This window comes from Lepus europaeus, chromosome 15, assembly GCF_033115175.1.
Source record: "Lepus europaeus isolate LE1 chromosome 15, mLepTim1.pri, whole genome shotgun sequence".
NCBI lineage: Eukaryota > Metazoa > Chordata > Mammalia > Lagomorpha > Leporidae > Lepus > Lepus europaeus.
The window spans coordinates 30977930-31121109 of record NC_084841.1 but is presented as its reverse complement, the minus strand read 5'-3'; the positions used below and the strand labels follow the sequence as shown (position 1 = coordinate 31121109).

The 143180-nt window shown below is 47.2% G+C and overlaps 1 protein-coding gene across 2 annotated transcripts; it reads left to right on the top strand.

Moving 5' to 3' along the window:
* The first annotated feature begins 70685 nt into the window (after positions 1 to 70685).
* On the top strand, positions 70686 to 140113 carry LIFR (LIF receptor subunit alpha). 2 transcript variants are annotated; one of them, XM_062211680.1, is made up of 21 exons: positions 70686 to 70809; positions 92249 to 92408; positions 93815 to 93914; positions 96133 to 96272; positions 102816 to 102979; positions 109036 to 109210; positions 112216 to 112470; positions 113191 to 113320; positions 113720 to 113889; positions 115979 to 116124; positions 117674 to 117836; positions 119393 to 119463; positions 120770 to 120983; positions 123299 to 123478; positions 126111 to 126212; positions 126777 to 126944; positions 129678 to 129839; positions 130717 to 130810; positions 132130 to 132208; positions 133364 to 133852; positions 134178 to 140113. In XM_062211680.1, the coding sequence occupies exons 2-21, from the start codon at positions 92270 to 92272 to the stop codon at positions 134310 to 134312; spliced, it is 3276 nt and encodes a 1091-aa protein (XP_062067664.1). In that variant the 5' UTR covers positions 70686 to 70809; positions 92249 to 92269; the 3' UTR covers positions 134313 to 140113. The 2 variants fall into 2 exon arrangements, with proteins under 2 accessions (XP_062067664.1, XP_062067663.1); XM_062211679.1 differs by having other exon boundaries at positions 133364 to 134267.
* The last annotated feature ends 3067 nt before the right edge of the window (positions 140114 to 143180 follow it).

The window sequence follows — 143180 nt, the reverse complement described above, 5'->3', positions numbered from 1 at the left end:
TTAACCTGAATTAGAATAAATCGATGATGTACTTCTATAGTGGACACTGTGGCACCACCTAGATTATTTCTTCAAGGCCGTATTCCAGCTGCTGGAAATGTTGTCTGTAGAGAACACACAGCTGTGTCCTTCACGAGAAATGGCATTCACCAGAAGTTACGTCCCGGTCAAGATCAGGACCCCCTGCTTGGTGCCACCTATGACCAATGATTGCCTGATGTGAGGACAGAAAAGTCTATCACCATTCAATCTTCCCCTCTCCCTAGTCCTACCTGCTCCAGTTCCTTAAAGAGTATCCTCCAAAAGAAATCTTCTACCTGCAACTCTCTCTATCCCAGAGTCTGGTTACCAGGACACTCAACCTAAGAATTAGTATCAGGAATGGGCCTTGGAAACACAGCGTGTGAACAATTTCCTGGATGCTTTGTCAGAGCCAAGGAAAATAACAATGAAAAGACTGGTGGAGGAGGCCTGAGGATGGTCCCGTAGAGGTGGGCAGAAACGACAAAGGTTTTTGCTAATACCTCCCAGCCAGCACATACTGTGGAGGCACTAAATAACCAAGTACTCAGATAACAGATGTCGGCCAGCCTCTGTGCTTTTCAACCCCAGTGCTTGGATGGTGGACGCACATACAGAGCTGCCATGGTGGCAGAGATAAAGTCTTACACAGAACCCCGTTAGCCTCTTCATAATGACTGCTTTAGCCACTGGTGCTGCTGAGTGTCCATCCAACCTGCCAGTAACAAAGAGTAGTGGGAACCCAATATGGCAACCTCACTCAAGGATATCAACCAGCTCTCTGACAGCAAACGAGTTCCTTTGCATCTTCGCAGTCCTACAGGAAGGAAACATCCAAGTTGACTCTGAGTGACACACATTCCAGAAATGGGCTTGACTTTCCTGCCTGCAGGACCGTGACTGGGCTGTCAACTGGGACTCCCAGGCCTGGATTTAGAGTCCACGGACGTGAACAGAAGTCGTGGCCTTTAAAGAACGTGGTAGCTAGGTTGACTCCTCAGAATGAGCAGGGCTCCAGGTCACCCCAGCAGGCTAACCGCCTAGACCAGTGGAACATCTGGCTGAGGGAGGGAGAAACCTGGGACACCTGATGGAGGACAAGGATAACGGCCAGTCATCCACTGCAGCTGCAAGGCTGTCTAATTCATCTCCCTCTTACTTCCAAGTTTTTACATGAAATGGGGACCCACTGGGCCCCAAGAAACTGCTTTCCCATGGGGCAAAATTACCGTTGGATACAAGCGCTCCTGCAGTGCCCCACTGAGATCCCTGCTTCAGGAGCAAAGAGCTCCAGGCAGAGCTGCTGCAACTATCGGCTGCTGACAGTTCATAGCTACATGGCTCACTGGGAATTGTCCTTGGCTACAGAGAGCTGCTTCAAAGGTTATCGCAAGGTTCTACTCGCCCAAGAATAGAAAGTGGCCAATAGTACATTTTCTCAATGAGGGCATCCCTGAAGGACGGTCCCGGCTCCAGAGCTTCCCCTGAGAATACTTGAGCTTCTGGTTAGAGATAAGTGTGGCTTGTACCCTGAGTTTGCCCAATCCTGCCTTCCTCAGTTCTTGCTAAGGTGTGTCTCCCAAGACACTCGCCAAATAACCTTTGCACACAGCTCTCTGTCTCGGGGTCCCTTCCCAGGGAATCCAACCTAAGAGAAGCTCTCAGACAACGATATTACTCTTCAATCAAAACAACGAGAAAATGAGGCCAAGGAGAAGTCCATGCTCTTGGTTGTTAACTCAATAGACAGGAAAATAAAAGAATTGCAGACTTTGACGGGAGTGGGATTTTAAGTAACCACAGGCTCCTGGGAAGCCCGAGGACGGATGGACATGCCATGAATGACCAGTCTTGCTGTTTTCCACCTCCCGGGTCAGAAGCTCAGCCAGAGCTTCCATTGTCCCAGGCACAATGGCCTTGGCAGGACAGAGAGGCGGGGTGGGAAGGAGGCTGAGCCACTTGCTCAGGGTCCCAGGGCTCCTCAGTGGCAGAGCCAGGACTCCAGCCCATATTTCATCACCCTGGTCTAGGACAGATTTGGCCTAAGCATACATATCCAGCCAAGATGGACGGCATGAGAATCCAGTACTGCCTAGTCTCATTACTCAGAGAGGCAGATGCAAATTCATGGTTAGTCCAAAAGCAATCCCCTCTGTTTTAGCCCAAAATTATCCAGTCTTAGGCCTGATCCCCGCCAGCCCGGTTGGTTTTGGATCAGGGAGCCTGTTCCCTTCACTGCCCGCCCGCCACCCCCACCTTGCCCTTCCTCCCCAGATGGATCCTCACTTGCATGAGGCCAGCAGGCCTGCACAGGAGCAAACTGGGAAGCAAGGAGATGGATTGTGGAAGGGCATCCGTCTTCCTGGTTGTCCTCCATGTGTGGGGTTGCCCTGAGAGAGAAGGACGCAGGGAAGGCATTCCTTGTGCAGTAAACAACTCCGACCAATTTGCGCCCCAGCCACTGAGCCGTAATCTTTTCATTATGCTTTACATATTTATAACCAAGCTTTCTATTGCTCGGGTACAAACAAGATTGCAATCAGCCTGCCAAAGGCTTTTCCTTAAACATCAGTCTTCAGGGAGGCAAAACCAGTCATTGACGTTGAACACCTCCTTAACAAACAAGGCACCCTCTTGGTCTGCAGGCAGAATCCTGAGAAGAGAGAACTCCTTTGCGTTGGACGGCCCCTCCCCAGGCTTGCTTCAGTCTGGGCAGGCCAGACTCAGTTCCTTTGAAATGCTTTGCCTCCTGGGTGCTTGCCTGCAGGAGCTGCTCCTGCACATGCCAACTTCAGCTGCCACGTTTCATTTTCATGTCCTGAGGGCTTCCTGGGCTTTTTCTGATTCTCTTAAGTGAATGAAAATAAGTAAGGAGCAAAGGAGCAGAGAGCACATGACCCTGATTCCAGCGTCTAGTCTTTTGCAGATATGTTTGCTCACACCTGAGCCCATTTACTGGCAAGAAAAGAAGCAGCAGAAAAGGGACCTCTCAGATCTGTATTTTCTAGGTCTTTGGGACCTAAAGCACACAGTAAGTCGGAACACAAGATGTTAATTTTGTTATGTAGGGGCCAAGCAGGTGCACTGGGGCCTGTCCTACTTTGCTTCCACTATGAAAGGGCCAACTGAAAGAAAAAGTCCAACCAACTTGGGTAAAGTTCTACTCAACTAGTGATACAGAGCCTAGGTTCTCACCCCCACGGGCTGAAGAATGAAATCATGGGGACAATGTTGCCACATGGTCCCCAAAGGAAGAAGCCTGTGGAATTTTAAACCACACTAGAAAATCCTGGGCTCCAGGAGGTCTTTCTTAGAGCCCAAAGAATACAATTTAGGGGGTGGGATGAGCCTTAAGAATCCCTACTTAATCCTCCAAAATACCACAGAGGAAACCCTCGCAGGCCCCTCACTGGCCCTCACGCCGGGACAAAGGCTGTGCCAAACCCAGCTGTGAACATTGTGACCCTTTGTATGGTTCATGCAGGGCCCGTTTTAGGGAGAGGCAGAGTCAGAGGGTGCACTTCTGCTATTCTGGCTCCCCTGCCCAGCCAACCCTCAGACGCCAGCGTTTCTCAAACCATAGTTTAGCTGTGAATGCCCAAGATTCTCTTCCTGTGTCGACCACAGGAGCACTGGTGGTCAGGCCTGTTTCTGGCACAGCCAGGCAGCAGGCCAGCCACCTCAGCCCTGGGGAGGAAGGCCGCCTTCCCTTCAGCATCCAGAAGGGACTGTGGGTACCAATTGCCTGGACGCTCAGAGTGGACTCCAGCTGACCAAATTATAGGGAGTAATTTAGGGACGGGGGAGGGGGCAGAGAGGCCTCAACCCTGACCACTGTTTTCAAAGGCCTCTGTTTTGTGAAGGTGCTGCTGTCAAAGCTTACTTTTCTCTGTGTGAATGAATCCATTTGTGGAAAACTCTGGAAGGGGAGCAGGGAGAGGCAGGAGGGAGACATGGAAGAAGAAGAAGAAGAGAGACAAATGAGTCTTTCAATGCTGGTTATTGAATGCACCCTACAATTTCAGGGCTTGAGTATCCCCCAAGGATTCCTCTGTAGCTGTTCCCAGCATTCTGGCCCTCAGTTCATCGCTTTAAATGCCAGGATGGCAGTCATGAAATCCTTTGGTCCTCCAAGAGACTTGCAGTTGAGAGAACTAAATTCAATTTCGGCCACTGGGAAGGATTTACTAAGCGTGCTTCCAGCCTTGTGCTGGGAACTTACAAGAATCTTTTGTTCTTTTCTGGAAACGAAGACCTCCACATGTAAAGCATTAGAAATAGTTTTTGTGTAAGCAAAGGGGCGGATATAATATATGGGGAAAGAGAGAATGTAAAGTTAGGGAGCGGTGAGCTAAGAAGTTGGCACAGAAGTTAAGACCAGGCTTGGGATGTCCGTATTCCATATCAGAGTGCCTGGGTTTGAATCCCTATTCTACTTCCAAGTCCAGCTTCCTGCTCATGTCTACCGTGGGAAGCATCAGGTGATGGCTAATGTAGTTAGGTCCCTGCCATCACATGGGAGACCCAGATGAAGTTCCAGGCTCCTGGCTTCAGCCTGGCCCAGCCCGAGCTGTTGTGAGCATTTAAGGAGCGAACCATTGGGTGGAAGATCTCTGTTTCTTTCCCTTTGTCTCTCTGCCTTTCAAATAAATAGATTTTTAAAAAAGTTAAATAATTTTAGCAAGATAACATCTTAGGGCTTGAAGGAAGGAAGAATTGGAACAGAGGATGGCATGAAATATGGTGTGAGGCTTGGGATCTGGAGTGATGAGTGTCCATAGTTTTTCTTCCTTTCTTTTCTTTTCTTTTCTTTTCTTTTCTTTTCTTTTTTTTTTTTTGATGACTTTATTTATTTCTTTTGAGAGGTAGAGTTATAGACAGAGAGAAGGAGAGACACAGAGAAAGGTCTTCCATCCACTGGTTCTCTCCAAATGGCCACAAAGGCTGGAGCTGAGCCAATCAGAAGCAAGGAGCTAGGAGCTTCTTCTAGATCTCCCATGTGGGTGCAGGGGCCCAAGCACTTGGGTCATCTTCCACTCTTTTCCCAGGCCGTAGCAGAGAGCTGGATTGGAAGTGGGACTCAAACTGGCGCCCATATGGGATGCTGGCACTGCAGGTGGCAGCTTTACCTGCTACGCCACAGCGCTGGCCCCTGCATGGTTCTTAAAGGAGATAGAAGAGCAACTGGCCTGTTTGTCAGTCATTAAATGTTTGTTTAAGCTGGGATAAAAAGACAAACATGGAAAGTGCCACAATATATTCAGCAGATAGAAGTGCGGGTACCACAAGACACTCATGGACAGAAGGGCAGGTTGAGGGCTGAAGCCCCAGCTGCCTCTTCACCAACAGCGGAGGAGGCCCATAAATCAGGGTGTAGGGAACTCAGTACCAAGAGCTTTGTTCTGCGTAGACTCCTCCTGTTCCCCCTTAGCATTTTGAGTTTCTTCCCCAGGGGGCATGGACGAAAGAGAAGGGAGCTAGGAGAAGAAGACAATTAACAAAGGCCACGCTGTCAGTGGTGACACAGCTGGAGGAGAGACTTGTGCGGAGACAGCTGACGGTTCCTGCTCACCACACCTGTCTGGGGTCTAGGGTTGCCTCAAGATTGCGGATGACGCCAGCTCTGTCTCCACTGCCCTGTAAATATCAGAGTACTTCCAAAAGTGCATGGATACTGAAAAGAAAAGTTTATTTTGGTGCAAAAATGTGTTTTGAAACCTGTACATAAATGGGGTATTCAGAAAATTTATGGTAAATGCATATTATGAAAGAACTATGCATGGGTTTCAAAAAATTGCTCCAAAGTAAGCTTTTCTTTCCATTTTCCACGAACGTTTTGAAGTACTCTTGTGCATAAAATGATGATCCGAAGGCAAGATGGGCCATGCACAGTATGTGAGATGTGCCACAACCAGTTTCACTCTCTGTTTTATTCCAACAAGAGCAAACCCAACCTATTCCAGTATTGTCACAGTCATTACATGACACCGTAAGTACCCCTCCTCACTTGACACCAGAGGGCTTCCAGAGAGACGCCTTTAGGGATGTCCTGCCTTAAGGCAGCAACACAGCTCCTGGGAAAGAACACAGGCTTGGAAGCCAGACCCCCTGGGAGCCCACTTCTGCCATTTTCTGACTCCAAGTCCTGCATGTGAACGAATCACAATACTTGTCAAACAGACGGAGTTTGCTCAACTCCTCTGAGCCTCAGTTTCCTGACCTGTACCAATGAGGAAAGGCTCTTACATTGGGAGATAATCTTCTCCATACAGTGTCCAGCCCTGGATTTGAGGTTTTATAAGATTTACCATTAGAAGAGTAAACTCACATTCCCAAGTTGTTCTCGACATATTTAAAGTTATTACAATAACTGAATCAGGTATTATTTTTTAAAAATTACATAAAACTTGGTATCCAATTACTCTGTCACATTAGTTGTTCTCAAAGCCCTTAATAGCTACAGGTGCTTACCGGCTACCATATTGGACAGCACAAATCTAGCTCCGAGTTACGGCTCTCACCAATAATAATCATCATCATAATAGCAGCTAGCAACAATATTTGCCAGACACAGACTCATTTTCATTGACTTGTCACGGGATGACCGTCCTGAGAGGTAAGTACTAATATTCTTTTATTTTACGGAAGTGAAAAAAATCAAGACACAGAGAAGTTGAGTGATTTGCTCAGGTTCATGCAGCTAGAACGGGGGTCTGAACCCCAGGCAGTCAGGCCCCAGCACCCGTGCTCCCCCCCGTGGTGATATCAATGACCTCAGATTCCCGAAGCTCCAAGACACTTCCTCTTGCCTCAAAACGGTCGCATCTCTCTGCTCCTCTGGAAGAGGCCCGGGAATGCGCGTTGGCTCTTTCATGCTGGGAGAGTGCCATTTCCCACACTGTAGCATCATTTTTCTGGTAATTACGCGGTGCTTATCTGTGTGGATTGTGGAAGCAACGCATTACTAAGACAAATGTCAGGGTTCATAGCAAATTCCAAGGCAGAAAAAAATAGGGACTGAAATGTGCTTATCAAGACTCTCTTCCCCTTTCAGAAATGTCCAAGCTGTTATGTAGCTGACACTGTCCCTGGCCCTGCCTGAAGCATTCTGGGTTACATAACTTGGTGTGAAGTCTCTCGTTCTGACCCTAGAAGACGATGGTTCTCGGGACGTTGACAGGAACATTTCCTGTCCTTCCTGGCTAATCAAGAGCAGCCTTCCAGGAAACGTGCACTGTGTTAAGTCTGACACTGAGCGTGCATTAAGGAAGCCTGAGAGTGGGGTACAGTTAAATATGAGTGCAAGTGGAGGCTGAAAAACGTTATAAAAATATGGAACAGGAAATGGAGAAGAATGAGAATTATGGGCAAGGCAGCTCTTTCTGAACTTTGATCTTGAAAAGAAGCTACCTAGTTGCCTGAGATGGCACAGCAATGCTATTACCATGAATCACTATTAAAATCTGCATTAACATGATTACATTAAAAATTAGATGAGAAGAGGGAAAGCTAATTGGATTCTGGTACAGTCATACTAATCAGTGTTCTTTTTACAGCTACAAGAGAGGATTTATATAGAGATAGCACTGACATGCTAATGGCCACTGGTGAGCACTACCAAATGGTTTGGTTTAACTACTGGAGATGAATCAGTCTCTTAATTTAACCGATAGACATGAGCCAAGAAAGATTACCATCTGAGACTCTCATGCTGGAGTCTAACATGAACTTAGCTACAGGTTCTAAGCAGGAGATCTGAGCATTTGTGAGGCCTCAAAGCCATGGGCAGATAATAGCCTTTGAGAGACGTCTAAGGACAGGAGGCAAGTTGACTTATGAGGAAATAATACATATGCTGTGAAAATTGCCTTCTAAAATAGGAGGGAAAAAAAATGAAGCTTTCTCTCGCTTGTCTCTAACCTGTCTCCATACACATCGGTTTTTCCTTTGTCTCCTTCCACTATAAAGAAGCACAAATAGGTCAACAGATCAGAGAGTGCAAAATAAACCAGGGAAAGAGGAACTCCTGTACCCCACTCTTGGGAATGCAAATGGTACCATCACTGGAGGACAGTCTGGCAGCTGCTTAACTAATTAAGTGTACACTGCTACACGATCTGACCATTTCACCCATCGGCTTTCGTCCAAGAGCAAGGATCACATGTCCAAATAAAGACTTGTCCACAAATGTTCATAGCACTTGTACCTGTAAAAGGCAAAAGCAAGGAACAACTCAGATGTCCTTCAACAGTTAAATGAACAAACACACTGCAGTACACCAATATAGTGAACCCCTCTGCAGCAGTGTGAAGAAAAATGTGGACAAGAAATATGCAAAATTTTCTCTCTTTTAATAAATAAAAATTTTAAAAAGAAGAAATAGACTACTAATACAGGCAAATGTCAAGGAATCTCAAAATAATTGTGCTGAATGAAAGAATCCAGACAAAAACAAGTACACGTTATATGATTCTACTTATTTAAAATAGAGAATACAAACCAGTGATAGAAAGTAGATAAGTGGATACTTGGGGTGGGAAGGGGGGCATGGCAAGGGGCAAGAGGAAACTTCAGGGTGGGGTGATTGATGTCCGTTATATTGATTGTGGTGGTGACCCTATGTGTATATATATAAGGGGTTTCAAAACCTTCATGGTCAGTGTACATAATTTTTTCATTCAACTTTTTCACAAACCTTTTGCAATCCTCTTATAGTTGAATATGTGTATACTCAGATACACAGCTCCATTGTGTGTACAGCAATGCAGATTATTTATTATTTGTTTGTTATTATTGAAGATCAGTTGTACCCAAGGAAGGTTGTTAATAAAAGAAAAGGAGATCAAACTGAGGTGGAAACAAATAGGCATACATCTCTAGAGACAATATAATAGTTTGAACCAAATCCACATGTCTGGATAGCAGTGCGAGTTTATTTCAAGTTATAAATGCTCTTATGTCATCTTGAAGCTGAGGGAAGCCAAGAAAGGGGAAGCCATAGCATACCCATCACCTTATGTGACATTGGGGGTGCCCGGGAGATGCTAGTGTCACACAGGTCATAGAGCTCGAGTTTGGAGAATCTGCATTCCTAGGAACACTGCCATTTTGGGCTTGTTGGAGGTGGAAGCTATTAGCAGGAACATTAGTCAAGAAATTCAATTTTTAGACCAATTCCTGGGCCTTGAACCTGTGCCAGGTACCACATCTGGTTTTCTTGTTAGAGTTCCATTAGTAGTCCTTATTCAGGGCAACAGAAATCAGACAAGAATTTCAGTGAGATTCCAAATTGCATTGCATTCGTAAGTCTCGGAATGACATTGGTTGCGGTACCCCTCCTAGGGGCAGCAAGGGGAGAAACTTTCTGAGTGACAGAAAGTCTGAGCCTCAGAGGGGGTGGAGCTGCCCTGGTCTCCCTGAGGCCTCGGGAGAGGACTTGCTGCAGGAGGACAGCAGCCGAAAGGCCAGGTACTCAGCAGTCAGGTGGAGGGAAGCCCCCCCACCCCGCGATGAGGGAGCCATTCCTCTAAGGAGGAGGTTGGCCCTCAGTGTTAGCTTGCTGAGAGCTCTTTCCTGTAGGTTAGTCAGCATAAATAGGTATTACCAAACACTGTGTGCCAGGCTGTGTCCCAGCATTTCACGTCTCATAAATTCTTCACAGTGACCTTGTTAGATAATGCATCACTTAGGATTGCATTTGGCTGCATGTGGCTTAACATAATGGGGTTCTTTTTTTTTTTTTTCCTTTCCTCATGTAACAAGGAATCTAGGCAAGATGGACAGTGCATTATATGTGCAGCTGTTCAAGGAGCCGGGTTTCTTAATTCTGTCTGCCCCTTCACTCTTGGAACACGATTTCATTCCTCAGTGACTATGCCCCTGCTGGGTGCTGTATCACATTCCAGGCAGGGGGGCAGGTGAAGAGCAATCGCATGTGCCAGTTAAAACTGTCTCCGTCGGGAAAGTCCCACCCACCGCCATCACTGGGTCACACGGTCCCTCTTTTGGAGACTGGAAAACAGATGTAACTGGAGATAGTCCTGAACTGGTTGAAGTTATGATGCTGTTAAATAGAAAAAAGACAGCGTAGCTACTGGGTGGGAAACCAGCCTTCTGAGGATGATATTAATATTTTCACTTTGCAAATGAAAAAACTGACGCTGAGAGGTTCGTATAATAGAAACTTGTGGATCCGAACCCAGCCCCATGGCGCCTGGTTCTGTTCACTGTCACTCCAGCAGGAGCTGTGGCGCTACGTGACTTACCCTGCGATGGCTCTCGCTGGAAGTGACCTTCCACCTCAATGCATGTGAGAAGATATTCTAGTCCCCTTTCCTGAAAGGTCAGTAAGGAAATTTCTGGTGACTTTCTTCTGATAGATAAGTCAGCTAACTGACCTTACATCACGTAGATCCTAAGAGTATGTTGATCGGAGACTTGCTGGTCTAAGTCTGGGCTTCATTTACTTATTGTCCTGCTTGCTTGGAATTAGGAGCAAGACTTCAGCTATGTCTTATTCATAGAATAGCACAAAGCACAGTGACTGGCCAGGCTGTGATAATAACTTAAATTCCTGGCTTAGGATTACGATCTTAATATCCACTAAACATTTCATGAGTGCTGTCTCCAATTCTGATGGGAGCTTTTTTTTTTAACCCCAAACAGTACGATTTAAGCTTGCTGGCTATTTTCACCTAGGGTGGAGTGAATAAAAGACGACAGCAGTTTCCATCTCCTCCATTCTCAGCAAAGAAGTAGAGCAAGGATCCTGTAAACTCTCCTCTCACTGGGAGCTCTGAGTTGCCTGTGTGTTAGATCAAAGCAGGCCCCAAACCCGTTCCACCAGTTTCTAAGATCCTGGAGTTGGCACTGGTCTACTGCAGGCTTCACTCCAGTTCCCTGTCTTGCTCTAAGACTGTGTCTCCTTGGTGACGATCAGATCAATAATGCCAGGTCACATGTACCTCAAAGTCACATATCTGTCATCTTCAGGACCCAGAGGTGCCGCAGTTCCTACTGCTATGGTTTTTACTAAAATATCGTAGAGGCTCAGGATGCCTAGGTACTTGGAGCTCATGCAGAAGCCTGTATGGGTATGTCAGTACACAAGTAAGTGAAGGAATGTTTGAAAGGATTTTTAATTATGCTGTGTAGATGAACAGAAACAGACTGGCATGAGTGAAAATATGACAGTGCTCAAGCAACTCTGAAGACTCTTGGCAAAATACCAGAAAATTCCAATCCCTTATGAGATGTGTTTGTCTCTGTTATTATGTGGTCCACAAGGCTCAAATTAGCCAGATAAATGGTACATCTCCCTTGACCTGCTGTCCACTAACGAACAACATTGAGTCCATATTTTATTGAGTGTGGTCTTGAATTTCAGGATTGTCTTTCATCTCCTGAACAGGCCATGAGCAAGAACTGTGCAGTCAGAAGAGGCGATATTTCTTGTCTCTGCTTTGGTTTGTTTGGATATTTTTGGCAGTGAACACTTGCATTTGTTTGCATATTTATTGAGAGTCCTTTATTTCACCCTGTGTGAACTTGACATTTCACTTTTAATACAAATAAATTGCAAATAACACAGTAGTTATTTAACCCTGGTGCCAACCAGAGAGTTAATTACAAAAACTGAGAGTCTGGAAGCTTCCAAGTGATCTGCTTTGGTTGAAATGACAACCTCCCTGCAGCCGCACAGAGCTGAATGGTTCAGGTGAAAGACAATGGTGTTTTCAGTTTCCTATTCATTGCCTCAAGTGTGTTTCCCAAGAATAGCGATCAAGCCATTTTTGACATCTTGGCTTTGTTAAACAAGTTCGGTGACAGAAGGTCAGGTGTTCCTGGTTCTGACCATCAGTTTGGCAGTGACTTTTGATCCCTTCCCCCTCTCTTTCCCCTCCCTCCACACACAGTAGGCTACCTGTGTGTCGTGCAAATAGCCTCATGTTTTGGAAACTTTTTCTCATCTGTGTAATGTGGATAACGCTTCTCTTGCGGATCGTGAAGACACAATAAGTTGTGAATGTGTTTTTGCACAGTACCTGGAATATAGCACACGTCCAGGAAATGTGAGCACCCTTCCCCTAAGTTTCCTCCTATGCCAAGGGCTGACTTCATGGGCCTGTGAAGTGGAGCCAGATGGAGCCGTATGCGTAACAGAGCCCCACTCACGTTTTATGCTCTGCTGTCGCTGCCCTGAAAGTCTTAGCATTTTTGGAAGATGGCTACATTTTCATTTTGCACTGGCCCTCCAAATTATGTAACTGTTCCTCCAATCCCTTTTTCTGCTTTCTCCCCTTTTTCAAAGTTTTTGGGTCAACCAGATATCCTCTTGCTTAGCTGGGTCAGTCATTCCAGCGAGTTGTCCATAAGATATTCTGGTGCTCAGAGCAGTGCCCATGGCTAGCCTTCATGTTCCTTGCCCTGATCTAGGTCTTACCCACCTCCTGCATGTTGTCACCATGCTTCTGGTTAAGCTGCATGGGAATTGATGAAGAATTAGCTTTATACTATTAAGACGTTCCTTAAAATAATCTGATTACCCCAACTTCTGGTTGACCCAGCACAAAGATGGTATAATAGAGACCCCAACAGCAACCAACTTATAAATGCAAGGAACTCAGGTCATTACTGATTTTTTGCTTCCAAGTTTCCCCCATCAAGGACAAAGAGTTTTCATGAGGCCTTAGCTTATGTAATTTAGGGACCCTCTTTAGAAAAGTACAACATTACAAGTGCACCATGTGGCCTGTTACGATAGATTATATACAAGAAGAAAATGTCTCAACTTTCCCCTACTCATTTCTGTTATCTGTGATATTCATTTGATTAGGACCTAACACATCCAATAAGAGTTCTTTGATTTCATTAAATACCAAAGGACACTTCTGAATATTTTTATCTGATGCAACTTTGTGTCCCCAACTACATGATATTTTTTTAAATCTATATAGTAAAACCTTGGAGATAGAGTTGCTATTCCTTTGTATTCTCCTTGTGCAGTGAGAGTGCTCAGCCAATGCTGGCTGGTTGACAGAGATGCCGTATTTGACATACACCACATTCCCACACTATGTGCCAGGATAGACACATCAGCGACTTCATTTTATCGAGTGCTGTCAAACCCACAACCTGCTTTCTTGTAATTCCTAAATGTGGAAGGAATCTTACATATCACCTGGTTACCTCTTCATTTTACTGGTGGAGAAATAATCCAGAAAAGTTAATTGACTCTATAAGGCAGCGATATGGCCTGGACTAGCATTTGGGCTTCTCAACCTTGGGTCCAACGATTCTTACACTACTGAATGTAAGCGTGTGGCTAAAGAATAGAAAAAGAAAGAAATAGAAGTTAGATGCAATTGACTTCAGTTATAGAGAATTTAACAAGATTCTTGAGCGTTAAAAAGTATTTCTGTTTTATCAGTTTCATCAGTAAGAGCAGGGTAATGAGTCCAAGGTTAATGCTGGATTAATTTGTCTTGCTAAGATTCCATTGTGTTGAAACAGGGAGGAAATGTACAGAATTAGAGTGGTCATATTTCATAGAGACAATATTTATGATTTATCATAATATCCCATTATTTTTAATCAGCCATAGTTCATCTCAAAGCTTTGATTTAGGGTTATCTTATCTTTCAAAAAGAGGAAAGAAACAATTTTTTTTCCTAGGGAAAATAAGTAGCTAGTGTAGAGTCCTTAATTAGGATTTGGTCTCTTTCCTGATTTTGATAAACATTTTGAATTTCTATATTATTAAACACAAGCCCCAGTTCAACATATAGGAAAACTATGACAACAGGCATTGAATAATCTGTATTTTCCCAGACTATGCGGGCTGACTACACAGTTGAGACTTCTCTCCTGTCGGCAGTTTTGATGTCCTTTAGCACTAAAAATGTATTGGAAGAATAATTTCCAAGAGTTCCTTGGGGAGATCTGTCTCCCCCCACCCTCCCTTTGGGCAGGCAGCCAGTCCAGGGCGTTATTAGCTCTGGTTACATATTAATATTATCTGGGGAATTTTACAAAAATATCATCCAGGCCCCATCACAGGCCAATTTGACTTGAATTCTGAATATCTATATTTAAAACTTTTTTTAAAATGTAAAATGTCATGAATCTAATGTGCAGCCAGAGTTGAGAACTCTGGCAAGAAAGAGTTCCTTTGTGCCCCAGCCCCTGGACGTGAGAGACAAGGACCTCGGTGGCCAGTGCAAAGGCTGGTTCTACAAGGTCTCCCCTGTTTTTGCCAATGCTGACCTGAGGAGCGGACCTCAGGTGTGAGCCTGAGGACAGACAGTGTTCTGTTCTGTTCTGTTTGCCTTCCAGCCCGAGGTGCAAAGACAGAAAAAGGCCTCTGCCATCCCCAGGGGTAGGTGTCCCAGCCTGGGCACGACTGACACTTGGGGCTACACAATGCTCCTTTGTGCGGGCTGCGTGTACACTGGTTGTGTAGTGGATCCCTGCTTTCTATCTGCCAGACGGCCGCAACATCCACTTCCCTAGACTGTCACAACCAAAAAGTGTCCACGCAGTGCCAAATGTCTCCTGAGAGTGGAGGAGAAAAATCCCCTTGGGTGAGAACCCTTGTTGTGGTGGAAGCGAAGGTGATGGTGACTGCAAGGGCACGGCTTTCCCGAGGACTGGCAGAGGGAGGCCAGTGCTGGGGAAGACAGGAGTGGAGGTGATGGTTTGGCACAGGCAGCGATGACAACTGTCATGGTACCAAGAGCCCCGACCTGGCTTGACAGGCTCTGGATTAAGGAGCCTCGCCAGGCCACAGGCGGTCCCCCAGCAGAGACTTCGTGAAGAGAGAAGACGCTGCCGGAACTTTGACCCAGGCTGGCGGAGGCAAATGTCGGAGGCAGAAAAAGGGCCGAGAGGAGAATTTGGAGTCACTTTTGAAGGACTGAAGTGCCACGTTGGGATTGGACTGTGGGAGGTAGCCAAGGAGAAGGCACTGTCCCTCGCAGGGTGGGATCCTAACTTAGTGGAACTTAGACGAGCAGGCTTTGCTGCGAAATCCCCCCAACTTTGCCTTAACACCATAATTAATGTTTCATTAGTCACAGGTATTAAAGTAGGAACTTCCATTCTCGTTAATCTAGTTGCATTTACCTTCTCCTCCTCTGTGCTTAGATAAAAGAGGAAAAGAGGGCAGAGAGGATAAGAGGGAGCAATTTCCAAAGCTCATGAGATTAATCCCGACTCCACAGTTTAAATCACTTAAGTCTACCATTTAGGCTTGGAAGGGACCAGGCTTTCACCTGGGCTTCTCGGGGATACTCTCCTACAGAGAGCGATGACTGATCACATCTCTGCCGACCCGGGGACTTAGGTCCTCAGGTGAAACAATGGAAAGTGCATTTATAAAGATATGCACAGCAGATACTTGGACGGCAGGGCTGACACGCTTTCCAGAGCCGTTTCGCATAACGCACCACTTTTGCTGTCGTGGAGTATCATCCACTTCAAAGCAGAAAGTGCTATCGGAGGTTATCTGACATCTCTCTGAAGGAGACGGTGGCCGATGAGACCGTCCACTCACCAATGCAACCTGGAAAATGCATCTGGCTGAACGCCAAGAATGTTCAGTGCCATGAGGGCACCAAAGGAAAAAAATTCCACCAGCTCTCCACTTCCCCACCCCCGCCGCTGACAGGGGTAACCACCACGTTACCCCCGCTCCCCCCATCCCTGAGGAAATGTACCGGGAATTCAGCATCTTCAAGTGCTTCAGTGGAAATAAACCAATCGCCACTTGGAAAAATTGCTGAAATGTGTTTGGAGAACCCTCCCCTGAGGTTTCACGGGTGACGTGCCAGCTCTCCTATCAGGTTGCAGACAGCCTGCTTTTAGACCAGCTCGGCTTTCGTGTACCTTTTTTTTTTTTTAAGGTCATGGAAGCTGAAGGTTGGAAAAGCAAACAGAAAAAAAAAAAAAAAAAAAAAAACACTTTTTTTTTCCCCAGCTTAGAGATAAGCAGGAAACCTAAGGAACGTGTTCTGAACAATACGACCTCAGTCATATGCTGGATAGAAACTCAGTGGAGTGGAGCTGACGGAGCCCAGGCAGACATCCAGGAGGTTCTGCAGTGAGCTGCTGACTCATTCTGTCCCTGCCTCCTCTTCCTTATCTGTGCACTGGGGGGATGAGCCATGACGCTCAGATCACTACGAAAGTATGAGCTCATCTGTGTGTATTCCTAAAAGTGTTTACAGATCTACAGGTGATTTCTCCAAGAAGCTTCCTCTTAGAGGGGTGACTGATGCACTAGCCCATATTTTGAGTGGGGGACTGAAAAATGTCACGTGCATCACCGTTATCCCCTCGAAATTAATTGCGAGTATATGACACCTTTGACCTGTACTCCTCCATGTAACTGACCCTGTGCACTTGGCCTTGTGTGTCATCAGTCAAGCCTGGTTGTGGGAGGTGGAGGGAGAGTGTTTGATCCTCTATGAGCACCTCTTCTCTTGCCTGTCAGATGGAGATAATGAAGTGGGTCATCTCTGGCGCCTCAGGCTTGAACATCCCATGGTCAAGATGGCTTGGCCATAGTGGGCTGACCCACTGATACACTCCCCTCATATTTGGGTCTTAATCCTGCTAGAAGTAAGAACATGCAGGAATTTTCCATAGGGTTGGGTGAAAGACTGTGAATGTATGTGTGTGTGTGTGTGTGTTTCAATTAGGTGAAACAGAGAAAGAGAAAACAGAGAAAGCTGTGTTGGATGTTGAAGCACCTGTTTCCAGAGACAGTCCTGACAGTTGAAAAACCTGCACATGCACACACATACAGATTACAGCCATAGGCCCCTACCTGATCCACAGATGTGTGCAGGAGCTGGATGTGCAAGAACATTGCCAGGAGCTTTCTTAGACAAGGTGGTGAGGCCCAGTAAGACCGTGGACTCTGTTTCTACAGGCTGAAACCCTGAGCTGGAAGTGCTGTTGGCAGACTTTCACCAAAAACAATCCCTACAAGCTCAAGAAGATTCTGGGCATAAGTGTTTGAACTTGAAATTGGACAGGCTGGTGTTGTGGTACAGAGGGTTAAGCGACCACCTGCCGTGCTAGCATCCCATTTGGGTGGCAGATGGAGTACTGGCTGCTCCTGTTTCCAATCCAGCTTCCTGCTAATGTGCCTGGGAAGGCAGTGGAATCTGGCCCAAGTGCTTGGGCCCCTGCCACCTATGTGGGAGACCTGGATTGAGTTCCAGTCTCCTGGCTTCTGCCTGGTCCTGCCCTGGCTATCGTGGGCATCTGGGAGTGAACTAGCAGATGGAAGATCTGTCTCTTCTTCTCTCTTTGTCATTCTGCCTTTCAAACAAATAGATTACAACTTTTTAAAAATGTTTGCATAAATGTCAAATAACCAAAAGAAAGCACAAAACAGTGTATGAAGTATGATCTCAATTCTATATATTATTCAAAAATTGATGTTTACAGGTGCACAACTCACTTTTGAAATATCCAGCAGTTTAGGAAACTAGGACTGATATGGATGGAGACAGAGGAGAAAAGAGACTTCTTTTTACTGTAGGATGTGAAGAAAAGGGTTGAGTGTCAGTTTAACTTTTCTACCAAAAATACTAGTTAATTCTGAACATCCAGATTGGATATGATATGAGTCATGTGACTTAAATGGATTATGATCCACTTCCTGACCAGTCCTCGGAGGAGTTACTGGGTTGCCCCTAGGCTAGACTTCCCCTGTAGGAGACAGTGTCTGGTGGGAAAGGCGTGCACTTGGCAGTGGGACACAGGTGAAGCTGGAGCCTGGCTCCCCCTCATGGGCGGCTGTGCAGCTCTAATCGTGTTACCCTCTGGGCCTGTTTTCTCCATAAAACTCGGAAATAACACCTACGTTGCAGTTAGTTTTGAGAATAGAATCATATAATAGAAGTAGATACTATTTTTAAATTCTTTCTTAATTTAAATTCTTTTTTAATTACTTAGATACTATTTCTCAGGGTTGTTTTATTATTATTATTATTACTTATTTGATAGGCAGAGAGAGAGAGAGAGAGAGGAGAGAGCACTCTCCTATCCACTGGCTCAATTCCCAAATGCACACAATAGCCATGACTGGGCCAGGCTGAAGCCAGGAGCTAGAAACTCAATCCGGGTCTCCCAAGTGGTGGCAGGGACCCAAGGACTTGAACTGTCCCTTGTTACCTCCTGGAGCCTGCATTAGCAAGAAACTGGAATCAGGAGCCGGAGCCAGGAGTGGAACCCAGGTACTCTGATGTGGCCTGCAGATGTCTTCACCAGTGTCTTGACTGCTAGGTTAAATGTCCAACCCTATTATCGTTTTTAAGACGTAGGTTCTAGGGGTCCGTGCTGTGGTGCAGCAGGTTAAGCCGTGACCCGTGGCACCGGTCGCACTGGTTCAAGTCCTGGCTGTTCCACTTCCCATCCAGCTCTCTGCTACGGCCTGGGAAAGTAGCAGAATATGGCCAGGTGCTTAGGCCCCTGCACCCATGTGGGAGACCTGGAAGAAACTCCAGGCTCCTGGCTTTGGATAGGTCAGCTCTGGCTATTGTGGCCATTTGGGGAAAAAAACAGTGGATAGAAGATTTCTCCCTCTGTCTCGCCTTCTTGCTTTCTCTTTAACTCTGCCTTTCAAATAAATAAATAAATAAACCTTTTTTTTTTCAAGAAGAAGAAGAAGAAGAAGAAGAAGAAATAGGTCCTGACAAAAGAGAATTTCTGCTATCCTGCCATTATCCACTGTCTCCTGATGGTTCTGCCTTAACATATAAGCTAATATTGATTGACTTCACAAACACATTGCACTTGCTACATGTCAGGCACTCTCCTAAATTGTATTTAAAAAACTCAATTAATTCTCATAAGGATCCTAGGAAGTAGGTACCACAATGACAAGCTTCATTTTACAGTTGAGGAAACTGAGGCACAGAGAGGTCGAGCAATTTGCCCAGGGTCACCAAAGCAGCTAGGACTCTGGCCCGCGTGTGGAACACACTGCCTGCTCATAGGCTCTATGTAATGCCACAGAAACACAAGGGTTCTTCAAAAAGCTTGTGGAAAACACATACTAGGAAAACAAGGGCATGGATTCGAAAGCCTATTGCATGAAAATCAACTCCTGTGTGACTTCTGTTTTCCTGTGAACGTTTGGAGCAGGTATCTCAAGGTCCTTCAAGCCAGCGGCTCTCCCTGAGTCGGGGGATGCCCCACCCCTTTCCCTTCCACAGCCCGGAAGTTAAGCCCGAGCTGGTTAGGTCAGTTTCGTGTGGGTGGGGCAGTGAGGACTCAGTCTCAGGAGCTGTAGGCACTGCAAGCCTGGTGGCTTCGTCTTTTTCCGCAGCCACGGAGCCAGAGGGAGTAATGCAGGGTGCATGGGTTTCCTGCATTCCGTAAACATGTGTTGGGCACCGACTATGTGCTAAGGACTTCTGGAGCCCAGGAGAGCATGGTGCCAAGGGCCAGGGAAGCCCCAAGTGTTGTGGTTGGAGACCATTAGGACACGACCCGGAAGACAAAGGCAACAACAGGACAACGGAGAGATGGCGTCAAATAGATATGGAATGGGGTTCACCAGTGGGGCAGGCCGGGTCACAGCTGGGTCCGACCACAGGAATGAATATGCGAAGAGCACAGCCTGGAAGACTTGACCTTCTTTTCATAATGAAACTCTGGGGATGTACATGAGCTCCTGGAGTTCTGTCCCCGGAGGGATTAGGAGAAGAGGGAGTTCCCCTTCTGAAGGTGCAGTCAACAGTGACCCAAAGTGATCGGTGGAGGTCACCTCTAAAACACGCAGAGCTCCTGGGGCCTGGGCTAGCCTCTTTGTTTTCTATGCCACCTTTGCCTGGCACATGTGCAACATTACCGGCTGCCCATCTGTTAGAAGGATCTGCTTAAGGGTCTTCCCCTGACCTGGAGTTTGCAAGGATGGGATTAAACCACACCAGACTTCTGCTGAAAGACCTCCCTGAGCGCAGGTGTGTTGTGAATACGCCATTTTCCTCAAACATGAAACCAGAGATTCTTGTTTGAAGAATAGCTTTTTTAAAAAAGATTTTGTTTATTTATTTATTTATTTGAGAGGTAGAGCTACAAACAGTGAGAGGGAGAGACAGAAAGGTCTTCCGTCGGTTCACTTCCCAAATGGCCGCATGGCTGGAGCTGCGCTGATCTGAAGCCAGGAGCCAGGTGCTTCCTCCCGGTCTCCCACGTGGGTGCAGGGGCACAAGCAGTTGGGCCATCCTCCACAGCCTTCCCGGGCCACAGCAGAGAGCTGGACTGGAAGAGGAGCAGCCAGGACTAAAACCGGCGCCCATATGGAATGCCAGCACCGTAGGCGGACGATTAACCTATTGTGCCACAGCGCCCGCCCCTAAAGAATAGCTTTTAATAACTCAGATTCTGAGCAACACAGTTTTAGAAGTGCTGGGCCAGCAGCGAAGCAAAGAGAAATCTTTAGACAAGGCCTCTATGCTTAGGGAACTCAGGTAGTGCTCTCTCACTCTCTCTGAGTAGTAAACAAATAATTTAAAAAAGCAACTTCTCACTTTAAAAAGAAATTATATAATGGGATGGAGGGGTCCAGTGTAGTGGCTCAGAAGGCTAAGCCGCCTGGGACCCTGACACTGGAATCCTATCAGAGTACCAGTTGAGTCCCAGCTGCTCCTTGCCTAATCCAGTTCCCTCCTCATTCACCTGGAAAGAAAATGGAAGACCAAGCACTTGGGAACTTGCCACCCACATGGGAGACCTGAATGGACTTCCAGGCTCCTGGCTTCAGCCTGGCCCAACCTGGCCATTGCAGCCATTTGAGGAGCGAAATAGCAGATTGAAGATCCTCTCTCTCTCCTCTCTCCTCTCTCCTCTCTCCTCTCTCCTCTCTCCTCTCTCCTCTCTCCTCTCTCCTCTCTCCTCTCTCCTCTCTCCTCTCTCCTCTCTCCTCTCCCCTCTCTCCCCTCTCTCCCCTCTCTCCCCTCTCTCCCCTCTCTCCCCTCTCTCCCCTCTCTCCCCCCTCTCTCTCTCTTCTCTCTCTCTCCTCTCTCTCTCTTTCTCTCTCTCTCTTTTTCTCTCTTTCTCTCTCTCTCTCACTGCCTTTCACATAAATAAAAATAAATTTGTAAATGAAACAGAATAGCATGGAGGGCTGATTGAGAGATTGTAAAAATGGACCCAGGTGACCAGTCAGAAAATTGCTGGAATATCCAGATGAGAGATGATGAAAAAGAACGGGAAAGCTGGTGGTTGACAAGGACAAGTGTGAACAAATTCCCGGGCGAAATGGACTTAGAGATGGAGGGCAACAGATGAGGCAGGGACGACTCTGGTTTCTGGTTTGGGTGGCCACATAGATGGTGGGGTTGTTGTTCTGCAGAGAGAACATGGGGGCACAGAGAACACGGGTGTGGAGTAGAAGAAAATGACTTCAGTTTGGGATAAGTAGATTTTTCGGGTCTTAGGGCTTCTGTAGGTCAACTTGCAGATTGGGGGTTTAGGTTGGAGATACACATGTGAGAGTTGCCAATCTAAAAATAGGATCTCAGGCCACAGGAGTGGATGAGATCACCCAGAAACATGAAAAAGGAAGTACAAGGAAGTGAGCCAAGTGCAGAACCCTGGAGAACAAAAGTCAAGAGAGCCTGGAGGAAGGAGCTGGAGGGGCCCCAGGGGAGGCTCTGGCAAAACCTTGTGGAAATACAATCTGGAAATCAGTATGCAGGCATTATTCCTCACCCTGCAAGGAGCACACTCACCCATGGCAGAGCAGCTTGGTGAGCTCAAGGTCTGGGAGAGAAATCCCGAGGGGACCCCAGACCTGCCTGCACCTGGCCTCTCTCCTTCCAGCCCTTCAACTTTGTGTCCTGACTGACAGATCCTGTGGCTTAGCTCAGGCTGCTGTAACAGAACACCATGGGCTGGGTGGTTTGAACAGCAGCCATCTTTATTTCCCATGGTTCTAGGGGATGGGAAGTCCAAGACCAACACAGCAGGAGCTGAGGTCTTGGAGAGGACCTGGTTTCTGGTTCAGAGACAGCAGTCTTCTTGCTGCGTCTGTAGGTGATGGAGAGAGGAAGCAAGCTCTCTCGGGACTCTAACCCCATTCACCAGGGCTCCCTAATCCCATTCACCAGGGCTCCACCCCCATGACTTCATCTCATCCTAGGAACCTTCCAGGGACCTCACTTCCTAATCCCATTGTGTTAGGGGGTAGGGTTTCAGCGTGAGAACTGGGGAGAGATGCACAAGGATTTGACCCATAACATCCTTCTAAGCTCAAATCTGCCCTTGTGTTCTCCTTCCTAACCCTATCCTTGTCTACTCCACCAGACGAGTGTTTGCTGCCAGACTTAAGCTAGGGCCGCTTTGGTAAAGGGTGACCTGGAACTCAGCTTTCCTCCCAATTCCAGAGAACTGGGCCCCAAACGATCGGGCAAGCAGCAGAGCTTGAATCTTGGCTCTGGACGTCATCGCCATAGAACCCAGAGCTAAGACCGTGGATGAGATTGTCCAGGGGGAGTCTGAAAGACGAGAGGAGAGGGACCAAGAGAAATCTGAGCAGTAATCTGCTTTCATGGGACTACGAGGGGATCAGGAGCCAGCAAGGGAGGCTGAGCAAAAGGTTTTGAGAAAATTAAGAACCAAGAGAACGCAGTGCTCTGGAGACTGCCGAAGGCGACTGGTAAGTGACTGACGATGCTCTTGGTGCTGAAAGGCGCTCTGAGAACTGTGGGGGTGGATTCGGCACACGGTAGTCACAGACAACTTGCCAAAGGGAAGCTGGGTCAGATGATGAGGCAGAGCCCAAGGGGTCAAAAGCAAAGGCAGTGGAGGCAAAGGGAAAGCTCTTTCCAGAAATCTGATGGTGGAAAATCCATCGTTAACCACCTACTCCATCCAAGGCACTGAAGAAGATCAAAACTGAAAACAAAAAGTTTCCGGTGCTGTTCTAATACTAATCTAACTGAGGAAACGAGCTACACATAAAAAGTTAACTGACATGCAAGATGTGAGCTTATTGGATATTTTCCGTATTCGGCCATGTTCTCATGCTACACTCTATCTCTCTAATTTCATCCACTTTCCTAGCTTCAAAGACCACCTGTGACATAGGTTCTGTACAGCTAACGGTGACTCCCAAGCTGTCCCTGGAGTCCAGTCACCAGATCCACAATTTAAAAAAAATTTAGTTTTCAAATTTAACAATTTTTAATATTTTGTTGCATTCACTTCTTGTGTAGACATATGCATACACACATATGTGTACATACATACATGTTTATCTTTCTTGAAGAAAACAGATTAATATGACAAAGTGAGGGATTCATTATAATGTTTCTAACGTGGGGAAAGAAGGATTTATTGTCATGTACATGATATTATTCAGTGAAGCAATATTTATAACTATATACCAAATGATATGACATCCACGTAATTTTTAGACTCTCTCTAACATGTGATATTTGTCTTCCTGGGTCTGGCTTATTTCACTTAGCATAATAATCTCCAGATGCATCCACTTGGTCTAAATGTCAGGATTGCATTCTTTATAATGGCTGAGTAATATTCCTTTATATGTATATTGCACATTTTCTTTTTTATTAAGATTTATTTATTAAATTGAAAGGCAGAGTTACAGAGAGGCAGAGAGAGAGAGAGAGAGAGAGAGAGAGAGAGAGAGGTCTTCCATCTGCTAGTTCACTCCCCAAATGGCCACAATGGCCAGAGCTGGGCCAATCCGAAGCCAGGAGCCAGGAGCTTCTTCCAGGTCTCTCATGCAGGTGCAGAGGCTCAAGGACTTAGGCCATCCCCTACTGCTTTCAGGCCATAGCAGAGAACTGGAGTGGAAGTGGAGCAGCCAGGACTCCAACCAACTCCATATAGGATGCTGGGACTGTTCCTCTCTGCTGTGCCACAGTGCCGGACCCCTGCACGTTTTCTTTATCCAATCATCTGTACACTGGGGATTTCCATAACAATGGTCATTAGTCCCTAGGGATTCTATAACTGAGTGCAAGCCCTTTGAGTTATGGCGCCAGAACACTTGACATCAAATTGAGGGCCAATTCATCAAAAACGCTTATTATCTTAGCTCTAGAACTTTAAGGCAACAGTTTTCCAATCTTTGATTTGGCCCCTAGAAAGCAAATGGAAAAGCCAAGTATTTATAAAACCCTTGTCCCTACTCCTCTGCTGTCCTTACTGTTTTTTCTTTCTTCCCTGTGATACATTGCTCATTACTCTCTTCCTGCTAGAAGCGCAGTTCTTGGGGGAAAGCTTGCTTATTCTCACATCTCTGTGGAAGCCGACCAGGATGAAGCAAGGCAGTGAGTGCAAATTCTCCCATGCTGCCAACGACTGCTTGTGGAGGTCCGGCGGGCAGCAGAGACTCTGTGCTAGGCGAAGCTGCCTGCCCGAGAGGTCTTTATGGAGAAGCCTGTAAATTGTTACAGCAAAGCGGGCCCCTGCTACAGCAGGAGTGAGTGGCAGTTCTAGTCTGTGGAAGCCCAGGACAGGCAACAGCCCTATGTGAAGAAATTCGTGGTGGACTTGGTGGAGCAGCAGTTGGTCACCTGCAGGCTCTCAGGGCAAGGGGAGGCTCAGAGGGTCTTCCAGGCCAAGAGAGAAAAGGGCTCTGTGAATTGAGACAAGCGTAGAGTGTTCACAATGGCTGTTGCTAAGAATTCTGGGGGATGTGGCAAGGGCCGGACTGAAAATGTGCCTCAAAATACAAGGCTGTTCAGGGCTGGGCGCTTCGCCTAGTGGTTAGGACGGCCATGTCCCACATCAGAACACCTGGGTTCAATGCCAGGCTCCAGCTCTGGCTCCTGACTCCAGCTTCCTGCCAAGGTGCGCCCTGGGAGGTAGTGATGATGGTTCCTGCCGCTCATGTGGGAGACTGGGACTGAGTTCCTGTCTCCCAGTTTGTGCCCATCTCAGTCCCAGCCTCTGCAGGTAGTTGCAAATGAACCAGCAGATGGGAACTTTCTCTGCCTCTCAAAAAATAAAGTACGAGGGTGTTCACATTGTATCCTGAAGGCAATAAGAAGCCAGTTATGAACCCTGAAGTCCCTGCCCCTGATGAACTCTCTGTTTTAAAGGATTTATTTGAAAGGCAGAGTTACAGAGAGGCAGAGGCAGAGAGAGAGAGAGAGGTCTTCCATCCACTAGTTCACTCCCCAGATGGCCACAATGGCCGGGCTGGAGCTGCGCCAGTCCAAAGCCAGGAGCTTCTTCCAGATCTCCCATGTGGCTGCAGGGACCCAGGGATTTGGGCCATCTTCCACTGCTTCCCCAGGCCACGACTCAAACCGGCGCCCATATGGGCTGCCAGCGCTGCAGGTGACTGCTTTACCTGCTCCGCCACAGTGCCACCTCCCCTCCCCACCATGAACTCTTCGAAAGATCCCATCGTGTGAGTCCTGGATGCAGCTGGGAAAAGTGGATGAGTCTAGAGTCTAATCTAGGCCAGTGTCCTCAGCCTGTGTGCTCACTCGCATCCCGCTAAGGAGCCTTTCGGGTAATTTTTTTCTCAACTGCTTGTGGTTCCCCATGAAATGTTCCTATCATAGACACACTGGCTGTCTCTGCATTATGTGTGCAGCTTGAAGATGAGTGTTTACCTCTGTGGAGTGACAGCAGAACAGAAGACTGAGATCTGACAAGAGCCTGTGTGGTCCCTCCCCGCCCACTGCCACACTCAGCCCCCAATCTGTCATTATCAGCGTCCCAGCTGGAGCCCCTCTTCCTCTCAACAGTACATTTGTGGCTGGATGATCCTTTGTCCAAGGCTTCCCCGTGCATTGTAGGATGCAGGGCAGCAGCCCTGGCCTGTGCCCTCAGCTGCCAGTAGCATCCTCCACCCTCTGCTATGACAGCCAGAAACGTCTCTGGACATCGCCACTGGTTGCGTGCTGCAGGCTCGGGCTCTCTTCTTCCTGCAGGGCCGTGTTGGCAACTCTGACGATCCGCTGCTCCTCCTAGGAAAGATGGCCCTGCTGGGCTGGAGGGAGGCTGGGAGGCGAGAGCTTGCCCCTTGCCTTGTAAGCATCTCCCTACTCTTGCTGCTGCCGCGTCTCTTCGTTATGCCACGGGGAACTCGCCAGCTCCTGAGCTGATCATCTCATTACAACTAATCCTGTTTACGGCCTTTCTCTTGGCAGAAGCTTCTTGTCAGCCCCTGGCCTGGCTGCTCCATTGTTCCTGGGGACTGTGGCCTGGCTGCGCACAAGCTGTCATTGATAGGGTTTATCCTGTTTACGGGCCGTCTGCAGGAGGACCTCATCAAATACTTCCATTCCTTCCTTCAGTAAATGACTCCCTTTGATCTGGGCAAGGCAAAATAGTGCTTATCAGAAGCGGGGCTTCCTCTAGCTGATGGTGGGGACATCCTGTCCCAGAAAAGCCTCCCCAAAATAACACTTTCTGAATATTTCAGAATATTTTCAGGTTTCTCTTTTTTTTGTAGGCTTTTTTTTTTTTTTTCTGGCACGGAATCTCTTGTGGTCAGCCAAGAAAGGGGCTGATTTTAGGTTTTGAAGCCCTATGTTGTAACAGTGAGTTGAACAAGCACCGGCCCACACCAGCAAGGGACAGGCCTGATGATAATATAAACACTTGGGAGCAGAACAATATACAAGATTAGGGCTGGGCAGGTGAAATCCCTCTCTGTATTGTCAGTTTGAAAGGACAAGTTATCTAACAAGGTGAAAAAGAGGTCATGGGTGTTAGTCATCAGAATAACAGTGAGGGGAGCAAGTTTAATTATGCAAATGAACATGGAGTGGGATTTTATATTTTCTGAGCTTTTAAGACACTGCCAGTGGTCTCAAAATATGGTGCCCAGTACCGCTGCAGCACCTGGGAACCCCATGAGAAATGTGAAATTCTCAGACCCCACCCCAGATCCAGACCTGGGAACCCGAGGGGGTGGGATCCAAGAATCTACACAGATGCTACCGAGCCCCCCAGGTGATTCTATTGCACAGTGAAGTTTGGGAACCGACTGATCTGCTTCGGGAATCTTCCAAGTTTGGTGTACAGATGCGCTAAGCGCTTAGGAAGTAGAGAAAATGCAGATTCCAGGCCCCTATCCATAAGACCCAGATGGACTTGGCAGAAGGCACAGCCTGGGAGGTCTGCGTGGTTAGCAAGAATCCCCCCATGAGTTGGGGGCAGGTGGTCCAAGGCCCAGGCTCAGGGAAGCGCTGGCCCACGTGCACAGCAGTGGCAGGAATTTTCCACATCGCTTTCTTCCTGTTCTGAAGGCCCCTTCCTGGCTAGGAACGACCCGGTGTGGCCACTCAGCCGCCCTCTCCGTCATCCCGTGCCGCGGACGGCTAAGATTACCTACTGCGGCAGGTGCTTCTTTTCAGGACTACTCCAATACTAGAAGGTTCCTTTCACGCTGCCATCTGAAGCGCATTACCGGCTTCGACCCCGGGCCGGGCTCACAGTCCTGGCCAGGAAGCGAGAGCTCTTTATCCCATTACAAGTTCCTTGAACCATCATCCAAGACAAGCTTGGTTTTCCCAGGAGTTTTGTTTTGCACAGCTGATGCATTCCAGTCATTGCTGGGATGTGTTTCCCTTCTCTCCTTTCCCTCCCGCCCCTGCACTGTGCCCTCAGGGCATATATAGCTGTCCACTGTGGACTGGCCCCACAGTGGCCACGCCATGTCCCCTGCAAGGTGTCGGCCCTTCGCTCTCAGCCAGCCAGCACACCAGCCGCTGCCACTCACCATTGCCTTTGAGGTAGAGTACCACCCGGCTTTGCTTCTTTTCCGCCTGGCTGTGTGTGCTTTGTCTCTTTAGACTTCTTCCCATCCCACTTCAAGTCCAATTCTGACAGTCTCCCAGGGCTCTGACCTTGGCTCTTCACTCTTGGTCCTCACTCTCATGTGGTTTCCTCAGGTTTTTTCTGTCTTACCCATACTCTTTCTCCCATCAGTCCTTGGCCCTGTAGACATGGTCCTCCTTTGTCATCAGTTGCTATAACCTCTCCAGCCCTGCCAGGAGTTCCACAGAAGTAATGGATGGAGCCCCAGCAAGGCCACTATGTATGGTTGTGTGGTTTGTGCACTGCACAAAGACACCTGACAAGGAGGGCAAAGGAGATGAAAATCTAGTAGCTTCTTAGCAAGATGAGTGACTGACAGTGTGCTGTGGGCACCTGGAGAAAGGTCCACTGCTTTATCTTTGTTACATGACAAATATGATTCAGATATTTGCATTTGAAACATAAAATTGCATTAAATTATCTGCTAACAATAGATTAGTATATTTAGGATCATGTCATTATTAATGCAAAAATGAAGAATGTTAGAGAGCCTGAAAATATTTTATGGGAAATAGTTCAACCAGTTCCTTTTGTATTTTTAATTAATATACTTTATTTCTTGGAGTAGTTTTAGGTTTACCAAAAACTGGAGCAGAAAGTGCAGGCTTCTGTGTGCTCCTGCCCAGCCTCTTCCAGCCCAGTTTCCTCTGTTACTGACGCCTTGCAGGGACACAGGGCTTGTGTTGCAGCTGATGGCGGAGTATTAGGAGCAGAAGCCTATGGAAGCCAGCAGGGCTCACTCTCTTTGTTGTACATCCAATGGGTTTTGACAGATGTTATGATGACATATGTGCACTGTTACAGGGTCATACAGAGTAGTTTCACAGTCCTAAAATTCTGTGTTCCACCTGCCCATCCCTTTCTCTGCCCCTCCCCTCCCCAGGCCCCGGCAAGCACTCCACTGGTTGAAGGAAGGCATACTTTTTCTTTGCACCGACCAGCCAAGACCAGAGGGCTGCTTCTGCCCAGAAGGGCACCTTTTTTTGCAAATGTGCACAAAAAGTTTATAGCAGGTAGCTGACGCCTTGAGGACAAGCCCTGACCCGATTCAGAATCTTTCCCGGGCTCACTTCATTGCATCCACTCTCTTGCTTCTCCTTCAATAGAGGGTCCATTTCTCAGAAAGTGTTTCTGTCTGTTCGAGCTCTCTGATAAATACCATAGACTGGCTCTCTGGAAGAACAGACACTGATGGTCCTCACTCTGGAGGCCGGCGCGTCTCAGCTCAAGGCAGCAGGCAGAGGCAGTGTCTGTGGGGCTCCCTCCCTGATGCTCAGCTGGCTGTCATCTCGCTGTGTCCTCACATGCCAGAGGGAAGAGCAAGTTCTCTGGGTTCTCTTTCAAAGGAGCAATAATTCTACTCATGAGGGCTCCACTCTCATGGCCTAATCAATTCCTAAGTTCCCACCTGCTAATACTATCACAGGGAGGCAGCAGTTGGGGGTTAGTTTTAGGTTTGGTTAGTTTTAGGGTGGGGGGTGGGGTGGGAATTCAACATAGAACTTGGAGATACACCAATGTTCAGTGGGCAGCAAGTACCTATGTGCCCCTCCCATCCATCACCCATCCATCATCCATCCATCTCTCCATCTGTCTACCCATCTATCTCCTCTCCTACTCAGATGCCTCTTTTATGTCAATGCTGTCCCAAAGAACTTGATGATATGAATATTCTACATCCATGCAACCCAGTGGAATAGCCACAGGCTGCACGTGGCTCATGTAACAGAGGAACTGAACTCTTAAACTGCATTTCACTTTAAAGATTTGGGTTTCAATTGTCCCATGTGGCAAGTGACTAGCATATTGGAGTGCACAGGTTTAAGTTTCTCCCTGCAACAAATCCTCCATTCTGATCGAATCCATAAACTTTCCCCTCACCTTCATTCTTTTCTTTCCAAAGTGATGGGATATTACTTTTTCCTCTTTAAAGCATTTTTTAGAATTTATGTTTATTTTATTAGAAACAGAGAGAGAAGAGAGATCTTCCATCTACTAGTTTACTCCCTGAATGCCTGCAATAGCCACGGCTGGACCAGGCTGATGCCAGGAGCCTAGAATTCAACCCAGGTCTCCTACATGGTTGACAGGGACCCAACTCCGCGCGTTTTCATCTGCTGCCACCCATGGTGTGCACTAGCGAGGAGTTGGGTCAGAAGTGGAGTAGTAGGGACTCGACTTCCACACTCCAGCATGGGACCTGGGCAACCCTAGCTGGGTCCTAGCAGCAGCACCACATGCCTGCTCCTTCCTTCCTGCCATCTTCCCCTGCCCGCCTGTCTTCGCTGACTAGCTGGAAAAGAAAGAGTGCCTCCCGATACCACTGTTGAAGCAGTGCCCATGTCTGTTATATTTATGACCATCAAATCCGCATGTATACCGCTCTTTCATATGACATTGCTGTGTCTGGTAAAATTGCTCTAATTTGTGGAGCTATTCGGTGTTGTTTGCCTATGCGTTTTTTAGGTTTTCATCTGTTGAAAATCTTCTGTTTGAAACTCTGATCTCTTAGAAAAGAGAGTAGAGTAGTATAATCAATGCTTCATTTAGCACCAACTCCAAGGCCACCTTGGGCTAATGCCTGCTCTTGTAGATGATTGTGGCACTGCACTTAGGGTATGAGAAGGGCAGAAGAGAGAAAACTAACAGCAACTGAGAGTTTCAGTCCAGTAGTCACCATGGAGAGGAGTTCAGGAGCCACGCTGTGGTCCTCAGGAAGCGGGAGTCAGTGCCATCGACAAGCCCTTGACATTGGCCACATCACTTCCTCAACTGAGCTTTCTCCTTCACGGGACGCCCAGTGCGGATCAGACGTCCTGGTCTAGGGTGCCTCTCAGATTTCAATGCTCCTCATGTCAAGCGTAGAAATACAAGGAACGCTGAGGCAAGCTGTTGTCACACAGACTATTTCGCATACCCACCTCCAACGCCCCACCTAGCAATGTTTGTGATGAAAACAACCGCCCTGAGGGCAAGACTAAAATAATATTTTAAGAAGCAACAAAACTCATTTGAGAGTGAGTCACGTAGCCTGGCTATCGTGGCTACCCTGACCACAAAACTTTGTGAACAGTCTATATGGTATCCTTCAAACACGGGCACAAAAGCTTTGATTTCCAGTGCTTTGAACAGAAATAAACATGGTCATTAAGCTAAATTCTACACTCCACAAAACAGATGAGCAGTTAAAGTCTAACTTCAGGTCCAAAGCCCAAGTGTGGACTCCCTGGCTGAACATCTCTTGCCCGCGTGCTCATGTGTGTGGTCAGCGGAACGCCCGGCCTCTGTTATATAAGTAGGAGGAAATCTTGGCAAAAAAAAAAAAAAAAAAAAAAAAAAAAGCATGTGTTGTTCTGAAGAAAACTCAGTGCTCTGAAACTCTGAAGGTGCACACAGTCGCCACTTAGCCTTCCCAGCAAAAGGATCTGTAATGGCAACAAAATGTGGCATGCCCCAGGGTGAGTTAATTGATTCATAATTTGGGAGGCTCCTAGTAGATTATCCTCAGCCAAGTGCCTAAATAATTATCCTTTCTCTCCTTAAGCGTTGCTTCTGGGTCCCAGTCTGGTTGTTGTAAAGATTAAATAAAACTAGAGCAGGTCTCTAGATAGTGTCCTGGGGCTGCAGTCTTGGCACCATTACAGTCATACATTTCTTTCCATCACCGTTTGGCTCTGTCTCCCTTGGCTGGACTGTGAGGCCAGAAGGACAGGAGTTATGTCAATGTTTGTTTGCTCAGCACTGCATCCCTGCCTCTTCTACAGTCCAGCATGTAGTAGCAAGTCACCAAAAATCTCTGAATGGAACGTGGAAGCCTTTGCCGTCACTGGTGTCAAGCCCCTGGGTTTGGACCCTACGTCTCTGGATAAGTCGCTTTCCTGGCTATGCCGTAGTTCCCTTCTCCATAAAAGGAGGGCAGTAGGGGCCAGTGATGTGGCACAGAGGATTAAGCCACCGGCTGCAATGCCAGTATCCCATATGGGCTCCAGTTAGTCTCCTAGCTGCCCCACCTCCTATCCTGCTCCCTCCTAATGAACCTGGGAAAGCAGAAGAAGATGACCCAAGTCCTTGGGCCCCTGCACCCACATGGGAGACCCAGATGGAATTCTAGGCTCCAGGTTTTGTCCTGGCTCAGCCCCGGCCATTGCTGCCACTGGGGAAATGAACCAGTGGATGGAAGATAATTCTCTCTCTTGCTCTCTCTCCTTCTCTTTTTGTAACTCTGCCTTTCAAACAAATAAAATAAATCGCTTTAAAAGGAAGATAATAATGGTATGCATCTGATTGAATAGTTGTGAGAATTCAATGTGACAACACTTGCAAAGAGCTCAGAATACAGGTGCGTGGTGATGGCTCAGTAAATGTTAATCAGTTTTAACAATGATGATGTGGGGGTGGGCATTTCATAAACACCCCATAAGTGAAAGTGCTTCTGCTGATTTATTTTCCCTTTGAAGTATTAGTTCTATGGACACTCTCAGCTGCATAATAACAGGAGCATGGCGTCACCTTGTGCTGGGAACAGAGGAGAATGGCAGTGCTCTTTATAAAAAAATTGTTGGCCGGCGCCGCGGCTCACTAGGCTAATCCTCCGCCTTGCGGCGCCAGCACACCGGGTTCTGGTCCCGGTCGGGGCGCCGGATTCTGTCCCGGTTGCCCCTCTTCCAGGCCAGCTCTCTGCTGTGGCCCGGGAGTGCAGTGGAGGATGGCCCAAGTCCTTGGGCCCTGCACCCCATGGGAGACCAGGAGAAGCACCTGGCTCCTGCCATCGGATCAGCGCAGTGCGCCAGCCGCGGCGGCCATTGGAGGGTGAACCAACGGCAAAGGAAGACCTTTCTCTCTGTCTCTCTCTCACTATCCACTCTGCCTGTCAAAAAAAAAAAATTGTTAAAGTTTTATTTATTTTCATTTTATTTAAAAGAGAGAGAGAGCGAGAGCCAGAGAGAGCTGGAGAGAGATCTTCCATCCACTGGTTTAACTCCCCAAATGCCTGCAACAGCCGGGGCTGGGCCAGGCCAAAGCCAGGAACCCAGCAGGGACCTAGCTACTGGAGCCACCCCTTGCTTCCTCCCAGGATGTGCTGTGGCAGGAGGCTGGGGGGGGGGGGGGGAAGCTGCCGAGGTTGGACTCAAACCATACACTCCAATATGGGATCCGGGCATCCAAAGTGATGGCTTTGCTGCTGCATCAACACCCAGGCCAGAGGCTGTGGTCCTCAGGGCTAAAGGAAAGCTTACAGACCGCTTTCCCCCGCCTCACCTTCCGCCCTCACTGAGCTCCCGGGGCCTTCTCCTTGTGTCTGTGCGCTCTTCTGGTGAACTGGCCAATCCTTCCAGCTTGCGAATCAGCCTCCCTGCAGTAGCTGTCTCTTCTCACCTCTGGATGCAATCTGTTAATCACTTGTCACATTGTGGTGTAGTGGGTTAAGCTGCCGCTTGCAACGCCAGCATCCTCTACCAAGTCCCAACTGTTCCACTTTGGATCCAGCTTCCTGCTGGTGCGCCTGGGAAGGCAGGGGAGAATGGCCTAATAACTTGTTCCCCGGACACCCATGTTGGGGACTAGGATGGAGTTCCTGGTTCCTGGCTTAGGCCTAGACAAACCCTGGTTGTTGTGGCCATTTGGGGAGTGAACAAGCAGATGGAAGATCAGTCTCACCCTCTCTCCCTCCCTTCCACTTTCCCTATCACTCTGCATTTCAAATAAATAAATCTTTTAAAAATAGTAATTTATTGATAGGAGGTAACTGATCACAACCTAGAGTCTATTTCTATATTGGGAGTAGGAAGAGAAAATAGAAAAGACTTGAGAGTAATTCTGTTTCCTGCAGTGACTAAGTCACCTCTGGTGAATTGCATGCTGAGTTGTGGCTCAGAATAATTTTCAGTAAGGAGGAATGATGACCACGTGAACCACCTCCTGGGCCCCTGAGTATTAATGAAGTGTGGGAAGGATCCAGCTCCAATGAACACAGGGGTTTCTAAACTCTGAAGAGTAGATCTTGCCACCCTTATCCTGACAACCCAAGCCATTCCACGTCTCCAGCTTCATTTGGGAGATTTAGCTGAGGGCTCTTGCCTTTCTCTGGGGCCTCTCTTTTTAAGTGAGAGGGTTGTCTCCTGTCTGAAGACAAAGGAGAGGGAGAAAGGACACACACACACACACACACACTTTCCTTTCTTTACCTTTTGACTCCTTGGTATTCCTATTCTACTCTGTGAATAAAATGTTAATAGTGCTTTAATTCCATTTCAGCATTTTCCGTATACTGTTCTATAATGGAATAAGGTTATCAGATCTTATCCTTAACTCCTGTCTCATTTTTTTAATTTAATGACACCAGATTTGAATTTTATAGCATTTCCTGGAACAGGTTTTATATGCTGAAATTGAATAATTTGGGATTCAATTTCATTTATTTGAGAATTGACTGTTGTAAAGTTGAATTATTTTTAACAGGCAAAGTTTGATCCATTTTATTCTTTCTTTTACAGCTAAAGAACCCTCCAATATTCATAGCTATTTGAAGTATAACTGTATGCATTACTATATCTAGTTTAAACATGATCTAACAAGATGAGTAGTTTACATGTGAAAAAAAAGTTAGGGGAAGAGCTAGCACTACCTTTAATGATGGCAGTATGCCAAAACCATATAATTTTTAAAAATGATATCAGGGTCATAGAACTCAACAATATTAAAGGACAATATACTAAGAAATATATGCATAAATCGATCCATTTTATTCTGATGGTTAGAATGTATAAATGCATTGCTAACCTATTGACAGATGTTTTGAAGGTGAAAAGAAAGAGCTGAGAGCATTTGTAAAGGTTCACAGAGTAAATCTAGTTCTAAAGAAAAACATTTCAAATTCTCAGGTACAGATCTTACCATGCCTTTTATTCTATTAGGAGACATTCCTTCCCTAAGCATTGAGAGGATAAGATCTGGGAGATGCTTGATCTGTAGGGATTAAAGGTCTATTTATCTGCCTGTCTGTCTACCTATCCATCTATCTGAGAGGCTGAAAGATGGGGAGAAATTGAGAGAGAGAGAGAGAGAGAAGGAGAGAAAGAGAGAGAGGGACGGAGAGAGGGAGGGAGGGAGGAAGAAAGAGAGAGAGAAGAGAGAAGAGAGACACAGATATTTGTCTGGAAAAATATCAGATAGCCTACTAACAACTCTAACCAGTAGAATAGACTGTAATTGTTAAAAAGAAAGGTAGGGAAGAAAAATGTGGTTTAATTAGAATTTTTCTTGCTCTATAGCATTGACTTTTGTGGCCACTTTTTAACAGTAAGGTCAAGTTCAAAATCTGAAACCCATGGGGAATGACTGAACAGTCTCCTATCATCTGTACACAGTGGTTTCCAAATCACAGTCAGGTCATTTCCTTCAAGTCCCTTCCCCTTCTCCTTCCTGCCCTTGCTTGATTTCAGGCACAGCTACTTAATTTCTCCAAACCTGGAGTTAAATCTGATCATTCTTCTCCCTCTTTGTCTCTCACCCCACATACTCGCCTGAAACAGGACACCACCACCACCATCTTCAATGGCTTTGTGTTGCCTTAGGATAAAGCCCCCAACACAGCTACTAAATCTAGTCCCTGCCTATCGCACCAATCCTACCTTTCCTAAGTTCCCTTGGCTTTGGCAAGAGTAGTATTTCTTCCAGTGCATCACCAGGGCTGCCTGACACTGCCCTGCCCCTGTGCTGTCCAGCAGCATCTTGTCTCATCTGCCTGGGAAGATTTTCACTGCCAGCACCAGTACTGCCTCCCTCTTTTCCTGAAGAACCCTTCATGCTAGGCTTTCCTCCCATCCCTGTCTAGGTTAAGGTCCTTGGTATAGGTTAGGGTCCTTGTTCTGTGCTCCTAGGCTTGCCTCCTTGCACTCACTGCATTGTGATGTTTCTTTCCCCATGGCCCCCATGAGATGTCTGGGTCTGTGTAGAGGGCAAGGCTGAGACAGGATTGGGGGAATGAGGTCTCCTTTCTTTGCTACTGTGTGCCCAAAGTCTAGCCCCATGGTTTTTCTTAAAACTCATAAATGGGTAAGTGAAAGACTTAATATTGGGAGACTAACACCTACCACATAGAACAGTGAACACTAAGTGGAGAGGATGTGTGTATAGTGCTTAGCACCATTCTTGGCACATAGTACATAGTCAGTGGTGGCTATTACTAACAATATGCATGTTTTAGTGATGAATCGGTCTCATTTCTAAATTCCTTGGTGGGCAAATTTACAAATTTTGCTGAAAATAGTACATAAGCAGGAGAATTGGTAATGATTCTTAGTGGGAGAAGAATTTTCCTGGGTCTCCAGATGGGAGAGTTAAAGTAAGATGAGCAAGCCGCCATTTTTTGTCCCCATTTTTCCAAACACTGTTGAGAATTTTCAAGCAGAATGAGATGAAACAATGTGCCAAACCTAAAATTGGAGCCAGGGCAGAAAATGGCTGTGATGTGGTAGATCTGCATAATTGTATGTTTGCATGGGTCACAGGTCTGGCTGTGCTCCATGGACACGAACCCATCACCCAGTCCATCAATCAGATGTTACCAATTTGGAAGGGTTTCTGTTTTGTTTTAAACAGAAATATGAGCTATGCCTATAAGAATCTACAGTTAGCACTTAGAAAATGACTGCAGTGAATATCATAAGAAAGCACTACTTGCAGAAGATAATTATGGAATACACACGACAGGTTTGTACCTGTCTTCTATCTGAGAACTAGAAGGTGAATACTCTACCAAGAGCTGGAAATCTAAGAGGATTTTTGTAATGTAGACCAGGTTATGCACACCTTGGTATAATAGGGTTGTATCTTCTTTTAGCTAAAACTGTAAACAAGTGTGAGACTTTTTTTTTTTTTTAATCTGGCTAGGTCTCCTAAGTTAAAAATTTTGCTAAAAATCTAACACAGGCAGGATAGTTGGTAACGATTCTTAGTGTTAGAAGAATCTTTTTGAGTCTAGGGAATTGAATCATAATGTTGGTATGTCATATGTCAGGGCTAATTTTCAAATGGAGGCTTTTAATTGCCTTTTTTAAAGCTGTCCCACAATTGCACGAGAAGGGGATGATAAGAGGACATTTGACAAAGGAAGTGAAAATCTGAGTACCATCTACCTCCACTCAACTCTTATCCTGCTACTACTAGTAGCCTGAGACTCTGGCTTTCCTCTGGGCATCATTGATTGTGTTTCTGTCAACAGATTTGGTGTAGCCATTAAGGAAGTGTTAGGCTGCAAGTAACAGAAACTCCCATAGAAAGCCCCAATTCAGTGGTTGCGGGCAACACTTAGAATCCAGAATGGCGTGATAGACCTTGCTTGCCTTTCTGCTATGCCATCCTCTGCCTCATGTTCCAGAATGTTTGCTTGCCATTCAGACATCACATCTGTTTTGAAAGCAAGAGGAAAGAGGTATCCATTTCTCCTTTTGACCCGAAATCAGGAAATCCAATGCTTGTACTGGAACCTCCAGGCAAACATCTGTTCATGTCTCAGTGGCTGGAAAGTGGATTTTCAGCCAGACAAGTGTGTAGTGAGGAAAAGAGAAGAGGATGTTGGGAGAAGTGACTAACAGCATTGCTGCACTTGGCTTAGTCGCTTCATACGATCCAGGCGACAAGTGGGAAGGATGGTGGGGGTTGACTAATCTGGATGATTGCTCATGGTCTCTGAATGGGGAGTAGATGAATAAGAGAAGATTTCATAGTTTACTTCTAGCAGATTCCAAGTCCATAATAACTTAGCTAGAAAGAAAACTCACTGACAACATTTTGCTATTCACATATATTTTGAAATCCTGTTAATTTGAATAAGGAACTGAACTAGATGCTTTCCTAGATGAATCAAGAAGATGAGCAACCAGGCGACCATTGACTGTGACTCATCTGTGACTGCATGGCTGTGTGTCCCCACACTTTAGAAACATCTGTGGCCTTCATGATGTCCAGGGTGGCATACAAGGTTCTCACTGGCTTGGAAAGAGATCTGAAATCCCCATCCTGTTCCATGGCAGAAGCTACCACTGACCCTAATGGGAAGCACATGGAGCTCACTGAATGCTGAGAGCTCATCTATGCTCAGATTCTGTTTTTTAAGAAAAGGGCTTGATAAAGTAACCTCCAAACATGACCCTGGCAAAGCCAGTAGTCTTGCTTATTCTGGCCATGCTCCTGATGCAGTCCAGGATTCTGGGAAGGTTTACTTTAATTACAACCTCTTTTGCCCTCTCTCTCTCTCGCTCTGACATTCATGATTTCTTACATAACATGCACAGATACCAAAGCTGAAATTTTCATTCTTGATATAATCAAACGGACATAATTTGCGCTTGGCTCCTTTTCTTTTAGAAGATCTGGTTGAATTAGCGTATGGATCTGTTTTTCTAAGGCACATGTTGTGGTCTGAGTAAAGCTTTTACTTTTCTGTGGCCAAGATAACAAAAAAGCTTAGGGTGTCTCCTAGGCAATATCCTATGAGGAATAATTCTTTTAAAGGTGTTTGTTTCTTATTTTGTGAAAACTATTATTATAGGAATGTTTGAGGTTTACTAGAGGGTGCTATAAGTATGGATAGTGCAGTAGTTACTACAATAAAGCTAATTAGCATGCCTATCATTTCAGTTCCTTTGTGTATGGATGACAAGAGCAGCTGACATTTACTTATTTAAAAAATTCCTGATTTCATACAGTTTTGGTAACTATAGTTCTCATGTTGCGTAGTAGCACTCTGTACTTGTTCAATCTCCCATTTCCTCCACTTCTCTCTCATGGTAGCCACTGTTCTATTCTGTATCTCTGTATATTTGACCTTTTTCAAGATTCTACATGCAAATGAGATCATGCAATATTTTTCTTCCTGTGTCTGGCTTATTTCATTTAACATAATGTCTTCCAGGTCTACCCATGTTTCGTAAATGGTAGGATCTCCTTTTAAAATTTTTAAAATTTATTTATTTTTGATAGGGAGGCAGAGAAGAGAGACAGACAGAGAGAAGAATAGAGATAGGGCACCCTCCTATCTGCTGCTTCACTCCAAACACCTACAAGAGTAGGGCTGGGCCAGGCCAAAGCCAGGAGCCTGGAATTCAATTGGGTCTTCATGTGGGTAGTGGGGACCCAAACCATTGAGCTCTCACGTGCTGCCTCGCCAGGTGCACATTATCAGGAAGATGGGATCAGGTGCAAAGCTGAGATGCAAACCCAGGCATTCTGATACGAGATGTGGGCACCCAAAGCAGTGCCTTTAACCACTAGGCCAAATACCCACTGTATCATCTCCTTTTGCCAGGCTCAATTATATATACATTTATAGAGTACACACTCACGGGGCCTTATGTATAAAAATATACACTACCATGGGGCTGGTGCTGTGGTGTAGTGGGCTAAGCCTCTGCCTTCGGCACCAGCATCCCATATGGGTACTGGTTCTAGTCCTGGCTACTCCTCTTACAATCCAGCTCTCTGCTATGGCTTGGAAAAGCAGTAGAAGATGGCCCAAGTCCTTGGGCTCTTGCACTCATGTGGGAGACCTGGAAGAAGTTCCTGGCTCCTGGCTTTGGATCAGCCCAGCTCTGGTCATTGCCGCCGTTTGGGGAGTGATCTAGCAGATGGAAGACCTTTCTCTCTGTCTCTCGCTCTTTCTTTCTGTAAGTCTACCTCTCAAGTAAGTAAATAAAATCATACACACACACACACACACACATTTCCAGGGCTGGCACTGTGGCACAGTGGGTTAAAGCCCTGGCCTGCAGCGCCGGCATCCCACATGGGTGCTGGTTCGTCCCGGCTGCTTCATATCCAATCTAGTTCTCTGCTATGGTCGGGGAAATCAGTGGAGGATGACTCAATCCTTGGGCCCCTGTAAACCACATGGGAGATCTGGAAGAAGCTCCCGGCTCCTGGCTTCAGATCAGCCCAGTTCTGGCTGTTGTAGCCATTTGGGGAGTGAACCAGCGGATGGAAGACCTCTCTCTCTCTCTCTCTCTCTGTTTCTCTCTCTCTCTCTCTTCACCTCTCTGTAACTCTGCCTTTCAAATAATAAATAAATAAATAAATATTTTATACATATACACATTGCCTGCTAATTTCATTTTCCACGAACTTTTGGAAGAACCCTGTACATATGTATTTATGTACATATACCTATGTATCTCGTATTTTCTTAATGTGTTCATCCAGCAAGGGACACTTAGATATTTCCCTCTCTTGGCTACTGGAAGTCCTGTTGCAATGAATACAGCAGTGCAGATATCTTTACGAGCTGGTGATTTCATCCCCTTTGGCCATATACCCAGAAAAGGGTCATATGGTACGCTCTGTTTTGAATCTCTTCAGGAACTTCCACGCTGCTCTCCACAATGACTGTACCCACCCCCATTCCTACCAACAGAGTCCTTGGGTTCTCTTCTCCACACCTTCACTAACATTTGTTATCTTCCGGGAGGTTTTTTTGGTTATTGTTTCTTTTTGATAATAACCATCCCGATGGAGGAGGTGATAATGTCAGAGTGGTTTTAGTTTGCATCTCTCCGTGGTTCATGATATTTAACACCTTCTCACATACATGTTGGCTATATTTGTCTTCTTTGGAGAAACTGCTGTCCATATTTTACCCATTTTTAAACTGGATTATTTGTTTTTCCACTGTTGAGCCGTAAGTGTTCTTTATAGATTTTTAATATTAACCCCTTATCAGACAAGTTGTTTGCAGATGCTTTTTCCAGTCCAGAGATTTTTTTTTTATTTTGTTATTCACTCATTTTGCCATACAGAACTGTTTTAGTGTGGTGCAGTTCCACTTATTTATTTTTTAATTTGTAGCCTGAGCTTTTGGTATGGGAGTTTTCTTCCTAATATACAAAACTAATTCTCATGAGAATTAGTTCATTTCCAAAACAGGCCTGCATGGAGCTTAAATTTGAAAGTCAAAATTCAAATTAATTATCATAAAATATACATTAGTGCTAGAAATGTTCCATCTGCATGAATTATGAAAATATCAGACACTAGAACACAAGGTCAAAAAAGTATTTTAAATTATACTCCACTACTGTCACAAAATTTATTATTCATAATGTTTGCCTTTACTTAAGTAGCAGTTCAATGTAATGAGCATTAATTGAGCACTTTATGTATGTGTAAGACCCTCTGCTCTGCACAGAGAGTGGAAAGACACATGGCAGTGCCTGCTCTTAAAGGACTCTTACTTACTCCATGAAGAAGAAACAGATGCAAATAAATACAGATGCTCCTCAGCTTACATCCTGTGAACCCACTGTAAGCTAAAAGTATACACATTTCATGCCCCTCACCTGTGCTGGCTGCCGGGGCCAGCATCTGGGAAGAGCGTGGTTCTGCATATGGGTGGCCCAGGGAAAAGGTCCAATTTCAGAAATCAGAGTACAGTTCCTATTGGATGTGTAGCAGTTTTGCACAATTATAAAGTAGAAAAATCCTAAGTTGAATCATCAAAGCTGGGAAATGTCTGTGATTACAAGGTGAGGGATCAAATAAAAAGAGCCATCACAAGTTATACAGGGACACGACGTCACTCTGCTGGGGGATGGTGACGAGGGAACTCAGAAGGAGAATGATGCCTGAGCAGAAGCTTTTATAATAGGAGGGGGTGCTAGGAAGTGGCAGGGGGGCACTCTGTGCCCAGGGAAACTAGGTCAAGGGAACAGCAAAAGTACAGGTGAGGAGTCACGAGAACCAAACTAAGACAGTGCCAGCGAGGAGCCAAGAGCCAAATCTACAATACTTTGGAAGTGAAACTGAACACCATGCAAATTTGACTTAGCGTCTTCCAAAAAGATTCTCAAAAATGAGAGTTACTGGTGGTTCACCAGGCTAATATTGCTGGGCCTGCCTTTTAATAGATCACTGTTTTTGAAGCAAAGCTTTAACAAGTACTTTGTGGGCATCATCTGTTTTCATTTGAATATGATATAGATATTAAATGCCCAAGGCTACAGACACACATATTATCTTGCAAGTTAATGACTCTCGGTCCATTACAACAGATTAAGAGCAAACTAGGAAAATGGACGTAAGTATTGGATGGGCATGGAGGAACTAAAGCAAACTTTCTTACTGGTTGTCCCATCTCTTTCCTGTCTAAATAAGGGAGTAACTTGGGGACCGACCATTGCTAGCAGAAAAGCCTTCCCAGCGCTGCCTGTGAAGTGAACAGGTAATAAATGGCCTGTTGACGTGTCCTGAGACGTGGGGAACCAGGCATCAAGAAACAGTCCTTGTTCCCGACTGGGGGGTTGGTGAGAGAACGCAGAAGCCTCATACTAAATAAAGCAAGCACTTTATTAGGACTAGGGCCAGGGTCCCAAGAGAAGGAAGCAAACTCTGCCTGCTGGCAACAGGGCAACTGCTAAGAGAGCGATAACAAAGCGTCCAAGGTGTTGAGGAACAGAAGGAGGCTCAGGTGAGGGCATCTGGGAACTGTGGGACCTGATGTTATTGTCCCTAATCACTTACTCTACCTTCCAGATTTGTACCACTTAAGGTCGGGCTTGGCCTCCTTGTGACTTGCTCAGGCCAGTAAGATGTTCATAGAAGTGTTCTGTGCTGCTTCTGAGCGAAACCTTTAAGATGCATTGTGATGTTCCAATATTGCTCTTTCCCCTCCGCCCCACAACAAAACCACTTCCCGAAGTGGCCTGCTCATTCAGCCACGCTCCCAATGTAAAGAAGACTCTTGGAGGAAGTCTGAAGCCAACATGCAGCCAGTGTGTAATGGAAGCTGGAAACATAAGAGAAGCCTGTGTTGACGCAGATCCCTGAGACCTGGGGCAGTTGCGATAGCAACATGTGCTAGGGAAGCTGACTCACCCAGAACCGAGGCAGGGCTCGCGAGCACATAGAGGGCCTGGAAGACAGACTCAGCATTTAGAGGGCGGGCATCCTGAAATGCACTGGGGAACAGGTTTTCAAAGGGTCTTAAATGTCTTCCTAATTAGTGGTTGGTGCCGCGGCTCACTAGGCTAATCCTCTGCCTGCAGTGCCGGCACTCCAGATTCTAGTCCCAGTTGGGGCACCTGTTCTGTCCCGGTTGCTCCTCTTCCAGTCCAGCTATCTGCTGTGGCCTGGGAGGGCAGTGGAGGATGGCCCAGATCCTTGGGCCCTGCACCCGCATGGGAGACCAGGAAGAGGTACCTGGCTCCTGGCTTCGAATTGGCGCAGCTCACTGGCCGTGGCAGCCATTTGGGAGGGTGGACCAAAAGAAAGGAAGACCTTTTTCTCTCTCTCTTTCTCTCTCTCTCTCTCTCTCACTGTCTAAATCTACCTGTCAAAAAAAAATGTCTTCCTAAAAGAAGTGAACTCTAGTCTTTACGTGGTAGAAAGCCAGAAGAAGCTAAGGAGTAACATGGTAAGATTCACTTCTTAGTAAGACGGTTCTCAGGGGCATGGAAAGAGATTAGTACCAGGGAAATCCACTAAAATTGTTACAATACTAGTAACGACAATCTATTGTGCACGTCCTCTGTGCCGCCATTTTGTATGGACTTACTGAAGTAATCTTCACATCAATCCCATAGAGTGGATTTTGTAATGATGCTTTTTTTATAGATTAGGAAGGAAACAGAGGCATAGAGAAGTTGGGTGATGTGGCTAGATCACTCTGACAGAGTCAGAATTCTGGCCCTCCAAGTCTGGCTGCCAGAACCCCTGTTTGTCATCATCATGCCCCACGCTCTCAAACTCTAAGCACATGCCCATACTCTGAGCAAGGCAGTGTGTGGGGCTGGAGAAGAAAGCCTCAAGTCTCATAGTGCTGAGGGTACACAGGCTGCACGGGTGCATGAATTGGAACATGGAATGGGGAGGGGGCGGGCTGCAGAAATGGAGCATCCAGAGATACCTAAGAGACTGAAAAAGTGGTGAAAGCATGAATGGAAACAGAATACAACAATGGGTTTCGGGAGGAGAACGAAGAGTATTGTTTGTGATGCACTCATTTTGAGGCAGATCGGAAGCACCAGGTGGAGAAGACCTATTGGCAATGAAAATCTGGTACTGAGATCCGGGAACAATGTGGGTTGGAGACAGATCCAAGTGGGCCAGAGGCCAGAGAGTGGGTTAATCCATCCTGGTGGAGGTAGAGAGTAAGTTGAGAGGAGTATCAAGGGCAAAGATCGGAAGAACCCCACTGTTTAAGGAGTAGATCTCAGAGGAGAAGCTGGGGAGGGCTCGCAGAGAGGCAGTCCCAAAGGAGAGAAAGGGACCAGAGAAGAAAGGAGGGGTCTCCAAAGAGATGGCCAGCGCCGCTGACTTCGAGCTGCGAGAATCAGGAGGTGAGCGTGGCCGGCTCTGTGTGTTCTTGCTCCAGTCACCGTGACTTTGAGGAATAAGAACCTCCACTTACCCGGCAGCATAAACATGGTACTTTATCAGCGTCCATGGGGAGGAGGTGCAAGGACACGTTTGGGTGGAGACAGAGAAAAAATAGAAACTCAGCATCCCGAGTGATGACTCCCAGAGACCTGAGGCCTTCTCTGCTTACGGGTGACTGCAGAGCTGCTTATGAGCTTTGAAAATGACAGGTTCCCATAAATGGGAAAAAATGTGCATTGCTTCCATTTACAGGAATTGCCTAATTCCAAACATGGTAATGAGAAGGATTTAAAAGTGAAATCTGTTCTGGAACACTCCCCTACCTGGCAGAACCGGCTTTTTAGATTCACCTCTTCTGTGCTCTCTATTAACGCTATTAAATTTCAACCAACTGTAACGAGTTAGAATAATGCTAAAGATATTTGCATAGAGTTCCCCAGGTTTTTTGATGATCTAATTGAATAGCAGGATTTTTTTTTTTGTATATATACAAAGAGCTTGAAGCTACACTGAATTTATTATGCAATAGTCTACGAGGAACATCCCACATACGTGCTTATAGTAGGAAGAAACACTGTTTTTTGTCTGTAACACAAATGACTTCCTTGGCTAGAACACCTCAACTCGTTGGGCTGTGGTGAGATAGTGTTTGCAAAATGTTGCATGGAAACAAAGCTTGAAAATGTCGGGCTAAGTGATGTGAATTTTTTTCCCATTGCAGGATTTCTAAGCGCCTTTGATATTCAGGTTTACTGTGTGTAGCTCTAGAGATGGGTATAGCAGTTCATAAATTTATATGGCCATTCATAGCCCCTCTTTTCTCAAGAACACTTGACCTAGCTTATCAGATGTCCCATATGGTAGAGTATATTTCTGTTCAAAATGTTTGCTACTCCTCTCTGTCATTTTTTTTTTTCTGTAGAAGAATGATTAGAATGATTCTTCCCAATTCCACTGAACACAGGAGTAGTCTTGTGACCTGTGTTGGCCAATGTGATGTGGCTATAGGTAACACGTGGCACTTCTGACAAATACCTTAAGAGCTAACTGGGATCTGTTCAATTAGATCTGTTCTCTTAACCTTCTCTTCCAAGACCAGCCACGTCTCAGAGTGTTTGTTCTGATATCCCAGAATTCAAGAGCATCCCATGGTGGAAATGGAAATGCCTAAGAAAAATACCTTTGAAGTCATCTTCCATTAATGCAAGCACAACTTAGCCTAGGCTGAGTCACATATCCTACCTCCAAACATTTCTAAATTACCTGAACCTTAACCAATTTTTACAGCTGCACTCACTCTGGTTTAATCTTTTAAATGATGAAGAGTTCTTAGAATTCTTCTTTAGATTAAGACAATAACTTGAGTGTGAACCAAAAAATGTATATGAAACATGACTTAAAACAATGACATTTAGGGTCCAGTGTTATCATGTAGCAGGTAAAGCCACCTCTTGTAATGCCGGCAACCCGTATGGACACCAGTTTGTGTCCCAGCTGTTCTACTTCTGATCCAGCTTTCCTCTAATGGCCTGGGAAGAGCAGTGGCCCTAGAGTTTGAGCACCTGCCACCCATGTGGGAGACCCAGATGAAGCTCCTGGCTCCTGGTTTCATCCTAGCCCAGCCCTGGCCTTTACGGCCATCTGGGTAGTGAATCAGTGGATGAAAGATTTTCTTTCTTTCTTTCTTTCTTTCTTTCTTTCTTTCTTTCTTTCTTTCTTTCTTTCTTCCTTCCTTCCTTCCTTCCTTCCTTCCTTCCTTCCTTCCTTCCTTCCTTCCTTCCTTCCTCCCTTCCTTCCTCCATCTTTCTTTCTTTCCCCTCCTCCCACTCTGTAACTCTGATTTTCAAATAAATCTTCATTTAAAAAGATAATGACATTTAAACACTTATATACCTAGAAGTTATCCAAAATGTCAAAAATGGACATTCCTTGGCATAATTCCCAGAGATTCTGGATCATTGGGGGTGCCAGAGGCTCAGGGAATCTGGATTTTAAGCCAGATAACTTTAAGCCACTAGAGATATTATCAAGGCAGGCCATTTGTCCGCCTTACCTCGGGAATATTGCTGTAAAGCTGATCATTTGATTATTATATGACAACATGCATTTCAATACATGCCACTTCCATTTAAGAAGACACCCTGGAGAGTCCTCTTTTGAGTTACCGGGGGCATACATGAAATCGGTTTCATTACATTTTGGTTTATATTATACTTAGTGCAAAAAATGTTTTATGTGCAAAATGGCACTTTCATGCTTGAATGCCCATCTTATCCAAAAACCCTGGCTCTCAACGACTTTTCAAAAAAAAAAAAATCAGCCTGCTTTAAGATTAAGTTCTGTTGTCAATGAAGATCAAGGGTTTTTCAGTTGCAAGCGACAGAAACCAATTCAAACTGCCTTTTTTTTTTTTTTTTTTTTTTTTTTTTTGACAAGTCTGACTGCTTATTGCTGGGGGCAGGAGGCTCAGGGGCTCTTGGTGGGGCGGGTGCGCTTCATCTTCACCGTCACGGGCTTCTTGCCGTGCAGGATGGCGCTGGCTCAGGGGATAGCAGGCATGCGCAAATTGGGGCGGTACTTGTTCTTGCAAATCATGTGCCGCATGCTGCAGAGAGTGGCCCGGGCGTTCTTGTTGATGGTGGTCCGCACGTACGAGGTGGCTGGCTTCCACTGACCGTGCTGTACGTCTGCTTGCTCCTCTTGACTAGGAAGCTGAAGCAGTTGTGCACAACCATCCACTGCAGGTGCACGGATATGGCGGCAGCTCCTTAAGCAAAACAAATGTATTGTTCATAGAACTAAAATGCCCATGGTTCTTGAGAGAAGGAAATAAGCTTTCCTGGTTGAGTGGACAAGACGTGTTAGCACTGAGGCTTGATCCACCTGCGGAGTGGGCGGATGCCATGGTTATCTGCGCAGGACAAGAATATCTCTTGGGAGGAAGACCAGGGCAGACAAGGCACTATCTGGATGCTCTGGGGACAGGTGGAAGGGCAGGCTAAGTAGGTGATTTGTACGGGGAAGTTGGCTGGGTGTCATCCGTGGAAGTTCTGACAGTCAGCTAGTGAACGACTAGGGGTGGAGTAGGGAACAAGGAGGTAGAGAGAGTAAGAAATCCAAGCTTCACTTATAACTGACTCCAGGTACCCAATAGAGAGCTTCAAATACCCGTTTTCTTCCATCTCTCAGCTCTGCTCTCCTCCACGTTCGCTTCATTCTCGGGCACACTCTCCCGTGATCTACAACCTGGGTCCCGCTGGTTTGGCTTGAGTCAGGGACAATATGACCCAATCAGTGAGGCCAGAGATGCTCTGTTTCATCACTGCTGGGCCATATGCCCATCCCTGGAAACCCAGATGAGGTTACAGCCACCTGAATCACAAAGGTTTCCAAAAGGAAAATTGGGGCACTGGGGCCAGCAGAGGAGGTTAACGGGGGAAAATCCACATTGTGTGCCCACTCCAGACTGGTCACTTGTGCCTGGATCAGCAATCTCCCAGAGGAGGAAGCACACACACTGGATTTTCTTTTTCCCAAAGGGGATTTTCTCTCAAGTGCAAAACAATCAATTTTATTCCAAAATGTTTGAGGCAAACAATATCTGTTCTTTTTGGAGGAAATATTAGAGAGGAATTCAGTGTAACAGATTGTAGTTAGGTCTAACTGCCATCCTAAGAACCTGTGTTTTGTACCTCAAGGTTATCTGTTAATAAGTCTCCTAAATATGTTGACCCTACATACCTGGTAATCTTGGTTTAAGTTCACAATGGTTTGTTTTGCATGAAAGCCAGCTATTCTGCAGATACATAAAGGTTAAGGAGAAAAATGCTGGCAATGTTCTGTCCTTTTAAGTCAATTACTGAAGGTCAAAACCAGAGCCGTTGCTACAAAGAGTTCTCAAAATATCACAGACAAAGGCAGTTCAGTCTTTATTATTATTTCTGTGCACTCACTCATGATCTTTAACCAACATGTTCCATATCAAATCCCTTCACAGAAGAAGATTTTTGGATTCTGCTCTATTTAGAGCTCATATTTTCACTTATTTATTATCATGGAAAAATTGGATGGTAAAGAAATAAAGTTGTTTTTCCATTGACCTACTCTTTTTACCTGGAGAAAGCTGCTTCTGTCTGCTACTCCTGGTAGAATTAGGCCCCCGTGCTACTATTTTTTTATTTGCTTGCATGCTGCCCTAGTATGGTGCCTTGCACACAATAAGCATTCAATAAATATTCATTAATTAATGGCCCAGCAGAGGAGTCATCTGTTCTGCATTATGCCACCATTCTCTGAGGCACTGTGGAGTCATTCTGCAGAGAGCCTGGAGCTCTGCCGAGGTCGAGGTATTTGGGTATCTTACCAGGGACTTGGGAAATTCCAAAAATGAGATTTTTCTAAAAGTGGTTTTAAGACCAAAAAAAAAAAAAAAGTCAAAACATAACAGTTACTTTCATTTGTTAATGCTCAAAATGCAAAGTGGAGCACAATGAATGGAATGAGGTTTATTTAGGCAGATGACTAAACTCTCTAGTTCCCTGTGGCTGACAGCTTTGGCACTCAGAGTTCCAACATCTGACAGTGCAAAGAAAGAGATCCAACGCATGGGATCTATAACCACTTGGGTGATCACACAGACCCAGCTGTCTCTGCCCTTTCTCCTCTCACAGTTTGTCCTCTGCAGAGCTGAATCGGTAAGAGTGCATTCATCATCCTCAGACCACGGTAGAAAACATTGCAGAGCCAGCCAGGAAGCCAGCTCCCCGGCCACCCACTCCCCAGCCTACTGGCTATCACGGAGGTGATAAATGACTGCCATCCTGCCTTGTGTTCAGGGACTGAAAAGTTCAAGGGTGTGGAAGGCTTATCTGTGTCAGCCTCTTCCTTTGGTAGCTTGTAGAAAAGCTGTCAGGATGAGAAGAGAGAAGAGGGAGAAGAATGGCTTGGCTGGATACCCCGGCCAGATGTCCAGAAACCAAAGCATAATGGTCTTTTCAGCTGGTGTCCTTGAATACCTTGAGCTATTAATGAAATTCTTATAACCTTGAATATTTGTTTATGTCCTCAGTGTCCGTTCAAATCATATTCACTGACAATTTGATAAATGATCTTCAGTTTTATCTCAGACAAGTGCACCACGGTTCAATCGATGGCTTTGCTTATGTGAGCACTTTGGGGTTCTGTCCATGGATCTTTTTTTTTTTTTTTTTCATTTATTTATTTAGTTTGTTTGAAAGGCAATAAAAGAGAGAGAGAAAGACAGAGAGACAGAGACAGAGACAGAGACTGCTGGTTCATTTCCCAAATGCCCACAACAGTTGGGGCTGCGCCAGGCTAAGCCAGAAGCCAGGAACTCAATTTGCGTGTACTATAAGGGTGGCAGGGGCCCAACTACTTAAGCCATCACCTGCTGCCTCCCAGGGTGTGCATCACCAGGAAGTTGGAATCGGGAGCAGAGCAAAGCCAGGACTCAAATCCAGGCTGTTTAATATGGGACGTGGCATCTCGGTGTCTTAATCACTGCACCAAATGCCCATCTCCCTAGGTCTATTTCTATTAAAAATTGAGTCTCAGAGGCCTGCTTTACTAAGTTTTATTAGTTTGTACTTTGGATGTATCTGGATTTTGCCTTCACTTCCTCCACACAACAGACATAAAGGAAAACCCGGGGTAGAAATAGTATGTCCTTAGTTACTTGATCCTTCCTTATCAGAGACAACTGACTACTGTATCCAGATAAGTTTTTGCTGACACTATTATGATACTTGCCAAAGAAACTGTCTATTGTGTTAACGCATTAAAATTGATGACCAACCCAGACTCCAAACCTTCTTTCCCTGCAGTCTCTAGCGGCATGTTGACTCTTGGCATTCACAGTTGTTTGCTTGTTGAACAGTGTCATGTTTCTATGACTCCGAGTGCTGGCTCCAGTTACAGTCAAGTGGAAGCAAGAACACTGAGGCAAGCCTTTCATGGAAAGATAGGCTTACCCCAACTTCACATTTCTGGGTAGTTGAACAGAGAAAGGGGAAATGTAATCTCTCCCAACTTCTCCAAGGTTTTGACAGAAGGAAGTTGAGTTGGGGATGGTGGTGGGGCGGTCACATTAGAAGTTGAGATCAGGCCAGACTCTGCCTTTCAGGAGGCAGTGGGTTGGGGTGCTGCAGATAGGAGGGGAGAGGTGAGGACTGTATGCAGGCCCAGGTGGGGGAAGGACAGGTAGCAGAGGATCACAGTACCTGGAGAGTCTGGGAGTAGGGAGGTGGCAATCAGACAGGTGATTGCATTAGAAGAATAGATAAGGCATCAGCAGGTGAGCATGACCTAGGAGTGGTGGGAAGGAATAGTGTAGTCATAATCAAGGGCACTAATCAATTGAAGTCATGACGTCATCTAGGGTTTTGACCCTAATCTTGTGTGTGGGCGGGGTAGGGGGCAAGGGAAGCTGGAGATAATACAGAGACAGTGAGATGGAAGCACAATGATGAAATCCTGAATCAATCCAGTTCCTGCTGTGGTTTGGTCACAGAGGAGTGGAGAAAAGACGACTAACACTCACTGACTGCTTCTGTGTGCCTGTCAGACACTGAGCTGGATTATAGAATTTGCTCATCCATTGGTTCAAAACGTGTTCATGGAGCACTGTGTGCAGGCACTGTTCTAGGCACTGGGACAGAGCAGGGAGGAAAACAAAATCCCTGTGCCCTTGGACCATTCATTCTCTAAAGGAGATAGACAACAAATTCAAGTGCATGGACCTGATGCTGGATTGGAAGCTGCTAAGTGTGCTCGAGAGAAAATACGGCACAGCAGAGGGATAACGAGTGTGGTAGGACCACGGAAGACTCACTAAGAAGGTATCGATTGGGCCTCGGAAGGAGGTAGACATCTGGAAGAACTTCCACAGGCAGAGGCAACAGCAGGTATAGCGTTGTAAGGTGGGAGCAGGTTGGGTGTGTTCTAAGAACTACAAGCAGGCCGGCATGCTGGATCCTATTGAGTGAGGGAGGGCAGAGGCGAAGGACATGCGAGAGGGAGCATACTAGGATGGAGGTGAGGCATCATCTAAGTCTCTTTATGGCAGTGCTCTCAGCTGCAGTCAATCTGCTGCCTAGGCGACATTTGGCAAAGTCTGGAGACACTTTTTTTTTAACAGGCAGAGTGGACAGTGAGAGAGAGAGACAAGAGAGAAAGGTCTTCCTTTTGCCGTTGGTTCACCTTCCAATGGCCACCACGGCTGGCGCGCTGTGGCCAGCGCACTGCGCTGATCTGATGGCAGGAGCCAGGTGCTTCTCCTGGTCTCCCATGGGGTGCAGGGCGCAAGCACTTGGGCCATCCTGCACTGCACTCCCGGGCCACAGCAGAGAGCTGGCCTGGAAGAGGGGCAACCAGGACAGAATCCGGCGCCCCGACCGGGACTAGAACCCCGTGTGCCGGCGCTGCTAGGTGGAGGAATAGCCTATTGAGCTGCGGCGCTGACCCTGGAGACACTTTTGCTTGTCCTAGTCGGGGGACGGTGGTGCTAATGGCTTCTTATGGGTAAAGACCAAGGATACTGCTAAAGATCCTACAATGTACAGAACAATCCCACTTAACCAAAAGTTATCCAGCTGCAGGTGTCAGAAGTGCCATGATCAAGAAACCCTTTTTTAGACCATCATAAAAGCTTTGGCTCTTCTCTGAAGGAAATTGGAAAGCATGATCAGGCTTTAAGAAAAGAAATTATCCAACTGTAATATTTATTTCTATTACTTTTGGAAGAGAAAAGGGGAGACAGTGATACAGGAATCTTTCACTTCCCAAATGCCCACATCATCTAGAGCTGGGCAGCGCCAAAGCCAGGAGCCTGGAGCTCAGTTCGGGTGTCTCACACATGGCTGGCAGGAGTCAAGTACTCGAGCCATCATCTGTTGCCTCCCAGGGTGCACATTAGCAGGGAGCTCAGAGCAGAGGCAGAGAAGCCAGGACTTGAACTAGTCACTCCATCTGATAGAGGATGCACATGCCAAAGAGGTGACCTAACTGCTCTGCCACACATGTGTCCCCAAGTAAACAGGATTATTTTGGATGCTGTGGGGACTGTGGAGTACAGGGGAAGAAGGTGGAAGCACAGTGAACAGTTAGAAAATTGTTGCAGCAGTAAACAAGGGATGATGGGCCTTTGATGTTCACAATTTCAGATTTGGTTCTGTTAGCCCTACAGTAGAGATGAAAAAAATGGAGGCTCAGAGAAGAACTCAGCCAGGTCCCATGGCTGATAAAACCACGGCTTTGACATGTGGAGCCAGGTGTGTGATTTCAAAGCTAGATTCTTTCCATAGCATTATCATGGCCTCCCCCTCCCCCCACCCCATCACCTTCATTTATACCTTCCTTCTCCATCAAAGTGCAAGCAATACCAGCAACAAAGGTATGAACCCTGCCCAGAAAGATGAAAAGAGCAGGTGTGATATGCTTGTTTCCCCAAACTATCATTCTGAGTATCTAAGCCACATGGACCTGAGTCTAGGTTATCCAAACCCACCTTTTCAATTTCTCCTAAGGACAAGATTGGCCTCAGAACCCGGAACAAGGATGAGCATATACATGGGGTCACTGGATCCTCCTGAGATTAGAGAGGTAAGAAGGAGGGAGCCCAGCACACATTTGGGATCATTAGACTCACAGGCATGTTGCTATGGCTTAGATACGATTCAGGCACCCCCACCCCGAGAGTTCATGTGCTGCAATTTGATCCCCACTGTGAGGTATGAAGAGGTCAAAAGCTTAATCCAACCATGATCCTTAGTGGGGGGACCTTAGGAGGTGATTAGATAGGTTCCTTGGGGTGCAGCCCCTATGATTGGCAGCTTTATAAGAGAAGAGAGACCAGAAAACACACACACACATACACGCACACACATGTGAACACTTCCAAGCTCTTGCTATATGACGCGACATGCCCTTAGACCTGGTACCTCCAGAACCATGAGTCAAAATGAACCTGTTTTCTTTATAAAGTAGCCTGCTCAGGAATTCCACTGAATAACAAAAAACAGACATAAAGACGCATGTGTTTGATAATTTGTGCCTCCAACCACAGCACACTTGGTTGGCTGGCATTGACTGAGCCCAGTCACTGATGGATTCCTGAAGATCCATGCCAGGCTGCCCCATGCTGCTTACTTTTGTCACGATTTAGACTTGAAACAATTCGGAATGGCTCTTGCTGTGCACAGGAAGCTCCCTTCTGGGCTAAGAGTGGGTGGCCAACATCAGAGGGTGGTATTGGATTTCAAACTGGCCTTTGTACATTGAAGTAGTCAGAAGCAAACATACAAAGCTGGTTTGCATAACGGTTTTTTTAAAACTTCTTTTTAAAGATTTATTTCATTTATTTGAAAGAGTTACAGAGAGGTAGAGACAGAGAGAGAGAGAGGTCTTCCATCTGCTGGTTCACTCCCCAAGTAGCCACAATGGCCGGAGCTGAGCTGATCCGATCCAAAGCCAGGAGCCAGGAGCTTGCTCTGGGTCTCCCATGTGGGTTGCATAACCTTTTAAGCATGCTTGACTTCTTCCCCCCAAGTCCAAGCTTGTGAGATTCCTCCACTGTATTGTTGTACAAAGATGTAGACCTTTAATTCTCTGTTATATGTCAGTTTTTGAATACAAAACATTTTATCTGTTTTGCTTGGACAGGCATTTGGGTAGTTTCCAGTTTGGGGTTGTTGTGAGCAGTGTTACTATGACAATTCCAGTGTGCCTTTTGGTGAACATATGTGTGGTTGGTCCTCTCTATCTGTGGGTTCTCTATCCCCAGATGCAGCCAGCCACTGATCAAAAATATTCAGAAGGCCAGCGCCGCAGCTCACTTGGCTAATCCTCCGCCTGTGGCGCCGGCACACCGGGTTCTAGTCCCAGTTGCTCCTCTTCCAGTCCAGCTCTCTGCTATGGCCCGGGAAGGCAGTGGAGGATGGCCTAAGTGCTTGGGCCCTGCACCTGCATGGGAGACCAGGAGAAGCACCTGGCTCCTGGCTTTAGATTGGCGCAGCATGCTGGCCACAGCACACCAGCCATAGCGGCCATTTGGGGGTGAACCAACAGAAAAGGAAGACCTTTCTCTCTGTCTCTCTCTCACTGTCCACTCTGCCTGTCAAAAAAAAAAAAAATTCAGAAAAACATTGAGTCTGTACTAGACATGTACAGTCTCCTTTCCTTATCACTGTTTGCTAAACAGCTGTTTCTTTACCATTTGCATTATATTAGAAATCATATGCAATCCAGAGATGACGTAAGGCATATAGGAAATGTGCATAGTTTATATGCAAACATGGTATCCAGACGGGGCCCTGATCCAGTCTCCGCAGATACCAAGGGACAACTGTATACATTTCTGTTGGGCACACAGATGTAGGGAAGAAAAGATGTTTTGACAGGATGAAACGCAGCGTACCATAGCCCACAGTAAACCACTGCGTAGATATCTGATTGCAAAGGCTTCAAGAGGTTCAAGAGCCAAAGAGAAAGGCCAGAACTCAGAATGGAAAAGCTGTGAGTGTGAAGAAGCCAGGTGGAGAACAGCTGAGACCAAGGCGAAGGATGGTGTGTGACAGCAGTAGGGGCAGTAAAGAGCACTGGCCAGGAGCCAGAAAGCCTGGGTTTGAAGCTTGCTCTGTGTGAGTTGACAACTTGAAACCCCGACCTCCCATCACAGAAAACAGGGGTTGTTGCGATGAAATGCGTTTATGCAGAAACTATGGACTGATAACCTACCCACATGCAGAACACGGCGGAAGTGAACAGAAAAAGGAGAGGTCCTCATCCTCCTCTTTACAAGGAACACAGCAAACAATCATCTGATTACAATTAGTATAAGTACATGGAAGCCATGGAACCAGTCTCGGGGATCTGGAAGGCTTCTTTGAGGCCAAGTAGACAGGAGCCGGGCCAAAAGTCGGAGGTGAGAAATTCCAGGCCGATGAAACAGCACAAGGGATGTGTGAGGAGGGCAGGAGCCTGACATGTGTGAGAAGAGCCGTTGAGGTTGGCTGAAGCGGAAGCTGCAAAGCAGGGAAGGGGGACACGAGATGACAGAGGTGGGCAGTACCTTGAGTGGTGGCTTCACTTTACTTGCTTTTTAAGCATTGCACACTGGAGGTAAGGAGAGGGCCAGGAAATGGAGTGGGAATGGTGACAGAATTAGGTAAGTACGCACATGAATTAATTTGTGAATTTTCATTTTAGTGTTCACACATGCCCTCAATGGCATTTTATAGAAAGAGGGGCTACCAAGCGAATTTGGTGATGTCTGAAATTGTTTTGGGTGCCCATAATATTGAATGGCTATTGTCGTACAATACAAGCTAGCACAACTTGCAAAACATTGTATTTTACTTATTTAATTCCCTTTTGCTATGATATTGTTAGTTTTTTAAGTCAATTTCCATTCTAGGGACAGTAGCCAATATCTGTTGAGTGGTATGCCTCAAATTCTATTCTAAGCAATTTCTAGCAGGTGTAGCATCTCATTGAATCCTTGTAGCAACAACCTGGGGAAGTAGGGTTTATTACTATCCCCATTTTACTGGTGGGGAAATAGATATAGAAAAACATATGTATCAGCTAGCCCAAGATCAGCCAGTCTTGCTAGTCTTACAGACCAGGTAAGTATGTTAGACTACTTCTTAGTGCAGACGGAAGGGAGTATAGGAGGTGACTGCAATGTTTCAGTGAGAGATCACTGTGTCTTGGGCCACTGTGATTGCAACTAAAGTGGGAGATTTTAGTGAAAGTCCTCACAAAAAGCCTGGCACACAGCACTTTATTTTAAGGCCGAGCTACTGTTGACAGTGATGACACACCCAATTCAGACTAGCAGGCTGTTTCATTGCCTGGGAACTCCTGCCCAAAGCATGGTGCTGAGAAGGATGCTGAACCCTCAGACCCGAGTAGAAGGAATGCAACCACAGATTAGAGACATCTGCCATTAACAATAGATAATAGGCGTAGATATAGATAATAACTATAGATAAATAGGTGTAGCACTTACATTGAGGGTTATTTCTAGTAATGATTTGCAAGTAGAGGCAAGATTCTTATATAGATTATTTTGAGTCATTTACCCTATAATAATTTATAAAAAGATATAGTCACCTTACACTATAGCAGGATAAAAGACAGGCACAGGGGCCAGTGCTGTGGTATACTGGATAAAGCCACAGCGTGTGGCGCTTGCATCCCATATGGATACTGGTTCGAGTCCTAGCTGCTCCACTTCTGATCTGGCTCTCTGCTATGGCCTGGGATAGCAACAGAAGATGGCCCAAGTCCTTGGGACCCTGTACCCATGTGGGAGACCCGGAAGAAGCTCCTGGTTCCTGGCTTCAGATTGACACAGTTCTGGCTATTGTGGCCATTTGGGGAGTGAACCAGCAGATGAAAGACTTTTCTCTCTGTCTCTCCTCTCTCTGTAATTCTGCCTTTCAAATAAATAAATAAATCTTAAAAAAAAAAAAAAAAAGACAGGCGCAGCAGTTAAAATACTGCTGGGACACCTGCTTCCCACATTGGAGTACCTGGGTATTCGTTCCAGCTCCACTTCCTGCGAATGTTCACCCTGGAGGCAGCGGGTGATGGCTCTAGTGCATGAGTTCTTGCCACCCACCTGGGAAACCCGAACTGAGTTCCGGGCTCCTGGCTTTGACCTGGCCCAGCCCTGGTGGTTGGGGGCATTTAGGGAGTGAACCAGTGTGTGGAAAAATCTCTCTGCCTTTCAAATAAAAGTAAAGTTAGCAATTCAATGTTAAAAAAAATGTTTAAACTTACTGAGTGAACTTTGGGTTTGGAAGTATTCATGGGCAATGTCTTGAAAACAAAAGTATTGTGACACTGCTGGTTATGTCACTGCCTGTCACACCAGCATCCCCTATGGGCTCCAGTTCCCATCATGGCTGCTACACTTCTGATCCCCCCCTCCTCTGACACTCTATCTCCCTTTACCTCTCTTCTTCTCTCCCTCTCTCCCTCTGTCTCTGTAATGCTGTCTTTCAAATAAATAAGTAACTCTTCAAATAAAAAAAAAAAACACAAAGAATAGGAAACCAAGGGTTTCACAAGCAGGTTAGTTTGATTTAAGTGAATGCTTTCTTCTCCTCTTAGAGAGTCAGGATGCATGTCATCATACTAAAGGCTCAGGACAGTAAACACTAAAAGAAGCCTCCCTGGTGTTGTTTAATCCCCAAATTTCCAAATGTATTTGATCATGGAATTTTTTTCACCTAACCCTTATTAGCATCCTGTAGAAACACAATAATGTGTGCATTACTATGGGGTTATAATAGCTTGATACTGTGCTACAAAATTTGTAGTGCCATCTTTGTGGATCCTGGATTGTGTAGGATGCAATCAGTGGGTCAAGGGAAAGAGGTAGAAGAAAACTGCTATGTTCTTTACTTGTTTTTAGAGAGTCATTCTCTAAAACCAATGGATGATGGTTGGTTATACATCAGGTAACTTGGCTCTGAATCCAAACAGTGACTTTGTGACTAATATTTAATCTTTGACTAATGAAGATCGATTCCTACCCTGAACCCTTGTTCTAAAGTTGCTTGACCTCAGACTACGCAGCGGACACAGACTGTGCAGATGTGGGCCAATCCCAGAACACTGGGGCTTATTCATCTTAAAAGTTTCCAATCGTTATTTCAGTGGTTGGAACATAAAAGCCACTCCACAAACATCTTTTGAGTAAATGAATGAATACAGAACTGGATAAATAACTATGGTAACTATTTGTCCTCATTAAAAAGAAAAAAAGGTAATTTCGAGACCAGTAGATATTGTGCCAAATCTAGAATACATTTTAAATAAAACAGTAAGTCTTAGAAATGAACAAGATTTCTTCTTTGCTGTTGTTCTACAGAGATTAGTAAATTAGATCTATTTTTGTCTAACTTGTACATATTGAAGAAAATAGCATCTTTTGGCAAAAAAAAAAAAAAAGAAAAAGAAAAAAAAAAAACCTGAGTCATGTTATTGAGTACCTTTGTCTTTTAATAGCTGGGATAAGTTTGTGTGAACTAGGCGAGTCACTTAATTTCTCTGTCTTTATGTCTCCTGGACAGGAAAGGTGATCGCCCAGGTTGTTTTCAGTTTAGAAGTATCTGCGAATCTATTCACTTATAAATACGCTGCTTTGTGCATTCTTTTTATTCCATCGTTGGAAAAGAGCAGAATCTTCATTATAAAGCCAGTTCTCAGTCCAGATTGAAAGAGCCCCAGGAAAGCACGGAATTCCAGACTGTTTTGCAAGAATATCCTCACTCATTAAAAGAATGCTCCTAAGAGGAAAACAAGAACTCTGTGAACAATTTTCCTAGGATGTTGCTGTACAAAGGCCCGCTCGTGAGACAAGCAAGTGCTGCGCTCTCCAGTGTGGCCATCCTGACGACCATGGGCCCCCATGGGGACTGGTGTCATGGGCAAGTCCTCTAATAACCTCTAGACATCATCAGGAGCCAATGCTTACACGTCCTTGCTAAGAGGCAGCACTGTTCTAAATGCTCTACCCTGTGAACTGGATGTGATGATGATCTTTTCACAGGCAAGTTGAGGCATAATGTCAATAATTTGCTTAGAGTTAGAGACCTCATAAGTGGTAGAGCCAAACTTGAATCCTTACTCTGAACCACTCTCCTCTACTGCCACTTCAGGATAGCATCTACCCATTATAGAAGCTGAAATACAAGGGAACCTCAAAAAGTTTGTGGAAAGTTTAGGGGCAGGAGTTTCCTGTAGTGATCCATATGCTCACAACCCGCATTGGGATGTCTGGGTTCAAGTCCTGACCCCACTTCCAATTCTAGCTTCCTGTTAATGCATATCTCAGGAGGCAGCAGAGGGTAGCCTATGTACCTGGTTCCCTGCCACCCACCTGGAGATCTGGATTGAATCTCTGGCTCCTGGCTTTGGCCTGACCCAGCTCTGGCATTCGGGGAGTGAACCAGCAGATGGACAATTTCTGTCTACCTGTCTCTGCCTTTCAATTAATTAATTAATTATTTAAAAAATTATATTTTGTGCAAAAAAATTTGAAATCCATACATAGAGGGATTTTTTTCTAAGTTCATGGAAAGTACATATGAAAAAAAATTATTTTCTTGGCACCAAAACAAGCTGATTTTTTAATTCCATTTTTCTCTTTATTACTTATAAGGCAGAATGACAGAGAGAGTGATAGGGATAGAGACAGGAGAGAAAGATCTTTCATCTCTTGTTTTACTCCTCACATACCCATAAAAGCCTGGGTGCTGGCCCAGGCAAAAGCCAGGAGTGCAGGACTCTGTCCAGGTTTCCCACATGGGTGGCAGAGACTCAAGTACTTGAGCCATCACCTGTTGCTTTAGTGTGCACACATTAGCAGGCAACTGGATTGGAGACAAAGGAGCCAGGACTGGAACCATGCACTCTGATATGGGATGTGGGCATCCCAAGTGGCATCTTACCCACTGTGCCCAATGCCAGCCCTGCATTTTAGGGTACGCCAAATAGCCTTGTCTGCCCAGAATGTAAGACATGCAGTAGGGAGATGTTGTTTGGCTCCTAGAAGATTTAGAATGTGTGATAAAGGCATCTCATGTTATTGCACAGGTAAAAAGGAGCAATGTGACTTTTACTTTGGAATGCAATCCTGGAAATAGCATGGTGGGCTGTGGTCCAGGCAGGAAGAATGAAAAATTAAATCAGTCACAGTGACAAATGTAAAAAAGATAACTAGTTTCAGTGACAAACACAAAAAGGATAATACAGAGGGTGCTCTGATATGGTACCTAGATTTCCCCACCTCCCACCCCCGCCCAGGAATAAAGGTCTTCTTATCCAGGTTACTGGTAATGCTGCCAACACAGAGGCCCCAACTGTCATCCCCTTCACCTTTGATCCTGCCCTCTTCCTGGGGTGGTGACAATCAATGTCATCATTCCTGGGGACAGGAAGGCCCACACCACAGCACAGCTTAGGATAGCTCTGCAGGGTCAGGCCAGTCAGAGCCACAACTCCCTGCACTGCAGCTGAATTTCCTTGAGGAGCAACCTCTCCCCATTCTTAGTCCCTGAAGTCTGGTGGAAAATAGTCTTGGTGTGCAGCCTTTGCCAATTTCCAGAGTGTAAATGCCCCCACCATGGCCACCAATTGCAAGCTAGCACAGTGGAAGCATCGGACAGAGGAAGCCCCAGGGAACACTGTGGCAGAGATGACTGGGACACAAGGATTCCGACCAATGATCCCTTTGGGCTCATAGCTAAAGCCAGATCAGCTCCTCAGGCCTGATTCCTTGGATTTTTTTTTTTTTTGGCAATTGTCATGGAGGAGGCAACATTTTTCACTAGGTTTGCTGATACGGAGGAACTGGAACCCAGTCTGTTGATAGTTTGCCATGCGATCTACATGGTAAAAGCCTGGCTGAGAGGGCAGCTGCCTCAAAGAGGAGAATAACAGAACTGAGAGATGGAGAAAAACTCAGGTCTGGGTCACTGTTTAAGTTCCTGGAACCAGTCCAGCCTGAAACTCCAGACTTCATACTGCAGTTACAAGAGGCAATAAACATTTTCTTCTCTCTCCCCTTTCTATACCCCATCTTTTCTTTCTTTGGTGAGATATTAATTTTTCTTTTATTATCTCTATTTACATTTTTTTTGTCTCATTGAAAGGATATAACCATGCTATGCTATACTTTATCTCAAAGAGCCTGGCACAAACCCAGTATTCCTCAGAGCAGCTTGGGAACTTCTGTTCCATCTCATTCTCCCCCATTTACTTCACAGAGAGTGGACACCCAGGGGAACTCCCTCTTCTCTATCTGCACTTAGAAACCTTGACTGACAACTGGCCTCTAAACCACATCTATGATGGATGTAAAGGCTGTGCAGACATATCAAAACTGAACACATTTGCTGCTGGAAACACACTCCTATATCCCTAATTTTCATTAAGCAATGCACAAATTTTGTTTCTGAGCAGAGATACGAGTGAAGAAGGCAAGGTTCTTACAAACTTCCTGGAACTCCCCTTCTAGAGAGAGAAACAGACAACACATGAACACATAGGTAAGTAAGATGCCAATGTCAACTTGCGTGGAGTTTCCAGCAAGTGTTTTGGCAAAACCTTCAGTGGATTTAGAGGATAGAGAGTGCCAAGGATTGCTATTCTAAATGGGGTAGCGGGAGGAGGCCGCCTGAAGAAGGAATGTTGAGGAGAGAGGGCTAAATGGAATGAGAACAGGAGCCATGGGAATGTCTTGGGGAAAAGGCACATTGTTGCATATTCCAGAATTACACCGAGGACAGGGAGGCTGGAACACAGGAAGCATGAGGAGGCCCGGATGAGATGGAACATGGTTGGTGTGATAGGCACTTTTGATTTCTGTGTGGAATGGGAGACTTTGGAGCCCAACCCCTGGCCCGTGTGTGGTGAGTAGTGGTAGAGGTCAAGAAAGGAAACAAGGAAGCCGCTGACCGTCACCCAGGGGACACATGATGCTGGTGTGGACCATCGTCCGTCTGCCTATCCTGGTAGGGCACCATCTTTGATGTCCTTTCACCTTCGGTTGCAATAGGCCTACGTAAGTCCCCAGCTGTGGTTTAGTGTCTGTAATCCCTCTTAAAGGGATTGCAAAGCAGGCTGAATTTCCCAGGGTGCAGATTCGAAGATAGAGATTCGTATGGAGGAGTTTGAGTGCTTTTGGAATGTCGTCTGTCAAAAAGAAGGAAAGGAAGCAAAATTGGTACTGAGGAATCAGGCCTGAGGAGCTGATCTGGCTTTAGCTATGAGCCCAAAGGGATCATTGGTCAGAATCCTTGTGTCCCAGTTATCTCTGCCACAGTGTTCCCTGGGGCTTCCTCCATCCAATGCTTCCACTGTGCTAGCTTGCAATTGGTGGCCATGGTGGGGGCATTTACACTCTGGAAATTGGCAAAGGCTGCACACCAAGACTATTTTCCACCAGACTTCAGGGACTAAGAATGGGGAGAGGTTGCTTCAAAGGACAATGAGGATGCTGTTACTGAAAGAAGGCAGAATGCATGTTGGCACATGTCTTCCCATCTATTATGCTGTCACAGCACATCACAGCATATTGTATTATTGAAGATCCACAGGAACTAGAGCTCTATAAAGGCATAAAACTTATAAAGTGATTTGGGTTTATTTAACTCAGTGTTACCCAGTCTTCGTTGATTAGAGAATCTCTTTTTTCATGAAACTCAGTTTACTTTCCCAATGCCTTTGGAAAATAGTGAACCAGAGCATAGAGAGACAAAAACAGGGAACTAAGAATAAACAGTTATTATGCAGATCTGTTAGTGGCTGAGGGGGAAAAAAAATCCATTCTTTATGTTCCTTTCTGTTTTAAATATCAAGTAGAAAATACATGAAATTAAGTAAATGTAGATTTTAAATCAATTGATAGGTCCACAAATTTTATTTTAACTTTTAAAAGGGGCTTCAAATCAAGAGACATTTCCTCTCAGGCTGAATACCATATGTTACTTTCTAATAGTTTTATGAGGTGTAATTAACTTTAGGCCATTGAGAAATCAAATGCTGAGGTGGTAAGCATTTAGGTTCAACACTGTATCCAGGGCTATGAAGCCAACAACAACTACGACAGGGATCTACAGAAACATTAACTTTTTAAAAAAAGATTTATTTTATTTATCTGAAAGACAGAGTTATAGAAAAAAGTATAGACAGAGATGTCTCCCATCCACTGGTTTACTCCCCAAGTAGCCGCAATGGTGGAACTGGGCCGATCTGAAGCCAGCAGCCAGGAACTTCTCCTGGGTCTTTCACATGGGTGCAGGGGCCCAAGCACTTGGGCCATCTTCTGCTGCTTTCCCAGGCACATTAGCAGGGAGTTGGATCGGAAGTGGAGCAGCTGGGGCTACAACTGGCACCCGTGTGGGAAGCCGGCACTGCAAGCTGGGGCTTTAACCTGCTGTGCCAGCCCAAAAAACATTAACTTTAAAACAGTTTCTTTCTTTCTTGTTTTTGACACCTTACGCTAATACAGTACGTTCTGGCCATGCTTTGAAAGAGTCTTACAACGTAAGCTTCATGAGAATAAGAGCTTTGTTTCGCTCCCTGGTGTATCCTTAGCATTTGGATGGCATCGGTACTCAATATTTGTTGAATTTAGAAACCTGATAATGATGGCAGGGGAATATTGTTATCTTACTTTATGCTTCGTGTACACATCATCTCATTTCTCCTTCTGTGGGTATACAAAGGTATTGCCTGTCTGTATTCATGGAGACATTTAGGATTTTCTGATCTTTTTCATGGTCTTTCCTCTTTTGTCTTTTTTTGCCTAAACCAGTGAGAATTGCATTTCTATCAGTTGCAGGGACGGAATCTCTATTGAATAATCTTCACTGATGTCTCTTAAATAAGCACTGAATACCTCATTCGTGGGACACTGATATGCTTTGTTCTTTAGCTTACAACTTTTATTTCTAAAGAGGAACAGATGGATTAAAAATTTGGGACTCAATAACTGAATCTCATTAAAAAAACAAAAACAAACAAACAAAAAAACTCCTTCCTAACCTGTTCTTTGTAACATCAAGATATTGTAAGGCACAAGCAAACAGAACAGTCTCTAATCCAATGGCAGGATGTGGGGCTGCTCCTGGCTCTTGGGGGTTTTTGAACGTTGACACTTTCAAGCTGATGATAGGAGTAGCAGCCACAGGTCAGTTGCAATGTGGGGATCCCCTCCTGGGGTCTCAATGCAGAGCAGAGCTACCTGGGGAAGGCTGGAGGAGGGCTGTAGAGACATAGTATTGAATTCAGTCAACACCCAGGAGGACAGCAAGTCATCTGATCTTGGAGAGCAATGAAACCCTGCAACAGGAGTGACAAAGAGAGGGTTCCATTCACCCCAACAGAGACCATGGAAAGAGGCAAATTGGACTGAGACGACAGAGATGCAGAGGGTGGCGGAGTCTGTATAACGTTCGGTCAAAAGTCAGCTTTGCCAGAGCCTCCCCTACAGCAGCAAGTTGGAGGCTAAATTCTGCGAAGCTCCTACAACTAGGAGTGGCAGGAGAGGCTTAGGTGCCAGCACTGACAGTTGGCATAGGGCGCCCAGTGTGGAGTTAGCCGTGTGGGCTTGCAGCTGGACTGCGCTGGTTTGGATCGCTAGGTTGTCAAGAGTGGCCTCTGGCTAGTTATGCAACCCCTCCTTTGTGAATAGAGATGACAACACTTCCTGTGTTATAAGGAGATGGGATGAGATAGTACACAGCACCTGGCATACCATAGGTGCTCAATACATGCTCACTGATGCTACCTAGTGACTATGTTCTGAGTCCCACACTGGTCTTCCAAGTCATTAAGTCGTAATAACTGTGTATAATGAATTAAACAGGCTGGAGCTTTGGTGCAAATCTTTATCCTACTTGGGCATTTGGCACCTTCATTTGGAAAGCAGGAATAATAGCTATAGAGTATGGAAAGCACCTAGCAGGGGGATTGTTTGTGTTTCCAACCAGATAATCCTCACATTAAATTTTTCACCTGAGCGTGAACTGCACCACTATGCTTATCTTTCTTAGATAAGGGGAAACCTAATGTGGTTAGTTAGGCTAATTGGTATAGTCCAGGTGAGGCCCGTTTAGGTGAGTAGCGTTGGCTTCCCTTGTGCACCTGAGTTTGAGTTGGATGGCACCTTTATTTAGGCAGTGGCAAGGTTTTTTTTGTTTTGTTTTGTTTTGTTTTCTTTTAGCTCTGTGAGCATAAGATTCTGTGATTAAGTAACAGTAAGAAACCCAGATTCTTAGCAAGTGACAGAAGAGAAAGCCCGGGCTGCTATTGTGCCCTGTGAGAGGCTTGGCCTCAGCCACTTTGCGTTCCAGTGGGGAAGCTGTCAGTAGAAAGGTCTCTGTTTACCAGAGCTCCCCTGGTGAAAACCACTTCTGTTTTCCACTAGGAGACCCAGGCAGGGTAACAGCTTAGGCACCAGAAGGAAACCCTGGGGACATTACTGTTACTCAAATTAATTATTGAACCGACTTGTTATTTTTCAGCTATCCAACTTTTCCGAGACCTTGAATTATGCCTGTTGGCAAATGTGTAACCCTTGAAAACTCTTTCCAGCCAGAGACTGAAATAAAAACTCACTGTCCTGTAGTTTTAGGTTTTTGGGGTTTTGCACAGAATATTGAAGGCTGTGGATTAAGTGCATTAGTTAGAATAATATATTCAAGGATTTAAGGAATTGGGGTCCAATTTCGAACCACCCCACTACCTCTGGCTGGACCTCAGCTCAAGCCCTTAATCTTTTGGCTTCTTTCTCCATTTGTACAAGATGCCTCTGGCAATGCACTGAGTGCAGTAGCTGTAGGAATAAATTAAATAATGGTCTTAACATCACCACTGAGAATGGAGTAAATTGCTCTTCTGCGGGATCCATTAGCTCGACTGAGAATATTAGCACAGGATTCTGGGTCTGCGATGGACCCTAGGAAATAAGGCAGCATTCATTTTCATGTTTTGCTTTGCCCTTAAATGACTCTGAACAACTAGATAAGGAGGGGAGGGGACAGGAGCAGGGACCGCGGAGAGGATGCTAGGTAGAGCAAAAGGTGGGGGGGGGGGGCGGCAAAAAGATGTAAGACAGGAGACAAGGAATGAGGTGTGGGTGGAGACTAGAGGAGAGGCAGGAGAGGGAATGGGAAATGGGGGTGCCAGACAGAGCAGAGGGGAGGGCGGCTGCAGGGCAGCTGTGTGAAGGCTGTGCCCCCTCCAGGGGCTCCCCCATGTGCCAGGTGCTTCGGGTCACCTTCCCCACCCCACCCCCACCCCTTAAGGCACTCTGGCTCAGGCAGTGAGTTAGACTTAACTCTCCCAGGAGCTCGTGCCCCTGAGAAAGTTCTCAGAAAAACACAATTCAAAGGTAAGTTTATTTTGGTCCAAGAACTTGTGGAATCCAGGTGTAGTTTTTTTCAACACACCCACCTTCCATGAACTTCGTGAAGACCTCTTGTATAGGACATGGAGTAAGATTCTTGAAGGTGACATGCCTCCAGGACCCAGGGAGCCAAGTACATGTTAGTCTGCTTGGGGGGGGGGGGTGCCCTTTAGTCAGGGCTCCTGAAATCCCAGGTTTGAGTGACCTTGGCATAGAGGACGGGGTGGGTGATGGCCACTTCTTCTGGGTTTGCAGTGAAGCCCCTGACGGCCCCTCCACTCTAAGCACCTTACCACCATCCCTACGCCAGAAGGAGGCGCCCATATTTGTTTTGAGATTTAGTAGTGGTGGTAGAGATCATATTCATAATAAAATTCACAGAGGATGTTTACTGCTGGCTTTGTGTCAGGCACATATGCAATGCAGTCTTCCAAAGGGAATTCGAGGTGGGACTATGATTAAAAATAAAAATAAAAAGCCTCCAAGAGAGGAGGACCAAAGAGACATCCATACCCCCTGGTTGAAGGAAACTATGGTAAATTTGACACAGCAATAAATGATTTTTACAGAAATTAACTCATTTCATCCTTGGGGCCATCCCCTGCTGCCTCCCGCGATGCAGGGAGCTGGGTCAGAAGTAAAGCAGCCAGGACTTGAACCAGCGTACCTGTGGATACAGGCATCCCAGCTGTGGCTAAATCCATTGTATCACAGCACCTGCCGGAGGTTGGTGCTTTTAATTACCCTTTTGGTACAGAAGGAAACTGGGTCAACCAAAAGTTGTTATTATATCCTTGGCTTTATTAAAAAATAACCATAGGAGTCTTGCGATGGAATTTCAACAATAGCAATTTCAGTCATCACTAGAAAAAAAATAGTAGCTCTGCTTGCCACGAAAAGAAGGCCCAAACTATTGTTGCCTGGAGTCCCTCTTCACATAGGTGTTTCTCCTATGCTGACCCCTCTGACAAATTCCTCTCACAGCTTGGGCCAGGAAAGACTTTCTCCCAAGTGAAACTCCACTTGACAGTGAGAGTCGTAAAAACCCTCACTTCCCTATTTCACTGCTACGAGGAAGCTGGGAGCTAAGTTTGTGCTCAAAGACTATTGTTTGTCTTGGCCGTTTTTTTTTTTTTTTTAAATTTTTGGCGGGGGGTAAATATTTGTCTTCCATTGTAAACCACCTTAAGTCCCTTTTGGAGAAGGCACAGTATAAATAAACAAAAGACAAACAAAATGCAGTCCTGTTGGGGCCATGCTAGGGATAGAATAAGTTACCAAAAATATTTTGCATAACACTCCTGCAATCATTTTATCTGAATGAGAATATTCTAAACAGAACTCTGGGCAGATCCTATCTTTCATGGTGATTATTACATTTTTCATGCCCCTTAAATAGCATTCCCAACCACTCTGGGTAAAGACCATCAAATCTTGAGAAAATTAGCTAATTACTCTCATATGTCTTCTTGTTATAGGGATCTAATTAAAGTTTTGACTCTTGTCCAAAACTGTGCTCTAAATAAACCAATTTAAACCTACATTTATCAGTCAGGCTTAAAAGTTAATAACTTTGCTTAATTTGTAGATTTGTATTCTGTTCCAAAATTTCTTCCAGGAACACGGCCATATCATGCTCTCTGATGGATAAACATTATACACATGAGATCACATCGCCACAGAAGTCTGTTTAAGGGTCAGGATGTTGGTAATTTAATAACCAAACCCCTAGCATCTCAAGTTTGCTGCTGTTGTGAGTGATCCTTTTAAAGAGCAGAGCCTTTTATTTCCAGAACTTTCATTACCGATGTGATTCTGCTTATCGTTTCACTTAGCATTATTTTGCATTTATGGAATCTCATCACAAAAAGAAAAAAAAAAAAGAAAAGAAATGGCCAAAACAGAAAAGCAGAATAATAGCTGGGGAGAAGAGCACAAATAATTAATAAAGAAGCCAGTTCTGCTTATCCAGCAAGTACTCACGGCTCAGCATCTTGCTGCTTCATCCCTGTTCAATTTTAGCTTCTTAGATAACCCACAATTTTTCTTTTAATTATGTGATCTTTCCATTTCATTCTTTTATTTATTTGACAAACATGAATGGAGGGAGACCCGCTATGTGGCAGCCTCTGTATTAATAAGCATAAATAGAGCGCATACCCATCCTGATGCTAATTTTGCAACATGTCATGAAATCACAAACAGTAAATATTACTTAAAACAGTGTTGACAAATAGACTGCTCTGTGACAAAGTAAATAAAAATGCTGTCAACCCATGGCAATTGGAATTGAACTGAAATTTCTTTAAGAATGCAAACTGATTAATTCATATTTTCATGCAATAGAGAAGCAAAATGACAACATAGACAATAAAACCATCTCAAGTAACCCAAACCGGGTTATGGCCCAAATATTGGTAATATATTTTTAAAGTCCTTGCTTTATGGCATATAAAACCTATTACTTTATGGAAATATAGAATCTATTCTTTCTTATGAAGAAGTGTGTATACCACAACTCTTCAAACCATACCTTAGTCTTACATGGATAAAATAATGGTGTTCCTTAGAAGCTATGGCAAATTCCTAAGTGTCTTACCTATAGAATGTGGATACATTAGGGGACGGTTTTCTTGGAAGCCCATAAACTTCTGGGCAAGAATCTTTTCTAGCAATACATTCACGTGGTGGTCTGTTTTTATACAATTCGTCTAAGTAAAATATTTTAACCACAGTCAGCTGAGACCGAGGTCTCTTTCCAAGGAGACGTTCTGCAGTTTTCCCTTGTGTTGGGTGGTGCTAGAGCTCTTTGGGCATGCTTTATTTATTTATTTTTAAAGCAGACCACCCAAATTGTATACATTTCAAGCTTCACAAAGCCTTCATGGGCCCCTAGGTGTGAGAGCAGTACCACAGGTGTGTTGACATGACTGAGACAGGAAATGGATAATGCCAGGCATATTATCCGGTGTGTGGAGGCAATGGGTGCTAGTGTTTTTTTTTTTCCCCTTTGGATTTGATAAGAAAGCTGGAAATCTCTGTGGGGACCCTCCAAGTATCGTGGGCCTTAGGGCCTGAGCTTCACAGGATTCTCCAGTATGAATAATGGTAAATTTTCCAAACCATCAAGAGCTCCAGAACCGGGTAAACAAAAAGCAGGGTACATCTGAAAGGGGTTCCAAGTGCACATAATACAAACACGCTTTCCCAGCCAGGACAGACAGGAAGCGTTTGGTTTCAGTATTGGAAACACGCACATATCAGAGTGGGCCACTGGGAGTCCGTAGCGCCCACCTGTATCTTGCTGTGCAAACAACGTATTTTCCTCTAAGGAATCTACTTTTCGATCAAGAGGGGAAAAGTTGTTTTAGAAAATTAGTTTCATTTTGCCAGTCTGCAAATTTGCTTTGGGATTTCATCCAAGATTTTTTTTTTTTTTCTTAAAAAAAAAAACAAAAAAAACACGTCGACCTTGGTGCTGGTGCATCCAGTAAATCACAGTTGAAACACACAAACCGCTTCCCTTGAAAGGTGTGTCTGCGCAGTCCCACGGCTCTGCGTGCCAGGGGCTCTCTCTGGCACACTGCTCAAACTTTGCAAAAATTAATCACGCCATCAAACGCGTCCGGCCCGGCGCGTAAACATCTTCCAGCCGCCGAGTTCGCGCCCCCCAAAACGCGCTGCAGCTCACTTGATCGGGTGCATTCCGCTGGAAGAACTCCGAGGCCAAGTGAAACTGCGGAAATGGAGACAATGCACCGAGGAAAACTCTCGCCCCATTAAGGGACCCGTTTCTTCTCTGCGCAAATAAGCCCGCCACGCCTTTGGAGGCAGGACTGGATGGCTCCAGGATGCACCCGCGGGCCCTGGCGCTCCGGGAGTGGGAAGGTGACCCGCGCCGCCGCCTCCCCCGGGGGTTAGATCAGGGGCCCCGCAACGTCTCCCAGCCAGGCATTCGCCCCGCTCCCAGCCCGCGTCCCAGCGCAGAGCCGGCCGAAGCAGGCAAGGTCTGCAGCGCGCACTGACAGCGCTGCCCGCAGGGCCGCCGCGCGCTCCGGCCCGGCCTTCGGCGACGACCGGCCCGGGCCCGGCCGCTGCGTTCACCCCGGCTCCCTCGCGACCTTGGCGAGCTTGGCCCGGCGACCGGAGCCTGGAGCCCAGGCACCACCCTCGGCGCGCGGCCGCGCAGCTCCGACTCCCAGGGGCGGCCCCGCGGGGGAGCAGGCGCGCGCGCGCGCGCGGGGCTTCCGGCGGGGGCGCGCGGGGCGGGGCCGGGGGCGGGGCCGGGCCGCGGCGCCCCCAGCCGAGCGGCGTGCAGGCGCCGCCCCCGCGCGCCGCAGTCCGGGCTGGAGCGTCTCCGCCGCGGCCGCTGCTGTTCCCGTTGCCTCGCGGCGGCTCTGGCGGCGGCTGCGGCGTGTGGGGTTCGCGGAGGTCAGCGGGCCGCCCCTCGCCCGTGGCCGCCTGGAGCGGCGCCGCGCTGGGACGGAGCGGGGAGCCGAGGCGGCGGCGGCGGGTCGTGCCGGGGGCCCCCCTCTCCTCCGCGGCTGTAGCCCGGGGCCGTCTGCGGACTCCGGGCAGCCCCGGGGCGGCGGCCGAGCGGACGGCGGGGGCATGGCGAGATAGCGGCGCGGGAGCGGCCCGTGAGTGCTGGGGCGCGGGTGGGCGCGGCACGGCCACGGGGAGGCTCGGAGCCCGGAGCCGAGTCCCGAGGGCGCGCGGCGCCGCGAGCGCCCGCGGCCCGGGCCGAGTGGGGGCCGCGCTCCGGGCAGCGCTGCCCGGGGTCGTGCGGCGCCCCCTCGGGTGCGGGCTCCCGGGCCGCGCGGACTTTGGGGCAGCGAGGTGCGAGGCTGGAGGGCACCTGGGCGTTGGGAAGGAGCCTGCAGATCTGCTGCCTGTGGCACAGGGGCCCGCCGAGCGGTGAGGTGTCCCCGTGCCCGAGCCCCACGGAATCCCTTCCTAGCCCCTGCCCGTACTTAGGGTGCGTGGGGGCTTGCCTGTGTTTGTAATGTGCCTCTACTCGGAGGCGCTGTGGTCGTTTTAAACCCAAAGTGTCGGCGGTCAAAGTTGGGCTGCGTGAACGATGCTGTGTCTGATAACGTTGTCTGGCAGCACCGAGCCGGACGCCTCCACACGCACGCGTGGGCTTGGGTAGTGAAATTCTGGTCCCCACCGTCGGGTCCCCCAAATCGCATGCGGTCTTTTCTGTGCAGTCGGGTGCCTGTGTTCCGCGCGTGTCTCTGTGTGTTTAATGCAGTCCAGTGTTGATACAAAGCGTGTTGTTGAACGCCCTGGGTAGGAAAAACAAGTTCTTTGCATTTCTTTTTAAGGTGCTCTTTTAAGATGCTCTTTTTTTTTTTTTTCAACAGAAGTTTCAATTTAGACTTTGCCCTCCAAGCTGTGGGTCTTCAATTCCAGATTTGTCTTTCAAGTATTCGCTTGGAGTAAGATTAGTGTGACTTAGCGCTGTCATTTGGTCAGTGGCTCCAGAAATGATCCCGAAACAGAAGCAAACCTCCCTCCTTCCCCGGCAGATGCAGAGTCCCAGTGTCTGTTAGGTCCAAACGGTGCCTGCCCCTCCCCGTCCGTGGTCACTTTGCTGCAAATCTGAAATCATATTTCACTGATATCAGAAAAGGTTCCTTGTCGAAGCTTGGCGAGGGGAAGGCGGGCTAAGTATAGTCGGCGTTGTTATAAACAGGACACTGTCCCTCTTGTTTCTGAGGCGAGGTAGCAGGTGGAAGCTGTTCGTTCGCAGACTGTGGTATAGGAGGTTGCAGCTCCGCTGGAGCAGGAGGTGTGTTTTCAAGGTGAACTGAGCAGCTGTTTCTTTTTCCTCCAACAGTTGGCTGGGGCACACTGGCTTTGCAATATGTGAGATCCCATGAGGACCCCCTGAGGACCCCTGTCGTTAGGGGAGACCTGACCCCCCCCCACACACATGAGAACCAGGCACTGGGGGAGGGAACCCACTTTTGTGAGTTTTGCATGGAAGGGTGGTGTTGGTTGAGTATGTTGGTAAGGGTAGAAGTTACACGTGTTAGAAATTATCATGGGGGGGGGGGGCAGGCAGTGTGTTCGCACTGGAGAAGCGCCCAAGGGTATGACATGAGAGCATAGCAGGTCCGCTGGTCCCAACCGGCCCTCAGCCCCCAGCTCTCCTGCCCAGACAGGGTCACTGTCTCCTTGTGCCTGTCTCTCCAGACGGAGCCTAATGCTTGGACAAACCGTCCCTCTGTGTCCTCTTTATTTGTCTTTCTGCACATCAGGACATCCTGTATACTGACTTCTGCCCCGCTCCCCTCCCCCCAGCACTAAATCCTGGCAGTTCCTATTGGTACCAAAGAGAGCTGTCTCATCGTCTAACAGCTACTGAGAACTCCATTAAGGACGAGCCATAATTTATTTAACCTCTCTTGTATTGAGACTCATGTAGGTTGTTCCTATTATTTTGCTATAAAATTATTGTCAGGCATTAGTTTTTGAGGTTTTTAAGTGGATTCCAGGGACTCCCAGAGGGCGGGCAGCCATAGCTTGTCTCTTTGCACAGCAGGGCAGGAAACCGAGCCCCTCCCTTGCAGCCTACCTTGTTTGTTCTTTGCACTGGGGGCACCTCTGGTGTCTTTTGCTGTGAAGTGGGAGCCACCGTGGGCAGTAGCTGAGGTCAGCTGCAGTAACCACTTAGGAAGGGAGCAGATACACAGTTTCAAGATGGCCTGTAAGAACATTTGGAGGACATGAAATGTTTCTGAGCAAGGAGAGAGGGCTGATACTTTTCCTGCGGTTGGTTGTGGGATCAGCTGTGTTCCCTGGACTAAAATCGTGCCTCCTGTGGCTGGTCAGCCCTGTGGTTTAGTGTGCAGAATGGCTGCACACCTAAAGCGGGGAGGGAATGCTTTTTCAAAATATTCGCCTTTTGCTTTTTATTTTTTCTAAATGGAAATTTGGGGTCTCAGAGCACCTTTAAAAACAGAGTAAACTATAGTAGTATTGCTTATGCTAGACTGGAGCCTACTGCATTTCAGAGTTTGAATATCAGCCAATGTTGAGCTTTGATATTTCCATTATGCTTGTTCTTGATGGTTGTAAGCAATGATCTTTTGAAAAATGTACTTTAAAAAAAAATTCCGATTCAATCTGTTAGCATATCAAATATTGTCTTTTTCCTTTGTGACTTGCTACCGGTCATTTTTGTACACAGCTAATATTGTGTGTATTTGTTCGTAAGTAATGATTTATTGGCCATCTGTTACTATTCCAGGGAACTCGCTGGGGACTCAGATACAGGCTGGCCCTGTCCTGACGAGTTCCCATCTTAGAGGGGGAACTGGGTAGTGAGCAGAAGGGGAGCAGTAAGGGAGGCATTAGCAGGTGAGGGTAAGGACTTGGATAGGCCTGGGAGCCACAGCGCGGGGGCTACGGTTTCAGATGGGGTGACCCCAGCCGATTTGAGGAGTCTCTCACCTGAACTGTCCAGCCAGGCTCTGGCCCTTGGCATTGCCTAATCAGGTGCACTGCCCACATTTTCTCTCAAATTGTTGCTTTAAATCAGTTTGTTCTTGGTTGCTCTTCCATGAAATTGAAGTGTGAAGCCTTCAAGACACACCTTTTCCAGTAAATTACAGTGATTTCTGAGGGGTTCAGTCAGCATTTTCACCTTTGATTTCAGGAGAGGAGCCCTTTGCTTAAGTGCAAAGTTTTCAAAGATGCCCTCTTTTGTGTAGCGACTTTTAATTCCCTTGGGCACGTGACAGGCCACAAGGAGCAGTTCAAGGTTCGCGCCCTGTGCAGGTACTTTTATTCCCAGTGGAGGAATGTGTGCCTGCTCTATTTTAGGGAGTATCAGGAACTTGTGGTATTTCCTCTTCCCAGCTTCTAATCTGTTTCTCTTTCTAAATATATGTTCCTTTATATTAATTGAAAGCTGGGGAAGTGTGTTTTAGGTCAGGCAGTTGTTACGGATGTCTAATAAGATGCTACTCTCCTCTTGTCCATGACTTCTGGGCTTTTCTTTGCTATCAGGAGTTTCGTGATTTTGCAGAATTGAGAACTTTTTTTTTTTTTTTTAATTTCCTATTCTAATTGGTTGGTACCTGGACATCATAAGTTGTTTAAATGATAGATAGTTTTCTCTTCCAGCTTTCCCTCTTGGCTCCATGCGTTAATGGGCAGGTTCTTGACTGCATCAATCCTAAGTTAAAAAGCCTTGTCCTTTTGTCGTCATCCTTGTAGCAAAAGCATTTCGGGTACACGGCAGAAGCATGTCATGGGTTGCTATAGACTTAGCAGCTTAGATGTTGAAGTTAAATGTATATGTATCAAGCATTTTCAAGGAAAAGTCAAGGCACTGGACTTTCAATTTAGTCTTGCGAGCTGTAAGAGGAATTGCAGATTTGTCTTAGAGCGTCTGAAATGACAACAAACAGGGACGTCCATCCCAATTGCTCGTCATGCCAGTGCTGCTCAAGTGAGTAAAGCTGTGGTTATGGTTTTGTGTTGGAAGTTGGGGGGGGGGGGGAGTTTCGTGTGCTTTAGCACAGCGTGGAGGAACCTTGGCTCTTACTCATACTTCTGGTGTATGAGGTTAGATGAGAGGAAGAATTGGCTGCGGGCGTGCAGTTGAGAAATGTGGCAGAGTCCTGACAGGCCGCAAGGAGGCAGTGGTGCTTCCTGGACGCGTGTGTGTGTGTGTGTGTGTCCGCCCGCGTGTCCGCCCTCATGCCTCTGAGCCCTAGGAGACCTGCTCTGCCTTCCTCCAGCTGCTTCCCAGAGTGGAGCAGGCTTCTCCAAAGAGACCCCGATCCAAGGACAATCGGAATGGTGGTGGCGGTGGGAATGTGAGGTGGAAAATAACAAGTGGTGACAGAAGCAGTGGTTCCCAGCTCTAAGATTAGAAATGCAAATTAGGTCAGGGAGTTGAGGACATTCTGTAGACAGAATGGTGCGTGCCATTGTGTTGGGGGTGGAAGTAAGCCCGAAAGAGGCGAGAATCCACTATGAGAACTTGAGTGCTGTGGCCCGAGGGCACTGCAACGCTGAGGCATGGAGCTTGTTGCACAGGACTACATGCCAACTGTCCCAGGGTTCGAGGCCTGGAGACCCACCACTGCACTGGGGTTCACGCCTTAGTGTTATGGTGCAGTGCAGGAGTAAAACCACCAGAACGTGTCCAATTCTCTCCAAGGACACTGTTAGATTTGGGTTTCATCCTACATTTATTCCTGGAAGGTACCTGTGTGGGGGGAGGAGTGGGGAAGCCTGGTTCTGATTTTGTCTAAGAAGTTCAAGGAGCTCAAAATGCAAAAGCTCTTGTAAGTAATAGAAAATTCAGCATTCAAACAAAACCAAAAAGAGTATGGGATTGGAGAGTCCTGAGGGACCCTCAGAGCATCCGGTCAACCTCTTAGACCTGGAGACATTGGGATTTGCAGAGTTGTAGTGGTTCCTGACCAGGCTTTGTCTGGAACAGCAGCTCCTTGGAGGTAGGAACTCCATGTATGTGAACAGTGCCTACTCCATAGTGGGCGTGCAGGTAAAAGAATTTTGAGAACTTTCGGTTGCCACATTAGCTATTAGATAATACTTAGAAAATTTGAATGAATATACAGTTTCATGAGTTTCTTATTCAAAAAAATAATAGAGCATATTGCTGTTAAAACCCAAACTCTGAAGTCAGACAGAACATGCAGTGTCTTCTTCCAGCTGGGCGCCTGTCTGAGCCTGGCTTCATGAGCTTGCGGCCTTGTTAAAGTAGCCATCTTGTTCAGTTCAGTCTTGGTATTTGGTGTCATTGAAGTTTTATAATTTGTACTTGAAAATATATATGAGGATAATTCAAAAAATTTATAGAAAATAGAATTAAAAGATAGGCTTATTTTGGTGCAAAAAATTGAAATCTACATATAGTATTTTCATAATATGCATTTACCATGAACTTTTGAAGATTCCTGGTATACTTTAAAATCTAGCATTTGTCTAGAAAATCTAGCTTGTTTGCAGTTTTTCTAGATGTGTTTTATCAATAGTCCCACTATTTTTAAAACTCATGACCATATAGGGAATTGGTTCTTTAAAAACAAATCCAGCCAACTGGAGGGTTTTGGAAATTGTCACTTTCAAATGGTGCTGGTGGGTGTTTCAATTGTTCTAACTTTCCAGGAGGGCAATTTCATATTACTCATCAAAAGCCTCAAAAATGCGCCCTGTCCGTTAGTCAGGCATTCCCACCACTAGGAATTTAAAGAGAAAATAAAGTTTGTGTACAGAGAGCGGTGTATGGGGTGGCTCCTGCCTGCCTGCTGCGTATGTGCAGTGTGGCTTCTTAGCTTGGTGGGAAGTCCACCTCCAGGGATGTATCAGAGTCCGCAGGAGGCCCTCTGACTCACCTCCAGGCCCTGATGACCTCCTGGGAAATGTACACACCTGAGCAATCTCTCCCTTTACTAAACTGATTTTTGCAACTTTGTTCTGAATAGTTCCGGTGCAGACACGGCCTACATGCTCAGTAGCAGGGAGAGGGAGGGACTAACTGGGGCCCTCCCAGGTGCTGAAGCTCCTTTTCCTTGCAGTGAGGTAGAAAGCGTTTGGAGAGGTGAAGGACATGCCAAGTTTGGGACTGAATTGTGACTGAAGCATCGCGTATAGGCTGATCTGAGTTTTTGCTGCTGCTGTTTTAGTTCTTGGAGACTGAGTGTGTGCACCTTTTCTACATGTTAGGTAGGAAAATTCCAGAACATAATGGCCAATCGTTCAGTAAGCTGATTTTTCTGAGGTCCTCTCTTACCATCCCACGTTTCTAGTATATAAAGCTTGTCATGTGGTAAAGGGGCCGGGTCAGGTCCACTTCCCCCTCGCTGGATGTGCACTTGGGTAGCGGCAGTCTTTTTCCTTCCCCGTGAGATGGGTACAGTGATACTGAGCTCTCTGTGCCTGCAGTAGTGTTAGGTAAACGTTACCTTGGCCTCGCTGATCTGATCTGATGATGAAGGCACATATCTTCATAATAGCACAAGATTCCTAAACCAAGTAGCTTTGTTTTATAAATCCTACCAAACTGTCACGAAAAGCGTTTCAGGTCATTCTGATGAAGTATTTCATTGCTTCTGATCACTGGGAAGCAGTGTGTTGTTTTTATTTACTTTAAGTCTGAAATGCTTTTTGTTGCCATTGAATTTTACTGAGAGGTGATGGCGTTTTGTCTTTTTCTTCCATAGCCCTGAGTGGTCCTGTATAAGTTCTTGATGGTGAGCGTCCAGTCTCCTTGCCCTTTTTGTAGTGGTAGTAGCCTGAAATGTGATTCCTGACCGGCTCAGCCCTCAGTGCCATTTCTTTGCCAGGTCCTGGTTAAGCAACTGATCAATACACAGTAGTGCCCCTGCCTTTGAGTGACATGGGGGAGGGGTACCATGGTCTACACCCGATTCCTCTTCATCCACTCTGCAGCAGGTGTAATGATGTAATGATGTTACTTTTCGGTGATGCACAGCATTGCTTGTTACTTATTCAAGCCACCCTCCAGAGCCAAGGCTGGGTTATTTCACCTTGTTGCCTTTCCCAGGTGACTTAGTGGTGACTTCCATTAAACACCTGTGAGAATATCTTGGGCTAATAGGCTTCAAATCGCTACTGTGTCTTCAGTGAAGGAGGTCTTTGAACAGCCTGAGTAAGACTTTGTGCCTCCTGAAGATGATCGTTTCCCAAGCTGTGGAGACAGGGCTCGTCCCTGCTCATCACTGTGTCCCGCAGGAGAAATTCCAGCGCATGCTTGTACTGAGACGAGAGCAAGGACGCTCGCGGTGTAAAACGATATTCTCGTCTGATGGTTTGCACAGCCACTTAGGTTCTGTAATCAGTTCTGTGTGGAGACTTTGTTTTCCAAAGTCGGCAGCAGTTGTAGATACACACTTTGTGCAGGTGCCCTGTGTCCGTGCGCAAGTGGTGATGCTAGGAGGCAGTCAGGAAAGATGTGTCCGAGACCCTTCCTGGCAACCACTGTGACCTTGACTTTTATTTCCCTCAGGCAATCAAATCCAAGGAGACAGTTTCATGAATCACGTTTCCTTACTGCTGTAGAATCCATGGAAGGTGAAGTCAGGTTACAGGTCGGGGCCACTGGCGGGGCCCATAGTCTGTGCTTCTCCTGGCTCCCGTTTTCTGTCTGTACCTCTGCTCTCTGACCCACTTGACTCCTCCTGCCTCCTCTGGGTGCCAGCAGTTAGTGTTTTGTTTTCAGGGGTGGGGGTCACTTTTCACAAAGAAACACTCGTCTTGTAATGAGATCTACTGAGAGAGTGCTGGCAGGTGAGCAGTGAGAGAGCTCTGTGGATGTGCAGACGTCAGCTGCTGGCCCGGCTTAGCCCTTAGCCAACCCAGCCTTTCCCCAAGGCCAGCCTCAGCATACTCATGGGTCACTCTGGGAGCATTTCAGCCCTCACGTGCTGTCTTCATGCATGCCACAGCCATGCTGCTGAGATCCAAACAGGAACCGCGGAAGCCACGGAAGTGGACAAGGCAGGCCTGACCTGCCTTTTGTCTTGGTGCTGTCCCTAGAGACCTAGGAAATATTTCATTGTATTGTAGAGACAGCTGTGACGTTCTAAATGGTGAGTGGCAACTGAAACCTGTCCCCGTTTGGGTGCCAACAAGGAAAGGTGAGAACCATGAAAGCGCAAGGAGACAGTTCTTAGCTGGCTTTGATTACTGTCTTGTGGGGTGCGGGTTTTGAGCTTTGAATGCTCTATTCTGCAATATTGGCAGATAATTCAGCTTTGTTTTTTTTTTTTTTTTTTTTCAAGCATATGGTTATAACAAAACACGTGTAAAGGGCTAGGCTGCAGGGTCCTAGCCTTAAACTTTGAGATTTGATAGTTCCTTGTCTTTTTTCCTCATTTCTTCTACAGAGTTCAAGTCTTGCAGGGTATTCCATTTTGTTCCCTTTTTTTTTTTTAATTAGCATTTTTATGGGACGCTTCCCCCTGTTCCTAACAGTTCTTTAGTAGGTCTGTAAATTTCCATTCCGAGCATGAACCATAATTTGAACATTTACATTGCTTTCAGTCTTTTAACTAATAGATAAAGAAATAGTCTTTGGGCATAAAGCGTCTCTCTCTTTTTTCCTTCCAGAAAGTTTCAGATTTGTTACTTCCTTTACCGAGTCAAAACATTAAATAGTTTAGACTTTTGATACAGTTTGCATTATTTTGTTCCATATTTGAGTACTGGAAATAAAATATTTGGTCATTAGTTTTGTGCATTATTTCTTTATATTGTATTTTTAAAAGATTTATTTATTTGAAAGGCAGAGTTAGAGAGCTCTTCCATCCATTGATTCACTCTTCAAATGGACACAACAACCAGGGCTGGGCCAGACCGAAACCAAGAGCCCGGAACTCCATCTGGGTCTTCCACGTGGGTGCAAGGGCCAAAGGACTTGGGCTATCCTCTGCTGTTTTCCCAGGTGCATTACCAGGGAGCTTGATTGGAAGTGGAGCAGCTGGGACTCAAACAAGCACCCATAAGTGATGCTGGTACCACGGACGGCAGCTTTACCTGTTAAGCCACAGCGCTGTCACCTTTATATTCCATTTTTAACAGTATTTAAATATTTTTTAAGAATTATAAAAGTAAAAGTGCTTATTTTTTAATAGGTAAAAAAAGTTCAGAGACTCTAAATAAAATTAGAAAAAAAATTTCCATCAAAGCACCCAGAGAGAACACCAGATAACATTCTGGATTAATTTCTGTACATCTACATGAGTTCATCATTTACTGTCTATACCTCCAGATACATTAAATCATGGTTGCGGTGTATGTACATACCTTCTGTAACCCGACTTTTACATTTTAAGTTAATCACCTTCCATAGTGCATGATTACGCATTCTATTCAAGCCATAAATTCACCTACTGAGTGCGTGCAGCAGATACTCCGTGCCCACGTGTGTTGTGCCGGTTTCTCCAGCTGCTGGGGATGCCCTGCTGAAGAGAGAGGTGGTCTCCACCGTCCCCGGGCAGGCCTTCTTGCAGCGGCGGGAGGGCCAGGAAGCACAGGCCGCCGAGTACGATAAAGGACATTCAGCGGGACACCGTGATGAGAATGAGAGCATGTGCGCTGTGTTGTGAGACCTGGGGGCGGCGAGGGATGGCCCTGCTCCCTGGCGGGATGAGCAGCCTTTCCAAGGCAGTGACAAAGCAGCACCCCCCCGCCCCCCATTAGGAGAGCCAGGAGGGAGGCCCCACGTGGTGGAAATGGCAGGTGCAGAGGCCCAAGGGGGCCAGGTATAGTGTGAGGAAGCCAGGATGGAAGGAGAGAGGTGTGTGTGAAGGGCATGGAAGGGAAACAGGCCCGGACAGGGGTACAGGAGAGAGAGCGGGCTGTGTTTGTAAGGAGAATCCGCCAGGCATGAGCTGATGGCCCTGCTGCTTTGCACAGAGCGTTTTGTGCGAGGAGGAAGGAAGGATGTGAGGACCACGTCAGAGGTGTTAAGGAGCAGTGCAGGCGAGAGAGGTTGGAACCTTTCACATTGAGGGGAGCAGAGGGGATACTGGGTGCGTCTGGCTTCAAGTGCATCCATGCTGCAGCTGGTTGGGGTCTTGTGGGGGACAGGCTGTGTGCGTATCTGGAGAGAAGTGAGATGAGAGTCAGTGTGTACATTTGAGGAAAAGTTGGGGTCTATAAGATAAAGCCAAAAATCACTACCTGTAGATTTTTATGTAAATTAGCATGTTCTTTTTTAAAAAAGAAGACTTAAGTATTTGAAAGGCAAAAAGAGAGAGAGAGGGAGGTTTCCATCCATTGATTGACTCTCTAAATTCCTACAAGAACTAGGGCTAGGCCAGGAGTTGAAGCCAGGAGCCAGGAACTCCAGCTGGGTCTCCCTATGGGTGGCAGGAGCCCAGGTTCTTTGGCCATCATCTGCTGTCTCCCGGGTGTGCTTTAGCAGGAGCTGCGTTGGAAGTGCCGCATAGTGGAGACCAGAACTAGGTGTTCTGATAGGGGGGATACGGTGTCCCGCCTCAGCACTGGCCCTGGCCTGGTCATTTGAGAAATAAGTGAAAGTGCAGACAGAGAGGGGACCTGCAGGGGGAGGTTCCATGTGCTTTCATCAGTCCCGAACTTGATGGACGCTGACGTTGTTTGCACGTTTAGGTTATGGATTGCAGGCAGTGGACATCATTTTTGCAGTCTTGCCTCCTTCCTGCTGAGGAAAAATTCCTGGAAATGAATGCTAAATTGCATGTGAAGTGCTTGACACACAGCTCGCCTAGCATAGGGAGCGCTCGGTGAGTGTTGGCAGCTTTGGGTCTATCCTCCTCCTCCTCATCGCTGCTAGCCAGAGGGGAGGCTTCTGATGAAGAGGGCATTGCAAGGTGACAGCTGAGCTCACAGTCGGAGCCTGGGTTCAGACCCCGGCTTTGCTCGCTGAAGCCCTGACCCTCTGGGCTGGGGCTCCCTCCCTTCCTCACGTGTGGCATGTGCAAGGCCCCACACCTGCTGCACACCCATTGTACCGAGTGAGTTTGCTGGACTCTTCATCACGACATCTTTTGTGTTCACCATTTTGCCCATTCTCTCCGGTCCTCAGATGTGATGGACACAACCACTGTACTTTCCGGTCACTAATGAAAGTGTCAGCGGCAGAACCCGCCGGGTCTGTGGGCCGTGTCGCTTCTGTCCAGGGTGCTTCCACCACTCAGCGCTGTCTCACGGGCGGGGTGGCCACAGCGCCTTTGCACAACTCACATGGCCTGAGTGTCATCTTGCTCCTTCATTCGTGTAGCGGAAGAGGTCTGGGTCAGACTGAGGTTCGTGCTGTCCGGCTGTGCCCTGCGCTCTCCCACTTCAGTAGCTCATCCAGTAAGCGGGGAGGCCTGCCAGTGAGCGCTGGTCTGCAGTCCCTTTCTTCAGGCCTGCCGTAACCTGACCCAGGCTGGAGGACCTGCCTTCCAGACAAGAATGTCCCTTCCTTCCGCTAACAGTTCTGCCAGTCGGTTGTCTCAGGTTTGGTCATGGTTTTCCCTGTGTGTCCCACTCACAGGTCTTCGGAGACTCCGGTGAACAGGCTTGGAGATGTGGTCGGCCGTGGCTTGAAGCTAAATGTGGTGTTCTAGTCCTTTTCTTTTTTTCCCACAGTAATTTACAATACAAGATGATGCTTAGGATTTTCAGATCTGGGCTTAAGTAAAACCATAGAGGAAAACAGAACTTTTAAATTTCTTTTGGCGCGCTTTCAGATTCTGACCCCAAAGAGTGTTAGACTATTCCAGCATATTTTGGTCAATGTCTGTACGTTGAAACAAGACTAAGTCTTAGAACAGTTCAGTTCAGATTTTGTGACCGTTTCAGCAGCAAGACGAGAAATTGTTTTAACACCAATGAATTTTGAGACAAGTTATTAACTGGCGCCCTAAGAACTGTATTTGGCCTGCATATGTGTTTTGATTGGCCTACATAGTTTTTTTTGTTTGTTTGTTTTGTTTTAAATGGAATTAATTGCCAGTATTTAAAAATCAGGGGATTTCATATTGGCAATTGAGAAGACCCCTCCTCTTCCGTGTGTTATTGTGGGGGAGGAAGCCAGGGAGCATTTCCCCTGCCCAAGATGAGGGTTCCTGCGCCACTGACGGAACTCTGTGTCGCAAAACAAAAGACAAAGCGACAACAGAGTTTTGAAAAGCTGGACGATCCGTGACTACTGGCCCCGGTTCCTGGGTGGTGTAAAACACATAGGCGCTAGCTAGAGGCCCCTTCATGGGCTGTCACGGGGCCTGCTTCACTCACTCCGCACGGCGGGCTCTTGGGAGTAGGCTGGAGCTTGCACCTGCTGAGTTACAAGCCTACCCAGTTAAAAGCCGACTTCCAGTTGGGAGGAGAAGAGTAAGACTGCAGTATTTTCCCTTTGGTTTCCTGAACATGGACTCTCTGATCTTGGCCATGACGATTATTGAAAGCGCCTGGGACAGCAGCTGGGCTTCCCTGAGTGACAGTGTTCACCTAGGCAGGCTGACGGAGAGCAGCAGTCCTGACGGCACTCTACAAGCCAGGTGTCAGAACATAAACCTTCTGTAAGCTCTGTGTGATGTGTAGTGTTGGGAACGCAGCCCCAGGTCCTGGCTGTGTCCGTGGGGAGCTGAGACCCGTGATGCTAGCTGATTCGGCTGGGGGCCTGGAGACAGACTGGAGCCTAGGGATCCTGACTCTGGGCAGGGAGTTTTTCTGTTCTGCGTGTCACCATTCAGTGGGGTCGGAGCTGGATTTGTACTCCCCAGCAGTACCTGTCCCTCTCTGTGTGAACTTTCTGTGCCTCAGTTTCCTTATTATAAAGACAATGAAAATAATGATAACTAACTTACTTCTTAGGATCGTTTTGGTTATCAAATCCAATTTCACATTTATAGAACTTAGAGTGCCTGTGCCTTAATAAACAATATGTAAACCCTTGTGAGCTCTGAGCACTACTTGGCCACTGAAACTGGTGCTACCACTACATAAAGTTACTAGTGGTTTTCCTCTCCCCAAATGGCTGTGAGGGATAGTGTTACTCTGTAGCTTTATAGAAAACTCTGGTGATTCAATCAATATTGTTTTTTCATAGATTACAGAATGCAGGGGTACCTTCCAAATGTGAAGAAACAACTTTGGTAGCCTTAAATTGTGTTTATCCCCCCCCCAACTCCATTATGATGGATTTGCTTAAGTTACCAAATAGATTTAGAGTGTCTATTGGGAACAGAGCCCTCCTAATGTAAGGCTATTGTAAAGGTAAAGCTTAATGGAGAAAGGGGGTGGAGGCAGGGAGGGAGGGAGGGGAAGTCTCCTTAGTACTGATGTGATAGGACAAGTACCCAGAGTGGCAGTCCCTGTGCAGGAGAGCTGGGAGGTGGAGATGCCCCCGGCACAGAGGGAGCAGGGGGAAGAAGGAGTCAGAGTTTGGTCCTGGTTGCTAATCTGAGCTGGTGGGACAGCTGGCAGACATTTGCCCTGGAGGTTGGAAGAAAGATAAAGGTTGGGGATACAGGTGTGATTTATTTATTTATAAAGATGTATTTATTTAGACAGACTGACTTACAGAGATGGAGAGAGAGAGGTCTTCCATCTACTGGTTCACTCCCCAAATAGTCACAATGGCTGGGGCTGGGCCAGGCCAAAGCCAGGAACCAGAAGCTTCATCCAGGTCTCCCTTGTAGGTACAGGGACCCAAGTACTTGGGCTATCCTCTGCTCTATTTTCCAGGCCATTAACAGGGAGCTGGATTGGAAGTGGAGCAATGGGACATAAACCAGCACCCACGTGGGATGCCAGTGTCCCAGGTGGTGGCTTTACCTGCTGTGCACAAAGCTGGTCCCTAAAGGTGCTGTTTAAAGCCGTGCACTCGCTGTGGACTATGGAGTGACCGTGAGGCCCTTGCCAGGAGTCTACGTAGCAATTTGAGTGACCTGGTTTCTTGGGGCCTGAGCCAGAGCAGTGCAAATGGACATGGGGTGGAGAACAGGGAAAATCAAGGTTTTGGTGGCAAACCTGGGGAGTTGGTGGGAGAAGTGAGGAGGAAGGAGGAGTCAGGGGCCCCTGTTCTGTGGGTGACCCTGAGCTGGCCTGGGGCCTGTGACTGCAGGTCTGCACAGGACCGTGAGTGCAGTCTTGTCACGTGGAGTTGTCGAGGAGTCAGTGAAGGTTCCAGGTGGACAGGAAGCATCGGGATGCTGCAGCCTCCCTGAGCAGCTTTACTTGAGTGCGTTTGTGGAGATAAGAAATTGGTGGTTGGTCTGTACCGCGAGGAGGCCGGTCCTGGGAGCACAGCCCAGACGACACAGCTCAGGGAAGGAATGCTGGGCAGAAAGCACAATGTGCTGGGGCGGCCCCAGGCCCGCCGAGGAAGAATAGTGCCTCGAGGGTGTCTGCAGCCCTGGAGGGAAGCAGTGGATTGTGTAACCCATGGCCTTGGGTAAACGCGAACCATGTACTAGGGGAAAAGGACTAGGCTCCTTACTCGTAGTGTACACCAAAATTCTTCAGAAACCATGAAGAACACAACTGATTTATTCAAAGTGAAGCAAAACCCTTGTTGGAGAGTATGAAAGAAGCTGGGAAATAGATTTGCAAAGTATAAGTAGTTAATGTGCCTACTGTGGGCCGGTGCTGTGCATAGTATGTGAAGCTTCTGCCTGTGGCGCTGGCATCCCATATGGGTACTGGTTCAGCTTCCGATTGGCCCAAGTCTGGCTGTCGCGGCCATTTGGGGAGTGAACCAGCAAATGGAGCACCTTTCTCTCTCTCTCCCCTTCTTTCTGTCTGTAACTCTCCCTCTCAAATAAATACATAAACCTTTTAAAAAAGTGCATATTTTGATGTTTCTTTCTTCAAGATTCATTTAAAAGGCAGAGTTACAGAGAGAAGGAGAGAGACAGAGATCTTCCAGTCCGCTGGTTCACTCTCCAGATGACTGCAAAGGCTAGGACTGGGCCAGGCTGAAGCCAGGACCCAGGAGCCAGGGGCTTCTTCAGCGTCTCCCATGTGGGTTGGGGCCCAAACACTTGGGCCATCTTCCACTGCTTTGCCCAGACCATTAGCAGGGAGCTGGATCAGAAGTGGAGCACCTGGGACACGAATGGGCACCCATATGGGATGCTGGCATTGCAGGCCATGGCTTTACCCACTGTGCCACAACGCCGACCCTGTGATGTTTCTTCCCCAACAAGCAGTAAGGAAAAGATGAATGTAATACCCAATGAGAAAAAATGGCAAAGATAGAATAAGCAGTTAACAAGTAAATCATTGCAAACTACTAATAAATATGTGAAAAGATTTTTTGGCTACATAGTCAAAGGCCATTTGTGGCCTAAAGTTTAGGAGGGAGTTTTTTGTTGTTGTTTTGTTTTTTTAAGTTAAGCCTCGGTGTTGGTAAGAGAGAAGCAAGATACCAAGAAATGCAGTTGTTCCAGGTTTTGTTGAAGGCAGTTTTTAATCAGTGTTTGCTGCACGTTGCAAATCTCTCAGGGCGATGCTGTCTAGACGGTTTAGTAATGGAGTGTTTTGCCCTGGTGACAGAAGGAAGACACAGGTTCGTCCGTCTGGTGTTTCTTATTGATGCTAGGTGGGGGCTCTCACTTGCTAGTCGGTCTGACACCCTGTTGAGGTGTGAATAATAAGGTATTTGGTGAGACAGAGCTTCGGACAGGTCTCGATGGATGGGGACGAAGTGGAAGTACGGGGGACATGCAGGGGACGTTGCCAGAGGCCGTGGAAGCCGAGCGTGTTTGGGGGGTGGCTGTGGCCTCCTTTCAGGGCATGGTCTGCTGCTCGACCTGGACCTTTAGGTTGAAGCAGCAGGCGCCCGCACAGGGTGCTGAGCTTGCAGAGACACGTGCGAACTTGCTTTGACGGACGTTGGTAATGACCGGGCTCTTGAGTTAACTGGGAAGGTTCTGCCGCAGCCAGGTCTGTGCCAGAAGTGACCTGGAAGATCTGCAGGCACAACACATCTGGAAGATAGTGTCTTAAAAGTTTCCAGGAAATGCAAAGAAATTAAGACCAAAATGGAGAGAATATTTTATTTGAATCACAGACCAGTAAGTTCTTCAGGAGAAAAGATGTGCTACAGCATTGACAATGACAGATGACATTTTTTATAATGCAGCCAAAGTTGACTTTGGATACTGTTCTCTTGCTTGCAGAACGCAGGTTGAACTGTGATCCAGGGGACTCACCAGGCAGTTAGGCCGTCCTCTAACTCAGGCTCCCAGACCTTGTCAGTTCACAGTGCCTGCAGCGTTACACTGATGTTTTTGGGGTGCTCCCAGTCAGAGGAATTACTCAGTTCTTTTTAGGAAGTACTTAGTTACCAACAATTGCCTAATATTTTAGTCGCAGTTGGAAAAAATAATGCATATGAAGTTAGAAAAAGAGTGTTTTCTTTGATCCTTAAGAAGCCACGGTTGCTGATAGGCTGTGTGAACCTGCTCATACTGCATAGCTCCTCAGACTTTGGAAGGAGATTGCATCTCCATTGCTGTGTTCTGAACACATACATGTAGTTGTCCAAACCCCAGAGTCATCAGTTCTTAGTACCGAGAGGGTGGAAACTTCATCCAAGTCCGATGTTTAGGAGATGGGCCTAGTGGGAGATCCGTGGAGGTGTGCCTTTAGAAGCCAGTTCTCCCAAGAGGATTGGTTATAAAACCTGTAGTGGGCACATCCCCTCTCTCTGCTTCCTGTCTTGCACTCAGACTTTTGCTCCATCCCCATCTACCACCCTTAGCAGGCGGCCTTACCGGTGGAACCTGCCTGATCTTGGGTTGTGAACCTTCCAGACAAGCCCGCCTGCTTCCTAAGTAGCCTGCGTCAGCTCTTTGTGGAAGTAACAGAGGGCTGAGTGGGAGCACTCCTCATTCCTGCTCCAGCACTGAGTTTGGAGTGGCGCTCGTATTTTATTCCAGCAGTCACTATCCCTTTATCTCTGAAGACACCAGCCCACAAAGAAGAATGTAGCATGACCAGATGTTGCCATTGTGATGGACCTTGAACTAAGAACCTCACGGTAGTGGACAGGTGTTACTTGGCTACCTTCAGACATTTAAAATGTCCTGTGAGGGCCCTGTTAGTTTGATGGGGTGCCTCGGTGCATGGATTGGGAACCATAGTGTTAATTTATGTACCCAGTGTTGTAGGCTCTTGGATTATCTCACAGCCTCTCAGTGTATACTGGGGGGGACAAATAGTCATTTGTGCCTTGGTGTTCACTCATGTGGTTTGGGAATCTTTGGCCAGTGCTGTGACCTCAGGGACACATTTGCTCCCGAGGATGTGAGTCTGTGGGGAGAATCTGAAGATCTGCAGGTCCTGTGGGAGAGAAGATGGAATTAGGACAACAGTTGCATCGAAGTGTTTAAATAGTATTTTTATGGGTCCTCGTGGGAAACGATGACGGAAGGGACACTGAGGAGAGGGTAAATCAGCAGCGCAGATACCGTTTGCCCTTCCCTGGACTTCCCTGGCTTGGGGTGAGCTCCTGGAGTCGCCTCTCCGGTGCGTGTGGTGACCTCATCCGTTTATATTGCTGCGGAGTGGTTCCAAGCCTCTTCTGCCTCCAGTGCTCCTGCTCAGTGTTTAGTTTATTTGGTGGATTTACGACTAGGGAGTTACCTCCCTGTGGTGGCAGAAAGATAAGATTGTTGAGCTAAAAGGCCGCCCTTGCTGGGGGTCTTTATCCTCTCCCCCGGCTGAGCAGCTGTTTTCAGGGCTCTGTGCAGGTGCAGACAGGCGCCTGTCCCAGTTGCCCACTCCGTTCCATCCACCTGTCCCCTCCTCCACACCCCCACCAGAAAAGCAGAAAGGACCAACAGACTAAACAAAGTGCGCGGGGGCCAAGCTTTCCTGGCTCCTCTGCACTCCGGGTTCTCCTCCGCAGAAGACTCCCGAGCCACCCTGCACGCTGGGACCAGCATTCTCAGAGTTGAGGAGAAGCGGGTCAGGGCTCACGTGTGAAGATGCCGTTTCCACGGGAGGGGACGTGGAGCTCAGAGGGCTGGCGGTTGACAGGCTGGATCTTGGCCACGGAGGCCCAGGCTCGGGTTCCGCCGGAACTTCAGCATGTCCCTGGTGACATCAGCTCCTACGTAAAGAAACAAACACCAGATTTTCTTTCCACGCAGCAGCTTTATAAATGGATTCTGCATGATTGCTTTTCTTGAGCAGAATGGCTTGCTGGTATTTCTGAACCCTCTACAACAGTCCTGCTGTATTGGAAGCAGCCTGGTGGTCTTTGTGCAAGGTCTGGTCTGCAGGCCTATTTTCTTTGGCCTGAAGCATGTCTTAAAAATATGAATTAGTTGCTCACGTTTACAAATTTTGCTATTTTGTACAAAACCCCAGATTTCTACCTTGTCTTGAAAGATCAGAAAACTTGGCACAGCATTGGCCAGGAGCCGCTGCCTTGAGGCCAGGCAGGTGGGCTGCTGCCGCCCTGAGGCACTGGCCTTCGCACCCTTGGCAGCGTCTAGAGTCAGCTATGCTGATGATTAAGGTCCGCTCCGGGATTTCTATAAAAAGCTGCTCTCCTCTAAGAAATAAGGCACCGGCAGGGAGGGACATCAATCCAGGCAATGTTTCTGTCAAGAGAAAGCAGAGGAAAGTTCCACAGGCACCCTTTTTCCCTGAAAGTGCATTGGAAGGTCGTGTGCACATATCGTTTCAGCCCTCAGAGAAGTCCATTTGAAGCTCTGGTTGGTAGGGAAGTCGCTACCATTGTAAGCATACTGTTGTATTGGCCCAAACGACTTGTTCGGAACCTCCTATGTCAGTGTTGCGGCAAAAGAAAGTCCTCCTTGTTCTCCTGTTTTTAGGTACGTAAGCTTTGGTGACACTGCCCATGAGCACCCCTGTGCTGGGGCTCGCTGTCCTCCTTGGAGAGCCCTCGCCAGGTGGCCGCTGCTGGCAGGTGGTGTTGCTGGCCAGCTCCAGGCCCTGGCCACCTGCTCGGCTCTGGCCAGCACCGATGCAGGGTTACAGCTTAGCTTTGGGAAGTCTCTGGCGCTGACCCTGGGTAGAGCTTCCCTGGGTGTCGTGCCGGTTGAGGCTGAAGCCGGGAGGGGTTAAGTGATTCACCCCCAGTCACACTGCTGAGATTAGAGCCCTAAGTGTGGCCACACCTGCTGCACAGGGGCTTCTTCCTCGCCCCGTCCTCTACTCTTCCCCCCCTGGCTGGCGTGGCTGTGCTGCCTGAGTTTCTCTTTTCTGGAATAGCTGTGAACTTGCATGGGGTGTTGGACCCCTCCCCTTTACCAAGCCTACATCTCGTTCTTCTCTCACCTTTCCTCTTCCGTTGTTTTTGGAAGATTGCTCACCGTGTCATCTTTCCCACTGATGTTTAATGTCAGCCCATGGATTGAGCCTCTCAGTGATCTTTGTTTCTGACTGTTTGTCTTTTCCTTGTGTCCTCTTTTTGTTTTTATGGCTGTGCTGTGTTGGCTCTAAGGATACAATTTAGGGGTTTTTGGGTTTTATTTTCCTTTTCTCCTTAAAGTTTTCTTGTTTTCTGCATTATCTCTCTTTCTTCCTGGGAGTAATTTTGTTTTCCTTTTGGTTATCCTGTTTATGCTGACTTTCCTTTAAAATGTTAGGCTTTGCTCGTATGTTTTCTGATCCTTGGTTCTCCCTGCCTGTGTAAATACTTAGGGAGCATTGGATCTGACAGGGAGCTCTCAGTGCTTTGAAGGCCTGGGATGGGAGTTGCCTAAGCGTGCAGTGTGGACAGCCTTCCTTGTCAGAAGCCTTGCCTGTGTGAGCTACCCTGAGAGTCCTTTTAAGTTCTGTAGGGGGTACCTCTGCTTGGAGTAGGGACTGGGGTTGTGTCCAGGTGGACACTGGCAAACGGATCTTCACGTCCTGCAGTGTCAGCTCTACCTCACCGTACCCAGAGAGGACGCCAAGGTGTCCTGCTGTCCGCCAGGTGGGGCAGCCGCCATTATCTCCTTTCCTCCCTGTGCCTCGTGCAACACACCTGGTACGGGTGTAGCTCATGCCCTGTGCTCTCTGCTGTTCCGAGTACTCTGCCCTTACTCACTTGATCATCCCAAAAAACTTAGGAGTAAGAACAGTTACCACCTCCACCCTCCTTCCCCCCTCCCCGCCCCGTGATGGTTGAGGAAACTGAGGCACGGTGCAGTCAGGGTCACACCATGCATATCGTAGGGCATGTCTGGGGCCGCACAGTGAGTGGCATGGCCATGTGGTCAACCCCCTGTTGTGCCCGCCCCCATGACGGTTGAGGAAACTGAGGCACGGTGCAGTCAGGGTCACACCATGTGTATCATAGGGTGTGTCTGGGACTGCACAGTGAGTGGCATGGCCATGTGCTCAACCCCCTATTGCCCCCGCTCATTAGCCATAGTCCCTCCACCCGCAGATCCATCCCAACCTCCCTGCCCCTCACCACTCACACTTGGAACTCAGTAGCCTGTGGTCTCCTTCCTTGTCTCCTCACGTAGCAGTGAGAGAAGTTTTTGCAAGGTGCAGACTGGAGAGTGGATGTCTCCTGCTGAACTCAACTCCAGGTCTCGTCCTCTCAACTGCCGGAGTGAAACTCCATGCCCTGGCCATGCCTGGGAGGCTGTCTGTGACCCATCAGCCCGCTCTCCTGAGTCCTCTCTCCCCTGCTGCCCTCTCCCTGCCCCTTGCACCCGGTGAGCGAGGCTGGAGCTGTCTGGCTGCCATCGGGGGCATCTATCTCCGCCCCCCACCTGTGCCCTCCTCCTGGGACTGGCATGGGCCCTCACTCGTTCTCAAGCATGCAGGAGCACCTGCTCTCTCTCGTTTGTGTTTGTTCCTCCAAGCTAGAGAGAAGGCTCCTCGTGAGTGCCACAGGGCCTGGCTGAGGACTGTCCCTGAGAACTTGGTGACCTTGTGCAGCGCCTGCCTCTGCCATGGCCCCACCCTGCGGCCCCATCCCACCCCCTGGCAGTTACCACTCCTCCCTGGGCTTTCAGTTTGTAAGGGAGGTGTCTTCCAATCCCGCCCACCGGGGTCCCTTCCTGTCACAGTTGGGTTGGTGCCTGTTACACTGCAGCCACTTCTGAGCCAGTATTCTTGACACCTGCAACCTTCCACCCCGATAGTATTGCTTACCCTCATTCTTACTCTTTACTTACATTGAAGTTTATATGAAATGGAAGCTGTATATCACAAGATAAATGGAAAAGCAAACCAGTATTATCGGTCATAAATAAGTGACTGTAAGAGTGGATGTGTTAGTTAAGAAAATGAATCCATGTGTCATTTAAGATTGTCAGAGTTTCAGTTTGATGCAAGCTTTTCTGTAAGCTGGTGCTCTCCTGGAGTGGAGAGCGGCCAGGGTGGATGTAGGGACTGACATTGTATTGGGTCCCCATGCTCGGTCGTTGGTGTCGGGCACCGCAGGGCATTTGCAGTGTTGGTCAAGTCAGCTTTTCTCAGAGCCTGCTGGCCTGGCTTTCAGCATCTGTGTGTACGGGCACAGGGTGGGCCATATCCTCACGGCAGTGTCTGTGTGCACAGGGCAGGCCATGTCCTCACAGCAGTGGGGCTCTGTTTGAAATTGCTATCTCACTCTAGGACTGACTGCATCGCACCACCATGGACGTTCACTTGGAGCTGAGACGGCCGTCCCGGGGGCTGCACAGTAAAAGAATGAGGACGACCTCAGGTTTCCGGTGGCTCCTAGCAACACTCCCTCTCCTCTGTCTGATGAGTCCAGTAAGCGGCCAGAAGAGGGGTGAGTGCCTCAGGCTCGGGGGCGCGCACAGCTTGTGGTTCTACGTTCATTTTGATCCTGTGGGACACTTCAGGCTCTAGGTGGTTAAAAATCTCTGCTTTATAGATCAAGATAGTCCTTTACGATTAAAAGTTAAGCTCTACTGTATACACAGTGTAACTGACCCCTTAGCGTCTTGCCGGTCCATTCGGCAGTGTGCCCGCCCACACAGAGTACAGAGGCTCAGAACCAACGCAGTGCTCCAGGGAGCTCCTGGCTCTGCCGCGGTCAGCCGTCCAGCCCTGCTCTCCACCAGCACTGCTCTGGGGCAGACACAATAGAGCGATCAGAATGTATGTGTGTATTTGTTATCCTGTTATTTACATGTATGTTACGAATGGCTGTGTAGATTATTGCCTAGCTTATTTCTGTAAAGGATATCATTATCCTGCTGTCCCTTGCTGGAGTTTTTACATTTTTTCCACAATTAAACAATGCTTTTTTTCCCTCCAGGGTCATAAATTAAATAACCATATTATTTTGACTACTGATTTTTAATGTGACCACTTCTAATGCAGTGTTTCTGTTTTCTGTCTTACATAAATAGCTTTATAGTTTATTGCTACCATGAATATTATATTAACCTTGTATAAAAAGAAAAACGCCCATCTTCATCAGCATTTACAGAGACTGTGAGCTAGAATACCTGTCCATACGACAGTTGCTCTTCCCTGCCCTCCCCCCTCCTCCTTTTGCCTGCTTGCCCCTCTCTCCTCCTCTGTGTGACCTCCCCTCCGGGGTCATCCCGCCTGCTGTGCTCATGTGGGCCCTCGCAGCAGTGCTTCACGGACGTCAGCGCTGTGGTCCTCCGAGTTGGCCGTTGCTCTCGGTTGTTGTAGCCCTGCCACAGGCTTGGAGGAGCTCGGTACTGTTGTCCTGGCCGTCTGAAAGTTGCAGGGGGGTTTCGGGGTCAGGTGGCCTTGGGTAGCAGCAGTGGGCAGCAGCGAGGCCGTAGTGGCTGGGGTGTTTAGGGCTGGGTAGGACTGTGTGAGGCACATAGAGCTTACTTTTTTTTTGTAAATGGAACCATGTGGGGCATAAGGGGGCAAGAATCGCCCAGCTCTGTCTTGGCCCCATCATTGAATCTGCACATTCGGTCCTCTCCTTCCACCTGTGGTCGTTGTCTGGAACCAGGATCCTTGATGGAAGCCTCACGCCACAGTGCAGTAGCAGTTGGCTCGCCTTCGTCTGCTCACTCTCTAGCTTTTTTGAACCCATGCTGCAGATCAAAATGCCTGATCCTGCAGAGTCCTTTCTTGCCCGAGCACATGGACGCTGCAGCCCCAGGTGTCTGTGCTGTGGCGCTCTCGCGGTGCAGCTCGGTTAGTAGGAGTGCCTGTGTTGTGAGCGTGTTTCTCCCCCTGCAGGGGCTCCTCGGGAGCTGAGGTGTGTGACTGCCAATTTTCAAGTGTGGGACTGTTCGTGGAAAGGCCACGGAACCTTGTACAAAGTCTGCATTGAAGACAGGTAACGGAAATCCTTCGAGAAGTCCTCTGAGCTACTGCGTGCCCTAGTTTTAGGTTGTAAAGATTTTATTTTGGAATCTTAAAAAACAACACTCTGACTCCTAGCTCGCTGTTTGTTAGAAGTTCTGAGTGACGTCAGTAAAGATGCATGTAGAGCTTTGGTTCTTGTACGCCAGCTTGCTGATCCACTGGGGGCACACACTGCTGCCCCAGCTCGTGCTGCCCGTGTCAGCCAGGAAAGGTCAGGAGCAGTGGCTCAGGACCCAGGAAGGCATGGGGCAGGCGTGTGGGGCCGCCGGCATGGTCGGTTGTGGCCATACAGGCCCGGTTCCTGCTTGTCACCTCCCTGCCATCTTTACCAGGTGATCTCATGGATCAAGGGGTCTTGGGGGAGTAGCACCATGTCCACACCCCAGAAGCAAGACGGAACTAGAATGTTGATTCTCTTTAAGAGGGCTTCCACCTCACTGGCCAGAACCCAGTCGGATGGCCAAAAGCTGGCTACCCAGAGGCTGGGAGCAACTTGTCTTCCCAGCTGGTGCAGGCAGTGTGCCCAGGAAGCCCGGGGCTGGGTTTGTTTTATTAGGGAAAGGGGAAGTAGCTCTGCCACACCATCTTGCCCTCCTCTCAGGTGATATGGGGGAGGGGGGCTAGAAGCTCCTGAGCCTAGAGTGGAGCCCTGGGGCCACCTGCTTGCAGGCACAGTTCCTGTTGCTTTTCCCGAATCCCAACAGGCCACCGGGTTGCCTAGCAACGCCAGAGGAGTTCCAGCCTGACTGTCCCAGTACCAGTTTGTTGATGAATGGTCCTAACATAAATGGAGATAAATGTGTATTTAAATCCGTCGAGTCTCTCCCCACTCGGTGCGTGTTTACTTAGCATCAGTCTCAGCACTGGGGTAATTTATCGACCGGGCGCTGGCTTGTGTTGCAGGAACAGCCTTCAGATCTTGGCTGCCTCTGGCTGTGTTCTGTGTCCGTGGGAGGTCAGCTGGGGTCTGGGCCTTAGGTCTCTCCCTTAGAACCCCAGGCTTTCCCAGCCTGGTGGCAGAGGAAAGACACAGGACACAGCTGCCCTGGCTTTCAGAGCTCCCTTCCTGGGCCCACAGAGGTGATGGTCACTCAGCTTTCTCTGGGCCTGTCTTGCTTCAGAGGGGCAAGGAAGGAGAGGTCCTGCGAGTCAGAAGGAGGAGGCCTGGAAATGTGGGTGAGTGGCACAGGTGCCCACCACGGGCCGCCTGCGGAAGAAGCCAGTTTCCAGGAGGCGGTAATGACGCTGGGGCTGCCGTGCAGGCAGGGAAAGCTACCTGGGAAGGGCCAAGGGAGCCGAGACCAAGGAGCAGGCAGGTCTGGAGAGGCAGACGGAGTACCCGCAGTTGTGGAGTCAGCACACTTCACTTCTCAGCCAAAAACGAGCAGGCGGACACTCCGGCCTGACGGGGATGGGCGCTGGGGACCAGCACTCGCACGTGTGCAGTCGAGCCATTTGGGGACTTGCGCTGCTTTCCGGTCGCTGGTGCATGAGCTGTGTGAAGCTGAGGCGAAGCCGAGCCAGCCCTCCTCAGGCCTGTGTCCTGAGCGTGGAAGGGACAGAGGCCTGTGCTGGTGCTGGCTTGGGGCAGAGGTGCGGGAGGCACCAGCAGGCCCTCTGCCCCGCTGCAGATTTCCCTGAGAAGCTAGAAGGGAACAGGAGTGATCACCAGGACTGTACACCTGCTCTCCAGGAATGCAGAGGGCCGTAGAACAGGAGAGGGAAGTGTTGTTTTGTCCGTGGGGCACTGGATGGGGAACTGGAAGTGCCTGCAAGGTGGAACCTGGAGGCGGTTTCCTTCAGGGCAGAGGAGCGGCTGTCGAGGGTGTGTTTGGAAGGGTGACAGGTGGACAGTTTGATGAGCACCCCCTGAGTCCCCCACCTTAGCCTGTGGAACTGGCGGTGGCCTGAGCTCCCAGGGTCAGTGAGGAAGGGGCAGGGCGGCTCCAGAGGGAGTGCTGAGGGCACTCTGCTATGGCCGCCATCCCAAATGTCCGGAGTCTCGGCTGTGCCTGCTCACGGTCTACACGCTGGTAAAAGCACCACGAGCCTCTTTGTCCAGTGTTCTGCCGTGGTTCTGTATTCAAAGGAGTCTAATGTATTTTCCATTGTATTTTGTGTTCATCAAGTTTTTATGAAAATCGGAGCATTGATTTCATCTAGCTGAAACTCTGTGTATTATATTGCAGGTCCCATTCTTGTTATCACTTAGAGAAAGCAAATATTACGATTCCAGCTCTTCCACCTGGTGATCACGTCATAACAATCACTTCTCTCCATGAATTTGGAAGTTCTAGAAGCAAATTCATACTAAGTGAAAGAAATGTTTGTAAGTATTGGGGAAGAAGCTTTATTTTGAAGTAGAACAGTGCCGCTGGTGGTATCACGTTGCCTTCCGCTTGGCAGAAACTTCCTGTTCTCTGAATTGCATTTGTTACATGAGTCCCTTCATTTTCCTAGTAACCTTATTATGGGTGCTCGAGCATCACCGCATCAGGAAGGAAGCAAACTTGGCTTCTGGTCAATCGAAATAGACACCAGAATTCAAGGTCCGCCCAGCGTGCGTCCATGCTTTCCCCGGCCCCCGGAATTTCTCAGGCACTCCGTGCTCTGGAAGGTCACTGACCACCCGCTCCCAGAGGAGCAACCCCTTAGGCAGCCTGTGCTTCTCTTGGGATGTGTGGCACGGCTTGTGAGGTGGCTGGCTGCTGTTCCCTGGGGGCAGGCGTTTGTCCTCAGCACTCAGCGCCGTGCGCAGCACTGTGTGTGATGCAAGCAAGTGTTAGGAATTTGTTGATGGGACGTCTAGAACATGGGCTACAAGAAGATTGGGAGAACAGAATTAACCCAGGTTGACAAAGGTAGACATTTTGCTCTGCAGTTAAGACCTTACAGAACTGAGCAGCTCTGACTTTGACTAGTGGGGCAGGCAGGTTTCTCAGCTGCTAATGACTGTCACAGGGTGGCATCATAGTGATGTCATGGTAAGATCTCGAAGGACGATTGGCTTTGAAGCCAGGGCAGGAAAATGCGGCTGGTTTGGTGATTTGTCTAATTTGAGGACAGGATGCCTGTGTGGAGTGGTTTGTGTCTGTGAAATACTGTTAGTCCTTAAATAGATTTTCCCTGTGTATGAACAGTATGAACATAACCTGCTAAAGAGAAGACATGCAGTAGATTTTCAAGTTGCTATTTATGTAAATACACATTATTTTTAATGGCTAGGTCGTATTCCGCGAAGTGGAGGTTCCATCAGTACTAAAAGAGATCTATGATTAACTATGTTTTTATTTCCAGTGTTTAAATATGACAACTCATGCCTTAATATCTGTTGCATATACGTGTTTCTGAATCTGTCTGCTTTACTTAAGCTGAATTCCTAGAATTGAAGTGCTAGATGAAAAACACTCCCTTTTTTAAGACTTTAGATAGCCATTGTGCAATTATTCTCCAGGGACTTCATAGCTCGCTGTATTCCATGAACATCTTATCAGTACATCTGCTTCCCTGTGTTACTAGGTAGCGCTCTCTTATTTTTCCATTCTAATCTGATGGCCCCAAATTGTGTCATTACTGGTTGTTTTCGTGCCTGTGATTATTGGAAGAGCTCATTTGTCAGCTGTCGTCTTTTCTGAGCTGCCTTTTCACGACCTTCATGAACTGCTCCTCATGTTTCTCGTCGTTTCCCTCATCCGTCCACAAGAGCTCTCTCCATATCGTGCTTCGTAACTCTGTCATGTTTGCTGGAGATACTTTCTGAGTTTATAATTTTTAAAAATGTGATATTTTTCATATCACCAGTTTGCATTTTTATATAACAGAATTCTGCTCCATTTTTATTTATGAGTTTTTGATTTTGCTCTCATGTTTGATTTAAATCTTTCAGCCATCTGGAATTATTTTGTAATAAAGTATGAGGATCTAACTTAATTTTATTGCAAATTTAAAAAATTTCCTGGAGTCTGTAAGAGAGCCAGTGTATGTTGTCTGATTACTTTAGTAGGTAACAAAAATTCTTGCCTGGGAAGCCATTTGAAAATTACAGTGCTAGATAAAAAGAATTAGAAAGGCAAATCAAGACAGACTCTGGGTCACTGCTGTTTCATAGTTCATTGTTTCTTCACATAGCTTGTAACTTATTGGTAGCATTTCAAACAGTGATGATGGGTCTGATCATGACCAGAGTAACAGTAGTGAGATGAGAGGAATGTAAGAAAAGGAGAGGTGGGTGCGAGTCTTAGTCTGTTCAGGCTGCTGTGACAAAATCCCTTAGATCAGATGATGTGAGAACAGCAGACGTTGATTTCTCCCAGTTGTGGGGCTGGGAAGCCTCGGTGTCTGGTGAGGCCTGTGTGTGTGTGTGCTCCCTGCAGACGGTGGCACAGTCAGGCCCCATCTGCAGGGTGCACTCCGGACCTTCATACCGTAGCCTTGGAGATTGTCAGCATAGGAATTCAGTAGGACACACTGAGACATAGCAGTGCATCAGCGAATATTTGAGCACCTACTGTATGCAAGGGAAACACTGGCATGCTATGGTGCCATAGCTGTGCATAGCTGGGCTCATTGACAGCTTGCTACTAAATGAAAGTAGGAAAAACTGTTTTCATCAGATAGGAAGATGGCTTCAAAAGTGTACATATCAAGCAAAGATTTATAGGCACACACAATGTCAATGTTGAATGTACCAAGGGAAAGTATTAAAAAAAAACCTTGGGGCGGCGCCGCAGCTCATTAGGCTAATCCTCTGTGTGCAGCGCTGGCACCCCAGGTTCTAGTCCCGGTTGGGGTGCCGGATTCTGTCCCGATTGCTCCTCTTCCAGTCCAGCTCTCTGCTGTGGCCCGGGAGTGCAGTGGAGAATGGCCCAAGTGCTTGGGCCCTGCGCCCACATAGGAGACCAGGAGGAGGCACCTGGCTCCTGGCTTCGGATTGGCGCAGTCCGCCAGCTGTAGCAGCCATTTGAGGGGTGAACCAATGGAAAAAGGAAGACCTTTCTCTCTGTCTCTCTTTCACTGTCTAACTCTGCCTGTCAATAAATAAATAAATAAATAAATAAAGCTTTCTAAGGCTTTTAATATCCAAATTTCTTTTTTTTTTAAAGGTTTATCTATTTATTTACTTAAGAGATAGTTACAGAGAGAGGGAAAGACAGAGAGAAAGGTCTTCCATCTGCTGGTTCACTACTCAGATGACTGCAACGGAGCTGAGCTGATGCAAACCAGGAGCCAGGAGCTTCTTCTGGCTCTCCAAGGCAAGTACAGGGTCCGAAACACTTGGACCATCTTCCACTGCTTTCCCAGGCCATCAGGAGAGAGCTGGATTGGAAGTGGAGCAGTTGAGATTTGAACCAGCACCCTTAAGAGATGCCAGCACCACAGGTGGTGCCTTCTAATATCCAAGTTTCTTTTTTTTTTTTTTAATTTAAATTTTTTTTTGACAGGCAGAGTGGACAGTGAGAGAGAGAGAGAGAAAGGTCTTCCTTTGCCGTTGGCTCACCCTCCAATGGCCGCCACGGCTGGCGCGCTGTGGCTGGCACACCGCGCTGATCCAAAGGCAGGAGCCAGGTGCTTCTCCTGGTCTCCCATGGGGTGCAGGGCCCAAGCACTTGGGCCATCCTCCACTGCACTCCCGGGCCACAGCAGAGAGCTGGCCTGGAAGAGGGGCAACCGGGACAGAATCCAGTGCCCCGACTGGGACTAGAACCCTGTGTGCTGGCGCCGCAAGGCAGAGGATTAGCCTATTGAGCCGCGGCGCCGGCCACCAAGTTTCTTAAAATAACCTGAAAATTTGGATCACTGTGAAGCAGAATAAATAACATGGATCCTATTTAAAAAAAAAAAAAAAAAAACTGGAAGGCTCCTGTCTGCTGATGTTCTAAGGAAGACAGACCATGTAAATTATGGGTGAAGCCTTACCAGCTCGGAAAAATAAACAGACAAGACTAGAATCCCTTTCCTATCTGCAGAAAGAGCTCTGCATTCTAGAAAGTAAGTTAACATCATCCTCAGATGCCTGTTTCAGTTTAAAACAAACGCAGACAACAGTTCAGGAGCTATGTAGAAAAGGAAGCGAACAGTGTATTTTTTTAATCAGTTGTAATTATGGCCATTAATATCTGTAGCTTGAAATGTTGGATGTGACTTGTATTTTGAAGGGTAGCCCACTGCTGTTTAGATAACCTGTGAATCGTGTGGGCCTTCCAGGAGGCCGGGCAGCCTTGTCACAGATGAGGATCACCTCTGTCAAATCCCCCGGCATTTGGTAGTTTCTAAGTTGCGCATCGTGACGTCTGAAGTTATTTGGGAGAAGAAGCACATTCTTGGAAGCCCTTTGCTCTTCTGTGGTCATTCTGGCACCCTGACCTTTTATTCTCTTGGCCCTGAATCAGCTTCTCACTTCTCATTTGTCTGCATTTTTTCCTTTTTCCATGAGCTTCCCACTTAGGACTCCTATAGAGCGTCCTCTGCTGTTGTACACAGCTGTGTGAGTGTCGTGTGGTTCAGACTTGAAAGCCACATGCTCTAGGTCCTGTGAGCCCTAAACATTTCCTGGAGAGCCAGGTGCAGGTGCTGTGGCACAGCGGGTTGGGCTACTCCTTGGGACACCTGCCTCTCAATCAGAGTGCCTGGGATAGTCCCACCTCCGCTCTGATCCAGCTTCCTACTAATCCAAAAGTGACTGTGAAGCTGTAGAGGATCGCCCAAGTGCTTGGCTTCCTGCCGCTCATGTGGAAGACTTGGGTGGAGAGCCAGGCCCAGCCCCAGCTATCACAGGGGTTTGGGGAGTAAACCAGCAGGTGGAAGATTGACTTCTCCTCCCCCTCCCTCCCTGACACCCCTTCCCCTCTCCTCAAACGGATAACTCTTTAAAAATCCAATTTGGAGTACTGTGTCCAGCAAATTTCATTAAGACTATTTTAAGAACTTATTTTTAAGTCCTAAGACTAATTATAATGGTTTGTGATCCAGCCCACTCACCTGCCCTACCACAAAGACACTGCAGCTTCGTGCTTACTGTGACTTTTAAAAAAGCGATCCTTAGGCTTACTGGGAAACAACTCACATAGAAATGGGAATTTTGAGGTCTGGCGCTGTGGCATAGTGGGAAAAGCCACCGACTGCAGTGCTGGCATCCCATATGGGTACTGGTTCAAGTCCCAGCTGCTCCACTTCCGATCCAGCTCTCTGGTGTAGCCTGGGAAAGCAGTCTTGAAAGATGGCTCAGATGCTTGGGCTCTTGACTCTGGAGAAAAAGCTCGTGGTTTCTTCAGCCATTGCAGCCATTTGGGGAGTGAACCAGCAGGTGGAAGAACTCTCTCTCTGCCTCTGCCTCTCTGTAACTCTGCCTTTCAAAAAATACATAAATCTTAAAAAAAAAAAAAAAAAAAAAAAAAAAAAAAAAAAAACGACAAAATGGGACTTCTCCTATAGCGCCTTCACCTTCACGTCACTTGAGACGTACAAGTGGCTGCGCGCCCCTCTGCCCCTTGCCCTCGAAAGCCTTCGTTTTGTAGAAGGGAACCTTGCTTGTTTTGCACTGACCCTAAATTATCAGCCATCTGCCCATCCCTGCAGATAGGGAGGCCTGAAGATTCTCAAGGACAACTTGGTGTTTGTGCTGCGTTTTCTCGTGTAGCCGTCCCTCCCTGTGAGCTGCCCGGATCCATGAGCATGCGTGGTTCCCGCTGTTTGTCCTGCAGCCCTGCAGCCCACGGCCCTCTTTGTCTTCCTCTTCACGGAGCCCGGATGACCGCTCCTTGCTTTCATCTCAGCGATCGCAGCTTTTCCCCGGTTTCTGCTGCTGCTGCTTCCCTTCCCTCTCTGCACGCTCGCCGCTGGTCCCCAGAGGTGGAATTTTCTGTGGGCGGCCCCGGGGATGAGCGCTGGCCGTGCTCTGTCTGCCTTCCTCGTCCTTTCTTCAGCTGCGCTCCGCGAGTCCCTCCTGACGGTGGTCTGTGGCCCTGCTGTCCCACGTCCCCCTGCTGTCCCACGTCCCCCCACTGTGTGCAGAGCCCCAGTGTTCCGTCAGGTGCAGCCAGTCCCTGTGGCTCTGCACAGGGGTTCCTGGTTCCATTTGCCTTTCTTGCTGCTTTCTAGTGGAACCTTGAGAAAATAGCATCTGATCCCTTTGCTCTTAGAGCCAGTCCTTCGTGTCTTTGATAGGACCATTCCCTTGAACTGTCCGAAAGAGTTTTGTCCTTTGTTTTCCACGCGTGGCATCCTAACCCCTACCTTTATTGCTGTAGCCAGGATTTCTCCAGTGCTCTCCTGCTGAACTCCTTCTGGGAGTCTTGGTCCCTTGCACGCTGCGATGCTGCCTGCTGCTCAGTGAACCTTCGCACAGTAGTTCTTACACCCCGCCACCGCGACAGTGTCCTAATGACTGTGACAGTGCTGCTGCCGTTGAGTGAGCCCCGGACCCAGAGCCAGCCCAGGGCGTTCCTCGAGCGGCTGCGTCTCCCTGTCGGGTGGGGGCTCTGATGCTGGGAGATGCCTGAGAAGGCTGCAGAGAAAATAGGAAGCTTGGCCTTCGCACCTTGCCCCAGTCCCTCGTCCTCTGAGGCCTGACCTACAGCTGCACAGAAGGAGCCCTTGTGCTTCTGTCTGACGCGGCCCGCCTCTGGGCTCCAGACCTGACGGCGGTGGAGCAGTGAGGACCTCGGGGCTTGGTCGTGGGAATGTCTTAGTGAGGAATCCCCTTCTCAGGTTTGCCTGACCAGTCCCTGGGAGCTGCCCGATACAGGTGTTCGCTTTCTGCTTGTTTTGAGAATTCGTGATGATTCGTTTTTGATCCAGAAGACATAGTTTAGTTAATTCATCTGAAAAATGACCGATGTAACTGAATTTTCTCTTTCGTTTCCTTTTTTAAAAGCCTTAATTCCAGAGACTCCAGAGATCTTGAGTTTGTCTGCTGATTACTCAACCTCCACGCTGTCGATACGGTGGAACGATAGGGGCTCTGCTGTCCCCCGCCACTCACACGTCATCTGGGAAATCAAAGTTCTACGCAAAGAGAGTATGGAGCTCGTAAAATTAGTAAGTGGTGACAGAAACCAGCTTTTTTTTTTTTCCTGGTACATGAAAAAAACAATTTTTTGAAACATTTTAGAGGTTGTATCAGTGAGCTTTTGAATTATTCGAAAAGTAATCAGGTATCTTTCAGAGTTCATTAAAAACTTCATGTTTTGCTTCAAAAATAACTTGTGAATGGCCGATGCCGTGGCTTAATAGGCTAATCTTCCGCCTGCGGCGCCGGCACACCGGGTTCTAGTCCCGGTCGGGGTGCTGGATTCTGTCCTGGTTGCCCCTCTTCCAGGCCAGCGCTCTGCTGTGGCCCGGGAGTGCAGTGAAGGATGGCCCAAGTGCTTGGGCCCTGCACCCACATGGGAGACCAGGAGGAAGCACCTGGCTCCTGGCTTCGGATCAGCGTGATGCACCGGCTGCGGCAGCCATTGGAGGGTGAGCCAACGACAAAGGAAGACCTTTCTCTCTGTCTCTCTCTCTCTCACTATCCACTCTGCCTGTCAAAAAATTTTTAAAAAAATTACTTGTCCATTACGTATTAAAATAATGCCTAACCATCAGCAGAGGTTTAGAAATTAAGGGAAGGGGCTGGCACTGTGGCGTAGCAGGTAAAGCTGCTGCCTGCAGTGCCAGCATCTCATATGGGCACCAGTTCTAGTTCTGGCTGCTCCACTTCCGATCCAGCTCTCTGCTATGGCCTGGGAAAGCAGTAGAGGATGGCCCAAGTGCTTGGGCCCCTGCACCCATGTGGGAGACCTGGAAGAAGCTCCTGACTACAGATTGTCGCAGCTCTGGCTGTTGAGGCCAACTAGAAAGTGAACCAGTGGATAGAAGACCTCTCTCTCTCTCTCCCTCTCTCTCTTTCCCCCTCTCTCCCTCCCTCCCTCGCTCCCTCCCGCTCTCTCTCTCTCTGTCTCTCTCTCTCTGTCTCTCTCTGCCTCTCCTTCTCTCTCTGTAACTCTTTCAAATAAATAAATAAATAGAAAGAAATTGAGGGAAGTATGACTGCACCACTTCAGCACCACAGTGTTGTCTCCTGGCCTTTGAACACCATTACTTACTTGAGAGAGAACTCCATGCTTGTGGCTGGGACACCCAGGGCCAGGGGTGGCCCGAGCTCAGTCCCCGTCTCCCATGACCGTGGCAGGGACCCTAGTACTGGGACCTCCTACATAAGCAGGAAGCCAGGACTTGAACCCGCCTTGTGCTTTTTATATAAATGAAATGAAAGTCCACCTAATTTGTTCTATGTCCTTTGTCTAATATTATATGATAGAATATGTTTTGAAACATATTTTACCAAAGGATTTTTGAGAGTTTTAATATGAATCTGCAAGCTTAAATTTATCAGAACGTGAAGTGATGTTCTTATGTTGAGTATATGCTTTTTTCCTCTCTGTTTTAAAAAGCCCATTTGTGGTTGGTTTCCTTATGAGCTTCTTTCAGTGTGCTCTTAATCTAAGGGGTGAGGAAGAATACTAATGAAAGCTTGACAGCTGATCCATAGTGATTTATTTCCCCTTTTAGCTTTTTAATCGTCCTCCCTAATAGATTTGTAGTGATTGTAGTTGTAGACTGAAGAATTGGAAGACCATCTCATGATTTTACAATTTATTTTCCTAATTATATACTCAGATAAAATAGTAATGATAATGCGTAGGATTATTTTCTATTCATAGCTATTGTTATTTTCCCTCTTTAACAACCTATGTGTATATAGGGAGCATAATCATAGTTAGCCTGTATCTGGTGCTTGTCTGCCTTGCCTGACATTATTCTAGAAGCTCTACAAGTGTTAATTCTCATTCTCACACGGTTCTGTGAGGGGGATCTGTAGTTCTTACCCCGTGTGCAGGTGAAGGCAGAGTCCCAGGCACAGGTTCAGTGCTGGGGCAGGACTGGAGCCCGTGCCCCTAACCACCCCCCTTGATATTCTGTAACGGGGAATTTTCCCTCTAGATGCCTCCTTTGCCTTTTCACCTGCCCCAGTTGAATGCACACTGCAAGGGCCAGAGCCCAGGGCAAATCCTGCAGCTCAGTTTAGAGCCCATCCTCATTGCTGCAGTGTGAGTGCTCTTCTCTTGAATCTGAGGGTGAACCTGTCCGCCAGCCAGCAGCTCGCGCTGATACGGCTGTGCCATGACTGTCCTAAACCTTCAAGTCATTTAGTTGTGCTGCTTTACTCCTCACTATGAGTATAAACACTGGACGCTACTCCCCCCCTCCTTTTTAATGTAATATTGTACGTTGCCTGTTTTTCTAGCCTCATTTCTCTGCTTTATTAATTCAGTCCTAAATTCTCTCCGTGTTTTGTGACTCTCCATGATTTTCAAATACACGAGATATTGTGTCAGTTTATCCTTTTAAGTCTCTGAGGGCCTTCTGCCTGGTTCCCCAGCCTTTTTCACGGGAGGGCTCACAACCCTGGCGTTGTGTGTGTAGCCCTGAGTGTGGTTAACAGCAGAGACTGCCTGTGGGCGGGGGTGTCCCAGGGCTCCAGCAGGCTCAGCCCCTACCAGGCAGGCCGAGGCTTGGGGAATGAATACTAGATAGATCCATAACTTGTTCAGGACAATCTGGTGTCTTTGAGCGCAGGCTTTGGGCAGCTGTGGTCAGCCTTACGCATTTTTTCTTGTGATGGAGCCTCTTTTTCCTCAGTTTCCTTTCTTCCTCGTATTTCCTCATTGTGGTGAGAATATGGAGGGTCTTCAAAAAAGTTTATGGAAAATGGCCATTATGATAAAATGATGCGTGGATTTCAGAATTTTTATTGCATCATTTTCCATGAACTTTTTTTAAAGTTATTTATTTATTTATTTGAGAGGTAGAGTTACAGACAGTGAGAGGGAGAGACAGAGAGAAAGGTCTTCTCCTTCAGTTGGTTCACTTCCCAAATGGCTGCAATGGCCAGAGCTGCGCCGATCCGAAGCCAGGAGCCAGGAGCTTCTTCCGGGTCTCCCATGTGGATGCAGGGGGCCAAGGACTTGGGCCATCCTCCACTGCTTTCCCAGGCCATAGCAGAGAGCTGGATTGGAAGAGGAGCAACCGAGACTAGAACCAGCACCCATATGGGATTTCAGTGCCACAGGCAGAGGATTAACCCCTTGCACCATGGTGCCAGCCCCTCCATGAACTTTTAAAAGTACCTCCATGTGTTCTGTAGGTTGAATATCCCTTACCCAAAAGAGCTTGAGCCTAGAAGTATCTGAGCTTTTGGAGTTTCTCAGGTTTGGGAACGTTTGTGTAGCCTTTACTGGTGGAGCCTCCCTCGTCAGAAGACGCATGGTACTCGGAAGTCTGTGATTTTTGGAGCACGATACATCTCAGATTTCTGAGTATTCAGGATTTTTGGCTCACAGATACTCAAACTGAACTTGCTATTTGCTATTAGAGTTTCTAGTAGCCATGGTATCGAGCTTGCAGATGTAATTTTTTAAGTTTAATCGTCAAAAATGTAAAAGCCTGTCCATGAACTAATACGGAGAAAACGCAGAACTGTTGGACTCGTCGTGCGTTGCTGGTGGGAGCACGGGTGCTCAGGTGAACACGCAGAGACGCAGTGTTTCTGGAGAGAACTGGGGTCTGCACTCAGGCGTGATGACTAGTGTAGGCATAGAAGACAGGGTGGACATCCTGCTCAAGATGTTGGTGACATTGCCCCTGTGTTTCTTCCCATGAATCTGGGTTCACCTGTTGGACCCCATGTATGTAGTCTAGGATCATATCTGTCAGCTCGGGAACTTCTCGTTTCATTTCTTTGCTTTCCCTCCACTTTCTCCTGTTTTGCTAGGACCTCGGTTCTTCCTGAGTGCGCCTTACATCGGCTCTCCTGTTTTCCTTCTACTTTTTTGTGCCATTCTCTTGAGAATTTTCCCCTAAACTTTGTCCTCTGGTTCAGCTGTTGAATTTCTATCAGTTTAGTATGTATTTACAAAAGATACCTGCTTTTTTTTTTTTTTTTAAAGATCTCTGTTCTCTCTCTCTCTTTAATGTGCCCTGTTCTTGATTTATGGATGTAATATATTTTCTTATATCTAAAGATATCAATAATGTAATTTTTTCTTTCTGTAGATCCAGGGTAAGGTGCCCCCCCTCCATGTTTTGACTTTTGACTTCAATATTAAAATTTTTCTGCACTCTGGTTACTTTCATTTTAACGAGGGGTTCTTGAAAAACAAAGAAATGATTGGAACTGTGGTTTAGCTGGATGGGACTTGTTGCGTTGGGGCTTCCTTCTTGGGTGGCTAGGATGGGCTGTCTAGTTGAATCTTGTGCTGTTGGCCAGCCCCAGACAGGTTTGTCTGGTGAGTACGGACCTGGCACCCTGGATGCTGAAGCTGACGGGCGGGGCAGGAATGCCTCCACCCTCAGATTATCTAGGCCAGCAGGCCCCTGTGTTTGGCGGGGAGGTCCCCAGTCTCTGCTCCCTCTGAGAGCCTTCAGTCCACGGGGATTCGGCCCCAGCTCCCCAGAGCATAAATCTCTGTTCTTCTGCCAGAGTGAGCGTGGGTAGTCCTGTGCTAGCGTAGGGTGTGGAAGACGTGGGGACACAGCAGACGGCTCCCAGGCAGTCTTCTCTGTGGAGCACGCCTTCACCCGCACTGCCAGCGACCCCGCCCGGGACAGCCGCTGCTCACCTCTTTGGCATCTGCAGGCTAGAAACCAGCTGGTGTCCTGGCTTTCCCACCCAAGGGCTCAGAGTCAGCTTTCTCAGGTCGTCCGAGTTGGTTACCATGGGCCACCTGCTTTCCAGTGTCTGAAATTAGTGGTATTGCTTCATCTGTCTGCCTTTCCCAAAGATCTGTTTACTTTTGGTTTAGAGGGCAGTGGGTGGGAGAGAAAGAAGTACGATTATTTATTGTCTTTAACCAGATGTCCCAAGGTATCATTTAAAGATTTCAATATTTTATCGAATTCTTGCCTGTAATATTTTTATATTTGTGTAGATTGCATATTTTAAAATAAAGTTTAAAATATAGAACACTTATGTAGAAAACAAATCTAAAGCAATTTTGTTGAAATGCTCTTCCTCTCTTTGACTTAGGCTCTTGGAAGTACAAATCCCTTATTCATGAGAAAGGATGTCATTAGGCAGTGGTTCATTTTCTTGCATACTGTGTTGGATATTTTTTTTTTTAAGATTTTTATTTTTATTTGACAGGCAGAGTTACAGTGAGAGAGAGAGACACAGAGATAGAGAGAAAGGTCTTCCTTCCTTTGGTTCACCCCCAAAATGGCCACAATGGCTGGAGCTACGCCGATCCAAAGCTAGGAGCCAGGTGCTTCCTCCTGGTCTCCCATGCGGGTGCAGGGGCCCAAGCACTTGGGTCATCCTCCACTGCCTTCCCGGGCCACAGCAGAGAGCTGGACTGGAAAAGGAGCAACCAGGACTAGAACCCGGCGCCCCAACCGGGACTAGAACTGGCGCCCACATGGGATGCAGGCGCTGCGGGTGAAGGATTAACCTAGTGCACCACGGCACCGGCCCCTACTGGATATTTTACGAAATTTTTATTTACATTTTACTTGAAAAGATGAGAGACAAAGACGGGGAGACAGCAGGAGATATTCCACTACCTGCTTCACTCTCCAAATGCCCACAAAATCCAGGGCTGGGCCAGGCCAAAGCTGGGAGCCCAGAACTCCATTTGGGCCTCCCACATGAATGGCAGGGACCCAGGTACTTGAGCCATCACCTGCTGCCTCCCAGAGTGCTCATTATCAGGAAACTGGATCAGAAGTGTAGTCGTGATCAGGACTTGAACCAGACACTCTGAGATGGGTTGTGGGCATCCCAGGTGGCAGCTTCAGCCATTGAGCCAAAGGCCACGCTTTATTTTACTGAGCGTCAGCATCTTGTGTGGTAATACGTACACGATAGGGCCTTCCACTGAAGTGAACAGAAAGGAATCCTGTTAGGCCTTGCAGAAAACTGAGATGGTTTCACAGAAAGGCAGACCCGTAGCTTACTCTGCTGGGGACTGGATAGTCTACTGTGTCTTAGTCTAAAGGAAGGCAGAACATACCAGTATTTGGATCTATGGTTTTGTGTTTGTGTTCTTTTCTAGGCAACCCATAGCACAACCCTTAGTGGTAGAGATACATTTCATCACTGGAACTGGACCTCAGACATGCCCTTGGAGTGCGTCACTCACCACGTGAGGCTCAGAAGCTACATTGATGATCCTCATTTCTCTGGTCACAAAGAGTGGAGTGACTGGAGCCCACTGAAGAACGTCTCTGGTAAGCTTGTACTAGATTGGATTCGTCTTGCTTAAGAATATGATTTGGTTTAATCTTCTGTGTTCTGAAATGTAGTTGGCTACCTGAAGGTCACTTGGGACACTCCCAAGCCCACTCTGTAGGAGGTTTTGGTTTCAGAAGGTGAGATAGCCTTCAAGAATCTGAGCGTTTGAAGAACTTTCTGAGCAACTGGGTAAATACCCAGCTTGGAAAATCACCGTTTTGTTTTTGTTTTTTGTTTTTTGTTTTTTGTTTTTTTTTTTAATGATTGCAAGGATTAGCATTGGGCCTAGCAGCTTAACCAGTCTGAAAGCCCACATCCAACGTTGCATGCCTGGGTTGGAGTTCTGGCTCTGCCCCTGTTGCAGCTTCTGGCCAATGAGGATCTTGGGAGGCAGTGGTGATGGCGGAAGTAATTGGATTCCTACTACCCATGTTGGAGGCCCTGACCATAACATTGGTGGGCATTCAGGGGAATGAACCAGTGAATGGAAGATCTCTCCATCTGCCTGCCTTGCTCTGTTGCCTTTCAAAAAATATAAATAAAACAACCGATTTCTGGCTGATTTGCAATTACACAAGAAAACGTAAATAAAGTGCATATGCAGGAAGAGTGTTGGCAGTGCAGGGGGGTGGGGGAGGGAAGGCCAGGGAAACCATGGAAGTCCTGAAGAGGCTGGAAACCGTCGTAGGCAGACCGCTATAGGGACAGTGCCAAGAAACGGATTGGAGGAAGGAGAGACCAGACCGGAAGCAGGTGGATAAACCAGAAGAACGCACTGCCACTGGACGAAAGCTAATGCAGACGTAAACTAGGACACTTGGGTTTAGAAACCGAGAGGGAGACGAGATGTGCAGACAGCAGAGAGCTGGAGTTAACCAGCTGGCCGCACTGGCTGAGGCAGGAGTAGAGCCAAGGAGTTTGGGAGGCTGGTGGCAGCATTCACCAGGACTGAAAGTGCACGAACAACTTAGGCAGAAGGAAAAATAGGTTTATTGTGATGAGCTTGAGGCATGTAAGGAAACCTCCAGGCAGCGAGGCTCAGAGGCAGGTGACAGTGGAAGACAGCGTCCAGGTGAGGAACTGTTGCTGTCGGTGTATGACATGGCATTTGTAATCTTGAAGGTTGTAACATATGGAGAAAGGAATGGGGACCCAAGGCATAGCCCTTGGAAGTGTGTGTGTTTAAGGATAGAGTGGATAGAGTACATAGCCAGAGGCTTAAAAGTAGCCCAGGAAGCTACCCAGAAGAGGAGGAAATTCAGAAAGATATCTTTCCATCAAGGGGGAAGATTGCCGAGAAGTGGCCATTGCATTGAGCTGTCTCAGTGGAGTGTGGGAAAAAACCAAATTGCAGGACAGAGCGAGTGGGTAGATAGGAGAACAGAAGTGATGAAAAAGATGGGCTGTTTACAGGGAGTGAGGAAGGTGTGGCTTTTTTAGGATGTGGAGTACTTGACCAAATATTTACGCCAATGGAAAGGAAGAAATCTGCCCTAATACATAAAATAATTAGAAGGAATTGAATTATTTAATGGGTGATTTTTTATGGTGTGGACTTTTCACCCATCTAAATAAGCTCATGAGTTTTTCACATGTGAATATAAATACATGAATTTGAACCTTGAGACTTGGTAAGCTTTAACCTATGACCTTGGATGTTGACCCATGATCCACTTCTGCTCCCTCACCATCACCCCTTCAGAAGTAGGTAGAATGACACATACTTCTGTTTCTTATGTGTAAGTTACCCCTTGGGGACCTGGGGGACATACTTACCATGGTTAGGACACATGTAACAGTGTGTTTGTCACATACTGGGCTCTTTGAAAAGAGCTTTTTTTTTTTTTTTTTTTTTTTTTTTCATAAGAAAGCCTATGGAGACAACTTTATATATTTTTTTAAATTTTATTTAATGACATAAATTTCCAAAGTACAGCTTATGGATTACAATAGCTTCCCCCCCCCATAACTTCCCTCCCACCCACAACACTCCCCTCTCCCACCCCCTCTCCTCTTCCATTCACATCAAGATTAATTTTCAATCATCTTGATAAACAGAAGATCAATTTAGCATATTTTAAGTAAAGATTTCAACAGTTTGCACCCACACAGAAACACAAGTGTAAAATACTATTTGAGTACTAGTTATAGCATTAATTAAACACCTAAGAATAATTGTGTATTAATTATAGAGTTCAACCAATAGTTTTAAGTAGAACATAAAAAATACTAAAAGGGTAAAGTATTAAGTTTTTTTTCTTTTTTTTTGTTATATAGTTATTATTTTTTTAATTTAATAAATGTGAATTTACAAAGTGTAACTTTTGTATTGTTGTGGCTCTCCCCCCTCAACCTCCCTCCCTCCCGTGGCCTTCCCCTCTCCCACTCCCTCTCCCATCCCGCCCTTCATCAAGTTTCATTTTCAATTACCTTCAAATACTGAAGATCAACTTAGTATATATTAAGCAAGGATTTCAACAGCCTTCACTCACACAACCGCACAAGGTATAGGGTATTGTTTGACTAGTAATGTTGTTTTTAAGTTTCATAGTAAAACACATTAAGGACAGAGATCCTACGTGGGGAGCATGAACCCAGTGACTCCCGTTGTTGATTTACCAATTGGCACTCTTATTTATGACATCAGCAATCACCTGAGGCTCTTGCCATGAGCTTTCTAGGCTATGGAAGCCCCTTGAGTTCACCGACTCTGAACTTGTTTAGTCAAGGCCGTGTCACAGTGGAGGTTCCTTCCTCCCTTCAGAGAAAGGCGCCTCTCTCCTTGATGGCCTGTTCCTTCTGCTGGGGTCTTGTTCACCAGGATCTTTCATTTAGATTGCTTTTTGCCACCGTGTCATGGCTTTCCATGCCTGTGAGACTTTCATGGACCTTTTAGCCAGATCCGAATGTCCCAAGGGTTGATTCTGAGGCAGGAGTACTGTTTGAGACAACTTTATATTAAGGACTCTAAAATATTTATAATTCCTTTTGTTCTTTCCAGAGATTGCTGATTCTCCTACTAAGGTTTTCCCTCAAGACAGAGTGGTACTTGTAGGCTCAGATATAACATTTTGTTGTGTAAGTAAAGAAAAAGTGTTATCAGCGCAGATTGGCCAAACAGTTTGTCCCCTGATCCGTCTTGATGGGGAAAATGTCGCTATCAAGATCCAGAATATTTCTGCTTCTGCAAACAGCGGGACAAATGTGGTTTTCACAACAGAAGATAATATATTTGGAACAGTTATTTTTGCAGGATGTAAGTATATAATTTTAAAGAGAACATTCCTATTAACCTGTTTTAAGTCCTCCGTGAAAATCTTAAATTCTTTCTCTTAGGAGAGAGGAGGTTAATTCTGTATTTCCCTTATTTCTTTGTTCTTTATAACGATCTACAGAGGCACTAACACTTTTTCATGTTTTAAAATGAGTTCTAAGTTTGTTTCTACATAACTCTATCTGTGTGACTTACATGAGTTTTGTAATAAGATTTTGAAACTCCAGCTGCTAACGTTTAAATTCTTAGTTAACAGCTTTTTTGAGTTAAGAGTAGTTAGTATATAATATTTCTTAATTCAACATTGTTTGGAGTTCTTTCATGTAAATTAATTTCCCACCTCAATGAAGTATACCCTTTTAACTAAATTAAAGAAATTGTAATGATTTTACACAAAGTCTTGGAATAGCATAGTGTATCTTCTAAACCTTTTAAATAATAAGGATAGTCCATCTCTCCAGTCGCTATGGAAGTTTCCAAGTGAGCTGTAAATCACTTTTTAATCCCTCATTTCTGATGTGGTATGAACTCTGAGAAAACATACTATAGAAACAGTGACAGTTCTTGCATTGTTCAAAAGTAAAATGCACAGCAAATTATTTCTTGCTTTAAGGAAGCTATGCCAATGTTATTAACATGCAGAACACATTATGTTTTGAAGGGAAATGTAATCTTAACCTCATTATTTCTGTTTCCTATTAGATCCACCTGATGTTCCTCAAAAATTGAATTGTGAGACACATGACTTAAGGGAGATCATATGTAGTTGGAATCCAGGAAGACCAACGTCATTGGTGGGCCCACGCAATACAAGTTACACCTTATTGGAAAGGTATGGTAACCAGGAGGATATGTCAAGTGACAAGGAGTACTTTGTCAAAAGACATGGAGAAGTAGTCTATTTCATTTCTATTATGAGACAGATATAAAATACCCACACATGCTAGGTAAAATTGCATGCACTGCAGACACTGTGTGGACATGGGACACTGTGTGCTTTCTCTTTCCAGAAGCCCAGGCAACCCCTCAAATGTGAACAGAGACTTTCTGGGTGGTTGACTTAGGACTGATGGTTTTCTGTTTTCTGTGTCATATGTGTTTTCTTCTCTGAGTATGTAATATGTCTGTAATTAGAAATACAAGCTTTTCGTTATTAGAACTATGCCCATTTGCTGTTTCCTGCTATATGTTTATCTCTTGCCATTTTGAAATTGTTTCTCTTTTAATTCAGTTTTTCAGGAAAATATGTTAGATTTAAAAGAGTTGAGGCTTCTACAAATGAAAGCTATCAGTTATTCTTTCAAATGCTTCCAAGTCAAGAAGTATATAACTTTACACTGATTGCCCACAATCCTCTGGGGTGGGCAGAAACGACACTGTTAGTTAACATAACTGAAAGAGGTAAGTTGCTACATAAACCATTTTCTTAAAAATAACTTCATAAATGGTAAAATGCCTTGAGATTAATGCAGAGTGCTTTCAGGAAGTGCTGTTTTCTTTATAATTAATGTTGTGAATTTTATTTTAAATGCTTTAAAATGTACAGTTTCAAGTGTTAACATTTTACTAAACTTAAATGCAACTTTGAATTAGTCATTTACATGTGAGTGGCTTTATCTAACAGTTGTTGACTTCTGAAAATTTTGTCCCAGTCTTTAAAATTTTTATGTGTTTTGAAGTACTTAGAGACTTACTGGTAGGTGCAAAAATGACAACTTAGAGCCTTCTGAACCTTGACCCTGGTTTTCCATGGTGACATTTTATGTAACATGATTTCAAGTCAAAACTGGGCAAACCAGGGGGTTCACACTGGTGCTGTGCTGCTAGCTGGACCGCTGAAGAAGACTCGTGCCCTTGCTCGCTTCTCACGTGTGCGTGCTTGTGCTTGTGCATGTGTGTGCGTGAGTGGGTAGTGCTAGGCCACGCATTGCACACACAGATTCAGTGACCATCTTCATAGTCCAGACGCAGACCTGCCCTGTCACCACAGAGGAGCTCCCTCACCTTGTCCTTCTGTCTGTGGCCTTGCAAGTGTACACACGCATCCCTGTCCTTTGGCTGCAAGTAGCCTTCTCCTCATCTCTGTTGCTTTGTCATTTTGAGCCTGCTGTATGAATGAAATGGAATAATAGGTAACAATTGGGGGTTGGTGTTTTCAAGAATAAGGTTCCTGAGAACCATTCAAGTTACTGCATGAATAGTTTGTTAATTACCGATTATTTCTGATTTTTTTAACCAACGTGTCAGTATCTCAAATCAGTGAAACATGGCTGATCTTTGTGGCATTCATATGCAAGTGCATAGGGGTGGGCATCGGCTCCACACCCAACTCTGCAACATGAAGAGCAGCGGCAGAGGCCACAGGGCTGGGGACTGTTGTTCCTGCCAAGGCCATTTGGATATTTGTAACGCATTTGCGAGATATACAAAGTGGTCACCTTGAAGTGAGCCGGCTGTAGATACACTGAACTCTGATCCCCTCCTGATGTTGTCTTGGCAGGGTCAGACCAAATGGTTTTGCAGGCCTGGTATGGCCTGCATGCGGATTGGTGGTTCCCCACTTGCCTTTCTTTTTTTTTAAACTTACTTATTCATTTGAAGGAGCTACAGAGAGGGAGAGAGATTCCATCTGCTGGTTCACTCCCCAGATGACTACAGTGGCAAGGCTGAGCCAGGCAGAAGCCAGGAGCTTTATCCGAGTCTCCGTGTGGGTGCCAGGGGCCCAAACAGCTGGGCCATCCTCTGTTGCTTTTACCCAGGCCATTAGCAGGGAGCTGGATTGGAAGTTGAGCAGCGGGACTCCAACCGGCAGCCATATGGAGTGCTAGTGTTGCTGGTGGCGGCGTTCCCCGCTGTGCCCCAGTGCCGGCCCGTCTGCACCTGCCTTTCCAACGTATCATGCACATTGCTCTGCTGCATCTTGGCTCTCGCCAGGATCCTGACCTGCAGTGCTTTTGTACATCCATGCTGCTCGTTTTAGTCTTTCTTCCTTGAGAGCTGGTCTTAAGTTCCAACGTCACTGCCCAGACTCCCCCTGCTGTGCTTGCTTTTAAATTCGTGTCGTAGTCCCACGCCTCTAGGAGTAAGCATAGGTGGCCTTGTTCGTTTTCTTTCTAGGAGTAAGCATACGTGGCCTTGTTCGTTTTCTTTCTAGGAGTAAGCATACGTGGCCTTGTTCGTTTTCTTTCGGTTTGTCATTCCCTGAGTACAGCAGAAGTTCCTTAAAGGTAGAGACTGTGCCCTGCTACCTTCTGGTATCCCCACCACCAGACAAGCAGCTGGAGCATGACTTGTTCCCAGGAGCTGCCGGCACGAGGCCAGCAGCCAGCTTGTGGATTCTGTAAGGATTGGGTAGGGTATTATCGGTCAGCACTCCTGTTTTCTCCTGGTTTTTGTTTTCTTTCATTCTAGTGTCTCATATTAGAAGATAGCTTTTTGCCTTCAAATAACTATTTGAAATGATTAATCATTAATTTTTTTTCTTTTGCAGTTTATCCCCATACTCCTACTTCATTCAAAGTGAAGGATGTTAACTCCACAGCCGTTACACTTGCATGGCGTTTGCCAGGCAACTTTGCAAAGATTAGTCTGTTATGTCAAATCAGAATTAATAAACCGAATTCAGTACAAGAATTGGTGAGTGTGGTTCTTCGGTAAATTTCCTTTTTACTTATCTTAGATAAGACACTTGATTTTCAAAAAACATCAGTTGTTAAGTACAGGCTCTCCGTTTATTATTGAGATGTACTAAGAACCGAGAGAGGGAGATTAGGTATCAGTGGGGTCGCACCGTTTTGTCTGAAGATTGTAAAAGGGCCGGCGCCGCGGCTCAATAGGCTAATCCTCCGCCTTGCGGCGCCGGCACACCGGGTTCTAGTCCCGGTCGGGGCACCGATCCTGTCCCGGTTGCCCCTCTTCCAGGCCAGCTCTCTGCTGTGGCTAGGGAGTGCAGTGGAGGATGGCCCAAGTGCTTGGGCCCTGCACCCCATGGGAGACCAGGAGAAGCACCTGGCTCCCGCCATCGGATCAGCGCGGTGCGCCGGCCGCAGCGCGCTACCGCGGCGGCCATTGGAGGGTGAACCAACGGCAAAAAGGAAGACCTTCCTCTCTGTCTCTCTCTCACTGTCCACTCTGCCTGTCAAAAAAATAAATAAATAAATAAAAAAAATAAAAAAAAAAAAAAAAAAAAAAAGATTGTAAAAGGCTAAGTTTGACTTTGTACAGAAGGTTTCTCAGGTCTGGTATAGCACCTGGCACGTAGCTGCTGTTCGATAAACTTGTGAATGAAAAAGCAGTTTTTGCTGTAACCTTCGGCATCAGTTAATGCACTCATTGGCACCAGAAAGTAGAAGTGATCTTTAAAACTACAAAGTGCAGCAGTAGGAGCAGTTATCACTGGTAATTAGAAGTCAAAACATGACTTTTTAATACTTTTTAAATATTTAGGTTGACTTATACCAGACCATCTTGTACTTTGTGGTAAGTCAAAAGTAAATTACATTGTTCTTAAATACTCATTTGGAAATGTACTGATCTCTAGCAAGTCAGTAAAAGTCAGAACTGTACAAGGTAACCTGAAAAGCTGCTTGCAATAAGTGCTTGGGAGCTCAGAGACTTCCCTGAGACATACGGATCTGCCATTTTGCTTAGGATTGCTTCATTTTAATTTTATTTGCTTAGCTTTAGTAACTGTTTGTTGACCGTTACTGCATATGTAGCACCATTGCTACAAGTTCCGAGAGCACATTAACAGAGACACAGAAATGAGCGCCTTCCTCTGAGAAGATTCTGATTAGTCCTTGGGGTCTGCTCAGGTGGCTGAACTGTATTAAAGGTTTATTGCATTGCTGTTAAAAGTTGATTGACTATCACATTTATGTCATCCTCTGTATAATTTAATTGACCATTATTAATTAGATCCTAAATTGGGATTAAAAAGACATGCCAGTTTTTTTTATTGCTATTTCCAAATTGGATTTTATTGACTGATTGGGCAGTTATATAAGAGTTCGAATACTACAGCGGATAAACTGGCTTTGGTGTTACATTTGCAAACTCAAAAGGACATCCAGTTGATGTACGTTACAAATGTAGGAGACTTTCTTCTCAAGAAAATGTGTGTTGGTGCATGTGTAACTATTCATATACACATGGCATGTACACATACATGTTTGTTTTCTAATAGCGGAATGTCACCATCAAAGGAGTAGAAAGTTCAAGTTACCTCGTTCTTGTGGACAAGTTAAATCCATACACAATATACACTTTTTGGATTCGTTGTTCTACTGAAACCTTCTGGAAATGGAGCAAATGGAGCAGTGAGAAGCAGCATTTAACCACCGAAGCCAGTAAGTTACGAGAGGACTCATGGCCAATTATACTTTGTATCTGAAGTTTTACAACTTTTCTTTAAAGAAAATGTTAGGACAATGCTCACATTTTGCAATACGTGCTAATAAAATATCAGGCATTTTAAATTAGAGTTTTTAAAGCTTTGTGGTAGTAGGAAAAAATGTTTGGCAGAAACTCTGGGAGAGGACCTCAGAACCTATCTGTGATGTGATCGTGACTGTAGTACAAAGGTGCACATGGCATAGGAAACCAGACTTGAAACCAGGGTAAGGTTTCAGGGTGATTTTCTCCCACTCTTTCTTTCCTGGGATTTTAATAATGCCTCTAACTTAGATTGCCTTTCTCTTGAGAAAATCATTAATGGAAAAAAACTTGTTACAATTTTTATTTGCAGTCTAGATCTGAGAAATGATGCATTGGAAGTCTTGAGTGTAGTATACAAAACTGTGGTATGGGCTGGCACCGCAGCTCACTAGGCTAATCCTCTGCCTGCGGCACCGGTACCCTGGGTTTAAGTCCTGGTCGGGGCGCCGGATTCTGTCCCAGTTGCTCCTCTTCCAGTCCAGTTTTCTGCTATGGCCCGGGAGTGCAGTGGAGGATGGCCCAAGTGCTTGGGCCCTGCACCCGCATGGGAGACCAGGAGGAAGCACCCGGTTCCTGGCTTCAGATTCGCACAGCGCCGGCCGTGGTAGCCATTAGGGGAGTGAACCAACGGAAGGAAGACCTTTCTCTCTGTCTCTCTCACCATCTATAACTCTCTCTCTCTCTGTCTCTCTCTCTAACTCTGCCTGACAAAACAAAAAACAAAAACCTGTGGTATGAAGTCAGACAGCTGGTGTCCTGAGTATGATAATTCCAAAACCAGAATAGTATAATTCTCCGGAATCATTGGAGCAAAAGCCCTGCTTGTGCTACGTAACGTCGGAAGTATAAAGCTTCTCTTCCCAAGTTAACAAACAGTGAAACAAAGGAACGATAACTGTTAGTCCAGATTTGGTTTTCCTGCATGAGGAATAGCGATGAGGCACTGTGCGGTATACATATGAATTATTTGTAGTATCAAAAATGGAACTTCTGCACGAGTCCACAGAGGGAATGTACCACCGGTTTTCTATTTCCACGTGACACATTATCCTAAAGTGCACTGGCTTATAAGAGCAGACGTCCGTGACTTCAGAGCCTGTCCAGGTCAGCTGGCTGGCCCTAGCTGGGACTCTCAGGAGGCTGCAGTCAGGGGTCTGGGTGGGGTCTGGAGGAGCCTCTCGCAGAGGGCCCGCCGTCTTGGCTCTCAGCAGGAGCCAGGCCGTGGGGGACCAGGCGGGGAGCCGGGAGGGTGCTGTAAGCCATCTGAGGGAGGCGCAGCTTCCACGTCGCTTCATTTTCTAAGTGGGAGCTGCTTCACATTTTACTGAACCTAAATAGCTGCGAGAGAAGCCAACAGCACCATCTCAGTTGGGGATGTTGCCAGCTGGCGTCTGTGCGCACTCCTCCGCTCCGTGGGCACGCCTGTTGTCCCCACCTTCAGACACTCACTTTCCAATCTCCTTCCTAGTTCCTTCAAAGGGACCAGACACCTGGAGAGAGTGGAGTTCTGACGGGAAGAATTTAATCATCTATTGGAAGGTAAGTACCTCTCTCGCTTGAACATCCAAGTCACTGCTCTGCTGAACTGTCGGCCCCACCTGGGGATTGGGAGGACAGGAGCGAGGGTTGCCCAGACGAGCCCGGGCTGCGGTGCAGTGTTGCTGAGAATTTAGCCTTGCTCCCAAAACCCCCATAGCCCTCCTGCTGCTGCCAGTTAGGCCTTTTAGTGGTGATCATCTGTCTCAGATCTGAGCATTCTTCAGTTCGGTTTTATGAGGCCTATAAAAGACCTGAGGATTTCAGGAATTCCTTCACCTTCATAGCAGTGAGGAACTCAGCCAGGAACCCACTGCAAGGGAGAATCCCAAGCATTGCCTACATTTTTCTTCTGTGAATAAATCAGTGGGTCCCCTACATTGTCGTATAAGTTGGGGTAATTGTCCTGAAAAGCAGTTCAGCTGTAAAAATAAGTCTGAGTGTTCATTTCCTTTTATCCAGTGAGTTCACTTTGGGAAATCCATATTACAGAATCAATCCCAATTATTATGAAAAAGGAGAAAAATGGGGCACAGAAAGGTCCACCAAAATTTGTTTAGTGTTGTGAAAAATTGAGAACTTAGATTTCATCGACTTGTAGACTGCTTAAGTGTACTGGTAAAAGTGTCCATGAAACATAAAGCCACTTTGGTATACAATTACAATATCATGGGCAGTGTGTATTACAGAAAAGTGGGAAAAAATTAAAAATTGTATAGTGTGTTTAAATAAAAAATCTGGGGCTGGCGCTGCAGGTTAAGCCACTCCTGTGACACCCACATCCCATATGGGTGTCAGTTCATGTCCCGTGTGCTCCACTTCCAATCCAGCTCCCTGCTGCTGGCCTGGGAAAGCAGTGGAAGATGGCCTGAGTGTTTGGGCCTCTACGACCCGGGTACGTGGGAGACCCAGAGGAAACGCTTGGTTCCTGGCTTCGGCCTGATACAGTCCTGGCCTTTGCAGCCATCAGGGGAGTGAACCATGGGATGGAAGCTCTCTCTCCCTCTGTAACTCCTGACTTTCAAATAAATAAATCAGCCTTTAAAAACATTGCTGCTGACACTTAGGAAGCACTGTTTTGGCTTAATGTTTGAGTTTCTGTGTCCTCGTACAGCAAAGTGTGTCTTCAGTGTCACCTCCCTCCCTGTCTGTGGATCTCTCGTCCGTGTTCCTCACTGCTAACAACTTCATTTCTGCCGCGGGACCTCGGCTCTGACTGGCTCATCCAGTCAGGCGTGATGGCTTTGCTGAGTCACCGTCTCTCTCTGCGACTTCTTAACGAGAGAATTTATTCGTTTGTCTTTGATAGCCTTTGCCCATTAGTGAAGCTAATGGAAAAATACTTTCCTACAATGTGTCCTGCTCATCAGAGGAGGGGACGCAGTCCCTCTCCGAGATCCCGGACCCTCAGCACAAAGCAGAAATGCAGCTCGATGGACACGGCTACATCATCAGCGTGGTGGCGAGGAATTCTGTGGGCTCGTCCCCACCGTCAAGAATAGCCAGCATGGAAATCCCGCACGGTGAGTGCCTGTGTGGAGGCGTGGAGGGTGGGCTGGCTGTGGCGTCACGTGCCCCTCTGCTGGAGTCCACGGAGGGTGGGCCGGGAGCTTCATGTCCCCACACATTGAGAGAGTGTGACAGGCAGCTCCGACGTGAAGCCTGCACACGGGCTGTCACGTGATGCTGGGGAGCGGTGGGTGGGGGGTAGTACTCGTAGGGAGAAATATCATTGTTTATTCAAATACCACTTTAAATCCTCTCCAAGGCTGTGGGAGTTCGCACCTTGCCAACTGTCAGGAGAGAGACTCAATTTAACCGACAGAAATTCTGTATTAATAGGAGTTCTTGATTGATAACCATGTCTCCTGACAGTGTAAATGGAATATCATAGGCTTTAAAAAATGTGCTGTACTTTGAGAACCCACCTGTAAACGCTGTAGACTACTGGTGACTGGGCCGTTCTCCCTAAGCAGCTCCTTGGACACCTTTTGAGCTGTAAGCTTATGTGGCCACTTCTGCCTCTTCTTCCAGTTTGCTTTCTCCTCATTTCCTGTTCCCACTTTGCTTTCCTACCCCCAAATAGGAGAGCTTTTCTGTGACACCCACTCCTCAAGGTAGGAGAATTGGGCCAGGAGGGTCCTCTGAATACCTTTCCAGCTCTTGACCGAGGCGGTCTCGTTGCTGGCCCTTTAACTGGCTGATGCTCTGTGTGAGGTGGCCACGGGACAGTTAGGAGGAGTAGGCAAAGCACAGCACATTTCACAGATGTGGAGCACTGTCGAGAGCCCAGCTGGCAGTTCCGTCTGGAGAGGCCCTCGGGGCGGGCATGGCGGGTGCCAAGAGCGAGGTTTAGAATAGGCCAGCTCCCAGCCCTTGGTTGTATGCGCATCCGCAAGTAGGTAATGTGTTGATGTTGATGATCTCGCATTGCTGTCGCAGTGATAGGCAGTAGCCTTATTGTATCATTTACTTTATCTGAAAGGCAGAAGCAGAGACTTCCCATCTGCCGGTTCACTCCACAGATGCCTGTGGGCCAGGCCAAAGCCAAGAGTGGGGAACTCGGTCCAGGTCTCCCACGTCGGTGGCAGGGACCCAAGCACTTGGGCTGTCACCTGCTGCCTTCCAGGGTGGGCATCGGGAGCAGAGCCAAGCGTGGAACGCAGGCACTTCCGTGTGGGGAGGCCGTGTGCCCTGTGGTGTGTTAACTGAAACTCCCTTCTCCACGTGTCCCTCCGAGACGATGGTGGCCCAGTCGCCAGCTTGCAGTCACCGAAGCCCCGGAACACATCGTGCTTTTGAGCACTTCTCGAGTCGGAGGCTCCGCAGCCTTGGCTCTGGTTTACGTTGTGGCTTTTTAATCACTCTGAGCCAAGAAGCTGTTTTCTGTCCAAAGTCTTCTGTATGCTCCGCCAAATTGTTGTCTTGTTTTCAGTAGCAGTTGCTTTATGAATGCAAAATTTGTTCAAAAAAAACCTATGACTTTTTACTGAACCCTTAAGTAGAAATCAGTTCCAGAAACTGCTGCTTTTTCTCCAGTGACTGGGAAATCTCCCGCTCCCTCTCACCTCACTCCCATTGCTGTCCCGCAGCCTCGGGCCCCACGTCTCACCTAGGCCAAGGTCGGGCAGGACCAGGAAACGGGATCTCCCCAGCCCCACTCCGTCTGCTGCTTTCCCCCTCTTGTAGTGCACCTGTCCGTGTCCCGGGATCCGTGCGTGTGTCTCCTTACCGGCTGCCACTCTGCCCACTGGGCGCATCCCTCCTCTCCCCTCCTCCCCCAGGAAGCCCACGGTCCCCATGGCTTCCTTGGAAGAAAGAGAAGGGGCTGGTCCATACGTTGCTAACACACACGTTCACTGTGCAACAATTCTGCGTGCTCTGTGCCAGAGGCTGGAGACAGAAGCGAAACCCCCACCTCCCCTACACCTGTGGCCACATCCCCTTAGTGCCCTGGCCCGGGACATCACTACCCAACCCCAGGTGCTGCTTAGCCTCTGTGAACAAGTAAGTGCTGCAGCTGCTGTAATAAAAAGAATAGAGCCACACTTTGAATCTTTGAAATGTTTATCTAGTTCGAGTCTGATTTTATAAAGAGTTTGGTAGGGTTCTGGCACTGTCATCGTTCTGGAATAGATTCAGAAGTACTGGCGTTAGCGCCTCCCTTGGCGTTTTCTCGAATTCAGGTGCACAGCACGAGGTCTTGGCCTATTTGATGGGACAGCATGGTTTTCTAGTCTCTGTATAGTGAAGTGCTCTCGGCGGCTGTCCATTTTGGTGATCTTTGCCGTTTAGTATTGTTTTTCATGCCGGTGACAGACCCTTCCTTTTGTCCCAGATGATCTCCAGGTAGAGCAGGCCGTTGGGATGGGAAGGCAGATTCTCCTCACCTGGCGCCTTGACCCCAACATGACTTGCGACTACGTGATAAAGTGGTGCAACGCCTCCCGCTCTGAGCCCTGCCTCATGGACTGGAAGAAAGTGCCTTCCACCAGCAACGCAACAGTGATCGAATCTGGTAAGCTGCATCGGTGGCTCCCAGTGAACTCTGAGAAATGCTTCCCAAGAGCAGCTGGGTACGGCAGAGAGCTCATTCCCCCTCGCTGCTCGGTGGGTGTGAGTCTGGCAGCTTGTATGTGAAAGGATTCTAATCCTCTGCTCTAGTCGTTGCTTGGCGAGGAATTTATGCTAAGATGCAATCAGAAGAAAACAGATTTAATCTAAGCATGTTCACCGGGATTAGTTATAATCATGGAAAGTTGCAAACACCTCAAATAGCCAGTGAGGGAGTGAGTAACCGGTGGTGCATCTTGAAATGGACTGTTGAGTAGCGGTGACACACATCAAAGATGGAACTCGCATGGGGTGCTCCGGAGAAAACCACAAGGCCACGAGTGGGGGCCCTTGCCTGTGTTGGCCCAGGGCTGAGGCTCCAGGCTGGGGGAGACTGAGCAGCAAGGATCTGCAGCCCTTCCATTTCCCTGTAGGAAGCCGGGGCTGGGGGTGGGGTGGGGGGGGGCTTGCCTTCCCAGGGCCTGGCCGATGCTGAGGTGGCGAGCTGTAAGGTGAGCGCGTCCCATAGGAACTGAGCCACTGACAGCCACTCGGCCACCCTCGGGCCTGCACCTGCCTCGTCCTTTGCAGCTGGAGCCCTCTTCCCAGTTCCCTGTGCCTTCCGAGCAGCTGCAGAACTTGTGTCGCGCCAGGCACCCCAGGGGAGTGACGCTTCCTGAGCCTCACCCCTCCCCTGGTTCTCCCTCGTGGGCTGGTGGGGTACAGGACGGCAGGCAGCCCGCTGGGTGCTCTCACCGGGGTGCTGTGTGCAGCGCCATTCACGGCATCATGGGTGGGTTCAGGTGGTTCACCAGGGCTGTGTGGAATACAGCAAGACTTCTCACAACTGCATATGACTGGGCAAAGCTGGGAAGGTCTTAGTAACTCGCTCCCTGTCTCCCTTCCTGCCGGAGCCCCCACCCGCCTCTTCCCTCCTGTGAGTCCCAGCCCATCCTTGTCACTTGGGCTACGCTGGGGAAGGATGGAGGGGACACTGAGGACGTAGCCAGAGTTGCAGGTTCAGGCTGAGATGTGTGGCACGCGGGGAAGCCGGCCCTGTGATGACTGAGCAGGAACTTTCTGTGCCAGTGCAGACGGGCAGAGGCCCTGCCGGGAGAGGGGAAGCCAAGGCTCAGGGGAGCCTGGCCACTTGCCCAGAGTCACACAGCTAGCATGCAGTAGCACCAGAATTCCAATCCACAGCCAGGCAAAGCGTCAAGAAGCTGCAAACGCTGTCCTCTCTCCCTGCCGAGCCTCTAGAACAGCACGTAGCACGTGGAAGGCACTTCCTCCTCCTCAGGTAGCCGTGCTCCCATTCAGCCCTCTTCTCTCATGAGCTCCATGTGCGTTCCAGTACCCTGACACACTCAGCTTCTTTGACACGTGGTGGGACCCTGTGGCTTACTGATGACACATAATTGTAACATAAAACAAGGTACACTCACCTAAAACCACAGTCTCAGCATCACCCCCAAAAAATGTTTTAGCACTGAACACATTTGGCTTAGTTTGAGTTTTCCGTTAATCTTTACTTAGTACTTGCCAGCACCTAGCAAACATTTAAAGAAAAACAAAGCAAGAAGGAAAGGTAAGATCGAGACAAGTCAGTGCAGTTTTTCTTTGGCTTCTATAATTTTAGAGGTTGACAGTCTGACTTCTGTGTTGCATGGATACATAATTGGAGAGCAGATATTCTAACCACACGAGAATGGTGGTATTCTACCCAGTACATGCAATCCCGTGTGCTGTATCTCCTGCCACCCAGCGTTTTCATTTTCCCAGGCCACCCCTGAGGTGTGCCTAATTGCCCTTTTAATTTCGCTTACCCTGGCTCCCAGGGATCTGCTCAGGCTCACTCGGTCTCTCACTGAAGGTTCCATGGCATCCAATGCGTGCTCTGGTACAGCGTGGGGTCTTGTCTTGTTCACCTGTCTTCCCCGCCTCTCCATGCCAGGACCACGGCTTACGAAACTGACCTGGCACCCAGTGCAGGAAGAAGTCCTCATGGCTTGCGTTTAAGGAATAAAAGCACTGGTCACCTTTTTTCTCTTCAAGACAGTATCATCTTAGAGTAATAATCTTTGCATTACAACAGAAGTAAATTTAATTCTAGTGTAGTTCATTTCACTCCTAATATTTACCAGTTCTGAAAATGATGGATTTTTTTATTTCTTCATGTTTTTAAAAGATTCACTTGAAAGAGTTACAGAGAGACAGGAGAGAGGTAGCTATTCCCTCTGCTGGTTCACTCCCCCAGATGGCTGGAATGGCTGGGGCCAGGCCAGGAGATGCTTCCAAGTCTCCCACATGGGCGGCAAGGGTACAGGGCTGTCTGCTGCTGCCTTCCCAGGCACGTTAGCAGGGAGCTGAATCGGATGTAGAGCAGCCGGGACTCCAGCCGGCGCCCACATGGGATGCTGGATTGCAGGCAGTGATTAACCTGTGCTGCCACAGTGCCAGGCCCTGCAGTTTTAATTTTTTAAAATTCTGTTTAAAGTTTTGGAATTTCAGAGAAAGTTATACATTTTATTTCTAAAATAGATATTCATAGTATAATATACATTAATGAAAGTTTACTGATTGTGTTCCTCTTATAGATCAATTTCGGCCAGGTGTAAGATACAATTTTTTCCTGTATGGGTGCAAAAACCAAGGATATCAGTTATTACGTTCCATAATTGGATATGTAGAAGAATTAGGTAAGTGTTTTTTAGAATTCAAGGTAACATGAAAAATTGTAAGTTAACAACAATAGTAGGATTTATTGGATTCAGATGTTTAGTTCAAGGAAGATAAAATAATTTGATATTTAAAATTTTGTATTTGATGATTCATAATCTGTTTAATGGATATACGTTTTACTGTTATCTTAAAATTAAATCACAACTAGAATGCCAGGAATGTGTAATGTCCCCTGAAATCCGTTTGGAGAAAACACCACGTGGGACTGCCAGTGACGAGGAATAGCGGTGAAGTCGGAGGGCCACTCCGAGGTGCTGCCTCTAGAGGCCACTTCTGTAGATGCGGGTTTTGTCTCGAACTTGCACCTTTAGACTGAATGTCTAAAACTATTTTTTCAATGATCTTGTGTGTGAGTTTCACTGCAGAAGAGCTTGTGACAATATACCTGAAGGTTTCAGTTTGGCTAGAGGATAAAGTTTGAATTCTAGCGTGAGCTGTCTGTGGAGAGCAGACAGCTCGTAAACACAGCGTCTTCCCGGGAAGGGGAAGCGGCCAGCAGTGGTGACCTTGTGCTTCCGCAGCCCCGACCGTCGCTCCGAACTTCACCGTGGAGGAGACGTCCGCGGACTCCATACTCGTGAAGTGGGACGATATTCCCGTGGAAGAACTCAGAGGCTTCCTCAGGGGATACTTGTTTTACTTTGAAAAAGGAGAGAGAGACACATCCAAGATGAGGGGATTGGAATCAGGTAAGGAAAGCGCCAGCGTGGGAGGAGTGTTTTGTGCTTTGTTTTTTGTTTTTTTTGACAGGCAGAGTGGACAGTGAGAGAGAGAGACAGAAAGGTCTTCCTTTTGCCGTTGGTTCACCCTCCAATGGCCGCCGCGGCTGGCGCACTGCGCTGATCCGATGGCAGGAGCCAGGTGATTCTCCTGGTCTCCCATGGGGTGGGTGCAGGGCCCAAGCACTTGGGCCATCCTCCACTGTACCCCCGGGCCACAGCAGAGAGCTGGCCTGGAAGAGGGGCAACCGGGACAGAACCCGGTGTGCCGGCGCCGCTAGGTGGAGGATTAGCCTAGTGAGCCACGGCGCCGGCCGAGTGTTTTTGAGACATTTCCCAGTGGTCACAAAATGAGAGAGGAAGGAAGGTATTGCTGAAGCTGTCTGAAAAGCCGGGACGTACAGATGGGCAGCCGTTTTCGGAGTGTGCATGTGTCGTCTCACAGAAGTTCCTCAGCCATCAATTCATAGGATAGAAGCCATCCCTGTCTGGCTTCGTAGAGCCCTAACAGCATCTTTTGAAATGTAGCTTAAAAAAAGAAGTCATCTCGCACCTCTAATAGTGGAGGAGAAAACTCAGAAATCCGGGGAATGGCTTTAGAGCCTCCCTCATAATGTTAGAAAAAAGCCGTAAGCACAGTTAGTGCCTTCCTCCGCCATAGCCTTAATGAGCCGGGAAGCTTAACTGACTTCAATGGAGACTTGTGAATGGATACCCATTCAGTCTTAAATAGTACAGCCAGTCCCTGTCGCCTGGTAAATGTGTGTCCGATGACCATGGAGAATTCTGGAACGGTTATTCAAAGTGCTGGCTTTCCCTTAAGTTCTGTTTCTGCCCAGAGGCCACCGTTCCTTATGTCAGAGCTGCACAGCGCAGGATCATCACCACAGTGAGAGCTTCCATTTCCCTTGACGTTAATTATCTAGTGCCTGACCGAGGAGAAAAACAGGCTGCACTGGGATGCTGGCCGCGGGAGTGGCTGTGCTAGATGGGCCTCTTTCCCAGAATGCTGAGCGCTGTGTCTGCTGAACCCTCAGGATTGCCTTTGGTCGAGGGATCCCTAAGTACTGAATTCTGCAGACGCCCAGCGCTAGTGTGATCTCTCCTCAAGAGCTCGGGAACTTTACACCCAAACCAGTTGAAATTGTAGCAGCCGGATTTCCAGTTCCGCGCAGTGCATTAGTCACTGAAGTCAGAGTTAAGGGTGCGGGGTGGCAGGATGTCTCATGAAGCCACAAGGAGAAAGACAGTGGGAGAGGCGGGACGTTGCCAAAAATGAATTCAGAAATTTAGAGGTAAAATTGGAGCAAAAGACTGAAGAGTATGGAAGTGGGTAGTCGGTGTCATTGGGATGTAGTGTGATCGATCGTATAGGACCAGTATTAGAGACAAGTGGTTAGGATGGACCTGGGCTGATTAGAAAGGTGGATGGAAAGAAATAGCGCAGAAGCGAAGGGTTGAGAGCATGGAGTCGAAGGGTCCAGCAGCATGTGTCATTGTGAATTCTCAGACACCTCACACCTGTACGAAAGGACCGGAGCAAATCAGGGCAGGGAATAGCAGCGGCAGCCCCACTGTGCAGCGAGGTCTTGAAACTGGCACGTGAAGGGGTTTCCACCCTGTGATCCCGTACTCTGCCAGTCCATCACCCAGTCTCAGTAGAGTGGAGACGGTTCAGCTGGGCAAGGCTCAGGAGCTGCTCCCGGAGGCCTTTCTCAGGAGGAAATGGAGTGCGGAGATCCCAAAAGCTGCAGAGGGCAGGGCAGGGTGGGGGGGTGGGAATGGACTGTTCTTGTGCTTGGTCTCATGGAAAACTACATAGAATATTCATTGGCGAAGTGGGCAGAATTGGGAACTGGTACATAGAAAAATCAAATAGCAAAGCCAACAGAAGCCCGGCAGTTGTAGCAGCAGGAGAACAAGAAGGGAACAACAGTGAGATCGCCCAATGTGCTGCTGGTGCCGTGACTGCCATGGGGGGCAGGGGGCGGGGCACACAGTGGTGGCGTCCAGGTGCGGAGTCTACCACTACCCATGTAGGACATGAGTCCGTACTGCCTAAAATGGCACAGTCGGCAACTGGCACTCTCAAGCTTGTTCTTGGAAATACAGACGTTAATAACCAAAGAGAGGAGATAGGGGCAGGAGAGGGGCTGTAGGGAATTGGCTACTTTTGTTATGAGCCATTTAGTATTAATTATGTGAATGATTTGCTTTTCTGGTTAAAATTTTTAAAACTAAAATGAGCTCGCAGTTGTTGATACCTTTCTTTTGAAGTGCCCTCCCCAAGGTCTCGCCCTTTGCCCGTCTTCTCTGCTGATGTGTGCGCCTGCTCCCCCTAGAGCAGCCTGGGTGGGTGGGGATGGCGGTGGTTTGCAGGCTTTTAGGAAGCAGAGGGAAGTGGCATTTATTAATTGCCTGCTGGATGCCAGGCATTTTCTTGAAAGGTGTGTGGAAACTTCACACAGGTCAGCGGGTAGGCCACAGTACTTTGTTCTCAGAGAAGACTCAGGTTCAGAGTGGCTGCAGGAGGGCCACAGCCTGGCACAGGTGCGCCTTGAAGGCGGCTCTGAGCGGCTGCAGATCCTCGGCCGGAGGTGGCCGGCGCCACATTTAGGAGGGCAGTTGGTGAGACAGGGGTCAGTACTGACGTGTTTAAAATGGTGCAGAGGCGAGTATCCATCTTCTTCTTTTAAAAAATAGGTCGTTCCGACTTAAAGGTTAAGAATATTACAGACCTATCCCAGAAGACACTAAGAATTGCTGATCTTCAGGGAAAAACCAGTTACCACCTGGTCTTGCGCGCCTACACAGATGGTGGGATGGGCCCGGAGAAGAGCATGTACGTGGTGACCAAGGAGAACTGTAAGTTGCAGACTGACATGTCCTGGTGCTTACATGCATGAGGTTCCTAGTGGCTTGTGGTTGATGTAGGTAACCTCCGGCCCGGCCCGTTGTTTCAGCTTTTGTTCCTTTGTATGGCGAGCAGAGGGCAGTGTGAAAAGGCCAGGAGACGACTTCCTGCTTGTTCTTGTTAGTTGGAGCTCTTCCAAAGCAGTACCTACCTAGGAATGACTTGGGTATAGCTCAGCACCTAGAGGTCTAAATTCCCAAAAATGTGTAACATGGTCAGCTACCTTAAAACGTTTTTGTTCAGCTAGTCTGATTTTTTTTAAAGATCCAGGGAAAGTTTAAAAAAAAAAAAAAAGTGGGGGTGGGGGCAATGCTGTGCTTGGCTGCCTCAACAGTGAAGCAGTTGGGGTTGACCATGGTCTTGTTTCCTACCCTGAGTTGGAGTTCCTGTGCAGCTCCTTCAAGAAAGAGCCATAAATATGGGGCTGCCTCACACACGGGTTCTCAGCTGGGGGAGAATTGGCCTCCTGGGCGCGTTTGGTGACATTTTGGTTGTCATAACTGGGACTACTGCTGCTGCTGCCTAATGGTTAAAAGCCAGAGATGCTGCTACACTTCTGCAGTGCCCGGGCTGCTCCTCCACCCCCAGTACAAGGCAGGCTCTGTAGTCGGTAGTGCTGAGCCAGAGAAACACTGCTCCGGCGCACTGAGGCCTCTTGTGTCAAACTTACTGTAAGACCTGGAGCTTACATAGCCATAGCATTCCGATGCTCCCGAACAGCTTTTTAAATGCAAAATTACCACCATAAAAATCTCATCCTAGAAATGTTTTCAGTGCTTTACACTAAAAGTGGCGATTTTTACCGTTTGCAACAATTTCTCTTTCCAGCTGTAGGGCTGATTATCGCCATCCTCATCCCGGTGGCCGTGGCTGTGGCCGTGGGCGTGGTGACAAGCATACTTTGCTATCGGAAGCGAGAATGGTAATGATGCTGCGTGTACACTGCTTTGGTGCTTAGCTGATGTATTCTAGAATAAGCCCATTGTTTGCGTTAGTAAAATATTTTTAAAGTTAGCATTAGACATGAACTTGACCCAGTATTCAAAGCAGAGTGAAAGTGTAACATTAAACTATTAGCAAAAACTAAAGGAAAAAGTAATAGCAGTTGTACTAAAGATATTTATAGGCATAAATAAGACGGTGGATACCTGCAAGAATGAAGCTCTGCTGCCCTTCAGAAAATCTGGTCACCTTGGTCGTGTACTCATTTATTCAGTCAGTCTGAGTGGTCCCTTCCACGTGAGGGGACACAGTGACGACGGACTCATGGTCCTTACGAGCTTAGAGCACGGCCGAGCCCAGGAGCGTGAACCTGCCAGCTCCATTCAGTCTGTGTGTGCAGGCAGCTAGCAGGAAGATGGGACCTATGGGGCCGTGTCAGGAGGGCTGGTCAGCCCGGCTGCTCCAGCGAGGCCCCAGAAAGGTAAGGAGGGCAAGAGTGTTCCAGAGAGGGGTGCTTCCGTGAGGTCCCGGCTCAACCTCCAGAGCAGTGGGTTCGCTCTGTGAGCCACAGGAGCCGCCTGGGCTGTCACTGGCCACCCCATCACGAATGACAAACAGGAGGAGGTATCCCAGCAGTCCTGCTGCTGAATCATGAGACTAACAAAGATCACACTTGGAAAACAAGTCTTAACAAAGTGTTTGATTCATGTTAACATTTTTGTCCAGGGATTTGATTTTTAATGTTAGCTGTAAATTTAGAAATGAGAAAACTAAGAAATCTCATTTGTGTTTGCATTTAGTTCATTTAGTTCAAAATTAATAACCTTTCTTCTCAGCACCGCAAGTAAGGTGCTTAGGGGGACGCATGGCTGTCCCCTCGATGGCTGCTCACTTTTAACCACCCTGGCAAAGCAGCCTCGTTGCACCATAGCCATTCCTTGTGCAGTCCAGGCCCTGTTAAGAGCAAGAGGGCACTGGATATGCAAAAGTGTTGGCCAAGTCAGGGATCATTCTTACTAATTGGGAAACTTTGGTTCTAAGAACAATGCCTGTGTTTTACTTCAGACTTGATAGCATAGTCACCATTGGAATTGTTTTCCATTTCGAAATGGGATTACTGTAGGGAGTCGATCAGAACCTCTCCGGTGTAGAAAGCTTCAGCGAAGGCTCACGCAACATCTCCCACTGCTGCCCAGCCAGGCATTACCACGCATGTGCAGCATCCAGATGAGCCTGATGACTTGGTACCTACTGTCTGATAGCACAGTTACTAAATGACTTGTCATTCTTTATTTAAAGGATTAAAGAAACCTTCTACCCTGATATTCCAAATCCAGAAAATTGTAAAGCATTACAGTTTCAAAAGAGTGTCTGTGAGGTAATCCTTTATTTTCTTCCATTTGTCTTTCAAGTACTGGCCTTTTCACTCATTGTTTTTGTCTTCCTAAGTGAAAAGTAATGCGAAAATAGCATGCTTTAAATCTGCTGGGTTAATTATTTTTTAAGATTTGCTTATGGATTTAATAGGCTGAGAGAGAGAGAGGAAGGGACAGATGTCCCATGTGCTAGTTCATTCCTCAGATACCTGTGTGGGCTGGGCCAGGCCAAAGCCCGGAGGTCGGAACTCCATCCCTGTCTTCAGTGTCCGTAGCAGGGAGGCTCAAGTACTGCCACTGCCTTCCCAGGCAACTTAGAGTAGCCTTGACTTGGAAAGGCTTTAACCCACTGAGCTACGGTGGCCACTCCCTTTTAAACTCTTTGTCTCTGTAAACACAAAGTAAAAAAAAGACAGATCTGTATGCCTATTCACTGCCTGGATGCCCACAGCAGTGGGGCTGGGCCACGGGCGAGCCAGGAGCCAGGGACCCAAGCACTGGAGCCAGTACCGGCTGCCTCGCAGGGTGTACATGAGCAGGAAGTGGAGCCGGGACTGGACCCAACCCAGGCAGTGCAGCTGGCACCCTAACCATTGTACCAAGTGCCTGCCCTGCTCAATTTCCTTTTTTTATTTTTTTGACAGGCAGAATGGACAGAGAGAGACAGAGAGAAAGGTCTTCCTTTTGCCGTTGGTTCACCCTCCAATGGCCACTGCGGCCGGCGCATCTCGCTGATTCGAAGCCAGGAGCTTCTCCTGGTCTCCCATGGGGTGCAGGGCCCAAGCACTTGGGCCATCCTCCACTGCACTCCTGGGCCACAGCAGAGAGCTGGCCTGGAAGAGGGGCAACCGGGACAGAATCCGGCGCCCCAACCGGGACTAGAACCCGGTGTGCTGGTGGCAGAGGATCAGCCTACTGAGCCACGGTGCCAGCGGTCTCCCTGCTGAATTTCTAAACTCAACTTCAAATTGTTTATACTGTGCTCTTTTCCTACTCCTATCGCTAGTAAGGAAAATATTGATAGGGAAGCAAAAAAGTGACTTGTCCCAGAGCAAGATTGTCAAGTGTTTAGCAGCAGCTGTGGTAAAAAATTGATCCCCCTTTCATGAAAGGGACATTACAGCACCATTTTTAATTGTTTTAAAATTTGTTTCTAGGGAAGCAGTGCTCTAAAAACATTGGAAATGAATCCTTGCACCCCAAATAATGTCGAGGTTCTGGAAACTCGCTCAGCAATTCCTAAAATAGAAGATACAGAAATCATTTCCCCAGTGGCAGAGCGCGCCGCAGAGAGCTCCGACGCAGACCCGGAGAACCACGTGGTGGTGTCCTACTGCCCGCCCATCATCGAGGAGGAAATCCCGAACCCAGCGGCCGAGGAGGCCGGAGGGCCGGCGCAGGTCATCTACATCGACGTGCAGTCCATGTATCAGCCTCAGGCAAAGCCCGAGGAGGGACCGGACCTGGACCCGGTGCCGGCCGCGGGCTACAAGCCGCAGATGCGCCTCCCTGTGACCTGTGCTGTGGGCGCCGCGGCGGCAGAGGACGACCTGGGCAAGACTGCGGGTTACAGACCGCAGGCGGATGTCAACACCTGGAACCTGGTTTCTCCAGACTCGCCGAGGTCCACAGACAGCACCAGCGAGGTGGTTTCCTTTGGGAGCCCGTGCTCCATTAATTCCCGGCAGTTCTTGATCCCTCCTAGAGATGAAGACTCTCCCAAGGCCGGGGGCGGAGGGTGGTCCTTCTCAAACTTCTTTCAGAACAAGCCCAACGATTAGCCGCGGCGCCCCGGCCCGAGTCTGCCATCTCAATAAGCTCCTGCTGCTGGCGCGGCAGCGCCGGAGGGATCCTGGGACGTGGTGCTGGCGGCGACTTGAGCACGCTCCAAGTCCCGCGCAGAGTGCTAACGTGCTTTTCGTGTAGTCCAAAAGCCAAAGCGTACTGACTCGGCATCCTCCGTCCACACAGCTCGAGCCGGAGCCGCTGGTGAGCGAGCCAGAGCAGCCGCCGTGCTCCGCCTTCCAGAAGCGTCCCGCGGCCGACTCCGTCCGGCGCATCCACGCAAGACGAATCCCCCAGCAACTGTTCTCGGTGGCGCTGTGAATGGTTTTCTCATCCGTGCACTCTGTGGCACCGCCAGTGAATTTGCAGGCGAGGGAGGAAGCTGTCAGAGTGGCCTGGCACCTCCTCCGTTCTTGATGGAAACCAAGCACAGATTTTAAAACGTGTAAGATGATTCTCCTCTATCCACAGCATTTACAAAACTTAATATAATTTTTAACATAGCGAGAGCTCTTTAGCATTTTGTTTGTGTATGCTGATTTCTGTGCCTACTGTATAATGGTGATCAAACAGTTGTCTCAGGGGTACAAACTCGGAAAACGAGCGTGACACTGACCAGCCCAAATTGGAATCCTGTTTTCTTGCCGTGTTAAGCTGTTCCAAACCTTTCTGTTTAGATTTCCTGCTAGCATCGGTTAGGGGACTTGATAGCCCTCACATCTGAAGTTTAAATTTCTAGGTCTGCATCCCCAGGTTTTTAAAAGCCCGTCATATTTTTGTGCGAGTTAGCAGCCTGTGAGACCAGTGATTCCTGCTGGGAGATGACTGTTAAGCAATGGACAGCGCCATCAGCGGCCCATGTCACCCTTCTGTTCAGTTGGCTTCAGTTCCTCCCGAGAAGACCGTGCCCTTGAGCCTGGTCACCCAGGCTGCGATGTGCTCTGCCACCTCCCAGCAGGTGCTCCTCCCTGGGGTGCTGCTTTGCACCCCCTGCCCCTTGAATGATTATTGGTTAAAACCATCTGATTCACTCAGATTTTTAAGTGTAACGTGAGAGAAGGCTTCTTCCAGAAACACTTACTCAAGGGCTATTTCCTATGACAAGTTATAAAACCCATTTGAACCAAGGCTTGTGCCCACGTTAACAGGTACAGTAGGTGCCTGCTGACCTGGGCTGAGCCCCTCCTGTCCCCTCCCCCCTTACCTGGAGTGAATGTGGTTTGAGAAAAGCAGAATGAAAAGCTCCCAAGTCTGTCTTGTATTTTCCCTGGCCTCAGGCTGTCTGTGTGGTTTATCCTTTGCTAGTTAAGGTGAAAGTACTTGAAATGTTTGAAATAATCTGAATGAAGGTATACTTTTTCAATTCTGAGGTTGTGCCGTGTACCTGCAGAAAGTATTTTCTAGTTCATATTGTCATTTTAAAACCATGTTGTAGAGAAACATCGCAGGGCGACAAGGGATAAAAATCTTTTTAGGTACTCACTGTAGGAACCTCATTTCTCACCGCTAGGATTCAACTAAATTTTCCAGCTTCATGCTACACGGATATGTGCAATGAAATGGAATTAATGCACACATATAATCCATGAAAACTCTATAATCACTCACAGAAACTTACACTAATGAACAACTCACCAGAGCAGAGCCGTCCACAAAGCGCGAGCATCCGCCCTGGAGCCTCAGAGCCGCGGCTGCCTGCTCTCCCTGCGTGGCTCGTCACTGCCCTACGCTACCCTCCCTGAAGCCCTGTTCCCTGCTGGAACTCAGAGGTCATGCACGGCATCGCTGTAGGACAAGGACCTCTGATCTGAACGACACACAGGAGAGGGGCAGCACAAAGTGCCCGGTCCCTGTCACCAGTCCCCGTGCGGTTCACGTGTAACCTGTGGAGCCAGGACCTGTGTGGGGCTGACAGTGCTTGACCTCACTCCGGGTCTTCAGTTCGTTTCCTGTAGACAGCCCAGAGTACACTCTCGCTCCCCAACAGGGGTCACTGGGTTACTGAGCTGCAGCGTAGCCCTGTGTAACCTGGGAAAACTCCTTCGAGCTTGTTTTATGCTTTGAAGAGTGGGGCTTAGAAATACAGCCAAAACAGAGTCCCTTGTCTTTCCCCTGGGATGGACAGCAGCCAGTGCCCTGTGCGGACCAAGATTTTACCTCAACCCCACCGGTGGTTGTTGGGGGAGCCTCAGTGGAGGTGGGAGGGAAGATCCTTTGTCACGTATCTGGTTGTTTGAGACACTGGGGAATGTGCACCAGTTGTCAGTGCGGGGCCCAGGCCCTTGTGTGCGAGGCCATCAAATGGTTAAGCTCTGTGCAGTCAGTGGCTGCTGCTCCCTTGGGAAGGGCAAGAAAGGACCCCAGAGGCGACGCTTAATGCACCCCTCCAAATGGGGCTGTCCTACCTATCACCCACATCAGATGTTTTCTTTATATTAAATTTTTTTTAAAAAGAAGTCGTTTCCCTGCAGCCCTTCCTGCCTGGGAAAGCACTAGGGAAATCCCCCTCTCTACTAAGCCATTGGCTGGAACATTCTGAATGTCTAAACCAGAATCTCGTCCCATTAGTCTAGTAGTGCATACAGCACACAGCGTCCCCGCTCTTAGAAACTATTGCACTTACAAGCCAGTTCCACACCACCATTCCCCTTTGAAAGAAAAAATATTTAGCATCAGAATATTCTTGAAGACTTAGCTCTGGCGGAAGACCGTGTGAGTTACGTTCTGTAGCGATGAGTGTACATGCGCAATGCGAGCCCTCGGTACGTTGAACCTGCAGGGCCCTGGCAGTGAGTGTGGCCCCAGCCTCTCCACAGTTGTGTCTCTGTGCTCGTGTGACAGAGTTGCTTTGTAACAGCGGCCAGAAACAGAAGCAGCCATTCACTGGGGGCTGTGAGGGGGAAGCGGCGCGTCCTGTCCCACACCAGCATCGCTCTGACCACTCATGGAGCTGAAGAACACGGAGCACGTAGACCACCCCGTACTACTGCACACTCAGACACTCTGGGTAAAAATCATTCTCAGAACTCCACGCCACTTGTGTTCTGCTGGGAATTAGTTCCGCAGTCTCCTGGCTGTCTTCACACTGTACCTATTTAAATAACATCGCAGTGTTCTCTGTAGTTGGATCGTTAACGTGGGCTCATTAAATGCGGTGTAGTGAAGGAGCCTGGAGTGTGCGCTCTTGCAGAGGCAATCTGAAATCAGTGTTGACGGTGTCCTGAAGTTCAAGGACTCCCAAACACGTCAGGACCCAAAAGATGTCCTGAAGTTTTCTACTGCTCAGGCACATAATCTGATAAAACTGTTCCGTCCTTTGTTTGCTCTAAGGTAGCGTTTGCCGTTTCAAATTTGTACCCCTTTTGTAAAATGCCCTTTGTCTTATTTTGAAAGTGTCAAATTGGCCATGTCAGGAAAAGGTGAGGTCCGCAGTGCAAGTTGAGTGAGTGTTGAGCGACTTCGTAAGGGCTGAGACCCACCCGGAGCATGGCAGACTCAACAGAACTTTTCTGAGGGGTGGGTGGGACGTACCGACATCTGAGCATGTGGGCGCAAAGATGGAAATCGCCTACAGGAATGGCTCCATGGTTTGAAAAATTGGAAAAAGCTGTCTTCTCTGTAATTTTAAGTGTTCATGGTTTATTTTTATCTGATGGGTGCATGATTTGGGACATGTTTGTACCAACCAGTGCATGTTCTGACAAACAGCACTGTGCATTGGTACATGCGTATGTAACTGACAAATGTAGGGACCCATCTCCTTGATAAAATACTCCTTCAAAGCCTTTTACAGTGGTATATTCTGCAGAAACAAAGTTTCATGGTGTTAGGCCCATCTTTTATATCCAGAGAATTTTTACAGAAGGACATGATTTGTGGCCACACTTAGGACATTTATCTCTTAGACACAGCCTTAGAGTATCATTGGAAATGACTTGGCTTGCATTTGGTTTATTTATATCTTCATGAATTATGTGCCAGAGCAATTAATAATACTTACACCTCATATCACCAGGAGGGCTAGATTTTTATTTCTTTCAATGAGTACTTTGGTCTGAAGTATTACATGATGATCATATTCATACTGATTACAATACAGCTGAACAATTTGTAAGGCTGGTTACGGAGAGCTAAGAACAATATTCAGTTAGTCGACTGATATGTTAGGCTTTATTGTGTAGAGCAAAATTTCAGGGATATGATTTAGTCCAGATCCTTACAGTATCGCATTGTGAGAGGGTTCCATTCTTTCTAACCATGAATAGTGCCCGTTTTTCCTCGATATAAGAAATGCTGATATTTTGGATTGAAAGCGTCCAAGTTTTAAGTAGGATTTTACCTGTGTAAGACAAATCCTAACTGAAGCAGTTTTACAAAATGAGAAGCGGTGTTTTAAGCGAGAAATCCTCTGCGTGTTTTTCTGAGTAAGGACTGGAGGACCGCAGAAGCAGCAAGTTCAAGTATTTACATCTGTAACCGACAGCTGATAGAGCAGTTAGTGAATATAGGACTTTCTGGTTGCTAGAACCGAATCCACTACAGACTAAAAGATGTGAATGAGCAAACCATGAATTCTAACTGAGCAAATGGACCTTTAATGTATTTACATGTGTCTGAGACTGCCTTTGCGGTAAGCAACCAGAACTTCAAGACCAAACAAAACTCAGACTTTGGGCTGCACAGAAGCCAGGCATACTTGGTACACCTCACTGAATGGCTCACTCCAGTTTTCGTTAAATTTCCCTGTGCCTTTCAAATGTACTTCCCCTTAGAATTATTCTATTTGAGATGAGTAACTTTCAACTGATGGATGTAGTATTTTTCCTAAGCATTCCAGAGCTGTATTACAAGAGATGGGAAGATTCCTAGGTGGTCATACAATTTTCATTAGAACACGGGCAACTGTTATCAGTACTATTGTTAGTTGATCACAGTAGATTGAAAAATGGCCTTCACAAAAAATTGTTTTCCAGACATTTCTCCCCCAGTTTGAGTCCAGATGTTCCTCCAATTTTTTATGTAATAAGCTAATGATTCCTTCCATGTAATTTTTCTTCTTCCAATGTGGTATTTAGGAGGAATATTAGTAGAGTTGTGAATAGTTGACACAAGAAACCTGAGTATTAAGGGGTGCCCTGGGATTTGTTTCATCATATTTCTCAAAAAGGAAAATGGCTTTTTCTTCAATACACTTCAGTTCAGAATTACTTGAAAAATACTGGCCTGGATAAGAAAGTAGGTATCCTGAATTCGACTGAGGAGACACCACCTTGAACGTGGTCAACGAAATAATGAGCTTTCCCAGGACTGATGGCTTTGCCTTTTCTTCTCTTTCATTCTCTGGCCCTAAGTCCCTGTAACACTAGGAAATAATTTGTGTTTTACTTTCAAAACTGCATTATAGTGAATTACTGTTTACAAAATACACATACTGTGAACAGATACAAGTTTTTGTCTTTTATAAGGTTGTTTGTAGAATGAGTGTTTTAAGAAGATGTTATGTTAATATTTTCAGTTTTTTAATAAATACTAGTAACTGTTTACTAATTTTTGTTTGGTCAGGTGTGTGTAAATGTAGCTGAAAGATGATAGGGAGAAACTGCCCGTCCAGAACCCTTCCCTTTTCATTTCTAGAAATGTTACCACTACAGGCTTTTTTAAAAACATGATTGATCAGTTGTGATGTGCTGTACCTAAAATCATGTCTCATCATAAAGAAACACTGAAATATACAGGAAGTAAAATATAGATCAAAGTGGATCTCAGATTCACAGAATTTTCAGTTTAATACGGGATAATACAACTCCACGTACAGAGGCGACAACTGAAGTGTTTCCTGCCTTGTGAAAATTTTAAATATTACGTTGCTTCAGAATGGGCAATTCGGACATTTCATATCACCATCTAATTTCAGAATTTAGGTTCTGTATCTTCCGAAAACATGATTATAGCAAGAACATAGAATATAAGTAACCTATTACTAAGATACCATAAATATAAGTCTAGTATGCTTGACTGTTAACTAAAGATGTTACTTATGTCTGTTTTTAAAATGTGCATGTATTTAACAATTTTATCATAGTATTGTCATGGAAAAAATAAATATATTTTCTTACATCTTACACTGACAGATTTCGGCATTACTTGGGGGGGGGGGGGTTGGTTTTTTCCCTCCTGTCTTAAGCACTTAGGCAAAGTGGCTTCTGCTTGGTTGTAGCTAGTATTTTTATTCTAGCCCCAAAGAATTACAATGGCTGTGAAGCAGTCATCCAGGGCTGTGGCTGTATTTTTCATATTTGAGTACATTGCTATGCCATGGGTACAACTTTCCATTCAATCACCTTTCTATGTACCAAGCAAAGTGAACATAAAGTACTCAAACAGTGGGTAGCCGGCCTTAGCAGTAAACAGTGGTCCTTAAACTAATATATTGAATTGATTTCCCTTGAAGGTAGCCTGAGCATTTCTGCAGGTTCTGGGAATGTATCAGCAATTCAATTTACTGATTTTTAAATCAGTCATCGGTTTTGCAACACCTCAGTAATTTTAAGATATAAAATGCTCTGGAGTGACTCATAAGAGAAGTGAAGTCCTCCATCCTGACACAGCCCAGTCACAACCTAGCCGTGACTGGCTTGGCCTTAACCTGAAGAGGCTACAGCCAACTGTAAGTTAACTGGGAAACACATGTCTGCATTTAAGTGCCAGAAAGCTCATGCATGGGGTCCTTCGGGGAATTCTCAGTGCCTAACCTGTTTCCCAGATGGTGAATGCTTGAGCCAAAATACATAGCAGCATCAAGCCCAGGAACTTCAGATAGGTCAAAAACAAGGAGTGATGTAATATTCAGGGGCAAGAAGAGGTGTAGAACACTTGTGAAAATGCATAGTATTTAACATTCCACTAAGATGTTAGCTTGCGAACTCAAGTTCTTTACCAAAGAGCTGGAGGAGAAAGTCGTTTTAAATGACCTGTATGTTTGCCTACTGCCCTGCCCCTTGCAGTAACCAGCAGCAAAACCGAGTTCAGAGCATTTAGTCGGCCAGACCCAGGGAAGCTGAAGTATTCCGAGACGCCCTGAAGCAATCTGGGATTACATTGGAGATGATTTTGTGCCTGGGTGAATAGCCCGAGATTAGAGAGACAAGCATTCCAAGGTGATGCTGATACAGTTGTCAAGCAGAAATCATGTGAAAATGGGTACCATTCCAGTATATTGGCCTCTCTACCTAAGCATTTGGAAGGTGGGACAATGTCAAGTTTCAGCTCGGATTTCACCTGGGTTTCCCCTCTGCCTCCAGCCAGCCCCTCCCTGCTGCATTGCCTAAGGCAGGAACCAGACTTTCCCATGGCAATTGCAGGGCTTGGCACCCACTCCTCCCGCAGAGCTGGGGGCGTCCCAGTGGGGAGGCCTCAAGGCAGTACAGTGTGGATAATGGATGGACTTCTGTGGCCCCAAATGGCCCAGTCACCCAACACGTTGAGCGAGGAGCCCGAGTCTGCTCTGCGGCCCTGTGCTGGCCGGTGCCAGCTTTCACACATCGCTCCACGCTCTGCGGGGAGGCTGCACAGACTTGGCCCAACCCCCGAGTACGGGGGCCACCCTGGAGAAGTGCCTCAACCTCTCTCCCCACATTCCCCTGTCCCTGAGACGCAGGTCCTAAGGCCCTCCTTGGCAAGGCTGTGGGAGGGGTGCAGGCAGAGCAGGTGTCTGAGGGGGTCGCTCCTCCCTCCTCCTGAGAAACCTCGGGCACCCCTCACACTTTTCGGCCAGCACTTTTAAGGCATAAGCGGCTTCAAGCAGGTGTAGACACACCTCAGTCCATTTCCCTGAGCGGAGGCTGCACAGCATAGGGCCTGCTGGGCAGACCTGAGGGTCCAGAGCTGCAATCCGCCTTTACTCAGGAAATGTCTTCCACCCGCAGGTTCCAGTAGAAACACTGGAGGCTGAGACACCTTGTCCAGGGTCCCCAGGACCTCTGTCCACTGCCCTCACAGCCCAGACTTCCCTGAGCCCCATACCCAGTTCCAAGGCTCCATTTGGTGGCAGAAATTGAGGGTTGTCTCACGGACCTGCCACATCACCAGGGCCTGAGCAGTGTTCTGTCCATGTGCCTCAGGGACAATCACTGGTTTAATGTGTTTCCCGAGTCACCCAAAGAGGTGATTTTACAGGCGTGATCCCCACCGTGGACTAAGCTCTCTCTCTGCAGAGTCGTGCACACTGGAGAGGAGGCACTAACAGTGAGTGCCTGGGCGGCTGGGGCAGACCTGAACCAGGGCTTCTGGCTCAGGTATCTGTTGATACATGATTCCCTGGTTCTCCCCAAGGAAATGTGCCTCCATCCTCTTATCCCTCCTGCTGGAGGATGAATGGGCTTTATCTCAAGTGATAACAGATAGAGCCCTTCTAACCCCTGCCCCATCTCCTCCTCTCCAGCTCAGGCTCCGTATCTTTCCAACTTACGTGACAACTCACATGATCAACTACCCATTCCCGTTCTGCCTGTCTTCTCCCACCAGCCAGCTGGCTTCCCAGGGCGACAGTCTTTAGATTGCCCCCAAGTCTTAACTATCCTGTGGGTAGATAAGCCGGGTTTGGCCTTCAGGCCACATTGCTGTGGGCTCCCACTGTATGTACCCAGAAGTAACATCTCTATGTACGGAACTCCTCTTCCCTCAAGCCAGACCTCCCTAAATTACTGGGCCTGTGGCCCCAGCTTCCTGCAAGCTTACAGCAGCACAATTTTAGTTTAGAGTGCCCTATCTGCCACCTCCTAGTGCTTGCACTGGCCAACGTGGTGTGGCCAGGAGGGCTTCCATTCAAAGCCCATTTTCTTGAGTGCTGCACAAGGACCAATCTCCATAAGAAGGGGATGGAATTCCAGGTGGACAAAGCAATACTTACAAAGGAAAAACCACACTACAGATAAAGAAAAAGCAATCACAATTTTCTTATGCACCATTAGCTTTTTAAAACCTTTTTCCAGAGCAGTTCCAGGATGGCGGAGTAGGGAGGGACCTTACTGCTCAAGCCAAGGAGAAGATAGTTTTGACAAGTGCAGGGTAGAGTCTCAAGGAAGAGCTAGGGAGAAAATGGCAGAGGAAACTCCACTGAAATCAGAGGGACATGGTGGACCTATGTGGAGGCCGTGGGCACCCATGGCTCAGGACTCAAGCAGCCCAGAG

What these genes read in the sequence shown, in the direction of transcription:
- LIFR (XM_062211680.1), top strand. Translation starts at nt 92,270, where the DNA reads ATGGACGTTCACTTGGAGCTGAGACGGCCGTCCCGGGGGCTGCACAGT. An exon ending in CCCACTGAAGAACGTCTCTG is followed by an intron (nt 109,211 to 112,215) that starts GTAAGCTTGTAC and finishes TGTTCTTTCCAG; the next exon opens with AGATTGCTGATTCTCCTACT. An exon ending in TTCAAAAGAGTGTCTGTGAG is followed by an intron (nt 132,209 to 133,363) that starts GTAATCCTTTAT and finishes ATTTGTTTCTAG; the next exon opens with GGAAGCAGTGCTCTAAAAAC.